At 42.2% G+C, this 141220-nt stretch overlaps 3 protein-coding genes across 12 annotated transcripts; 1 reads left to right on the forward strand and 2 right to left on the reverse strand.

The window, feature by feature from the left end:
* Nucleotides 1-9998: 9998 nt before the first annotated feature.
* SOD3 (superoxide dismutase 3) lies at nucleotides 9999-11604 on the forward strand. 2 transcript variants are annotated; one of them, XM_065837391.2, is made up of 2 exons: nucleotides 9999-10229; nucleotides 10664-11604. In XM_065837391.2, the coding sequence occupies exon 2, from the start codon at nucleotides 10698-10700 to the stop codon at nucleotides 11421-11423; it is 726 nt and encodes a 241-aa protein (XP_065693463.1). In that variant the 5' UTR covers nucleotides 9999-10229; nucleotides 10664-10697; the 3' UTR covers nucleotides 11424-11604. The 2 variants fall into 2 exon arrangements, with proteins under 2 accessions (XP_065693463.1, XP_065693462.1); XM_065837390.2 differs by having other exon boundaries at nucleotides 10006-10229; nucleotides 10682-11604.
* Nucleotides 11605-12327: 723 nt separating this feature from the next.
* Nucleotides 12328-64296, reverse strand: CCDC149 (coiled-coil domain containing 149). Of its 9 annotated transcripts, none has more exons than XM_071807367.1 (16): nucleotides 63140-63156; nucleotides 59020-59227; nucleotides 57413-57503; nucleotides 55096-55257; nucleotides 54521-54559; nucleotides 43922-44029; nucleotides 38421-38537; nucleotides 36806-36978; nucleotides 35279-35351; nucleotides 33899-33983; nucleotides 32442-32586; nucleotides 26162-26238; nucleotides 24826-24858; nucleotides 21066-21173; nucleotides 15946-16533; nucleotides 12328-15334 (listed from the first exon to the last, which is right to left on the reverse strand). In XM_071807367.1, the coding sequence occupies exons 4-15, from the start codon at nucleotides 55153-55155 to the stop codon at nucleotides 15947-15949; spliced, it is 1605 nt and encodes a 534-aa protein (XP_071663468.1). In that variant the 5' UTR covers nucleotides 55156-55257; nucleotides 57413-57503; nucleotides 59020-59227; nucleotides 63140-63156; the 3' UTR covers nucleotides 12328-15334; nucleotide 15946. The 9 variants fall into 9 exon arrangements, with proteins under 9 accessions (XP_071663468.1, XP_071663469.1, XP_071663466.1 ...); XM_071807368.1 differs by lacking the exon at nucleotides 63140-63156 and adding an exon at nucleotides 61957-63104; XM_071807365.1 differs by lacking the exons at nucleotides 57413-57503; nucleotides 59020-59227 and adding an exon at nucleotides 64172-64276 and having other exon boundaries at nucleotides 63140-63245.
* Nucleotides 64297-96701: 32405 nt separating this feature from the next.
* Nucleotides 96702-117044, reverse strand: LGI2 (leucine rich repeat LGI family member 2). Its single transcript, XM_065836462.2, has 8 exons — nucleotides 116802-117044; nucleotides 116642-116713; nucleotides 113741-113812; nucleotides 110405-110476; nucleotides 109780-109851; nucleotides 108515-108684; nucleotides 103324-103488; nucleotides 96702-100748 (listed from the first exon to the last, which is right to left on the reverse strand). Exons 1-8 carry the CDS (start codon nucleotides 117017-117019, stop codon nucleotides 99931-99933), a joined length of 1659 nt encoding a protein of 552 aa, XP_065692534.2. The 5' UTR covers nucleotides 117020-117044; the 3' UTR covers nucleotides 96702-99930.
* Nucleotides 117045-141220: the final 24176 nt, after the last annotated feature.

Genomic DNA, 141220 nt, shown 5'->3' on the forward strand with positions numbered 1-141220 from the left:
GGCCTGAGCTGCCCACGAGTCATTAAGCAGAATGCTAGAAGCTCCTAGAAATTTCTTGACACATCTTCCTCTCAAATGAAGAGCCTGCAGAAATTACCTCCTCAGCTGCTCTTGGACAGCCTTAGTTAGACAATTCAACACTGTGAGAAAATGGTGGCTCCAAGGTCAGATTTATTGTGTGTGGGGGGGTTTGGTTGGTTGGTCTAGTTTTTTTAGTGTTGATGTTCTCTGATTTCTTGCTTTAGGCTCACTAGCTTGAGTTAGCCCCTCACTCACAAACACACCAATGCATTGACATTAGGAGAGTTAGTTATGAGGTCATCGTAATCTCATGCCTTAGGAGGAACAAGTTTGTTTAAGGCCCTAGTACCATGTACTAGGGATATACAAGTTATAAAATGCTACAAAAAAGCATTAGATATTTTCACTATATTCGAAACTAACACTGAAGTGCATACCTCATATGCTAATTTTATTTTGTTGCCTATAATGTGTGCCAGCAGTGGAAAAGGATTTGAAAGTGAACAAGACATTTGGCATTTCAGGGTAGGTGAGATACTTTCTGCCATGACCGCTACACGTTTTCCAGTTAAACCATCACACATAGTTTGCAATGACCCAGCTTTACACATCACAAGCATGATCTGTCCCTGGCGTGGTTAGACAACTGGACCTTGCCAAGGGGGAGCTTGGTATCTGCTGTGGGATCAGATGTTTCATAACAAGCCCAGCAGAGCTTCCAGTGGAATTATTTGGGCACAACCCTGTTAACAAAATTTGGTAATCCTCTAATAAAAGCATCAAATCTGTATCTGGCTTCTACCACATACTACATAACCTTATAATCCTTAGTTTTAATAACTTCTGCAGGTTTTGATCAAAAAGACTTGCAAGTGACAGAACAGAGGACAACTCAGGGGAGGCAAAACCAGAGGCTGAAGATGGAAGAGAGGTTTGTAACAAAAAGACAAGGAAAACAGATTTTTATCTTTGGGGTTTTTTTTTCTGAATCTATTAGAACAATTTCTGATATATGTGAAGGGTTGCTTTCCCTTCAACAAGGCCACAGTAAAATATTTATATGTTTGTATTCTTTTTTTTTTTTTTTAAGCCATCCTAATGCTGAGAGTAGGAACAACAACCTGTGTGCCCTGGAAAACAGCTGGTTATCTTATTTAACTGGAACTGAAAGACTCCACATTCATAAAACATCCCAGCAGGAGCCTTGTTTTGTACAAATGTGTACTAACTTCATGGGGGAAATCTGCACCAGCATACCTCATTATATCTAATGGAATGCTATTAACAACTCCATGCCCTGCGAGTTGAAAACCTTTCCTGTAAGCAGGTGGCATTCTCAGTCTTGCTTATTAATGCATCTATCCGAGCTGGTAAAACCATAGCCCCTTCATGTGTTTTGCTTCCTCTCTAGTCTGTTTTTCTAGGCCCAAACACCCAGCTTCAGAGATGCTTGAATCCTTTTACAGCTGGGCTGGAACTAATGGGATTCACCTGGTCAGAAATCAGTATCTGCAGAACCACACGGGATCTCCGCAGAGATCCTAAAACCTGACACCATTTGGGGAAGCTCTTTTCTCTCAACTGTGCAGCAGAACAAAAGAAGAAAATAAAGCAAATCCAAAATGAACAATACTGAGAGCACCTTCATATACAAGTGATCATTCCTACTTGCTCCCCCCCAAATGGCCATTGACTTTCATTATTTCCTTAGTTGGGAATGACTCTTCCCAGGGGACGTATTCAGGTGAAAATATTCACCTCAGACAGAAACTCCAAAGTGTGCGAGTCATTTAGAAATCAAAATGCTTCTGTTTAATTTTCCTAAAAATGCTTTGCTCATACTGTGGCCCACTTGACAGTTCACGAAAACAATCTTAATGACTTACACTGAAGTGTCAAAATGATTTTAAACAAGGTAAAAAACGTTTGTGTTTCTAATCCCTGAACATCTGATCCCCAAAACCATTCTCCATGGGGGAACTTAAGTATGTGCTCACGTCTTACAAAAGCTGCATGAAACTAAGAGATGTTAAGGTCAGATGAGGGGCCTGGAACCTCTGAAATTTCAGGTTGTAAATAGGATTTAGGATCTTGTGTTTTCAGTGAGAAAACAAAAGTGGATATAATTAACACACACTGTTAAACTTCATTAGTCTCCCAGGGTTTTAGTCATGCTTACAAAAATCAACCCACTAGAATAAATATAGCTAAAAAGGTGGGGAGCCGCTTTACCATGAACACAATTTTTACTCTACCAAAAACAAAAAGCATTTTTTTTCTTGTTCTGCTGTTCTGAAAGGTACAAATACAATGATTCTATCACAAACTGCTTTCAAAAGTACTCAGAGGCTCAGGCCCTGAGCTATTCCGCACATTTTTCCAAGGAGATGGATGTCCAACAGTAAGCCATACTTTTTAATTTCTTATTTTTTTGGTAATAGTAAGATACCACAACATCTGTGGTGAAAGACCTGCTTTGAGGAAGCCTCTGGGAACCCAGCCTGCTGTCCTGCAGTGCTCAAGGACAAGGAGCCACCTGGATGCTGCTGTGTTAACCATGGCAAAATCCCTGGGACAGGGTCTTCTAGAGCTGCCTCTATGGTACCAGCCTCTATATGTAACATTTGCAGCTGGGCTCTTACCAGAGAGGGAGCTGCTGCCTCCTATCAAAGCCAAGTGGGCTTTTGTCTTCATAAAACCTGATTGCCCTCAGCTGAGCTCCAGCTTGCTCTTGGCAAAGCAGAGGCTTTGGTGCCTGCAGGTGCCAGCAAGAGTTTAAATCCCTGTGGGAGGCTTCATGTCTGTGGTATGGGGATGCCAAAATCCTCCTGAGTTTGTAAACAAAATCTCATAATTTTTCACTTTATTTTAATAACTTGGCATGTACATATGACTCTACAATAAAATGCAAACTTAGGAACGGCTTTCCTGGTTCTGGTAAGCTGTGCTGTCTTGTCTGGGTGATTGCACTGAAGGTGGTGGGGAACACGGACAATCTGGGAGACATTTACAAAGAGATGCTGCTTGCAAGAAGTAAGATGGTCAGAAACATGAACCTTTGGGAATATACTTTGTCCTCTTAGCATGAATTAACTTCATCTTTGCTTTCATAGCTGATGTAACATTAAAATACAACAGGTACCATCAACTGTTTTAGCAAAGGAAGACAACAATGTGGGGATATGCACATAAAAGGTACCTTTTCATTAGTTTTTGGATGCCCAAGTTTTCAGGCACCACTTAACGTCAAGCAGCACTTCAAAGACACTTTGCCTCTCCCAGGGGAATAACGGTGAAGCAGATACATTGAGATAGGAGCAGTAAATGATCTTGGTCCCTATGAAGCCTGAGGATTCAGGGAGGTTTGGTCAGGCTCAATCCAGGAGTCACAGCCACAGAAAAGCCATGGAAAGAGGCAAAATTTTGCATTGACCTGAAAGCCTGAAATGGAAATAAATGACACCAGGAACTTCTATTTTCTTTCTATGAAAGAATAACAAGTGTTGCATATAGAGTAGTAGATGTTTATCTTTACTTCATGGAATATCTCAACTGCTATCTCACAAAACATTCTTACACACAAACTAGGGAAAAAGCCAGTATTCATCACACTCCTGCAAAACAGGCACAGAGATGATAGGAAATCTGCGCCCAGTCTGGTGACCAGTCAGCTCCCAATGGGGAGGACAGCCTGCCTCGGGTGCTGAAGTTCATCTGTGATTTGGTTTTATTCAGTTAATGGCTTGGATGATGGAACAAAAAGTAAACTGATTAAATACACAGCTGACACTGAGCTGGAAGGGCTGTAAATACTCTGTGGGGAAGGATTGGAATTCAAAATGTTCATGACAAGCTGGAGAAACAATAAAGGGTGGGGAAAGTAAAAAACAACAACAAAAAAGGAGATAACTCAATTAAGACAAAAGTAAAACCCCACGCTTGGCAGGAATAGCCAACTAAAGAAATACAAAAAGAAAACAATTGCATAGACAGCAGTTCTGCAGGAAAGGATCAGGCAAAGATCACACTATGATATAGACAGCAATATAGTCCGCAGACAAGTGCAGCAGTTGTCTATGCTGGTCGGCTGAATGTTTGTGCACTTCTCTCCCAGAAAGATGTGCACAGCCCATAGGAAAAGGCGAGCTGCCCATACAGGAGCCTACAACATCTGAACGGAATTGGGACTGTTCAGCTGAAAGAGGGAAGGGCCATTGCTATAGCGTTAATTTCCCAACTTTACACAAGGCTATTGCAAATAAGAGAACAATCTGTCCACCACGTCTGCAGCAGATACAACCAGAACAAGGGCTTTAACCTGCAGCAAGAACCAGGCTAAGAGTAGAAAAACCTGTAAGAGAAAGGATAGGCAAGCCATGGGTCATGGTAGATTCTTCATCAATGGTGAGTTTTAGTAACATGACAGAGAAGCCTTAAGTCATGATCTACATTGGTATGGCTGCGTATGTAGTCTCTAAATCGCTGTCAGGCCTTAGCACAAATACAAAACAAGGGGCTATGAGTGAACACAGCACCACTTTCTTTGCACAGTTTGTTTTACTCCTGGTCTTTAACTGCACTGGGTATCCATGATAGTCTACAACCTTTCAAATAAATTTTAGAGGTTATTTAAAGAGAACTTTTTTTTTTTCAAAAAAGTGAAATGTAACTGTATGTCAATACATAAATGAACAAAGTTTAAAATATTTTATTTGAAATACTGTCTGCTGCTTAAGTGAAACTGGACCAATCCTTTACGTACAAACATAACGGAAATTAAACTGAATGTATGAAGAAAGATCAGGCCAGTTTTGGGACTCTTAAGCTTTCTTGTAGTAATATCTGTAGGTCTGTCTTTCTTTCCTGCCTGTTTCCATCCCTGCTTTGTGCAACAGCTCTCACTTGCCCTCTCCTGCCTTGCTGACATGCCTCTGAGGACAAAGACCAGCCTGGGCCAGGACTGGGCTTGTTCCTGTGGGAAGGGACTGAGCCCTGATGCTTTTGGTCCTGAAAGTCCTGATGAGCAGGAGGCCTCGAGTCTCCCGCTCCCAAGAGGCACCTGGCCACGGTGAGCACCCACAGACCCACCTCCTGCCCCAGCATCGCGTGTGGAAACAGCAGCGTCGCAGCATGCACCAGCAGAAGGCAGGGGATGCACCTGCTGTCAACTGTTCTCTCACTTCAATACGCCAGAATAGAAAGACCTGAAACTCATGGTCAGTTCTTTGACTTGAAATTACACACAGCTTTGCACACTTTGAAGTAAAAAGAAATCAAGATGATTCTACTTATGGCCATTGCTGAACTCGAGGAGAATCTTGTGTGTATTTCTTATCTCCCCTCAAACAGCAAACCCCTCTCCAGATTAATGGTATGCAGCAGAAAGATAAACATTTAATAAAGGATCAGGGAATTAAGGCCAACACAAATAAAAACCTACATTATCTAATAGTTGTGTTCCAAGCCTACTTTTTACATATACATTTATATTTGATATCCACACGTGAAAATGAAATTCTATTAAATTGGGTTGACAGCTCTAGAATGAGTTTCTGAATGCAGCTTTTTCAAAAACCTCACAGTTGATCTCTCCCTCACTCTCATAAAATGGTTTCTTCTCAAGCTATTAAAGAGGAAAAAATTCACGAATTTTTCAAATTGGCTGATGCAGACTAGTTTAACAGTTGCATGATCTTCTATTTTCAAGAGAAATTATTCCCCAGAGAGAACAGTTTTGTTTCTCTTTTGTATATTTATTTAACTTGATTTTTTTATGGGTAATGTCCTGAGAAGCTGGAAATGCATATCGCTCTTTTGCAATAATATTATAAATGGATGCTTATCTCAGGCACTAAATATCTTTATTTCTTTAAATAGGAACACGAAGTCAAGGAACAGGAATAAACAGAGTAAGCCTAGACCAGTGACAGATTTTCCATTTGCTACAGCAAGATTTTTCTTTTTTCTTTTTCCTGTTTTTTTCCTTACAGCAATTCACAAACAAGTTCTTCCATGGTGACTTCTGCAGAAGGAAATGCTGTTGCAGTCCCAGAGCCAGCCCGGTGCTCACCACACAGGCTAACATGGCCCAGTCCAGGACGAAGCTCCTCTCCCCTGAGCACCGGAGCCCCGCTGGACATCCACAGGCTGTGTTGGACACCAGGCCAGACAGTAAATAGCTGAGGTTATTGCACCTTCATGGGCACCCCAACAGCACTGTGCCCTTGTGGCCAAGAAGGCCAACGGTATCCTGGGGTGCACTAAGAAGACTGTGACCAGCAGGTTGAGGGAGGTTGTCTTCCCACTCTGCTCTGCCCTGGTGAGGCCACATCTGGAGCACTGTGTCCAGTTCTGGGCTCCACAGTTTAAGAAGGACAAGGAATTACTGGAGTGAGTCCAGTGACGAGCTACAAAGATGATTAGGGGCCTAGAGCACCTTTCTTATGAGGAAAGACAGAGAGAGCTGGCTCTGTTCAGCTTGGAGAAAGCTGGGAGTGGATCTTATAAATATTTAAAAATATCTGAAGGGTGGGTGTCAAGAGGATGAGACCAGACTCCTTTCAGTGGTGCCCAATGATAGAATGAGGGGCAACAGGCACAGACTGACGCATCGGAGGTTCCATCTGAATATGAGGAAAAACTTCCTTGAGGGTGACAGAGCCCCAGAACAGGCTGCCCAGAGAAGTTGTGGAGTCTTCTTCTCTGCAGACATTCAAAACCCGCTGCACACATTCCTGTGCAACCTACTCTGCGTGAACCTGCTTTAGCAGGTGGGTTGGACTAGATGACCTCCAGAGGCCCTCCCAACCCCAACCATTCTGCGATTCTGTGTGATTTCTGCTTTCTAAACCCTGCCCAGCTCAGCATCACGGCTTCCAGCTCTGCAGAGGAAAACCAGCCCCGCAGGCTGTGCCGCAGATCGCACGCAGGCCCAGGCCTCAGGCGGGGCTGATTTCGTGCTCGTCGCAGGCTATTGCTGCGCGGAGCACCTCTGATACTGCACCAAACTCGGTGTGTGGAAGTTTTGGTGACCTGCAGTGTCTCTACAGCCAGCAGGTAACTCCCACACACCAACAAACACCAGATGCCCTGCTGCCCGATGACCCACCTGTATAGCTGGGACTGTGGCTCAGAAATAGCAGCAAGTGCCCTGAATCGAAGGAGCAGATTGGTTTCCCTAAGATCCGGCCTCAGTTTCCCTCAGACTACAAACATCCCTCTTCTTTTGGTGGCTCCAGCCTCAGCCATATGTGGAGAAAAGCAGTCAGTTCCATCAGCCACTGCAGAAGACGTAAAACCTGCCTTCTGTGGGTGTAATTTTTATGGAGAGTCACTCTACCATAAAATCACTGATAGCCGATCCAACCGCTGGAGACACAAAACAAGGGAACTGCTTGCTACAAAAGGATGCTCTCCTACACGGCACTTCTTCATCGCATTTAACTCTACACTGGACAGATCAAAGGATGTTCAGTTGAACAGCAGGGTGGTGCAATGGGACAAAGTCACCCCAGGACAAACCCACCAACCAATCAACCCTGAAAGTCATAGCATGGGTTGAGAACTTGTGAGCAGAGGCAGTAAAGTCCGTTGTAAAGCCCATGAGTAAAGTTAAGTCTGGGTTTTCTGCATGATCTAAAGAGCCTTGCAGAAGTTTTTTTGACAACTCTGTCAATGCATGAAATTTGAGATATGATACATCCTGTACAACTTGGACAAAAGCAGAAGTCTATTTTTCAAATAGGGATTCTAACACAAGTCCAAGTGCATGGTCAGGTCACTGTGGGCTTTCCCATGTCAGCTGTGTCTGCTCTACAGCCTGTTAGCCCATTATTCTGCACCTCTTTTTAACCAGGAAGCTAAAACACAGGCAGGGAGTAGCAACAGACTTTGATGCTACACCTGGTTAGTACTTAGCGACTTCCATCTTTCAGACCCAGACTGAATGCCAAATCACCCTGGCAATTGCATTTCTTGTAGTTATCAGCCCTCCTGCTTTTTAAAATACATCTTTCTGACAGCAGCCCACAGCTAGTATTCCTTTTCATTCTCTGAAGTGCAGAGCAGTACAAATACATCATTTAGCTTTGCTGCAGTCCTTTCCATCCCTTTGATCGTCTCCTTTACACCCTCCTGCATTTCTGCTTCGTTCCCACGTGTGCAGTACATCAAAAAAGAGCTTTGCAGCAAGTACCTTGGGCTTTCCAGTGTGGTTTTTTTTGAGGCACAGAATCCCAGCTGGTGTAAAACATCACAAATGCCAGTGAAGTCAGCAGCATTATTGTATTTAAACCAGCTAAAATTCTGACCCTAGTTCCTGTTGCAAAATGCCTTATATAATTCAACCAAAGCTTTAAAATTCTCCTCTTGAAATGCTGACTGCTGGCTTGGAAATTTCCTTGCAGAAGCGTTAAACTCAACTGCAGTCCATTACTTCGTGACTCAAGGAGTAAACCATAAATGATGCTCCTTTCTTTCTTCCATTCATCGTCTCCTTAAAAAAGTTTATCACGCTAAGAAATAGTTTTTCTAATGGTACCTAGACTGGACAGTTGCATCTTGCATTTTACAAACTTTAACCACCCCCCTTTACATTTGGCTAGTTTTCAGCTGAGCATTTTTTGCATATATTTATAAAACCTGATTGTAAAACATTTTACTTCTTCCAAATGCTTTAAAACCGAGAAATTTCATAGTATTACCATGTTGCAAGAATGGGTTTTCCCAGCTCAGACACTGCCAGTGAACTTGGAAAAGGCTGCAACGGAGGCAGCACTGAGCTTGGGGTGATGGGCAATCCTGGCTCTTGGTCAGAGTTTGGCTTCCACTGAGCACTCCATGGTTCCTCTGAGCAGAATAATTTGAACAACGCATAAATATCCTGAAGAAAATAAATACTAGTTGTTCTGTTTCACAGATTAGGAACTGAAGCCCAGAGCTAAAGCAACACCTTCAATATCCCAATAGCCCAAGCAGAAGCCAGCTCTGGATTTCCAGTCCCTGGCTAATGATCCAAGTGGTGGACACCCCTTTAGCTCTACTCTCCCTCATCAGAAAGAAAAAAAAAATAGCTCTCAGATACCAGTATCTCAGATCTGATGTAAAATATGATAGCACTAAGACTAAAAAATGCAATTTTACCATTCCAGAAGCTGACAGTCCTAATCCTTACCCAGCTGGCAGGAGACATGAACTGGGAAAAAGGATTTTCTTCACAATTTGCTCAAGTTGAGAATTGTTCTTGAGTAATAAGAGCTACTCTTTTCCCTCTACAGAAGTCTCAGCCTGTTAAATTGCTCTTGTGATGGCTGAACCCACATTTCAACTCCAGGAGCGGGAAGCGCTCCCGGGAGGGCAGTGCCCCAGGAGAAGAGCATTGCTCAGTTCACGGGATGATGAAACGCGTGTGAAGTCCCTGTGCTCCAGCCAGCTTCTGGGAAACAATTTCTCTGTGCCTCAGTCTGATGTTGCACTGCCTCAGTACTGCTTACTCCTCTCTTTGGAAAGAAATCACTGCTGTCTCCAAAAAAAGAAGAAAAAAACCTACTTCAGTGGAGCAGATAAGTTGGCAGGTACAGTAGCAGACAGCAGCTCTAAAATCTGACCAAGCAGCATCGCTGAAATGTACCTCAACATCTGACAGTTGGAGTTGTGCCCTTCTGGTTTTAAAACCACCAAAACTTTGGGATACATCCATGTAAAACAGTTTATGTTGCTCAAGCACCACTTTCAGTTTTGACTAATGAAGAAATAAAAATGCAAACCAGCTCCATGACAACCAGCACGTAAATGAGTGAACTAGCCCAACTGTGCCTTAGTAAAGCTCCTTCCTCTCCCCTCGTTGCGCATTGAAGGTTGCGCGTTTTAGAAAAGCACATGAAGTCATCAAAATGAAGATTAATTTAAAAGCTTATTAACTTTTCCCCTTTTCTTGGAATGTCTGTGAGGACTGAGAGCCAGACTAACAGACCAAGAAAGGACAAAGTGTTCACCCTGCCCAAAATGAAAATGCCTAAAACTTTTCCCTCTCCCTCCCCTCCCAGGGTCCTCCCGGTGCCGCCTCCCCTGAGCCAGCATTACCTAACTTTACACAAACACGCACTTCCCATAAGCATCAACCTCAAACAGCTCCGGCTTTCTGGCTGACCGCATCTTGTTTTAGGGGAGCAAAGAGCTACTACTGAGGGGTTCCGCAGCAGCTCTGCAAGGTAATCAGCTTGTTGGATTTTTACTTTTTGCTTGTAATGCCTAACTAGTGGTTAAGCAGACAGATCAAGAAAAGCCTCCTGGCAAACTGTCTCGCTGGAATTTGTAGTAGGAGAAAACTCTAAATGCAAACTCAAAAATGTATTTAGTAACACTCTGGCTTACTTGCTTCCTGCATGAAAACAGAGACAGTTTTTAAGATCAAGACCTAGTGTAACATATAAAATCACTAGTATTTCTTCTAGACGCGAGTTTCAGTTTTATGTGTTTAAACATGCGTTTGCATTCTGATTTAGCTTGAGTTCATCACATCAGACAGATTTAGCAAGCAGCAGCCCACGGGGACCCTGCTCCAGCTGTTCTGCTCAGCCCCGCCACAGCCTGGGTGCCTTTCTCTCCAGCCGTGCCACTGCAAAACTCCCCTAACTCTTTGTAGCTTCTTGTACCTTTTCAGGATCTGAGCTGCCAAGATGCTTCTGCTTCTTTCTCTGGTCGCTGGGCTTGCCCTGTCTGCCTCCAGTGGCGTGACAGACCAAGAAAGTGATCCAAGCCAAGAGCCATTTCAAGACATACAGAAAAAAGTGAACGACCTCTGGCAGAGTTTGCTCTATCCGGTAGCGCCTGGTAATGAGAGCGACAGGATGATTTACGCCACTTGTGAAATGAAGCCCAGTTCCAAAATAGATGCTGACAAGCCACAAGTGACTGGACAAGTCTTATTCAGGCAGTATTACTCATATGGAAGACTAGAAGCCATTTTCTACTTGGATGGGTTTCCGCTGGATAATAATCAGTCTGGTAGAGCTATCCACATCCACGAGCTTGGGGATCTCAGCAATGGCTGCGATGCTACGGGAGGACACTATAACCCCTTCAGAGTGAACCACCCCCGGCACCCAGGGGATTTCGGCAACTTTTTTCCTAAAGAAGGCAAAATCAGAAAATACAAAACTAATCTCTTTGCCACTATGTTTGGTCCATATTCCATCATGGGCAGATCTGTTGTGATCCACGAACAGGAAGACGACATGGGCAAGGGCAACAATAAGGCCAGTTTGGAAAATGGAAACGCTGGGAAACGTCTGGCTTGTTGCGTGATCGGGATCTGCAACAAGAACTTGTGGGAAGAGAAACTGTCTGACGTTACGGACAAGAAGAAGAGAGGGCTCAACAAACGAGCACAGAACCAGGTTTAAGTGAAGACCAACAAGGCGACACAGCCCGGGCAGCACAAAGTACCTCGGGCTGTGCCACTGGCCACTAAGACACACGACTAAAGCTTTCTCTTTTCCATCCACTTGTTCCTCTAAGAAATGCATTATCACTTTGTAGAGCCTCCTTTCTGTAAGCCCATCAATAAAACCAGCATCAACTCAACACTGTGGTGTATTTTCTTGAAGATAAGATTCCTCTTCATGCAGTTTGGGAGTTGAATGCATGTAAGTAAGAGAGGTAATGGACATAGTTGGCAGTCTGTGAAGAGAGCGTGTACTGCAAAGGGATCGTAAGTTAGATACCTAAGGAAAAAAGTTAATATAAGTAAAAAAATTGCCTTTCATTAAATGCTACCCTGTATTTAACTCCAAATCTGACACGTAAAAAGACCTCTATGCTTTCAACAGTGTTGGGTTGTGCTGCAAGTCCTGGATAATGGACTTCCCCTAAAAGCAAAGGAAAGTACAGACATTTCTGTTTTAAACTTTAGATCAATTTCATTGTTCTACTAGTATTTTCAGTTTGCTTGTTTCCTGAAACATGTCTGAGCTTCTTAACTATTTTTTAATTGCCCACATGGCCATAGCGAAGTCACACTGTTCACATCTGAAAACAGACTTAAAAGAAATATTCCAGTTCACCATCACTCCCCACCAAAAATTCCCCTAAGGCCTCTAGTTTGTGCCTGTTCGTACACAAAAGTTTTAATGCTGCTTAGACAATGACAGTTCAGATCAGAGATAAATACTATTTTCAAAGCAAAAACTTAGTGAATGTGTTTCTTTATACAGAAATGTAGGAAGTAAATCAATCAATTTAGACTTGGAGAAGTGACAGTGAAAAGATTTACATCAGATAATTTTCAAACTTAAAACTCTCACTCAATAAAGCTTTACGGTTTTAATTTAACACAACTCACTGAAAATACTAAAACACATGAATATCATTCATCTGGTACTGACAAAAGGAAATGAGCAGGTAGAACAAGCGTATCAGGAAATGTTTTTATTAAAGATGACAAAATGTATTAATATAGTTGAACCATGTTGTGCAGTTAATCCAAGCAGCATAAAAGAGAGGTTTGCAAATAAATTAAACTGCATAATTTAGAAAGTAAAACTACAAAACAGAAGCTGGTAAACAAAATCCTATCTTTTAGAGATATAGCAGACTTTCAACTTAATCTCAGTTAGGATTTTGAAATACATTCCTGAGCTCATAATGATTAAAGAACTTACACTTCTTCATTATACAAATTCCCATATACTTAAAATAGTCTCACTTAGAAAAGCAGCAGCATTCTAAAAGATGCGTCTTAATCTGTCATTTTCACGCACTTATTTTACAAATTCAGTCAACATCTTTCTTAAATAACTGCAACATCATATTTTCACTCAGATAATGCACAAATTCACTTTTAGGTGAGAAAACCTCTTTAGAACCAGTTTGTGAAATGCATCTTCTCTATATCCATGTCACAATATTCCCTTCCCAGTTTGCTTCCCGGAGCCCAAAATGGCTTCTATGGCTGGATGCAATTTCTGCATTTCCGAGGTTCCAGAAAAAGCGAACACAAGTCTAAAAAAAAAACCCCAAACAAACAAACCAACCCTCAAAACAAAAACCCCAAACAAAACCAACTCCCCTAAAAAATCTAAAGTAGTGTTGATTCCACAACAAAACACTAAGTAGTTTTCTGGGGAAAAAAAAAATAAATCATTGTTCTAATAGCAAACTGACATAACTTAAAGCAACATCCAAGGAAGAACCTGACACACATAGTGCAGCAAATATGTCTTAATTTTACAAGTCTCCCAGCTTTGGAGTTTTGTGTTCTCAGAAGAAGGCTAAAAACATAGCTAGAATACACATTCACTAGGGCAGAAAGGAGAGGGGACAGTGTTGCAGCAGTGACACAGCGCTGAAAATTAGGTTTCCAGAGATCTAGATATTTCACTGGAATTTAATGAATGCAAAGATATAAAAATGGCCTGTAAGAGGGAGAATGGATAATTACCAAGATGTCCTAGTTGTTGGGTTGTACATCACTATGTTCTCACAGAAAAAACGTAACAAACAGAATGAGCACATGCAGCCCTAAAAAGCTGCTGGTCCAGCATTGCTTCTACCTGCTCCAATTTTTGCACCAAGCTCTTAATTAGTTAATGGCATTAACTGATTGCTGAAGGGCCAGGAGCAAAACGCCAACTCACACAACTGCGCATCAGGCAAGCAATGCAACATCCTGAATGTTTCAGAGCTCAGCTACGTGAAATCTTGACCTTCTTATTCACTTGCCTCCGTTCAGAATGCACTGATATTTAGCTCTGCGCAAGAGTGGTCTGTGAAAGATGGAAAAGAATACATCTTGAATAAAATGCTACTTCATGTGACATTCAAGCACTAAAGGAAAAAACCCTGCCACATTCTCCTGGAGATTCCAGTTTCTGCAGCTATTTCTCTTCTGACTTGTCAGTACTGTTGTATAAATGAGTCAATAGTGCAGTCAGTTACCATTAATGGGAACAGCATAACAATCTTTCAAACATTTAACCTCTTCTTGTTTTTTCAGGTGGTGAGGAACTTAAATGGTGATGAGGATAATGAAAGAAAAACTTTCTACTCCGTGTCCCTAACACACTTAAATATAGGGATGGATTTTGTTCCTAAGGGCTGTTGCTTAATACCAGTGAAATGTGGCAATGTCAAATTACCTTTAAAGAGGAAGGAAACATATTTGAGGAGCACTGCGAGTGTGGCTTTGCAGCCTGCAGACAGACACTGAAAGGGTTACATGGATGCACCTGCTCAGGAAAACACACGAGAAGAGAGACAAGCCACATTTTTCACCTTCCCACTATAGTTCCTTATATTTATATGTAATCATTTACATACAGCCTTTCTTCTGCTGAATACAAACCGTTCATGGACTCTTAACACCTTGATTATGGCAGCACCTGCTAGCTCATCTTCCACATACAGAAGAGTTTGTCAGTACGGCTAATATAAACTCTGTTTATTCCGTAGCTGACAAGTGGGCTGTAAAAATTTGCAGCTGGCAGTTATTTGTCAAAGAAGGATTCAATCTGGGAGGGATTTTCCTTTTTATTAGTAGTATTTTATTAAATTTGGTTTAATTCTCTCTGATTGGTTTCAAGTTCTAGGAGTGAGAAATGAACATTTACAGACAATTAGGTCTCAAGCCAGCAGAAAAATTGCCTTGACGGCTGCTGGCCCATAGAAGCTCCACAGCTGCAGAGACTATTCCTTATGCTACAAACAGGAGAGGAAGGACGTGCCTCCCCTTCTCCAACAGCTGCTAACTTCAGCGTTCAGTATCCCCTTGTTGCTGCCTTCCTAGGAGCAGACTGGCAAAGCTCCAGCATCAGGAGCGAACAGGGAATGACACAGCAGCCTCCCTTTTCCCCAGTTATTATAGGAATGTTGTCCTATGACTAAATATCAACAAAGGAAGAGGTTTAAGAAAGTGGCAGCAATGCAAATAAACCTTCTATTACACCAGACTGGTGAAATGAGGAGGAAAAGAGGAGTTATCCTTAATTCCAAACCATGACAAAACAAAAAGACACAGATTCCTTTAAAAAGGAGGGCACAGATGGAGTAGGCTGAGATGCACCACTTGTTCCTCAGCCTGAGGGCTGTTCCAGCTCCTGTAGGTTGAGGTGATTCTGTGAATGCAATTCCAGTAACAGAGCCAAGCAGGTGGACAGGGCATCACTGGTTCTCCTCTTGCTGTTCTCCTTACTTTGGAACAGCATTGCTGCTTCTCACAGAAAGACTTCTGGCTTCTCTGATGACGTTTCCCTCAGAGATCCATTAAATTGGGTTCTTGGTATCTGGTGAAATAACTCCTGTGTTTTCACGAGATGAGCTGGGAGGGGGAAGGAAAAATTCATTCAGTTGAGAAGATATAAAGGTTTGTAATGAGAGAGCTACATACATGCAGGGATGGTTTTTAGAAACTGCCTACAAGGAATACTGATTGTATTCTAAGGATGTACTTACAGTCACTATAAGTAAAAAGAACGCAGTCTGAGAAACAAGCAAAAGCTTGTAGCCTTAACATGCTTCTCCATTTATCATTTCAAATTTTTCATCCTTGGAAGGCACTTCTAACAATTAAAATACAGTCCAGCACTAGGACCATACACGTTACAGAAGCCTAGTGATAACATGGTATATCATTATCATTGGTCTCTCTGCTACACCAATGTAAATTGCATCAATCTATGTAGAAACATCATATCATTATAAAAAAACAACACGATTAAACCTCATCACTAATTATTTCCTTTAAGTAATCTACATCTTTGGTACATTACATTGTAGCCAAAACTAACAGAAAACCACCTTTATTAGACAAAAAATTAGCAGTTAGAAGCAAAAATTAACAATATGTCACAGTTTCACCTATCATATTCACAGCAGCACATACACTGCAAAAGGAGTACAGTGAGAGGCTCGAAGGCCTGGATTTCATACCTCAAGCCAAACTGTTATCCAAATATTCACAGTTTTCAGCAGTATCAGATGGTTTCTTGTTTTCAGATTCATGAAGCTCCTCAGAGCTGTTACTCCTGTGTGTTGTTGTAACACTGAGCCCCCTGTGCCTTCCAGGCTCCCCGGTACGCACCACATCCACAGTGCTGCTGTTTTGATGTCCTCTTTCATCTGGAATTTCACAATCGCTCTCTGAGGTTGCGTCGTCTTTCAGGGCCTCAGTTTCAGCTGTTTGGTCGTTCTCTGAGTTTGAGGGATCTGTGGGGTCAGATGGGTCAGGGCTGGAAAGCGGGAACTCTCCCTCAGATGAACCATTAAGCTCCGCTCCAGCCACCGCGCTCTGCTCCCCTGCAGAAGCGACTGCTCTTTTCCCTTCCAGTTCTGCAACTGCCTGCTCTGTCAGTTTAATTATCTGACTTCCGAGCTTGCTTATTTCTTCTTCTTCAGAAGGTAGCTGGGGTAATGAAGGATAAAAATGTTTATTTTGGTTTCTGTTATTTAAGTTTGTTCCCTCTGGAGCCAAGGACTCACTTGCAACAGTACAAGTTTCATCATGTTCTTGCTTCTGTTCTGTTGGAAGAGAAATGGAACAGCGAGACGCGCTGATCAGTCACAGACAGTGGTTATATATCTAATTTGAAGACCATCACCACCGGTGCCAGGCCACAGAGATGTTTACCTCAGTAAGAAACTTCTAAAAGTGATTCCGTATGCCCATCCCAGGCCCACTTCTTAGATGACAAGCAATCTACACTGAGTTTCTTGCTCGATCTGGCCCTGTTTTGGAGCCTGTTTTTCCCTAACACTTGACAATTCTAAAAGATTCATAGTCAATACTGCACTGCAGAAAAACAGGGTCAGGCAAGCTTTCTCAAAGGAATATCAACTCTAAGCAAGGCACTCAGCTATAGAAATTTTTGGCACAGCTTAACATTAATGCCCACATCATTACCACTTTCAGGGGTTAACCCAAGCTCCATTTGGAGCTTTCCACAGGCTTTCATCCAATAATGAAGTTTTGTTATTGGTCCTGCAACATTTCTCCTAACATAAAAGATTATTCTAATTCAGGAACATCATAAAACAAAGCTGCAGTGGAAGAATTTTAAATATACCATTATACCAAAAGGCAAACACTGAACAAAATGTCAGAATAGAGAAAACACCAACGTGTAAACAAACAGCTTTGTGCAAAAGGGAGGATTTGTCCTCATTTCAGTTAAGGACAAAAAGCCTCATTGAAAATAAGCTTGCAAAGCCAAGTAAGAAAAATTAGGAAATGCCAGAAGTATGGCTGCACTGACAGCTTAAAATGACACTTGTCATGCACATGCATTACCTTGTAGTATCTGAGCATTTACCCTGTTTCTCCCGCTGGACTCCTGCCTCATGCACAGCACAGGACAGCCTGGCTGCAGGGAGGGATCGGAGCTACACAACTGAGGAGCCTCCGTCTCCATCGGATCTGCCTCATGTATAATTTGGGAGCTGCTGAGTCAGTGGGACAAGGGTTGGCATGAGGGGAACAATCCTACTGCCACTAAGGGAGCTAGGAATGCTACTCTGAAGAGCTGGAATTTAAGTCTGTGGAAAAGGCAGGGATAAATTAACTTTCAAAAAGTGATCACCCACTGGATCTAATTCTCATTATCCGAGTGCTCAGCTGGAAGCCTGGGAGCCTGAATCACAGCACTGCTCTGCTCATGTGGTATGTCTGAACACACACACACACACATCCAAAGTGCTCCAAAAAGAGCCAAAACTTACGTACCTCAAATTGGCACTTGAAATTAGCAGGGACTCTACCCTATTCTTTGCATGCATCAGTTTCCTCCCTCTCCAGTGGGATAACACCATCCCATCACCTTGCTGCAATTTTCTGAAGATAAATTGTTTCAAAGGACTAGGACAGCAGAGATAAGTTTGTAGAAAAACAGCACTTTTGTCTTCAGGGAATGCTTGAAATAGCACACAGGCAATACAGCAGGAACAATGCACTCAACAATGGAGAGGAAAAAAACCTGAATAGCTGTTCATTAGCAGCCCTGATGCTCAAGCACAACCTATCCCACGACACCATCCTTCCCTTGTGTTGTATAAAGGGAGATTTGGTGGCACAAGAGAGTCTTTCATTCAAAGGACTGCACTATGTCATTATGCATTTTCACACAGGAACTGCTCAGTATAGCCTACAGACTTCCACCATCCAGCTTAACTGAAACAATGATAGCAAGTATGGACTAGAACAGGCCTTGATGAGATCAGGGTAAGCAGAGAGATTAGATTAAAAAAAGCCTGGAAAAGCCACCTGATTATCTGTAGGCCTAGCTAGAGCAACATTTGATGTATTATAGAAAGCTCTGATAAAGAATGTATGTTAGTACAAAAGCCAAAAATGTTTCCTGCACCAAAAAGGCACCAAATATCAATGGTACTATTTAAAGGACCATAGCTGGCGTGACATCAAGCCTTGTTTTCAAAGATACTTAAGACTTTCATTGCCCTTCCACTGATCAACTGTTTTCACTCAACTGATCATTTAACTAACAGGAAAATAAAAGTGGTTTTGTTTTTATTTCTGGCATACCTCTAAACCAAGGACATACTCGCTTGGTAAACAAAGGCAGATGAACACATTCCTACGTTCTTCCCAGCTGCTCACCTCCCCCAGATTTTGGAGCAACATTGCATAGATGAAAAAATGCAATGCGCACCAAGCTCCTACACCTCAACCACAGAGTCATTCTCTATGCAGAGTGGCACAAAAGGTGACTCAGTTATCGCTCTCATACAGCCGCTGAGTGCAGAGGAGCTGTGCGACTCCAAGGGACGTGCCCCACAGCTGAAAACACGCTGCCTCCTTCCGAGGCTTCCAAGGGAGGCTGGCAGCCCCAAACATTCTCCAGAAAAAGGATGTGGAGCAATGGAAGAAGTCACTGTTGCTCCACCCACCGCTAGACCCTATGGTGTCCCCGGCACAGCAGGCAGTATTTATGTGCTCATCTGGCCCAGTGAAAAGTTGGCCTCGTTTATCTAAACTATCACAGAGGTGAGTTTTGTCTGAGTTCTCACTGCAGGTTATCAGGTTTACCGAGCCACATACAAAGGAAAAAGCAAGATGTTTGTGCAAGTAGAGCAGTAATTCCTAACCTACTCCAGTTTAATGACAGGATTTCTGTGACTGATGTTGTCTCTCTTTTACAGTGACAGGATGGGGACGGGAAAAGAGGGCGACAACCTACTGGGAGCAGATTCTTTCTGTGACCACCACAGTCCTAATCCTTGTCTGCCTTCAGGTCCCCAAGGCTGTTTTATTTTCCTCTTCCCCTGCCCAGCTCTTTGCTCCTGCCCTACATCTCTTTGTTTATCCAGTCCCTACACTCAACTCCACCCATTTCTCATCCACCTTTCCACCTTTTTTATCACACCTTGCTTTCACTGCCAGCATTTTAATTCCTTGCTCCTGTGCTCTGACTTCTGCCCAGCCAGACCCAAGTCCCCCCCTCACTCAGACTTCCTTGGACTCTGTCACTCCCCATCACTCAGGAGTCCTGATCTCAGCCTTTCTTTCCTCTCTGCTCCAGGGTTTTTTTTTTCCTTCCAGATTTATATTATTTTGAAGGAATGGTGCATGCAGTTTTACCAGCATTGGTGGCACAAAGCAAGCTCAACAGAATAACTGAATTGTTTTCTGTTGTTTTTAGCATATGAGATTTGAAAGTGAATGGTTTAGAATGGGGTGGAAATTCCAGCCTGTCTTCTTAGGATGGAAACTTTTTCTCCAGATTTCTAATTCCTTTCAATTATAGATATACTAAATGCTTGCACCAAAACAATAACCAAAACCACTGACATCACAACGAAAACCAGACAAATTAAAAAAACACCAAAACAAATGTGATCATCAGAATTTAACATGAAAAAGTGATCTGGTCGTCATTATAAAAATCAGCTGAAGTAGAAAACACAGCATGGAAAGCTTCAGCCCAGAGTGAAAGTTTGGCAGCGTTACAAAGCAACAGAAACAGGGTCTGGTGAGATTTGACGGGCAGCTTTAATCAAAGCTGTAATACCAGCCTCACCTAGGACAAATACGTAAAGAACATAATGCCACCAAGTAAATACTTTCAGTGACTGCAGATTTAATTAAAAGTCAATGATTAAGCAGGCAAAAAATGAATATTTATGAGTTACTCACTGGAGAACTATCCACTATAGTTTCACTTCTTATTTTTAGCAAAAGTATCATCTGATCAAGACTATAAAAAACAGACTGGCTGTCAAGTTTTATCAGATGATGACATGGATGATAAAGTCAAAATTAAACCACAATCTATTCAGTTTCAGAACTAACAAATAAATAGTTTATGATGTTTCATGGTTAGCTGAGTAAAATCTGGGCACACCAAAATGTTATGCCCATTAAAGAGCTTATCCAAATGCCGATAGGCAAGCATAATAATCCATCTCCCAGCCACTATGAAAAACTAAGGGAAAAAAAAAATAAATCAAGGTTATCAGCAAAACACTATCTTCTGATACTGTCAAATAAAGTTAAGCTTGACTTTGGAGAGATGTTAAAGCTTGCTATTGGGGAAGGATTTTTAACAAAACACATGCAAGACTACAAAAAAGCAGCCAATTTCTCTGGGAAAATGAGTGAGGTATTTCAATTTACTAGGCGCAATCAGGAAGCCTTTCATCTAGATATCAACTATAATGCAGGGAAGTGCTAAGCCAGTTCCACAGGCTGCTTTCCTACTGCGCATTTTAACCAAGGGAAAAGGAGCAGGAGGCTGTTAACTGTAACAGAGGTGGCATGAATAGCTTCTCACAGTATCAAGTTATCTGCCAGGAAAATTCTTTGAGGTCTAAGACTTGATCCCTAGCCCTGAGCAATCTATTCAACAGTCGTTTTTCAGTCGTTTCTTCGCTATTTGTACTGGGACCACCTATCCATTTCACTTGTGGATGATTTATTCAATCTCTGTGACCACTGAAACTTTGCCTTCTGCTATCCCAGCATGACAATTTATTACTTTTTATTTGGAAAGAAATGAGTGCTCAGCTCTCATCATGGTCCTTACATTCCAGGTGCTCACCTTGCACTTCAGTTTTCTGTGGCTTATCAGTAAACGCCAACAATGGTGACCTGGACCGCTGTATCACCGGCAAGGCTGGGTCATTGAATGTTATGGTATCCTTTCCGCCTGAAACAAAGTGTTAGAACTATTAATTCACCAATTACACCCATTATTCACTAATGATATTCAAGTATATCCTACTTTTTTTTTTTTTTGCAATGTTATTGAAAAGTATAAAACAGGAAAAGCATCTCAAATGATCCTTCTGCAGCACAGAAAAACATACTCTGTACTCTGGCTGGAATATGCAAGTCAAACACAGAAAAGGCGTATGTTTTTATCCACAGTACTGAGTAAAGGACAGATTTTGAAAAAGACCAGGTGCTGTATGCAGTAAATTGTATTAGCAATTAGAATTCAATTCAGAATATTAATAATCAGATCATACCAAAAGTTTTACAAAGAGTACTGGATCATTTGCATGCTCTTACCAGCAAGTGTTGCGCACTTTATCTTTACTCTCTATTACTCTGCCTTGGTGATGAACCTGCTCATATCACATATGTAGTTTTACACTACAAACACACACATAATATCCTACAATGCTGCCTTAAAAAAATAGTAACTACGAATGGAGGGAGCAAACAAGCATACGTTGCTGGGAAACAGGAGAGATTTTAATCTGAAAATTCTAAAACCACTTCTGAGCATTTCTGTTTTAAGCCAAATAGAAAAGGGCAATTTTCCAGCTCTTTTGCAGACAAAATAGTGCAAGAAACTCTTCAGCTGAGGACTCTGCTGCAGATGCCTAGTCTTTAAATATTTTAGCAATACAGAAAGCAACACCTGCAGACCCTTCAGGAAGTCCTCCACTATCCAGGATGCTCATGTTTTCAGTGTCTGACACTACCTTAAATCCAGAGGGGAAACAGCAGGAAATGTGCACGATCAGCTGAGCGTGGGCTTCGTGTGGCCTCCAGAACAAGGGCCAACCCATCAGTCATGGCTGGGGAGGCAGCGAGCTCCTGCGCTATTTATCTCCCTGAGAAGGGACATTTATGGAAGAACCACTTCTCCCCTCTCAATCTGTTTGAACATTTCACCTTAAGGCAACATCCTAAATCTGATCATCCATCCAAAACGAAGCCTTTCCGAAGAGCACCAAGGTCAGGAGATACCGGGAATAAATCCAGCCCTGAGAAAGTTCTGGTACCTACTAAGAAATAATGGAAGTCACACCGTTCCCATGGAGTCTAACTGGACTGCCCCAGTCCCTAACTACTTCTGAAAGCACTGGCTGTAAATATCCTGATCCTGAAGGTATTAATGATGTTTTTCTATCTGTAGTGTGTCGGGGCATATACTGCAGCAATATGCATGCAATTAGTGATTTTGAAACATGGATCTTCTAACGCTTTGATCCCCCCGTCAAGTATGCATCAGAATTCTGCCTTCACCATAGCAAGTAACAAAAAAACCCCAAACAAATCTAACAGCAAAGCGGGGAAATCCCCTCAGTGTAAGGCAAAATTAATTAAAATGGTAAAAAAAAGGCAAAAAAAATCTGATAGCTATTTCAAAATGCAAAAGCTCTTAGAAGAATGCACTTTCCTGTAACAGTGAAGGAATTTCGAGCTGGAAGAAAAGCTAAGTCATGCAGAGAACTAGTGGTATGAAAACATCCCACAGATATTCATACACAGTCAAAAGTAGCCAGATATCCAAAAAGATACAAAAGATTCCAACAAAGGAAGAAAAATGCAAAAAGATGATGAATAAAGCATTGGGGGGTAAGAAGAAGTTTTGCCAGAAAAGTAGAGTATTTTTCTTTCTTTTCTTTTTTTTTTAAAGAAAACCTCGAGCTAAAGTCCCCAAAGACTGCAAGACAAACTTCAAAAAAGAAACTTCTTGACTTTCAGCCAGCACTGAGACAGTAAACACATTCGCTTTCACATTCTTCTCTGAAAACCAACTTGGTTACAGAAAATAGACCTAAGTTCAGTATCCACACATGTAAGCAATGGATGTGGCCCAAAGAACCTGATGCATATTTATTTATTAACAATGACTCATGGCCATTCATGAAGGAGGGACATGGGGGTATTGCTGCACTACATTCTATGAATCGTGATCTGAAGCTGGATTACACACAGGGAATTTCAATTAGCTGCTGTGTAACCTCAATTTTATAGCTTGTGTAGCTTTGTGTTCCTCTATTTAATGATTTTTTTCAAGGGCTTTAGTGAAAACTATACACATCGCCAAATAAGCAGACGAGTGAGTTTCCAGTAGCAGTAAATTCTTCATTTTCTTATCCAGGGCTGGGCACCCTGTGCTGCACCCGACTGGCTCTAAGTGGCTCCAGCCCTGGCAGCTGCTGAGCCCGGGGACTGTCCGCCCACTCTGCTCCCTGCCCAGTGCTACAGAGCAAGAGGCTGCACCGAAACTTCCCTGACACCCCACACAGAAAAGGGCTCAGTCACAGCTGGCTCCTTTCTCAGGCTTTTTTTCAGTGGAAAGTGGGAATTTCCAGGAAATTATAAATTTTTAAAAATACAGAATTGCTTAACTGAATGTCTAGTGACATCAAATTTTGAGAGGAATAAAGTGGTGTTTGTTCACTATGTACTGTTACTGAATACGCTAAACGTATCATGCATGCATATTTGAACCACAATGTACCTAAGACAAAGCGAATAATTAAATGCTTCTGCAAACATCACGTTCTCTGCTTCCTTCTCAAGGTAAGTAGGCTCATACAAAGAAAATCAGAGCCAAGACTATGCCCAAGATTGCTTTCTTTTCAGTAATGAACATTGCAAGAGATTTGTTTAATTAAAGCACATTTTTCAAGAGGAGAAGCTGAAGTTTCTGGTAGGCAGAACTTCTAGAGAAAATGAACTATGATACCATTTCCACCATTTCAAAAATTAAACACACGTTTCCTCTTGATTGAGCTCCCCCGTAGTTCATTCATGCACTGCTCAAAAAGTGGATGGCAAACGCGTCCCTTAACAAAAAAACAAGCTCTTCAATAGGATAAAGTTTCTTAATATCATTTGTTAACACCATATGGAAGATGTTCATAATGGACAATGATGCCTAAGTAGAAACACTAACTTCAGATTAAAAACCTGCAGTTTAAAATATGCATTTCTTTTAGTGTCAGACGGAACATCAGCTTTCATCTGCGTATTTTTTTCCCAATGACAAAAAGTTCAACTCACAATCAAATAAGAATTTTGCCTCTCTGGATTTCAGACTGACTAGATGAGATACCGTGCATGCTCTGCCCCTCACCCCACCCAACATCCAGCTGCAGAGTCCACTGGGGTAGTTCCCACACTATTTGTTAGACGCCGCTGTTCTGTGGAGCAGAAGCTTTCCACGCTCTGAAGACTGGTGACCCACCAGGTGTTGCGAGCCTCTCACAGACCACCTTGGATTTAGAGTGCACTTGGAAACAAAAATGCACTCTTGATTCAAAAGGCACGCAGCAAATCAACAAACCCTGGGGCTCAACAGAGCTCACACTCCAGTGTAAAATTCCTTTACAACTATTTAAGATCACCATTTCTTACTATTTGCTCAATTTACAGGAATTGTCTTATAGAGCAGTCTCTATTTCTCTTGTGGTCATCTAACTCACTTGACTGAACATCTTAATCTGTTGGATATAAAAATGTTCAAATAACATTTCTGTTTATTTACATGCAGTGACAATATTTAACGTACTGCTAAAATCAGTTACTAAAAATATACATCAAGCAGAACCTACTCCCAAATCCCACTGAGACATTGTAGCTCAGGCCTTCAGGCAGCAAAAGAAAGGAAGGAAAGAGACAGTTGTTATTGTATAAACATTAATTTGATGTCTTACCTACACAGACCAACAACAGTGCAAGAAGTTCCCACTGTTCAATTTTTTAAATATATTTTGCAAAGATTAGAAAGGCTGCATTTATTAGTGTATGAATTTCATGGAACACTGTATTTGAAAAAAAAACCTACAGTACCTTAAACTGGTGAGTTGATGATACACATTTGCACTAATGTACAAAACTGCCATGAGGAGGGTGTTAGACAAGTACTTCACCTGCACCTTTTGGAGAACGTGGGGATGGACTAGGTGACTGAAGAGTAATACATGGCAACAAATTGGAGACCTTCAGTTCTGGAAGGTGTCAATGAGAGAGCCCGTTCCAGACAGGTGACAGAATGGGTACGGTGGGCACGCTGAACTGGAAATACACCCCCCAGCCCAAAGGGCTAACAGCAACAGCTTGTCCGAAGGTCTCTTCCACTTTGTCAGATGTTTCTTCTAGATGGAAAGGTTGGGTGGAACACCAAGCGAAAAACCTAGAAGCCTAAACCACACTATCTCCCACCCTCAGCAGTACTGATAGGAAGCTGTAAACAACAAAGCCTAATGATGCAAACACCAGCAATGGAGCCCCATAATATACAGTGGTTAAAGAAGACACAATTAGGTGTAATGGGAAGAAAAGAAGCAAAAAGTAAATGTAAATTGAATGTTGTACATTTTTCTAATGGCGAGGTCTATTAGGAAGCAGATTAATCTCCCATTACTTTAGTAATTCAAACCCAAATACAATACTTGAAATGCTACAGGGAATAAGTCTGTCATGGAGAGATGGACTGGAAAATTTAAGATCATTTACATTTCAAATTTCTCAGAGTTTATGATTCTACAGAAAAACATTAAAAATACAGCAATAAAATCCATGGAAGTTTCAAGAAGTACAAAACTAATAAATAAAATTTGTTGAAAAAATATCATGGCCAATCTTCTGTGTATCATAAATAATATAGTTTCCTTTTTTTTGCGTGCAGACTACGGAGGTAGTTTGATTATTTCCAGTATTTGAAACTTTTTTTTTTTTCCAGTATACATATTTGACTTCGAGTTTAAATAGTCCAGTGATTTTTGTTTTCATCTTAACATCTATTAGAGGTTTCTCATTTTGCAAATATGCTGAGCAGCACATTCACAAAATAATTGTCAGTAAAAAATTACAGCCAACCTTTTCTTAGATGCAAATATACCCTCAAAAACTAAATAATGCAAGCTGTTCCCTTGCATTTTTACTAACCTGGAAGACTCCACAAGCCAGCAATTTCCAAAGTTCTTAATTTCTTTTCTAGTTCTGCAACTCGATTACCTAGAATTCTTTGGAAAAAGAAAACAAAAACGAAAGCCAGGGACAGTCAGCTGATGTGAAACTCCTTGTGATGCTAAGGCAACCAAAGCACAATTGCACACATGACTACAGTCGATCTTTTAACTTGTCACTTAACTAGTGCAGTAAACTTGGATACAGTCATCTCTTCATTAATGGCAATGGACACCCTCCCCCAGAGTTAAAAAAATTGAAATACAGTTGTCTAATCTATTCCATTAATTAAAAAAAAAAATAAATAAAGGTATAGGATGCACTGCATATTCAACCTTTGCCTTCTGGCAAAGACAAAGAATCCCAACTCACAACATTTCTCTTTCCTTACCGGCAAATGTCTCTTCCTGGTTACTTTTACTTTCTCTACAGCTAAAACCCAAAGGTAAACCACTTGCAGACAAAATATGGAAAACTCAGGACAGCATCTAGATTGATTCTGAAGTCCTAAGAACAACATTGGCCTAGTCCTTTATTCATAGAGGTTTCTCTATCACTAGAATTGCTTAAAATGGCAAAAAATATATTTTCCACTATGCCTTTTCTTTCAGTGCTGAACTCTGTTCTCTACTTTAGTAAAAACCTTCAAGCTCTTTAACGCCTTTATCACCAACTCTTAGTTTTCACTGCATTCCTAGGTCATTGCTTCTTTTGTATCCTATTTCTACACAAATACTATTTGCAGTTAGCTTTCCTGCAGGATTTAACTTTCAGTCTTAATTCTCTCACAAGATCAAATGAGAGATTTCTATCTTGCAAAGAGAGTTCTTTTTCCCAATGAATTTCAGAATTTGTTTCTCTCACAGGCACAGCAAGTCTTCTAGAGTTAAAGTCTTTAAATAAACCTCAAACAATACTCAACAGAGTGAGAAACCTAGACGAGGCAGCAATTCTAAATGACAGCAGACAAAATGGACAGCAAGTTTTACTCATCAAATTACAGCAGAAGGATAAGTCAGTTCAATCTGAAGTGGATGCTGAGAAGCAGCGTATCCCCTGCTCATCGGGCTGCGTAACGCTGTGCCACGAGCTTGCCTACGAGGGCTTTGTGCTGCAGACATCTGAGCACACTGGGAACGTCACTGCTGACATGATGGCAGAATGTGGGAAGGACATGAAGAACAGCAAACCCAGTAAATATCAAAGGGTCTAGGAAAGTTGATTAAGAATTATTTCTGAAATCTCTACTGTGAGGGCTCCGCAATGCCAAATAAAAGTCTGTATTCTGGAGATTACAAAAATATCAAGATGAGAGAGAGGATGTAAAAGAGAAGGAGAAAGCTTATAATACATATCAAAGAAAGTACTGAGAGGTACAGGAGTGTATATCAACTAAAAAGCAAACAGTCCATCACGTTTACAAGTAGAAGAGAGAAGACATATGGGAGCAGTTATGTTTATTTCCCCCATTTAAATTCAATAATCAAATAGGTTACCAAGGTCACGATGTATCTATTACTGTCTTCTCCAATTACAATCAAAATTGTTCAAGTCTAGATTTCGCTTTCAGAATGCTTCCATCTGGTATGAGAGACTCATCCTTAATAACTTTATTTTCATAGCCCAGCGTATGGCCTGACGCGCAGCAGCCGTGCTGTGCGGTACAAAGCCCGGGGCGATGGAGAGGGCACAGAGCCCCGCAGGCAGCTCTCCCTGGCGCACAGGGAGCCCATTCCTGTCTCCCCAGCCTGGCCCACAGGTCCCTGGCTTGAGGAGCCGCGAACAGAGAGAGATGATCCAAGACTTCTTCCATGTCATGTTACCTCAGCCAGGGAGCCAACAAAGCAAAGTTTATGTAGCTAATGACAGTCACTACAAATGGGTCACAAGTTTAGCACTTCTGCCAGGAAAAGAAGAAAATCCTTATTATTTTCATAAGCAGTTCACCAGTAATTCCAGGGCAGAAATGGGGTGAAAGATCCTGCCCTCCCTGTCAGCTAGCGGTACCACAGAAGGAAACTCAGCCCTCAGCAGCAAGTTCAGTTATTACTACGGCTCCTTTTATTCAGGCAACAGTAGCAGAGTCACTCTTCTTTTTCTCTTAAATTTCGTAATTCATTTATCAGCTGTACCACACTATTTCTCAAGGTTTTGGAGCAAATATGTCCTCATAATTCCCAGTGGATCCTCAGAAGAAGGGCTGAGCCTTTGTTACAGTTTCTCACATAGAAGGATCATTCTGCGGCTCTGAACAAAGGTTGGCAAACAGGGAGGACAATGCTTAACCCTGTTCCTTTCATTGAGGAAGAAAGCAGAATACATTCAGTGACGAGTGTGAGTATGATTCAGTCTGCTCCAAACCACATTATCTTAAGACTGGTATGGGTAAAACTCTGCGTTCTTATAGAAACAGTTTTTGGAAAAATAAACGTGTAAGCAATCCTGGACACAGCGTGATTTATCCCATTCCTTCCTTCACCCTATAACCTCCTGATAATTTGCCACCCCTGTATGTGCTGTGGGAAGACTGAGCTGTGGAGGCCTGGAATAGCAAGTTATTTTTAAAGTTGCATCACATTCCCTAACCTATTTTATTTTTTTTTTTTTTTAATCTCTAGCCATAATAGATCAGATCCTTCAACTAAGAAAGAAGGATCATGTCATGGACAAAGGTGCTGATAGCTATTTCTGTTGTCCCCAGTCAAGTGTCTAATGCCACAAGGGCATTAGTCTAAACCTCCCTTTTGCAGAAATCTGTCCTTCAGGTAACAGCAGCGATGCTCCCACCTGAATGCAGAAGCTCCTTCCTGGCTGTCCCAGGCTTCCCAACATACGTGGCCATGATCTGAAGGGAGCGGTGCCGATGTGCAGCACCTGAGCTCCGTCCACCTCACCTTCAATTCAGATCCTGCTACAGAAGACATGTACCCTCACACAGACACAATCACCCAAATGTCTGTAAATAACATCTGTCACGGTCACAAATCCACTTCTATGCATCACATGGAAACATTTACCGGGATACACACTGACACAATCCTTTTTGTAATTTTGGTCATGACTGAGCTTGCCCAAGTTAGAAAAGTTAAAATTAGTGCAACATGTCTACGCAGCAGAGCAGCTTCTACACTAATCTGGCTTGCATGTGTGCTGGCAATTTCAGGAACAAATTGCACAAAAAAGAACATCTAATAAATAGTTTACAGCTGGCAGAAGAAAAAAATATTTTTATCCACTTGCTAGGCAGGGTTAGGACTGTTTCTTTTTGCATTTATGTAACTATTTAATCTCACAACACATTACTGCATACAGAATTCATTTACAACTGCCTTTTCAAATTAAGCTAATGTGCTTCTGAGGAGAAACAGGATGTTACTTAAACTTAGCAGCAGTAGCTACTAATCACCTGGGGAAAATGACCTGTTTTCTTCCCAAACAACTTATTTTTTCCTTAAAAGTGGGGCTAAAAAAAATAAAGGCTGGATTTAGCCCACTCATTCCTAGGAATATACTCTCACAGCTCCTTTTAGCATATTTAGAAAAGTGGTAATAATAATAACGTGTCTGTTCCAAAAGCAAGTGGCAACAGATGTTTTTAACAACAGAACAACAGCAGAAAGTCAATCTCAACAGTACATTCAAATTCTAATCTATATTAAAAAAATCCACTGTCTTATTGCTTCAGTTAATCAGAAAGCAAATGTACCACTCTGCTACTATAAGCTTACATAGCCACATCGCAAGCTGCAAGCAACAAAAGATGTTTTGACTTTAGAGCAGCTTAACTGTTTGGAGGACAATAAGTTCACATGGTCTGAAAAGTCTCATTTACTGATAACAGAATCACTAATAGGTCAATCACCTATCAAATATCAAAAGTAGAACTTCATCCGTGAATGAAACAGACACCTCAAAATCTCACATTCTTTACCCAATCGAATCTCACCTTCTTCACCCAACAACCCAAGAGAGTAACTGTTCTCCAAACATGCTCTTTGCACAGGGAAAGCTGGGCAAATAGAACAGAGGAACAGATGGGTGAAGGAGAAGACTTCTATCTGATTCATGTAAAACCTTTTGTCATCACAATTCTCTCTAGCTCCACATCCTTCTCAACTTTCTACTTTGAATGGAGAAATGTCTTTTACTAAAGAATGCATTTTGTGCTAGTACCAGTTTATGGATCTGTCTGTTTTACTTGTGCGCTGACCTCACTCTCATCTCTAACCTTCTCCAACAGATGGGCAATTTCTTTCCCATTTTTAGAGTCATCAGTCTTTACTTGTAAATTTTTACTTGGCAAATAAGTGCCCCCAACAACCAACTAGTGCACCTCCAATAAACGGTGTTTTTCCTGGATGTCCTACCTGTATTTCCCTTTTTCAGATAAACCCTTCTGTGTCTTAGGTGTTTCTACTTGAACTAGTTCCCATTCCTCCCAGCTCCTTTAAAGCTTCTTTAATCCAACTCAAGCCAGACGTGACAAAAAGAATGAGCACACCACATAGGAGCATTGCTGAGGCTCTTCACTCAACTTGCCCAGGACTTGTCTTTATTTTTTTCCCCCTGAAGCATGCTGAAACAAATGCCAACACTGCAGCTCTGAGCCCACACCTGACCTCGGTCACCTCCCTCTAAGAACTGATCTTCTACTGGCCATAGAATATTAGTCGGTGCAGATAGCCAGGGCAGTAGAGGCTGGATGTAAGTGACCAGTTTGGCCTGCAGATAAAAGAATCTTATCTCCTTGAGAAGGTTTGTCACAAGAAAACCCATACTCAGTAGTTAAAAGCAGAGACAGTGGTATCAGGAAGTAAAGCCATCATCACAATGAGACATTTGAGAGATGCAAGAGGCTGCATGTGACCAGAGGGAGACACAAAATTAAGAAAGACTTTTGCTATAGTTACAGGGAAGAGTAAACAAACTAGAACATCAGGTAATGATACAGTATGAAGATGTAAAAGGCAAAGATTGGTTATACATGGAATAACAAAAGTTATTCTCTGGATATATTAATCTGATGTTACATTAGCAATAAGGAGGGAGTAAGCAGGCCTTAGCCTTTCATTAGCACTGCTCAGTGTAGGAACTCCTCTTGCATTACCTGACACACAGGCACAAACTGATTGAGCTGCCACCAGTCAGATCTGGGCTATGTTTTCAACACTTTAGTCTCCCTTTAGCTGATCAGGCATTTGCTTTCTTAAGAGTATTAAGAGTCGCTATAAACTGCTCCTCCATTTCTGTTGCCACATCGCTAAGAATTATGCAACAGAGTCTGCCTAGTATCAGGGTTATCAATTTTCAAAATGAATCATCTATTCTAGTGCAATACAGTTCACTTCAGTACTCCTCCTCCTTTTCATGAAAGATGTCTGCCTGTTTCTGGCATTTGGTCCTGATGTGCTTTTGAGAAGCCTGAATAACCTCTGATTACCAGTACTGACTCAGTGTTAAAAAAAAAAAAAAAAGAAAGAAACTGAGCAGAGAATCAGGGAACACTTCCCAGCACTGATTTTCATACACTTTATGAGGACACTAATATCAGAATGTCAGAAAATGTGTCAAAAATGATTATATTCTGCCATGATAGAACCTGTACGAGACAAAGAATTCTACTGATGAGAAGAACAGCTAAGAGTAAACAAATTCTCCTTGAAAGTTCAGTTCAGATTTAAAAAAAAAAAAAAAAAATCATATAGTAGCAATCCAAATGTGTTTATCTCCTACAACTTCTGGTAAAGTAACTACAGGAGGAACAGCTATCATTTGTATGACAGGCTGATAGCCTGTGACAAATGTTACATTAAATCTTTTCAGATCCTTTCCTAGGTGCAATATTTACTATTCTCACCAGCATTCATTAGCAAATTCCTACAATAACAACCAATTACCACATATCTTCTCCTCCAGTTCAAGGGCATCCTTCCTCCCAGCAGTTTTTCTTCAGCCCTCCCTACAGACCACCTGCTACAAGTGCCCCGTTGTTAATATGGTTTGTCTTAAACTTGAGCAGCAAACCAATCCTTGCCTAGCAGAGGCAGACAGGTCTCTGTCAATCCCAGACTTTACTTTGAAAATGTAATTTTTTTCTAAACACATACCTGATCTTAAAAACTAAAGAACTCAGCAGTTAACAATGACAATAAATTTTCTGTGAAAATGGGTCTTCCTTCCCATTTCCCAAACTCCCCCAAAACTATGACTTTTCCATAGCTTGGTAAGTTCTATGTTACTTAGAAGTCATGCTACCTACTTGTTGGTTTGCCTTTGGTGTTGTAGGACCATGTTTTTTTCATGGATAGTTTCCAGCAATGCAGTGGCCAGTGATTTGAGGTCTGAAATGGACTGTGGTGTGGCTGGCAGGCTGCAGCCGTGATCTTCGGACAACAGCTCTTGGACTATAATGTTAAAAACACAAATGAGTTTTGGCTGCTCATGCACAGAGATGTGATACAAACATTTACTTAGCATTAAAGAGCTATTCTCCTTACTTAAATGAATATTTTTTTTCTTGAATTAACAAACAAAGACAAAAGACCAGAAATATAACCTCTAGCTGGCATAATGACAGTGGCTTTCTAAGCTGATCATTATTCCATAGTACTTGCCAGAACAAGTATAGACAGACACATCTTACGTTAACTTAATTCTGCTTTTGGAAACACATTTTCGTTCATATGGAAGCAACCTCATTCTCCTACAGGCCTATGGATTGGTAAAAATGGTTTATTTTTTCCCTTTTCCCACTTATATTAAAATACAAGCCTACAAAGAAGCTTTTACTTTTTAGAATTATTATATCTCCAGGTTATTTAAGATTAATGTGAAAACACAGCCACCCATGAGCTCTTCCTCTGCAGCTCAAAGCCTGCGCCTCCCAGCCACATCAGGAAGTTCACAAGTATCATTAACTTCTGTAACTAGAATCTGGCTCTGCCTTTTCATATATGTATGTATTTACATATATACAAGTACATGGAGAAGAGGACAAAAGATAAATCAAAACCAGAAAAGCACATTTCAACCTACTATGACAAATACTACTGATCTCATGTGTGTACACCAGTAGGGTGCCAGGTATACTGTTTGGTACAGAGAATTTTCCATTCTCCCTTCTTTCCTAATCTTGATATTTTCTTTGAAGGGGAAAAAAAAATCCCAAAACAGACACACACACACACATACATATATATACATAAAACTCAATTTTACTACCCATGAAGAAACAGGGAACAAAAGGATTTCTTGCAAAACATCTGAATGTAAAAGCTTCCAAGAACAGGAGCACAAAACCTGAGTTAGGGACCCTCCTCCACCACCCAGTCTATTTTTCATTGGAATATGATTTGTGGTTGCCATTGCAGGCAGAACAAAGAGATGAATAAAGGAGTGATTTGTCAGGGTCAAAGTTGCAGAAGGGTTTAGAGATTAAAAAAAATAGGTGGTTGATAAAACTGCAGAGGGAGAGAATAAATGGCACAAGAGTAACAAAGGGAAAGAATAAATGGCACAAGAGTAACAAAAGGAGAAGCAGCACTCAAGAGGCAAATTTTATATTGTCAAGTCAACTGAGGAAAGAACAAAAATTAGTACATGATAATAAACAGGAAAGAGATGAAAGATTTTGGTTTGGTTAGTGAGGAAAGGTTACTGAAATTAAGAGGTAAGATGGAAGGAATTCAATCAGATCATGCTGCATTTCTGTAATACCTTGCTTTGCAGACAGGACTCCAGTCAGAGCACTGCTACTGGATCTACCGTGAGTCTTTGAATTTTTTCGTCTCTCTAGTGCATTCTAAGGAAACAAGAGGTATCTTATTTAGAAAAACAGTAGCAAACAAATCCTTTCATTAAGTGATCTGGAACTTTGGATTCTGGTCTCAGAACAACTCTGCAGGGCCTGGAGCCTACAGACATAGCAACTCACGGGAATGTGACTCTCCTGGAGAATTATTCTCCAGCCAAAAGAGTCTTTGCAATGTAATGAAGGCTCATTCTGTCTCATTGCAATCTCTTTATTGTAGTCTCTTCCACCTACTTGACCCAATGCATTTTTAAGACTTGCCTAATTTTTAAAAATCTGCTCAGTGCCAATGAAGATACTCCAGTACCCTATAGAGAATATTGGTTGGGTACAAAATAAACTTTCCCCAGCATGTCATTGGATAGCATTCAAAGGGAAAGTTCAAACTCCTCTATCAGTTTCTAGAAGCCCTTTTAGTAGCAAATACTGATTTTCAGGTATTAGCAGCAGAATGATCCTGCTACAGAAGTCCAGCTCTTCCAAAACTAATACAGTTCAACGAAACCCACCAGACCACCAGGATGCTCAGTTCTCACCGATAAACTAACTCGCACTCTGAGGGACTCAAGTCATAAGTCTGAACAGACACTGAAATGAACTTCGTATTTTGAGGAGTTTGCTCATGCACAAAAACGCAATCAGTGCTGTGGCTGCTTCACAGTGACCTGAATGGTTAAGAAGTGCTACTTGCAGTCCTAAGACAACTCTTCTCACGCCCTGACAAGCAGCTCTCCCCTCCCACACCTCAAAATCACTTGCAGAAGAAACCAGAGTGCTTGACCTCAGTGAAGAGCAAGAATATTTTGCCCTCAGAATTCAGACCTCAAGGTTTAGTGCAAAACAGCATGTATCTTAACCCAGGAAAGGAAGAACAATTACGACTTAGCAATCACTAAGCCATGTGAAGAAACAGTGGCTATTCAAGAACAGGAAGACAAGACCTGCTTGTGACAGCAACACAGCTGCAGTCATTCACCACACAGTGCCTGCCCTGTTACTTTGCACCTAATAGCAAGAGGAGGGTTCTTCCACAAAACTTAAAAAAGGTATTAAATTCATTTTTCAAAATACTCTTAACGGGTATCCCTTTGTACTACATCAGCTAAGAAACTTATAAGAAGACTGTGCATGTAATATGTACACATGCTAGTACTGTCAGAATGTTAAGGCTGGATTTTTCTTTGAGGACACAATTTTGCTCTTTAAATGCATTTGAACATGAGAATGAACAATTACCTTCATGAACAACGAAGCACAGTTTAGATAATACACTGAGAGGATCTTACCTTATATTTAGTAATATTAGACTTAAGAAGGTTGACTTCCTCTTGAAGTTGTTTTAATCTCTCTTGAAGATACCTGAAAAAGAAATTACTTCACGTTACCTTCAAGTACTGCCTCAAGCACTCCTCTTTACTATTTGGCATGTCCTCTCTTTGGACTACTAAGAATTCTTTTCCCTCTGCAGTTTTGTGAGGGATAAAATAACAAAATCTTACTGCTCTTGACCTCATAAAACTTTGAGTAGGGAAACAAATTGCACGAGGAGACTGCTCTCCTGTTAGATCTGTCAAGCATGCTGCACAACCATTTCATATCAGTCCTTAGGTTTTTGGGGAGAGAAGCTAAAAGGATATATTTATGTCTAGAGGAAATGGACAGGAAGCATTTACTCATGCCCTCTGTACTTGAAGGTCTGTGAGATGGATGCATGAAGATTTGTATATATGTCAACACAAGAGTCAACTACGCAGAACTTTTGGATTGCAATATCCATCACTTACATGGCACTTCTCATTAGCAATCACAAAGTAGAAAATTTAACAGTATAGTTGAAAAATGGTACACAGTTAACTGAAACAGTACATTTCTTCCTAACAGAGCTTATGCACTTGGATTAGATGGCTATTTCCACATAGGAAAATACCTTTTTCAGGCATAAAGGCTTTATAAAATATTCTATTTCAGGTAGTGCAACTGCAGATGTATTAGAGTTTGTGACAATTTAACTATTTTAGAGGAAAAAAAAATCCTATCACTCTCAGGGGAGCAGGGGGCCTAAATTCATACCAAACTCTATAGGCCACACAAAACAGAAAAAAAATTGGAGTCGCTGGGAGGAAGTAATGCCTTTGCTATTACACTTTGCTACCTGAAGTATAAGTCTCTGTAAATGGAAAGTGTCTAAGAGATCTATTTCACTTTAAGGTAATTGTTGACATTTAGGGAAGTACCTGCGATGGCTCTGGCAGTGACTCCTCTGTCGTCCTTAGCAGAGACCATAAAGCAAATTCTTTTCCCAAGGAAGTGGCAAGAATATCTACATGGGTGATTTCACCAGCAACTTTGTTGGCAAATAACTCCATGTTGACAACCTCTCCCTGTGGTGAGAATTATGCCTGAGACTGTTAGCTCAGGGTACTCAAAGTCCCTGTTTCCAATCCAAGATCAGCCCATTACAACTCACTGAGTTTCTAAAGACACCGAGTTTTAATGGTCCTGGTTTTGGTGCCATGCAGTGATGGGAATAAAAAGGTCTGCACTTTTCTTCCTTTTCCTTGTTTAGCTCTATTTGGGAATATCACTGACATCTCTGTAGCCAAATAAAACACTGGTAATTTCCTGCAGCCTTTCTCAACGCTATTTGATGGTTAGCTACAGCACAAACAAAACAGACAAAACAAATTACCAACATCTCTTGACTTTTATTCTTAGATACGTTTTCTTTAAAGTTTTGTTATGACTGACTTCCCGATAATGTTAAAGCAATGCACTGCTTGTTCTAGGGAAACAGTAGTTTGCAATGCGCTCACCTGTTCTCCATACACAGAGCATCTACGTCGATGATACGGTTCTCATGCCCTCCTAAGACATGATTAAGTTCTTGGTTTAGTCTGTCAGACTTATCTTGGTAAAAAGAGCGTTCCTCTTTCACATCCTGTAACTCATCCAGTGTAGCCTGTAGGTCATGTCTCAGAGTCTCGATCTGAGAAGAAGGAAGAGCTGTATGAATATTTTGAAGTTTAAACAAAAGGTCACATAGCTGAAAACAGCAACAAGCACTGAAAAGGCTTGACTTTGAACAGTCAAAAGTCTTTCCAAAGCTAATAACCCCCAGTACTTTTACTCTATTTTGGTATTATTTCATTAATGTGAAGTTAAGTAAGACTGGTTTTACAAAATTTCTAGAAAACAACTAAAATGTAACGGCAAAATAAACCTTAATCCATACTATAATTCTGTTACAAACATATTAAGCTGGTTTTAGCACATAATTTCTGGACTTCAGGAATGAACTCAACTGAATAAGAATCTGGCAAATTCAGAGGATAAAGAAAAAGTCTGTAAGGCAGGAATTATACTAATCATGGGACTTTCAGCAATGAAGTTCCACAGAATAGGAAGAAGAACTGAGAAAAGTACAACATAAAGCAGTTGACAGGGTGAGTTTTGCTATTAAGGAAAAAGGTGAAGGAGTCCAGTATAAAAGATACTTAAGCAGTAACAGCTTCAAACTTCCAGGAAGAGGAAATGGAGAGCGTGAGAAAAGTGTGCAATGAGTGGAGAAGTCTCCCCTTGCACCTCAGAAAACACTTGACAAGCCAGGAAGGACAACAGAAGACCATGTGAAAAGAGGCAAGGTGACGAACATAGTGTGAACTTGGGAACAGAGACAGCAAAGAGGATCACACTGGAAGAAGACCAAGTGCAGTCAGCAGTCCTTCTGGTGAGCTAAAGCAGCGCTGCACTTGAGTGAAGACTGAAAACCAAGAAACACCCACCTCTTCCTGCACCACAGAATGGTTCATTCAGGAGGAACTGACATTGGTAGGAACGAGTGGGGAAACAACTAAGAAAACAATCCCCTGAAATTTTCCAGAAAGCTGTGTATCGGTGTTAGGGAAAGAGTCTCATAAATTAGATGCTGTGTGGTACACAGTATTAATACAGACTTGAAGTAGGGGACAGCGGTCAGATGAAAGAATTTTTCAAAAAAGGGGAAGAAATACCTAAGAGGCAGGAGGAAGAGGAGACTAACAACACTCCTATAGAAAAAATCCATTCTGAGAATTATCTTTAGGAGATGCATCAGCCACCACATATTGTGATGAATACTTGTAACAGCTTGTAGCTAAGGAGTCTCTTTCATTGAAAATATTAAACTGTCACAACTTGTTGCTGCACATTATAAAAAGAGGAGAATCAATAATCTAGAGAAGGAATTAATGCTATTAGGAAACTCACTCTAACCAGGTGTGCATGTTTAAGTGAGTGCTCAATAAGAACTATTTCAGTAAAAATCCCAACACCTTCACCACTATTTGCAATGTTAATCAGGTACCAGCCCTCCAAACACAACAGAAGCAGTCATTTGCCTGCTGCTGCACTAGCTCTCTACAACATGACAGCATATGCCCATTTAATTACTTGTTCTCGAGCCTTCTCCAGTTGTTGAACAAGGTCCTCCCGTTCATGTGCTGCAAAGTGACGAGCCCCAACTTCATCATCTCCAAGTCTTTGCTTCGCTATTGTCATTCGAAGGAGCTGTGATAACAAAAACAGATTCAGTAAGCAAGAGAAGCCAGGCTGTAGCATCAGAGTGCCTCTCTATTAGTAATAGTGAAGCTGTCCCAGATTTCATCTCTTGGAGGTCAAACAGCTGGTATGATTTAAACCAGAGGGAATTTTCTGAGCCGAGGGCTCAATCCTGTTCTCAGTGAAAAATTCTCGTCTAACACTCAAAGCATCAAGAGGAGCTGAATTAGACCTTGCAACAACAGTTACCAGAGTATAACAAATGATGAAAGACCAAGCAAACACAGACACATGTTCGTGTTTTTTAGGAGTGACAGGAACTAATTCTAGACAGACTAAAACTAGAGAATTCTCAGAAAGCCATTTTCATATGTAAACCTTAAAATTCTCATCAGCAGAGAACTCTTCCAAATTAAGAAAAAAAAGGGCATGAAGTGACTTGCTTAGCTTCATTTTAGTGATACCACTTCAAATCCCACTGCACTACATCAGTGCAGAATTTGCATTAAACGTTGCTAATACATTTGCTTGTACATTATTTTTTTTTCATCAATTTACAAAAGGTAATTCACGCTAAAAACAAAACAAGGGGCCAACAACAAGTAGACTTGGCCAAAACACTCAATAATAGGCTACAAGGCATACAGCATTTACTGTGGTTTATACTGAGTACAACTAGGTAAAAGTGTTGCCTCCCCATAGCCTCATTTGTAGGAGCTCCACAGAGACTAGAGAAACCCAGCACAATAACCAGCCTGACTTTCCCTGTATCTTTGACTGCACCAATGAATTAATGTACATCATTATATTGCAGAGTTTGAAAAAAAAAAAATATCAATCTTCTGAAGTAGAAGATTGTACATTAAAATCTATCTTTGGTATTTATGGGATGCCAGTCACCATAGCTGCAATGTGCCAATTAAAATCCTGCTGATGCAAGACCAAATACCAAAATCATCCTGCCCACTTATTTCAGCCCCAGTTCAGTGCAAATCACCTAAGCCAGCACAACCTGTTCTGATAAGCAGTTCCCTTGTTCAGGGGAAGCTGTGCCCGCAAAAGTAACTGGTTTTGGCAAACTACACTTCCCTTTCCCCACAGGGAAAGTACAAATCATTGAACAGTTGGTAAGGCTGAAGAGATCCTAGGAGATATAATTCCTACTAATTTATTTATCCAAACAAGTAAGTCAAAATGGCACCTAGCAAATCCCAGGATGGCTGCATATCTACGGGACTGGGTTTTTTTAAATGTTAAAAGGCTGATGAACAAAAGGCATGGTAACATGATTTAATTCAGTTAGATTAATGTAATTTCTAGAAACTCTCACTAGTGAGAAAGGCAGTAAGAAACAAATGGAATTACATTTTGAGGACTCAATCTTGTTCACAAAAACTGGAAATGGGAAGGGGAATGCCACTTCACCAACGCCTGCAGCAGAGCAAAACTTGTGCGTAACCCTGGGCACCAGGCTGGGAACTGGACCAGAGCAGTGACTCACACACTACAACCAACTCTCCTCCAGCCTGGGAGGCGGGGAGACATAAGATGCAATTCTAACTGCAAGTAATTATTACTTGCAAGGTCAAACAGTCTGCCAATAAAAGGAGAGCTCTTTATTTACTACTAATTTTGAGGCGAAAAAAAAGTATGTAGTCTCATGAAAAGAATGCTTCTGAAATCCAGATTCAGCCAGTAAAAGCAGCATTATAAACATACATAAAATAAAGTAAAGCACCAATCCATAAAACAACAGAATGCTTCTTCTAGACAGTTGGCCAATCCGAGAGTTGACAGGGCAGAACAGGCCAAGTCCTTTAATTCTGCATTGCCAACGTCTCATGAGGCAGCACCACCTGCTATAAAATTCTTCCCTGAAAATGCTGTGACCCAAAGAAACACTAAGTGTTATGCCAGACGGTTAAGGGTTTATTTCATATATTAGTGCTTTGTTATAAACTTTATACACCTGCCCTCTGGCTGCCGTATTTTTATTTCTGTCATTCAGAAATCCCTGAGGAAAGGAATGCTCAACTTCATTTTGCAGCTAGAGGTTAATGCCACTCCTCAGGATTCTGTGAACAGCAATTGCAGCAGAGTGGATTTATTATAAATTAATGGCACTTTACCAGAGATAGCTCCCGTTTGTCAAAAATTCATAGATTGTTAACCAAAACAATCCAGTGCTGCAAGCCACTAGTCTTTATTATTTTAATATCACAGCTTTTTCTTCATCAGTGTTAGCTAAACTAATTATTCATAAGGGAGCAACTCTAAGCAGTCCCACAATGCTCCAAACAGGCTTCACCGCGATAGCTGCTGCGTGGGCTGTGATCACTGCCATGCAGGCGAGGAGACCACAGGCAACCCCTGCACCAAGGCTGTGCGTTCCTGCCTGCTGATAAAACATGCAGAAGGAAAAGGGACACAGGCACAACCAGTAAATTCTTCATGGAAGGCAGACACCATCGTGTTTAGCCACGGCCACTGACAGCAATTGTCTTTACCATGCTGTCTGCAAAATCTTAAGAAGTGGACCAGAACTATGCGGATTTGCTGCCTTAAGTCCCAGTTCTGCCAAAACACATGCACCACATTTAACACTTTGCACTGCTGCTGCATGAGTGACTGTCTGCTTTACAATAACGAACTGTCAGCAACACCACAGCCATTGTTTTCCATGCATCTTCCTCTCGCTTAATGCTGTCCTCCCTCAATAGCTTACAAAACCATCTCTTTGCATGGGTAGGAATTCAAGTGGAGGCAACTGAGTCATCTAGTCTTCCAGATGCCTCCAGTTTCTCTTATGTTCTCCATTTTCACCCTTTTAGATCTCCTAACTATCCTCTCCTAAGTTGTAGTTGTTCTCCAAGCATTGCGGCCAGAACATGAGGAAGGAAGAAGATTTACAAATAACTATCATAAACATAGAATAGTTTTCATGTGTCAGAGCTGATAAGAGATTGTGATCAATCATAAAAATAAATAGTCTTATATATCTGTTGCTGGCATGCTGCAGTCTATTGCAGTATTTCTCAAACTGCAGCAACAAATCCTTCCAAAGGCTGCCTGAAGAAGTTTTATTTTTTGGTGCCAACAGATTCTAGCTGAAAATAAAGGAAAAAAATAGTCCCGTTAAACCAAATGCAAGTAATTTGTTATTACCTAACTGATGACGGACTTAGCACGATTTCAACAACAAGTAAAATGTCACCAGTTTAAGGTCTTCTTGCTAATCCAAGTGACTCTATCCTACTAGCAGCACACATTAAAGTGATGAAAAACAAGTCAAGCTATCAAAACATTTCTTTATCAATAGAGCTAATGTGTGATATTTAAAGAGCTTTTTTTTCTTTTTCAGTCCTACAAAGCTCTTGCCACTCAGTGACAAAGCCTGCATGAGTCACCCCTGCTCAGACACAGGCAGAATTGTTCATCCATAAGCAGCTTCACTTGCTGCAAAAGCAGCTGTTTGTTTATCTCTTGCCAGAAGTAAGGTTGACGTAGACCAGCTGGGCAGGATGCCCTCCCTCGTTTTGAAGAAAGCAGAGAGAAGAATGCAAAGGAAAAATGTAAGAACAAGCAAACTGTTATAGTTCTTTGTTTTGGTATATACCATGCATTATTTGGACTCCAGTGCCTGAAGTAACCCAGCTGCCAGGACTGGAGAACTGATGAGCAGAACACAATGGCTTCAGGAACAAGCCTAGAATTTTATCACCAAAGCTAGGAGGGAGCAAAAATTGACACAGGAGGAGAGCATTAAATCCCTCAGAGAGATGGAAATGCTTTTTTAGGCACTTCAAAAAACAGCAACCTGACTCTAAAATAAGCTCTATTTCTCATTTACCAGGAAAATGAAGAATGTGTTCCAAAAATGAAAATCCTACTCTAAATTAATCCCTGTCTGATGCAGTTCTTTCCTCCCCCTCTTTATTTAGTGATGCACTATTTTGCACCTTTTGGAGAGGGGCACCGAATAACCATTTTTGCATTTTTCCATTCTTTACGAGAGTCATGAATTCAAATTCATGCCGAGAATACAGATGTCACAAAGACAACCAGCTGATATCAAGTTAATCCGCAAGGGTAAATCTAAACAAAGCCAGTTCAAGCACAAAATACACGGCTCTGTGTTACCACGATCATATTGCTATAAGAAATTAGAAGAGGTACATAACCTTGATATTTAAATATGCTGTAGTTGTACTACCCTCTGTGTTGTTTGTACTAACAAACCCTTATTATCTCTTCAGGACTCGCTTGGAAAAGGCTGTATGGCATAATATCGGTACTAGAGAACTGCAAGGTAATGCTTTCCACACTGTAATATAATTCAAACAATAATATGCAAATGAAAAGAAATACTGGAGAAGCTGGTCTTTGAAGACTTGAGCAAGTTACATTGAATGCCATGCATGCTACAAATTCAGGTCTCACTTGACCCTTTCCCAGCCCCCTGCATGTCTTCGAGAAAATCCTTTGTGATAAACAATGAATCAAACTGCATTATCACAATATACTTATGTCTAAAATAAAACAAATAGAAAGAAAAAAGCCATGTGAATAATTAAAAGCCACATAATTTTTATTCACATTTTCAAATCCCATAACTTTAAAACTGTAGTTGAGGGAGGAAAGTTCTCATTCATTATTTGTTTCATTTTTTACTTCGTTAACCACTTTGACTCTTAAATTCAACTTCGCACTAGTTTGATCTCTGAATGTACTTTTGCATACAGCTCCAGCTGCGAATGTTACACACATTTGGCTTGAGTTTAAATATTTCAATTAACAGAGACAACAGGAGTTTGATTAATACCAAATGGCAGATTTTGAGCAATGTTCCATATAACTTGCTAAATTTAGCAATAAAATAAATGGGGTTATGTAAGTCTAATAGGATGAGAGCTGATACAAAGCTCACTATGTATATTTGTGATTACCTGCTCCATATTTTTGAAGGGAAAATTATGCCTCCCCTGGTTTTAACACCTACTAAAATTTCTACATTTGTATTGCCAAAAAAATTTGAAAATTATCCCATGAGGAAAAAGAAACGCTTATCTGTACTTATTTGTAAGAGGAAATACCACTAATAAAATATATGGAAGGAAGAAAGGCTGAGATCATTAAAACAAGACTAGGTGCAAAATACATAGTTAAGGACAACAGAGAAAAAGTAGTATAAAAAAACCTATATCATTAGCTGCACTTACTGGTTTCCTATATAAGCTTCTTTCATTCTTCTATTTTAAGTATTTTTTTGTAATCCAAGTATTTTAGAAGTTGTGCAACCCATTGTTTTATTTTTCTTCCTAAGATATAAATGCAAAACTCCAGCCCAGTTTGCACATTCCATGCCATTTATGGATAACAAAAGTTTGTAATACCTTATTGTCCCCTTGTACTTCTCCCAGTCTTTGCTGAAGCTCTCTAATCTCTTCTCCAAGATGTTTATTTCGATCTTGAGCTTCACTCAGTAGCTGAGTGAGATTTGCCTAGAAAAGGAGCAAATAGCAATCAAAAGTTAGTGCCTATGGAAAGAAGTGTAAGTGGTGATTGAAAAGAAACTGTAGACTTACTCCTTATCTGCCAGCAATCTTTATTTATGTTGTTGGCACCCAGACTTAATGCTTCATTAGAGAGACAACAACAAAAATCACCAGGGTTCCTTTACCTTTAACAGTAGGAAATACATACAGCATGCGTGCATACGCACTCCCAGAACAGCACACAAACCACAAAAAAAACCCAAAGTTAAAACATCCATTCTAGTTCTGAAATCTTGGCTGCTGTGAAGAGCAAGACAATATTTATACAAAGTTGCCAAAATAATAGTTTTAAACTTGTATATAATTAGATACAAGGCAGAGCTGAGAAATAACTATGATATAATTACATTCTCTAATAGTGTTTAGAGCCCATCCCTAGCCAGTAAGGAGGACACCAGCCGGAGTCCCTGCCCCTGTATGGAGCTGTACCATGGATATCCAGTAGCACAAAATTTCAAACAGGACCTGAGTCATTAGCTAGTGTGTATACTTCTAGAAAATGAGAAGTGAAAGCTAGAGATTAAAAACACACTCACTACCTCCCCAAATAATCCAGGTCAAAAATTATCATTTACATTAACCTACCAAGTTATCAGGGTAAGCCGTCTGGTCCATGATTTTATAATTAAATTCCATCAGCTTGATCACTAATAAAAAAATAATGCAATTTCCTCCTTTCTTATTTACGATATCCGAAAACAAGCAGGTACTACAGATAAATTTATTATTTTTTTTCCCCTAACCAACTGTCACGAATCCACAAACGCTGACCCAGCTCAGGAAAAGCCAAACCAACGACACGTCTTCTGAGAGAGTTATAATCACAGTGGCTAACACGCAGCCTTTCGAGACATTGCCTGTGGACAGCTAGGGGTGTCTCTCACTGCCAGAAATCTGAAGAAAATAAAAGGAAATGGAAAAAGATATTTCAGATCTTCTAAGCACGCCCTGGTACAGCCCCACGAGTCAATATTTCTAAGCTACCCTTACATGCATCCTCTGGGTTTGAGGCCAACGCACCAACTGCTACATCCTACTCCATGAACAACAAGCCCAATTCACTGCTACAGCTTCTACAGTTCTGGTGCTCTGAGGTCAAAGATTCTGAAGAAAGTAACGTAACTTTCCCAAAGTTCTGGAAAAAAACAAAGCATTTTTTTAAGCTACTGATATACCTGAAGACTGCATATACATATATTATTCGGGAAAACAGTGTAATAGCAAAAAAACCCGTAAAGAACCAGTTGCAGGGCCAAAATTAAGCTGCATCTATTTTTATTTTGAAAACGGCAACCGTTCAAGCAATGCAAAAGGTTCCTCAAGTATGCATTGGTAGAATGTTGGTTTAGTTTTGTTTTGTTTTTTTTTTTTCTACACATTAAACACATGTGTAATAGTAATTTATATATTGATTGAGTCAAGGAGCTTCAAAACACATTCAGTCAATGGTTCTGAGAGGTACTTCTTAAGGGCTGTTTAAAAGAAAGGAAACAAAGAGCCCATGCTTGCAGGAAATTGTATTTAAACTGAAGTACCTATGGCTAGTGCTCAGATGCCTTTTTTTTTTTTTTTTTTTAAGAAAGCTGCCTTTCAACAAAGCCCATCCAACACCAGACTGTGTTAGTTAAAAGGAACATGATTTGCACAAACCTCTCTGAAACACTTCTATTTATAAAGTCCCTTTTTATGATGGATTTGAACAACTCCTAACGCTGGAATAGCACATCGTAATTTCCACACCTGGGAAGAACTCAATCTCACTAATTAGTGTTTACAGCCACAAAACCAGGACTCTAGCAGTCTGTAGTCAAAACTCAGCTCCCAGCAACTGCAGGAAAGGCATTATGATGCCTATACTAAATCTTCCTGCTCAGATTTATTTCCTTTAAAACCATTTCTCTGGGATTGCAATTCTATGCTGAATTTTATTTGTCAGTCATATAAATGACTCAGTGTGACAAAAACCTTTATACTTGAGACAGGGATTTTGGAAGAAACTTTAAACAAAGATTTTAGACACCAAAATAAACCAGTTTCATTTAAGCATGCTAAGAGCATTACAATGAGCTAAGTATAGACTTGCTCCTTAATGCAAAGCTTCTATTATACTTCTGTTAAACTAAAACAACCAAGCTATGCCACAGAAGTAGTCTCCAGCAATTATTCACTTCCCTGGCTCAGAGGTTCCATACAACTATAATTTAAATTGTTCCCAGCTCTAAAGGTTTTGGCAAGACCTCATTAAAGCTCTTGGTTAAATGTGGACAGAAGGAGAAATATTTGATTTTCAAAAGTGCTCTACTGGGCTTAAAGAGAGCCAGCCAAGAGGATATGTGGAACAACACCTGGACTTGGTACCATTTCTTTGGCATATATAAGAAAACATACCATATGGTTGAAAGATGATAAAACTAACAATGGAGGACTGGCTTTGTGAACCTGTAGGAATGTATTTTTTGAAGAAAGGGGAGAAATCTATGCAAGGAGAAAGGCGATTCATTTTTTCACCTGGCAACTTCCTCTCAATATTCATAGAACAAACACAGAATTCACTTAGAAATTTAAGATAAGTTACTTCAGCAGACAATAACGCCCCTATAATTTACCTGTGCAACACAGAACAACTCCCTGAAAGTTGGTCAAATTCAACTTCCCTAAATTCAATTTCTTCAACAGTTTCTTCTGACTCCAGGTGAAGCCTTAGAAAGGCTCCTGTATCTGCCAGAGACTTCACTTCCTTCGCTCACACTATTCAGCGCTGACTCCAAAGTACCAATGAAGAGAGATGTCTGAGCTCTGGGTAATGGGAGGGAATGACACCGAGGTCTGTCCCTTTCTGCGGCCTTGTCGTGTCTCTGCAACAAGCCCCAGGAGTGGAAAGTGTTTGTACCTCCTACCCCCTCTCAGTGCAGCTATTTGTAATACTAAATAACAGAGAGTGCTTCACTCAAGCCTCTAATTGACTGTAGTATCAAGGAATCTTTCTGGAGCTCCGTCCACCTCTGGTGATGTTCGGTTTCCAGCAGGTATTCTCGAGGCTCCGCAGCATGACAAGCTCTTTGTTTTACATCCCTCTGGCACGAGGAAGTGTGCATGTACAGAGCGAGCACAGCCCAAACCCCCAGAGACATGAGAAAGTGTCTCCACATTCCTTTTTCCTCTAACAAAAAGAATGAGCAACCATTTACAATGATCCCACTAGAAGGCAAGATGAAAGGTGAAAAAGATTGATGTGAGAGCACCAAGTGGGAAGTGCCTACTGTTACTATATTGGGGAAAAAAAGCACCACAAATCCAAACAGACCAGAGTGTGAAAGATGCAATGGGGTGGGATCACAGACCTCATCCTTTTCCACGTAGATTTTGCAAAAACTTGCGAGAATGTTTTGGGGATAGAAGGTGGAAAAGAGCCTTACTTTTAGCTACAGATGAGCAACTGAAACTACTGACAAAAATACCTATAAATATTGATTAACATAAGTCAGTGAATACCTGTCAGACAGTGACAGATCTTTGCTCACCACTGACCGATGACCCAAGAAGGAAAAAAAACCAAGCATTATAACCCCCAACAAAACAGTAACTCCAAATAGTCATCCCTGCCATTGTGCACATTTGAATTTGTCTCCTGTAACAATTTTGCAAAACTAGCCACACATCCACACAGTGTTATTTTTCTTCACACCACTTTAAAAATGATGGATAGTAACACAGTCTTTAATATAGCTCTCAATTCTGTTGCACATAAATCTTATCTGACACACACAAAAAAGTATTTAAAAGAAGGTCTTTCTGCCTTTAGATACTGCCCGAAAAAGTAATTTGGTAAGGGGAGAGATGGAGAAACTTCCAACACACTTTTCTATTTTCAAGATATTTTTAAAATACAAACAAGCATTTCTATACTGCAGTTTACAGTCTTTTGTGTTTCTTTCAGCCACACCTTTAAACAAAGAAGAACACTGAATTACAGGGCCGGCAGAAAGAAAAGTTTGATGAAACATTAAGCACACTTGATGGGTGTGACTGATGGCAAATTCAATTGCGGTTTCTCCTTCAATGCACTCAGATGATTGCAATGGCTGAATTAATACAGAAAAACCTGCTGTGCTTACCAACTACCACTGTTCACTCCGCGGCAGAACTGCTGATCTACCCTAGCACTAGCTTCCTTACAATAAAGAGCAAAAATTATTGTATTTTTCTCTTTTATTTGAAAAAACAGTTAGAGAAGACTCCTGAAATTATAGGTCCTGGGCATACTAAACAAAATACACTTAACATGGGTCATATTTCCCTGCAGAAAAACAACAGCAAAAATCAAAGCCTTGCCAAGCAGTCACTTGACACAAAACAGGAGAAGAAAATCCTTTCCCTGTCCGAGTACATGCTGCTCTGAGAAGTCGGCAGGAATCCCACCACAGAAGGACACCACTCAGGACACTCAGCAATCAGAATTTTATAGAGCCAATTAATAGAACCAAAAAGCCATTTTAGCAGCACACATAGAAAATTAATATTTTTCCCCTCCTTTTCAACCAGTCTTCTGTGTATTAGCTTAGTGTTGTACCAAACACCACCCAGCCAGATCTAAAACACTTGCCAAAGGCTGACGAACAAAACAGGGTCAGCATCAACTACAGACTCCTTTAGGAGGCCAGTTTTTGCAAAGCAACTTGTTCACATATACCATAAGTGGTAACTGAGATTATCAGTATCAGCTACCAGTTATCATGGGAAGTTACTTGGTAGAAATTCCTTCACTGTGAAGGTTCAATAAGGTACTTCAGTCCCTCCATACTTCATATAGGTTTCAAGCTTTTGTTCACAATAGATTAACACAGTCGAAGAGAAATTATTAACTTGTACTTATACGAGGACTACTATACTAGGATAGAAGAAAAGATGGTTTCATTGGCTTGTTTTAGCAGAAATATTTTAGCTGCTTTGAGATCGTAAGGACAACTTAAGCTTTGAGATAATGCACAAAAGGAATTAAAATCCCTTACACATTTTGAGTGAATGAATATTTATCAAGAATATACAGGTGCAAGGGTGTGGAAAAGTATCTCTCATTCCACCAAAAGCAATCATAGGAAAGGACATTGTACACATCAGGTCAGAACAGCACTTCAAATTTTAAAGAGGGACTATCACATTTATTAGAATCAACATTTCATCTCTGCTAGCCTCAAGTTTACTGCAGAACCTACCTGTTGAAGAAACAACAGCGTCACTTCACAAAACCTGACTCCTAGCGTGGCTAGGAAGCTCTAGCTTTTGCATACTGTCACCTGCTCCTATCAACAGGACAGCAAATTCCAGTGCGCACAAACCAAAATCTCTCCACTGGCTGTGCTCTTGCACAGGCACATTTTGAAATCCATGGGAATACTACTCTGATGCGTTGCCACAGCAAACGATCACACTGATTTCCATCTGCTACCTCACACTATGGAAATCAAACACATGCACCTACAAACCACAGCAAAGCACACAGGCCTCAGTTTGGCACATGTATAATGTTTTTCATCTTCAAACCCTCTGAAGAGAGGAGAAAATCACATCTATCTTCACAGCACCCTTGTGATACAAATACAAAATGATTGCTTACCCTGCAGTGCACTTTATCTGAAGATTTTATCCCACAGGACTCTGAAGGCAGCTTTTGCACCTTAGCACAGTCTAGCAAAACCTCCAGAATTCATTAACAAGAAATAGTCACACCAGTCATTTTTTCTGATGATGTCAAAAACAGTCATAAAGTAATCCCTGAAATTTGTTTCAAAAGTGAATTGTGACATCTGAGTACATTACAGTAGAAGCGGAAATGAAAGGGATCAAAATGGGTCCACTTGTGCTATGTCAGAACATGGTCCTGCCTGGAGCCTCCAGTCCATCTGATGCTCTACTTGCCCCAAAATGCCAGGCTCGTGAATTTATTCATTAGCAGACATCAAGCTGACTGACCAGTATCTTGGTGAGTGGGTAGCACGCTGCTGTGATGTCAATGATCACCAAACCAAAGTCTTGGCTTAGACAAATCACCTTGGGACACCAACAGGAAACAATAACAGAGTTAAGGACCACGACCTGCAGGGAAGATGCACGCAGGCTGTCTGATTAAACTTTTTGCCTGGCAAAAACCGTAACTATCAAGCTGGACTCTCTACTAGGACTATGTCATCATGATATTATGAGGCTCATTATTAGGAGCCTCATAGAGGGTTCTATGGCCATGGGATCCTTTCAAAGGCTCAACAGCTATTTGGAAGACACAGGATACACTAGACTACATGAGGCAAAAGTATCTTTGCCAATAGGCTGGCCAGCTTCTTAGGGAGAGCTTTAAAACTAAAAATGATGGAGGAGGAAACAAGGAGGTTGGGGCTAGGGTAGGTAAGCCAAGAACGTGGGATGATGGGACGAGAAGGGACATAGCAATTCATGAAACAACTGAGCTGAAGCACAATCCCTTTGAGCACAGGCATGTGTAGACAGAAGTGCCTGCGGGACAGCCTCGTGGGGAAAGCTCTCAAGCCTGTATGGCAGAACTGGCACACTTGGATGCCCCTCAGAGGCCTTCAACACACACACAGCATGGGGAAGAGTTTGAAGTCTGTGTGTGGTTACGGGATTACAATCCGACTGGGATTATGCAGAAACGGTGGGAAACCTCACATGACTGGAGTGCTGCAATGGAGGGATCCAGGCTCTTTAGGAAGGATATCTGGGAAGGTGGGATGGGCTGTTGTCCTTTATGCGAGAGAGCAGCTGGAATGCATGGAGCTCTGCCTTGGGACAGCTCAGGAGTCACTTAAGAGCTTCTGGGTCAAGATTAGCAGGCAGACCAACACGGATGCTCTTACATTAGGTATCTGCTATAGATATCCTGATGAGGAAGAAGTCCTAGATGAGCCCTTCTTCACACAACTGGAAGACATTTCATGTTCACAGGCCATGATCTTCATGAGGGACTTTAGTCACTCCAATACCTGCAGGTATCTGAACATACACACACACACAAAAAACCAACCCTTTTTTACTGTGAGTGGTCAAACACTGGAACAGGTTGCCCAGAGAGGCTGCAGAGTCTCCATCCTTGCACATGTTCAAAATCTGACTGGTCACAGTCCTGGGATACCTGCTCTAGATGGCCCTGCTTGAGCAGGTAGATTGGACTAGTTGATATCAAGATTTGTCATACATTTAAAATACAAATATAAGCCCTTGCCAATGAACATATGTGTTGCAGCTTTGTTCTTGACACACAGTTCCACTGCAAATCCATTAACTCCAACTGAGTGGTCTCACTGAGATCAAATTAAGCAAGGCATATTTAGGACTGTGGCCCAGCACAGTCATTTTCCCAACCATGCATTTCATTTCACCCTTCTTTATTCAAAGCATCTCATTTGTATTAAAAGAGCTTAAATTTCCTATAGAAGGTCAAAGGATTCACTGATCTGTTATTTCGATGACAAAACTCCTCCTAAACTGAAGTTATACTGAAAATTTAAGCGATGTAGATGAAAACAATAGTTAGTACAAACCAAGATAGAAATCCCATCATTATTTTTTCTTCAAGTTTCCCAGCATGGCAACACTGCCCAACAGATATCCAGTATTTGTTTGCCAATGTGATTATAATGTTCTGTGTCACAGCAAAGACATATAAATGTATTCCACAGCAGAATGGTAGAACTTCTACTTACACAGGATGCGAAGCAGAGGCTCTGTAGACAGAGCAACATTTAAACATGCCTTTCAAAATTGGGAGTGTCTATTGTTTACCATCTCTGGTGAATTTTAACATCAGCTCTTCATTATTCCTGTCCTCTTGAAACATTTCACCCCTCCACTACATTTCCAAAAACTACGTTACACCTGAGACCACATGACATCATAAACTACCTTCAACTGTGGCATTTAATTGTGCCTGTTTGGTAAGAGGGGCCAGAAAAGCACTGAAAGCTCACAGGCTGTGATAACAACACTAATGTTAAAAACACCTACTGCATGAAAAGAGATTTCAGCAGCACAGTTTATTTCCTGCTTTTGTTGGTTGTCAGAAGATGATACGCATGGAACAATTTTCGGATTGTGTCAGAGATGTGCACCACTGTACACACAGCTCCGAGAGGGAAAATGGTGCAGAGCACTGCCCATTAAGGTACCTTTAAATCACACCAGTTTTACAAAAACACATTCTGAGCTAACTGCTTGCTGACAGAAACTGCCTGGTTACGTGGTATTTCCACATTAAAACATGAAAACTCCTCATTGCCAAACAGGGAGGGAATGCACAGTATGGAAAACAACATATTTTAAGAAGCCACAAAGCATAGTTGATAATAAAGGTGAAAAATTAAGAGATGAAGGAGAAGAAAGTAGCAATCCCAACCCACCTATTATATTTAAGGTTCTAGATTGCAATTTCAACAATAATTTCTCCGTTGCAGTAAAGAAATGTAACAGATAGCAAATGCACAGTATGGAAAACAACATATTTTAAGAAGCCACAAAGCATAGTTGATAATAAAGGTGAAAAATTAAGAGATGAAGGAGAAGAAAGTAGAATCCCAACCCACCTATTATATTTAAGGTTCTAGATTGCAATTTCAACAATAATTTCTCCGTTGCAGTAAAGAAATGTAACAGATAGCAAATGGTTCAGCATGTCACGTTCTCATCTCATTTCTGACCATGAGAAGAAAATGCACTTCTGAGTCATACAAAATTCATTACAGGATCTGGACCTCTGTTTTTGTAAAGTGACTGAGGTCACAAACTTCTCCCAGTTTGCAACAGGCTTCTGAGCAAAAAAAGGGCTGGAAAAAGTCCTAAAGTGCACACCGAACTTCACTCTTTCTTAGATGAGAAAATGCCAAGAAATGTACATAAAGTAATAACGGAAAAATATTCATCATTTTATTTTATTATTCTTCAATGCATTTCTCAAAGCTTTAGAAAGGCTGCCCTAACTACTCCAGATTACCCACCTTGTATGCTACAGACACACTTCTCAGGAGAACGTGCACTAACAGCTACTGCAAGGTACATATTGTCCTTCGGGGAGACCCATATATGACCCCATCTGAGAACAAGATTTTCTTTCCTTCACTGTTACCTAGGATGAATACATAACTTCCTCAGAAAAAAAGACTCCTAGCTAGATCATTAAATGCCTTTCCAGGCATTTACCATGGCAAGATTTGCCAAAACTTACTATAATTGCAGCTTCTGAATTTAGACTAAATTTTGTTAGTATTTTAGAAACAAATGTAATATTTATTTGTTTTGAAAGACAGAAGAAGAATTACAACAACAGCCATGGCATGGAAAACCTCCCTTCCTACCTATCTCTGTAATGACCCATATACCGCATTTTTTGTGTTCCCTTTAATTGTATATTCTTCAGCTTCAATTTTAGCAATCAGAATGCACAAACATATATCTGGTTATAAACTTCTGATAGAACTCCGTTGAAATAACAGAATTTCAAATAAATTATGCACAGTAATGAGGAAGTTAAATGATTCTACACTGAGCTACTGACTTGTTGGCAGCTATTTAAGTACCTGAAGGAGTAAATATATCGCCCTGAAAGCTTAGTTTAGAACAACCAAAACCCTAAGCCCTTAAACTTTCGAAAAAACAGCAATAACAACATGCAAACTCTCAGGGAAAGGATGATGAATAAAACTTCTGACCCATTAAGAGAATGCAATAACCATGTTTTAAACATGGTTAAAAGACTTTCCGGACTAGCAATTACAGCAACACTTCTTTTTGAAGTGTTTGATTTTCCTCCTCCTGCTCACACCTTGTATTTGGGTGCTGTTTTTCCCTAAAAATTAAAATAATTTTAAGATGTGACAACCAACACTCTGTAACAGGGACACACTGCATGGATCTCTGGGGGAGAAAAAAAAAAGAAGTGAGCAAGCAAAAAGTTTTTCAGGGGAACCATAAAATGCAATTACCGTTGTTCTTACCATTTATAAGTCATAGAGCCCAAGTAATCTGGGAGAGTGCCTAATGGAAACCAGTACTCACAACAATAAATTAACAACTGTGGGATGCAGACAATGCATTCCCAAATTGCTTTTAAGTCTGAGAAGTACTGTCACAAACCCATTTTAGGACTCAATACAAGAAGGATAAACAACAAGAACAATCTAAAGTCTCTGTACACTGACAAATTTCAGTCTCAGGTGAAGATAAAAGTAATAGCCACATATTCTAATTAATGATAGTTCAGATATTTCAGAGTGAAACATGTTTAGACAAAAGCACAAGACGCCACAGTTTAAAGACAGTTTTTGAACAGACAGAAATGTTCGCTTTTTACCAGATTTCTTAGTTTATATTTTCACAGTTTTGCAAAGTAGTTTTGCAGCAGATAAATAATGCCAACTGAAAAATATATCCTACCTGCTTCCTCTTTTCAGGCGGAAGAGATGGATCTCCATCCTACAAATAAACAGACATATTTTATTGGCAACTTACTTCTGAAGCCAGCAACTACATAAGTTTGTGGATCAAATTTTAAAACACATATTTAAACTCAATGTTATCAAACTTCTTTCTAAAATACTATATCTTGGTTAATAACTTGGTTAATAGTTTCTTCTCAAAAAATTGTCAAAGGCTGAAGATTTGTTTTTGTCTGTAGAACAGCAGGTCATTACAAATTTATGTTGCATTATTTTTCATAATGGTACATTAAGTTGCTGTGGAATAATAATACTGCAGTCAGTTTTTAAATGAAATCATGACTGAAACTAATTTCCTCAGAGCATGCACTGTCTTTCTGTGTCTTATATAACAGGCACTACCTCATCAAGGTGGAACAAATGAGTAATAATATGATCAGGGCTGTACAACTGCAGGACTACTGCAAACAAGTACCTAAACATTTTTACACTACTGATTATGGACTCCTTTTGATTTTTTTGGAGGTTGATTCTTGTTCCCCAATTATACAGTATTCATAAAGAACAACCTACAATCAGCTCTCGATACTTCTTTTTCAGAGACTGGTGTCGTTCCCGCAACTGGTTGGCCATAAGCTTGTACTGGTCTCTTTCTTGTTGACAGGTGTCCAGCTCTTTGGAAAGGATTAGCAATGCCTCCTTTTTACTTTCAAGCTTCCTTTTACACACCAGATACTGCAGAAGAGAAAATAAAACATAACTGGAACAAGCCATTTCTATCCCAGCCAGCCCTGCTCAAGTTTTTCTCTGAAAATATGGAGAAAGAGTGTGTACAAGATCAAAGTCTGTCACATGTTGTCTTAGCTTATTAAGAACAATCACAGGAAAGCAATCTGTTGTATCAGAAGCCTGAAATGCATTTGTAAGGCCACACACTCACCTGACCGCTATGGATTAGAAAATTCAGGAATTTGAGTTTCTCCTCATTTTCCTCATATGTAACAGTATGAGGAACCTCACAACTTGACCCACAGCCCTGAGAAGGCTGCTGGAAAGAAGCAGCCTTTGCAAACTCCCTTTCTACTTGTGTCCACAATACCCAGCTCTCAGTTTGCAACCAGCAATTCCCACCTCATTCTCCTTCCCTCCTCCCATTACCAGCAATGTCCTTGTGCTCAGCCTCCCACCTGGACAGGGGAAGAGGACCATGATACAGCAGAATGTACCTTGAGTCTGAAACAATTACAGTGCGATACCCTATCAGCACAAGTAAAATGAACTAATTTAGCTGTGATACTATATGCACTTGCTTGTTGAGTGAAGTACAGGAAATAATGCAGGAATATTGCAAGCACCTGCACGGGAGGAGGGAAGGCAGAGGTGAGTCTTCCCCTCCAGACACGGCCTCTTATGTGGGGGGCTCCAGCACAAAGCAAAGCAGGACTAGCAAATCTGAGCTGTGCTGCATCAGTCTGATCTGCTTCATTGCCCTTCTCCACTGAGAGGAAGAGCGAGTACCGATTATGCCATCCGTCCTGCACTGGCTGAGTGTTACCTAGCAGAAGTTTCAGGCAACTTTTTACACCTAATGTGATGTTCAGTCAGCAGATTCGTCTTACCCATCACTTGACACTTCTCATGCTAAACCATGTATTTCTATTTCTGACGTTACTCACATAAGATGTGCCACTAAATACCTTCTAAAGGTGCTCTGCAAGAGAGCAAATATCACGGCGGTCATGAAAACAATTTATAGTTTCATTATATACCCTGACAAGAATACTTTGTCATTATGGGCTCTTGCACAAAGCATCAGCACTTCCATACTGTTGAAGTCCGTGCTGTTCTTCAGGACAAAAATCATTACTTGTATGTACGCCTTGCTTGGAATTGACTTTGTTAACCTCAATTTCAAGTCAATGAGAAAGGGAAAGCAGGTCTGGTATATTAGTACAGCCAACATTTTCCAAAAATGGTAAATGCTTAGTTGCAAAAAAGTGGGGAGGGAATGAGAAAAACAATTCCAAGAAGGATTTCAACTCACAAAAAGGACACTTCCACCTTGGATTAATTTTATTTCTGGCAACACTGAAGTTGAAATCCTGCCATAAATTTTCTGGATTATGATGCCTTGGCGTCAACTTTACTAAGGCAACTGCACCTATGTACTTATGTCCTTATTGATACCTAACACAAATGTCAAGTCCCCTGACAAAGCACTGAAAACTATCAGAAGCTAAACTTTAATATTGTCAGCAAGTGATTATAGTGACATGGTAAACCTGCTTCAAACTTGATAAAATAATTCCTTCCCTTACAGTGAAGTATCTCTCTTCTTCTTTCCAGTTTAATCTCATGTCTTAGTCAATTCTAAAATATGCCTTCACTAAATTGTTTTTAAATACTAACAATCTGATATAGCTACTGCAAACAAAAATTTGTAAAAGCAAACCTCGCAATCACTTAAAAAAGAAACCAAAACCAAACTAACCCCTCATCAAACAACAAATAAACCTCAATAGCCCAAACTCCTGAAGCAAGTAGCCTGTCGTGTTCCTTTAACCTCCAGGAAGAACGAAATTGGCCCACCCAGCCAATGCCTTGGTGGAGCAGAGCAGCCTGTACAATGTGCACAGTGGGAGGGAGCAACGCTAAACATGTCACCTTAGGACACCCACATCACCAGCAGGTATCTCTGGGCCCTGCCACAAGTGCTGGAATACAAAACAGCATACAAAAGAGTCGGAAGCAACCAGAGCATGTGGATAAAGCTGTAAAAATAATACTTATCAGGCAGGAAACGCAGACCTAGCGCTAAACAAATCTTGTTTCTGCCATGAGTCACAGCTCTCCACAAAGGACACCCTCAAAGCACAAAAGAAGGCATCACCTTTCACAGCAGCACATGGGAATTCTCCATCATCGATCGGGTTGAGGATAATGAACCATAAACAGATTGTGGGGACAGTTGTATTCAGGCTCTAAATAAAAAAATTAAAGTACAAATGAAAAGTTTAAAGTATATTTTAACTTCATGAATTATATACTGATGGTGTGGCATACAGAAGGAAGGGGCTTGGCATCTTTCATCAACTTACTGTTTGGATTTTACTATGAAAGTGACCACCTAGAAGAGTTTTTGAAGCTATTTTTGCCTTTTGCATAAATTTACTTTCCCAAATAAATGGGATAAAAATGTTAATGTTGTAAGGCAATCTGTTTCCATGGGTATATGGCACAAGAAACAATAAAGCCACAGCATTTCTGTGGGATTTGATTATTCAAGAGATCTGTGTTTCCAATTCCTGTTACCATTTTTGAAGGAAAACCAAATTATACAAAGACAGACCACAAACAGGTTATTCAACAGATACGCTTCTGAATGTTAAAAAAAGTACTGATCATGGCCATAAACTGACCTAACAACTGTACACCAGAAACCAATTCTACCCACAGAAACAACTGAGTCCCACCAACAATTTCCCACATATGAGCAAATGAACTGGTGTGCTGTCACAAGGAACATAGGAGCTTAACAGCCTTTTTGGAGCAATGCAAGCAATAAGGAAAATGTTCTCATATAGTTGGAGAAAGAGCATTCAATAGATGCTTATGGCATTCATACAGATATTTCTTCCTCTGCAATCGAAAGAAAGCATACATCTCACACACTGACTATCAGTGAGACAAATAAGTGAATCCTATTGTGCACTAGTTAATACAAAATATGCTTACTATTTTGGAACATCAATTTAAGAAAACAAAAGACAATCTTTGAATTTAAAAAACAAAGTTAACCAAGAATCAGTTGCTATACTTTCAATCTAACAGCTATGAGGAACAACTTTTCATATCTGTCTAGTGACTTTTATCTACCAATTCACTGTTATCTGCAATAAAGCAAATTATAATTGCTACAAGAAAGATCATAATAATTAAAGGAATATATATGACATCCTACATTACTGCCTGAACTGCTTTACAGCCAGATAACTACTTTAGTGAAATTGAGTAAAAAGAGACTGACATTACAGGAGAGTGTAACTGCTCCAAGGTGACTCTCTAGGTTGAACATTTACTATTTGTCCATTGCTATTTTTACTGACAAATCTGGATAGATCTCATTAACGACACCGTAGACATGGTCTAATAATCTGATGAAGCTGGAACACTGTCAAGGTTTTAGACTTTCTTTTTTTAAACCAACAAACACTGAATTCCTATCACAAAATTATTTATTTTAAATTTGTACAAATTACTGGCCTATATTTGGGTACTTAATGGCAATTAGTGACAAGAAGGAAAATATCTAATTTTCTGAGGGTAAAAGCAGAGATCTTCAAACCGTGCTTTGGAATTACCATGGAACATTTTCCATGTTCCCTCAACACTCCAGGACCTGGTGTCCTCCAGAATGCCGATGGACCACCACATTGTACATGGGCCTGGAAACCAATTGTCCCCCATGCTCTCAGAGAAACCATGACCTCTACTCACCACTTTTTAGACAACTAATCCAGCTGCTATTGAACTGCCTGAAGTTTTATCCAACTTCTCGTCACAGTACTCTTGGAGGCAATTATGTTGTGGAAATGTCAAACTGCAGAGTCCCCAAATGCTTTGCAACGTCACTACTCGAGGTGTTTGTTGACGGCATTTCAGTAATGTTGCTGCCCTTGGCTTGAGGTTAAACTGTTCAACCCATCTGAAAGAGTCAAGCACTCAAACCCAGAGAAATACATAACTACTGGTTATTCGCCTGCCATCTCATGTCCTCATCTCCGATAAAACCTCAGACAACGCAGTGCCCTTGATTTTATTCCGCAATATCACCTCTGCTTTTCCTGCTGCCCAGCGCTTGCGTCACCAGCTGCCTCCTGACTGCTGAAATACAGAGCAGGCTGCTGTCATTCACCGATGACATGAGTGATACACACAGCTCCCCAGAGCACCACATCTTGTCTTGATGACAATATTATACCACATCATCTTCACTAGTCATTTAGGAATTACTATCATTCAATTTGATTAGTCAAAATAACACTAGTTTGCAACATGGCCCAGTCCTTAGAAGTTTTGCATGTTGTGCATCAGATTACATCATTATTTTATCTGTGTTTGTTCCTCAGCATCCCTGTGGTATCTTAGTACAGCCTGGAACACGGAAACATGAGAAGCAAACACTTGTTTTACTGCCTGAAAGCCTAGCACACAGGTCTCTGTAGCACCTCTGCCAAAGCTCCCAAGAACTTTGGAGAGCAGTAAGCCACATTGCCAGCTCGTTTAGTATTTCCATTTCCTCTTCCAAATGGCAGAGCCATTACGATGTCGACTCAATCACCTGGGGATCTCAGAGCATCCACTCCACTTTGTTCTTCCCTACAGCCACTGGCATTTGCCTGCATTTAGAAAAGCTCTGAAATTAGTGGCTCCAAAGCCTATTGGGTTCCCTTATAGAGGTTTGGTGAATTACATTTCACGCTCTGTTTGAAAAAGCAACGAGACAGAAAGTTAGAGAGATATTATAAACTAATTTTCCTTCCTGTTCTCTCTTGTCCACATAAAAAAAAAAAAGTGCAAGCATTGGGAAAGGCATTCTCTGCCAAGTCCAAGTAGGTTAGGTTTCTCACTCTCATTTAGAATTCATGTCTGAACATTCAACTATTTCAACTAGAACTACTGCTCAGTAGTAACACATTTGATAAATAATTGCCCAGAACTCCTTCTCCAAATTTCAGTTGGTAATTACTAGGCAAGGAAGCTCAAGAGCACAAGCATATAAAGCATATAACTTCCCTCTGTGGTGCCAAAGATCATATACAGTTATTAATCAAGAAATAGCCTCCTGAGAATGACAAATTAAATGGAGACTAAATTTCTTCAAACTAATTTTAGGAGGTACAGTCACATATGCGTAGCTGTAAATAGCATACAGTGAATGCTCTAATGTGTAGGAGTTGACAAGGAAAAGAGAGGCCTTTTGACATTGGATTTAATTCCAGAAGCTGGCAAATCTGAGGGAGAAGCTAGCAGAAAGGACGGAAGACAACCACTGTAGTCTTACGGGTTTCCTAGGAAACCTTTCTTGCTCCCAGTAGAAAACACTGCCAAAAGTACACGTTCTCCAAGGAGTATTAAATTAGGACTAGTGCCAACTCCTAATGAAGTGAATGGAAGCACACTCACAGACTTCAGCAGAAAGGAGACCGAACTCACAGAAGCCAGATCTCTGAAGCAAGGGCAGAGGTGATCTTGCAGATGATTTAAAAGTGTTTTTTCTCTACCACACATAATCTCCCAGTATTGTTCAACTCATCCCATCACCCCAAGATCAGGCTATCACCTACTCCTTTCTCCACCACTGATTCTGCCATCATCCTTAGATCAAATGATTTCAAAACAGACTAAAATGGAATTCAGGCAAAAACTGAAATCCCGCCCTTCTCCACAGCAGAACATAAAGAGTTGGAAGCTTCTACAACCTTTCAAAACGAAGCCCCCAACTACTCTCAAACAAACTTCATAAATCATGCTTTTCATTCATATCCATAGCATTTAGTTATGTCTCATCTCCCTCACAGAGACTGGAAAACTGAGCCACTAAGGAGTTGACTCACATGAGTTTGTAAAAGTCAACAGCTTAGCATATCCATAAGCATGGCTCTCAGGCTGAGAAGTAAGTACAGACATTTAAAAACACTTAAAAGCAAACAAACAAAACTCTGTAACCAAGTTTTGGTGACCAAAATTGTTTTCAAGAATTCTGTCCTCTTCACTGAAAAACACAGTACAACCACCTTTCTGTGACTGCTTTCTAGGTAAATGTTAGACAAAAACCAAAACTCCAAGTAAAAATTATGTGGCAACTGAACACAGTACTTTGCTTTCTATTTATATTAATCCACCATCAACACTTGAACTCAGCTAAGGACAGGAAAAATTTAGGTGGATTCTCACTCCTGAAGTTTATTCTTTTGCATTCAGTTTGCAAGCTTATGACTCTTTCTGCTCCTTCAGTATTTGCCAAGTTGGCTTTGTCCCAGTATTCCTTCCTAGTCAACCTATTCAAAGTTAAAGAATGTTCAAGGTACACGTGGTGCAGAGATTATTCAAGAGTACCAGGTGCACACTAGGCCTGAAAGGCAAATGGCTGTAGAATAAGTGGAAAAATACATAAACATGGAGGCAAAAGAACAGTCAAGAAGTTAGTGATGAGCATAATACAAGCAGAGAAAGGTATGTGAAATGGTACAGAGCAAAAGGCACTGAAATTGAACAGCAGTCAAAAAGGAAAACAAAAGGGGGGTAAATACAGAAAAAGACTGCAACACACAAAACAAGCATTCTTTTTCTCTGATGAAGAATTAAAAGCCAAACTACAGAAATATACAGCTGTGTTTGTGTGTATACATAAGGACAAAAAATATATCTTACCATTTTTCTTAACACCTGCAATACCAGACTTCTAAAAACATTACAGTTGCTTCAATGAGTTCAGTCATTCCTAGCTTTCAAATTCAGAGGATTGAGCTTGTGGAAATGAAAAAGAATGTGACCACGGATCCGAAACCACCAGCTTCTGGTCTTTTATACCAAAATTTTGAACCCCATTCTGTATTTTAACTGTCAAGCATCAGCAATGTGAGAGTATTTGTTTAGAGCAACCATGTCTTTTCATGCTGTGTTATCTCCTATTTTGAAAACACTTCAAAACACTTACAAAATGGGTAGGGAAGAGAACTTAAATTACATTGAAACTAAGAGGCTTGGAGAAGCTCTGTACCACTGAGGGATACAGTAAACTGGAAAAACACTACCAGTTACTCCACAAATTAGAGCCACCTTCTCAGAGATCCGTGATGATGTTGGAGTTAATGGATTAACTGCACAAAGTTAATCACAACAGCCAAAGGAAGAGGAAGGCAAAAGAGGGAAGCCTCTACCCTGCCATATGTACTGTAGACTTCATGCAGAAAAACAGGCTGTAAGCCTGCTGTGGGAACAGAGAGAAAGGAAGGAAAAATGGAATATAAATCACTAGGCCTCCAGTTGTTTCTGAAAAATAGAAATTATATGTATGCTTACGTATTTGCAAGAATGTAGCTTAGCAGTCATTAAACGCTGCAATCAAGAAACCCTTAAACCAGAAATAAGTGTTCAATTTCAGGATTAAGTTTTTAGGTTAAATTATATAAAAAGTTAAAAAGTTCTCAGGTAATTCTAAATGACTTTTTAAAGCAAACAATAGCAACATGTCCACTGAACGTACCTCAGGAACTGTCTCTATCTCTTAACCTTTCCCTGCCATGTGGCACCACCCCTGCCCCCAAATAAAACTTCATCTGGGAAACGAGAGGTCAGATGCAGTGCTGCATGATTAGGATACTACTGAAAATACACTTTTTACTTTCTTCTGAACAATTTTGTGTGGTTGCAGCTACCGAGTGCACAGGTAGACTCCAATTCTGGACATAGTGTACTAGCACGGATCTGGGCCCACACAAACTCCCACTGAAATAATGGGGAGAAGTGACAGGTTCAGGATCCTGAACTCCTGGATCTTTCTGACAGGTCAGGGCCTTAAGTGATGTTCACATAACATAACAGAGGCAAAGACCTCCTGAAATTGAAGGAATTCACCAGTGTGCATCATACTCCAGGACAGTAGATTCAGGCAGGTTGATCTAGGCTCAAGCCACTTGCACAAAAGTTTTGCTTGCTAGCTGTAAACATAAAAATGCTATTTTAGTTATACAGAATAAATGCAATGCAAAATGCAATGTAAAAACCAGCATGCCAACCTACTACACACTTCACAGTTTCGTCTATTAAACCAGCTTGACTTTGATGATATTCCTTTAAATTATACTGACCTCGAGTTGTTTTGAATTTGTAACTTATCCTACACAAAAATGTGTACCTATAAACATTACGAACTTTTAATGAGGATGTAGTAGATAATACAGTTTTCTACCCTTGCATTCTGAAAATCCTCATTCTACCTGTTGAAGCTCACAGCCCCTATCTTATTAAAGATTTTTCTCCCATTGCACACATAACACCATGGGTCTCAAGACCTTTTCCTTTATGACTCGAGACAAGTTAAGAAAACAAAGCATTTGCCACACGAGCGCACCGGTTAGAGCGGCCCACTTGCTGGGCCTCCCTGCGGCCGGCAGCACCGTCAGCCCGGGCCTCAGCCGACCCCCGGTGCCCGGCCCCGACAGCGGGCTGGGCACCTGAAACGGGCTTTCCGGCAGCTGGTACACTAGAGAGGTTGGCAGACACTGGTTCCCGGTGCTTCGCAGCCGTGCAGGGGCCGGCGGCCCGAGGGCGGGTGGCGGCGAGGCCGTGCCACCTGGCAGCCGTTCCCGCGCAGCTCCGCCTCGCCCGGCTGCAGCTCAGCGCCCCCCGCCCCGCCGGCCGCACCTGCTGGCGCGCCAGCCGCGGGGTTAGGCTCCGCTCCCGGCCCAGGGCCCGCTCCCGCCGGCTGTGCCCTGTGCCTCGGCAGAGTCTCCCCGAAGAGCGGGACAGCAGCCGGCCGAGGCGGAGAGGCCAGCCGGCCGGCGCGCCCGCCCCTCTCCCCCGGCGACGCCAGGAGGGCCGGCACCCCAGCCCTCGGCTACCGTCACCCGCCTCGCCGCCTCACCTCGCTCACCAGCCCCTGCCAGTCGCTCTCGCTGCGGCGGGAGCTCATGGCTCCGGCGACCCGTGACGGCGAGCGGCCCCGCCCGCCCCAGCTTTCCGCCGGGGAGCCTGCGGGGAGAGGCGGGGCCTGCGGCCGCCTCCTGCCGAGCGGCCGGGGCCGCCCGGGCGGGGTGCCGGGCACGGGCCTGCGGCGGCGTCTCAGTGCCCGCGGCCTAGCGCGGCCCTGCCCGCCGAGCGCCGCCGGGCCCCGGGCCGTCTCCGCACGGCGCAGGGCCACGGCAGAGCCGGGCAGGACCGCGGTGCCTGGGCAGGAGGAGGAGAGACAGGTCTGCAGGGGAGAGTGGGGACCACAGCGCAGTCACCCACCGAGGGCTGCGCAGATGTGGCTGTGTCGCCCAGTTTGTCCTCATCTCCTTACATCCTCCAGCTGCATAGCGGCAGGGCTCTGCTGCCATCCCAGGCACCGAACACACCTGTGGGGTGTGCATCAGGATACTGTACTGCAGTAGAGAGTGCTAAATCTCTGAGGCCATTGTTGGACCACTCTCCATCATCTTTGCCAAGTCTTGGGAAACAGGAGAGGTGCCTGAGGACTGGAGGAAAGCAAATGTCACTCCAGTCTTCAAAAAGGGCAAGAAGGAGGACCCAGGTAACTATAGACTGGTCAGCCTTACCTCCATCCCTGGGAAAGTGATGGAACAACTTATCCTTGGTGCTGTCTCAAGGCATATCCAGGATAAGACAGTCATTAGGGGCAGTCAACATGGCTTGACCAACCTCATTGACTTTTATGAGGACATAACGAGGTGGATGGATGATGGCAGACCAGTGGATGTAGTCTACCTTGACTTCAGTAAAGCATTTGACACAGTCTCCCACAGCATCCTCACAGCTAAACTGAGGAAGTGTGGTCTGGGATGATCAGGTAGTGAGGTGGACTGCGAACTGGCTGAAGGAAAGAAGCCAGAGAATTGTGGTCAATGGGGCGGAGTCCAGTTGGAGGCCTGTATCTAGTGGAGTGCCTCAAGGGTCAGTACTGGGGCCTGTATTATTCAATACATTCATTAACGATTTGGACAAGGGAATAGAGTGTACTATCAGCAAGTCTGCTGATGACACCAAGCTGGGAGGAGTGGCTGACACGCCAGAAGGCTGTGCTGACATCCAGTGAGACCTGGACAGGCTAGAGAGTCAGGCAGGGAAAATTTTAATGAAATGTAACAAGGGAAAGTGTAGAGTCTTGCATCTGGGCAGGAACAACCCCAGGTTCCAGTATAAGTTGGGGAATGACCTATTGGAGAGCAGTGTAGGGGAAAGGGACCTGGGGTCCTGGTGGACAGCAGATGACCATGAGCCAGCACTGTGCCCTTGTGGCCAGGAAGGCCAATGGCATCCTGGGGTGTGTTAGAAGGGGGATGGTTAGTACGTTGAGAGAGGTTCTTCTCCCCGTCTACTCTGCCCTGGTGAGACCACATCTGGAATATTGTGTCCAGTTCTGGGCCCCTCAGCTCCAGAAGGACAGGGAGCTGCTGGAGAGAGTCCAGCCCAGAGCAACAAAGATGATTAAGGGAGTGGAGCATCTCCCTTATGAGGAAAGGCTGAGGGAGCTGGGTCTCTTTAGTTTGGAGAAGAGGAGACTGAGGGGTGACCTTATTAATGTTTACGAATATATAAAGGGTGAGCGTCATGAGGATGGGGCCAGGCTCTTCTCAGTGACAACCAATGGTAGGACAAGGGGTAATGGGTTCAAACTGGAACACAAGAGGTTCCACTTAAATTTGAGAAGAAACTTCTTCTCAGTAGGGGTAACAGAGCACTGGAACAGGCTGCCCAGAGAGGTTGTGGAGTCTCCTACTCTGGAGACATTCAAAACCCACCTGGACACATTCCTGTGTAACCTCATCTAGGTGTTCCTTCTCCGGCAGGGGGATTGGACTGGATGATCTTTTGAGGTCCCTTCCTATCCCTAACGTTCTGTGATTCTGTGATCTTTCTTATAATCCCGCTTTAAGTACTGAAATGTTGCAATAAGGTCTCCCCAGAGCTTTCTCTTCTCCAGGCTGAACAACCCAAACTCTCTCAGCCTGTACACCTAGCAGAGCTGTTCCAGCCCTCTGATCATTTTTCTGGCCTTCTCTGGCCCACCTCCAACAGGTCCATGTCTCTCTGAGGACTCCAGAGCTGGACACAGGACTCCAGGTGAGGTCTCACCAGAGCAGAGGGGCAGAATCACCTCCCTCAACCAGCTGGCCACGCTCCTTTTGATGCTGCCCAGGATTTGGTTGGCTTTCTGGGCTGCAAGCGCACTTTGCTGGCTCATGTCCAATTTTTCATCAACCATAGGTATTATTTGTATGTAACCCACTCTCTGTGAATCAGGTACACACATTGTGTGTGTAAACTAAGACAAAGCAGGAGGACAAAGAGGTAGAAAACCATCTTCTCAAGACATGATACTGTTACATTGCCCACTTTGGGCACAGATGTCTATTGTCACTCAGTTCACAGAGGTGTAAATAATGTAACGATCCAGGACTTGGTCTGGCTGCTTCTTCTCCCTGCTAGTGCAAACCCCTCCATCAGCATTGAAACCCAAGCACACTCCACACTCTGCTGCACCCAACAGAGTCCAAGTGTAATTACATGGAGTATTCGAGCAGTTTAACCAACAATTACACTTTGTTTTAAATAATGGAACAAACAGTTCAAGACAACACAATAAAATATGTGTGCCTCATTCCTTAACACAATTTCCCCACTGTTAAGATTTGTTTGTGGTTTGGCATCTACGCACAGTGTCCTCCTGTTCTATAAAATGGCAGGTGATGCCTCGGTCTTGCCACTGACAACATTTCTGTTTTGGTTGCTTAATTGATGGCTTATGTGGGAAGAAATATAGTCCACATCTAAAAAGAGCAGGAGCTCTCTTTGAATGTAAAATTATGAAGTTTAATAAATGCTTGTGGTTATCTCCATATACATATATTAAAAAAAAAAAAAAGTCCAGGAGGGCAGTTAGCTTTAGTATGGAACTCTAGTTTGATAGACACAGAGTTCATACATTTTACCTGCAAATTCTAAATCAAACTTAGACATTTTCTCCAAATTATAGCCCATTTTCTCCTAAATTAGCTGTTCTTCATCTCTAGGCATTCTGTAACTTTAGTGCTCTAGAGGGTACATTTGTCTTGCCTTTGTTCATATTTTTCTGTGGTTTACATTGTCATGGGTGTGATATATCACAATCCTGCATGTCTTCCCAAGCTTCTCAGCAAACCATTGCTGAAAACTGCTTCTTGTTTGCACAGGCAAATAGCAAATAATGAAAATTAAATGAAGAAGAACTATAATTTAAACCCACTGCTTAAAAGAATCATTAATGGTATTAGAAACTCCATCATTTTCGTAGTATTAATAGTTAAAGCTACACAATTTCTGTTGTAGATGAATCAAACAGTCTTTTTCCCAGTTCTGCTTCTCATTTGCAGAATTTATCTCCTCTGTTTTCTTGGTCTGGTAGTACGCCAGACTCAGAATGCTCTTGCAGAAACAGCTCCGCTTGTAAGAAAAATAACCCTCTAACAGCCTTCATTTTTGAGGAATGTCACTCATTTTAATCCCAAAGCTGTTCACACTCCCCACAAACATAAGGTTTTAATTTTTATTTATGATAATTGTTCAAATGAAAAGTAAGTATTAATGAAAGAGGGGTTATTAATACAAAGGGAACTTTCAATGTTTCCAGCTCTTATGATTTTATCAAAAGTCTGATGAGAGCTGGTGCTTTTCAGAACGCCCAAGCTCTTGAGTGAGAATAACCGCTTTCTTCTGAAGTAAGAGGAAGATTCAAGGGAATAAATAAAAAATAAGCTGAAATGTGCCTTGAGTGGTCTTGATGGGATCAGAAAGGAAACAAAAGAACCCAAATATGTATTTGTAAGTAATCACTTTTAGTGCCTGCTATCAGGCCTTTTGGCAGCTTCTTCAGCTTTTCTCATCCTTTCTGCCTTATTTACCAGAGAGGGGTAATTGCCTTGCCCAAGGAAACCAAGGTTTCAAACATAGCCGAGAAGGGAAATTGCAAGTCTCAGGAATATCAATCTGCTGGTTTAATTGCAAAACTAACAAGGCGTTGTGATTATTCTCCTACCTGCTGCAGTAACTACTTTTGCACCATCACCTTGCCAGCATCAGAAGAATACAGTATTGTCGTGGAACCTCTGAGGAAAAAAATCATCTCTCAGCCTTCCTCTTCAGCTACCATCTCATTGTCTTTGTCTCTAGATCCGTTATCTTCTTTGCTTTCTTCCTCTATACATTTCACTAGATAAACTTATCTGCTTCTAGTGTTTCATCTCCTTTCTCTGCAATTCTGCTTCGTGATCAATCTTTCCCTCAGTATCTTGAGTTCATCTGGCTTTTCACCAGATTACCCTCCACTTCTCTAAGCATTTTCCACATTTCATTACAAAGGCTCCAGGCTTTCTAAAAACATTTTCTTTTTTCTTTCCTATTCAGAACCAGATCCAAGCTACTGTGGCTCTTTGACGCAACTACTCAGGTAAACACATGTAGGAGATTTATCCAACAGTTTTCACTTGAAGGAGATTTAATCAACAGTTCTAAAACACAGCTTTCAGAAATCAGTGTCTTTGTCAGTCATTAAAAAAAGAAAATAACACATTTTTTCATCCATAGGTAAGTTAATGAATGGATTGCTTCAAATTTTGCTGTTTATTTTTTTCAACATTTGTCTACTGCACTAGCATCATCATTACATCTCTGTCCAGCTCTAAAGAAATATATGATTAAAAAAACAGTGTAAATCCTTAAGATCTGGACAGGCTACATAATTGAAATGTAATGAAAACATGTAGTGCTTGTCCCCCTGAAGGATGATTCAATTTGACGATCCACAGATGTTTCAGGGTTCCATTTAATCAGGATTTAAATACCTCTGAATGAGGATATAACCTGTCATAGATAAAACATGCACTTTGGTACCTTTGGTAATTTGTATCAGCATTATTCTGGCTCATGTTCTTGCTAATCTGATGACAAATACGTGTTCAAACCCTCATGCACACATTCTGGAGGAAGCATCCTATGTTTGTGGGGGGGTACTATTACTTTTAGCATTTTTCTGTTCCCCTGCTTGTTTTCCTTTCATTGCTTTTGCCTTTCCTTGTCAGAGGCTGCTTTGGGTCCATTTATATTCCAGCTGCGCCTTCTCAATTTTCTCAGGTTCGTTGCTGGTTTCACTGTCCTGTATCGGCTTTTCTACTTCACATGCATGATCTGTCAGCAGGACAATATGATCTGCAGATCAGAAGCAGTTTAGCAGTTATTAATTTATGTTGAATCCTTTTGTGCCCAGTCAGGTCTGTGAAGGACACATCTTAGGCAAACACCAAAGATCTTTAAAGGGATGGTGTTTCTTTTTTCCTCTTCAACAGTTTTGCACCTACAATTGTGTTCTGTCATGTATTATATGCTGCATGTAACATTAAAACTTGAGACAGTCTTTTTCCTTTTTCCTTTCTTTTTCTTTCTCTTTTTCTAAGTGACTGAGAAGGCAAATTCAATAGTGTTTTGTTGTATGGGTTTTTAGGAGTAATATATTATGTATAACTTCATATGTTAGTGCTTTAAACAATTTTGGTTTAAAGGCTGGTTTCTCCAAGGCCCTGTGATGTTGCAGCACCAAACGCTTAGGCACGCTTCTGTCTAGAGAAGTTTGGAGCCTCAGGTAGTATGGGAGGTTTCCTTGAAAAACAGCTTGTTGGGTGCTTCCTAGCTAGCTATGGCTCAGAAAATGGGCAGGATGGTGTTCAAGCAGGTCACTGACCCTTAGATATTGCTAGTAAACACCCATTATATAGAAACGCTCAGTTCAAATACACTCTTGTGTGGGTGTACTGAGCTTGGCACCAAGCATGGGCTTAGTGAAGTCCCCCAGGACCACCAGGCTGTGGATGAGGCTCTGGAAGATCCTGGGAGGGAGTTCAAATCCTACTCGACCACAAGAGCTCAAAGTTCTTTAAGAGCATCTGTAAAATTAATTGCTTTGATCTATGCTGTATTGGAAAAGTTCGGCACTGTTCTCTCTGCTAGCGATAGTAGATAACTTTGTATGGGTTACAAATAAGTTATTTTATGTTCACCAGCAGAATTCATGGCTCTTCTTTCCCTCACCCTAAGAATAAGGAAGACTCAGTAGGATATAGAACACAGCAATAAAATAAAAAAATATAAAATCTCAGAGCCTGTTTCAAGGCCTTGTCATTACAATTGAATATAGAGTTAGTGTAAATTAATTCTGTTTTCCTAGAGGCATCAAACTCCACCTGTCAAGACAGACTCTCAGGAGAGACTGGAAAGTCTCTCACTGCCCTCCTTCTGCATTATTATTATTTCCTTTAAAGTATCTGCTATTGATGTAACTAAAAATGCAATATAAGATCAGAGAAAATATTTTGTCAAGTGACTCAGACAGGCACAACTGACGGGTACTAAGGAAACGTGTTCTGCATTTTATGTTCCTCTGAGTGTGTTAGAAATAGATAAGAAATAGTTCATTTTACTAAGAAATCCAGGTGGGGAATTCAGACTACTTTCTGTTACTAGGAAATTGAAGAGTGACCTAGTACTGTCATCAAATCTGACATATGAGTGGCTTTTCAGAGTTGTAAGTTCATTTTTCAACTGGTGGGGTGTATCAAATCCCTGAAAATTGTCTGACCATTGCAGAGACATTTTTTGCTGTGACCACACCAGCCTCCGGCACCAAGACCATCGCTTTGCATATGTGATCAATACTCAACTGACTGTAAGCAAAGAACAAGGTAGAGAATCTGGAAGACAACCAGCCTGATCCTGTGCTTCCTAGTCAATTCAGAAGACATAAAGAAGGGAATCTCACTGATAGAGAGCACAAAAATTAAATTGAAACAGAACTTGTTGAGAATATTACAGAAAAATAAGTTTCCACTTGAAAATATCTATTTGGAAAAAAACAAAATGTATCGGTTTTGGTATGCAGTTTTTCTGGATTCATGAGGAAATTTGTCATCACACCCTGACTGCATGCCTTAGAATGGGCAGCGGCACCCAGTGACACTGAGCTGAAATCTGCATGTTTTACATTCAAGTTGTGCAGACCTTTGGGACTTCAGCCTCCATCTCTTCTAAGTGAAGTTTGGTGAACATTCTTTTATCTTCCTGGAAGCTTCTTCAGTTGGTAAAATCAGTTAAATGTTAATTGGATCAAGGAGCCGAAGCTTGGATTTCTACATCCCAGGTAAAGCCATAGCTAGTGGGATATAGCCTCCCTCTCCTCTCATAAATATTTAGTTATGAAAGTGCAACAGCTTTAACAGAAGAAATTAAGAGATCTGTTTTTATCCTCCAGGTTTGAATCAGATGGAGAGAAATTAAACCCCATAATTCCTCTATCACAGGAGCCATTGGAACAGATGAGGTTCTAGAGTGACCATCTCTTTTCTTTGCCCCTGCTGCTTTATTGTATTGGTGGGAATTTTACTGATGAGATTATGATCATATTTGTGTAAAAGTAGAGCTATACCTTTAATTTACTCATTGCTGCTTGTTTTACCTCTGAATTTTATACCTTTTCCTTTTTATTATTGGTTTCTGTTTTTTTCAAAATAATCTCTTTCGCTACAAAATGGTTTTTATCTTCATGCTTGTTGGTCACTGAATCAATTTAAAATATAATCTCCTGGTCCTAGTGAGAGGTCATATGTGGATGGTATGTTTATTTATTCACTCTGACAAACGGTGGAGGCACCATACAAACCAGTACCAAGCAGAACCCCACAAAACTAGATAAGATAAGGGCTGAGGGCTCTGAGTTGTATTCAGCAGTGGGCAGAAATCACAGGCTGAAGTGGGTGCTCTCCCTGGCCCTTGCCTTGTCCCCCAGAGGCAGTTTGTAAGAACAAATGAAAATTATGAAACAGCTTCTGAATCACGATTTTAAACCAAGTGTACTGAAATGAATGAAAATGGATTTCGATTAATTTGTGTATGCCAAGCATATCTATGGTACTTTCTTTAGCCACCTGTTCTATGTCTACCCTCTTTTGCAAGTCACATTCCTGAAACCTCCAACAGAGCATGAGGGGGAGTTTTGAGAGTGTGTACTAGCAATGTGGTGTGGTTAGCTGTATGCAGAGATAAGAAGCCAAAAACATTTAGACCTCTGCTCTTTCTGGTTTTGCCAGAAATATTTTCTCCATGAAGGGTTTTCTCCATCATGGACTTAAAGTTTTGTATCATCACTAAAAGAGTTCACAAGCATTGGAACAGTCTGCCCAAGGAAGTGGTTGAGCCACCATCCCTGAAGGTGTTTAAAAGACATGTAGAGATGGCACGTAGGGACCTGGCTTAGTGGTGGACTTGGCAGTGTTAGGTTTATGGTTGTACTCAATGATCTAAAGGTCTTTTCCAACCTAAATGCTTCTGTGATTCTGTATCAAGATTCTTGTTGAGTAAGCAGCATCTTTGCTTTACAGAAAGATGTACATTTAAAGGCTGGAATAAATAAAATTAACAGTGCGTTCACCATTGAAGGTGAAGTCCAAAAGGATCATACTGTTTAAGCAACTTTATGGCTAGAAGATGCAGAGACACCCGTGGTGGAACTTTAAATGCAATGAGGAGCCTAATTCCCATCCAAACTTTAAGACATCTGTCCCTTCTGCAATGAAATAAGCAATGACACTGTCATCTAATGGAGTGTACTGAGTAATGTGGACCCTTGTTTCTGTGTTTGAGTAGGGTGGCAGCCAATTTGCGTGGACAAAGAATGAGACTTTGGTGGAACATTGCTAGTTTTTAGGACCCTCCTATGAGCTTGCTGTGCTCAGTCATAGTTGTTCTCAGTCCTAGACTGTTCTCAGTCTGTTTCTAAAATAAAGAGAAAAAAAGTCCACACAATAAGAAAAAGAAGTCAAAACCTCTTGGAGTTTGTCCTATTGGACATTTTGCTGATGGAGAGTGTACCCTGCACTCTCCAGCCCTCCAATTCTACACTGTTCACAGGTTTCTCTAACAGCACAATGTCAGTTTTCTCATCTTTAGTGGCTGGGCAGATTCTGACACACCAGGAAAATGTATCTATTTCAATTTGGTATTTAACAAGGTGCACAGATGGTGTTAAAAAGCAGGTAGGAGTGGTTAATCACCTGTGAATTTTAGGCATTTTTCTGCTGTCCATAGAGGACTTTAGAAGTGCATTTACTGCATGGGTTTCTCCACGATGATTTGCATTTTCATGGTTGTTTTCAATCAATCACCCCAGAGAGGTTTGCAGATCTTCTCATTCCAAAGCAGTGAAGACCTGCCCACATCCACATCTGTAGCCCAACAAATGATTTGGGACCTGAATCTTGTGGTATTCAGTGCTCGTGTTCAGGCATCCATACCTCATCACACCCTCAATTGTTTCATTTTACTGACACCATCTGTTTCTTGTGCCTAAACCAATTTGTATTCCATTTCAAGTGTTGTCCCCTATGCTCAGCTTTCTGACCCTGTAAATCGTTCTCCTGTACAGTCTGTAACAAATACTTTCCTGGAATCTGGATGAATTATGTCAACGATTTCATCTTTATCAATTCAGCAATGCATTGAAATGACCCTAATACATTTGTCATACATGATCTTCTTTGAACAGAACCATGCAGCATTCCCTTTACTAAATCACATCTCTAACTGAATTGTAATCTTCTCCTTATAAATGTTTCCATTATCTTGCTCACTACTACAGTCAGTCTTACAAGTCTGCATTTTGTTGGGTCTTCCCAGTGTCTCTATTTGGCAGCTACTGAAGCCGCTCAACAGTGAAGTGCATTTCAGGTAAATATCATTGATGTGCTCCTTAAAAGAATAAGAAAAAAATTAAAACCCAGTAAAAAATACTCTTGGTATTCAATAGTAGTTTTACAAATTCACTGAAATAAATGAAGAATAAAGGAGAATTTCTTCATTGCTGGCAGTTAGTGGCATTGATGGATCAAGGCATAGCCATTCTCAGTATGGCCAAACAATTTCACTGTATAGAATTTTATATGGCTACAGCTAAAATTCAATGAACTGACTCAGAAGGTTCAGGATAAACTATAACAGTAAGTTAAGCCCTCAAATCGATTTGGTATTTTGAAAGGACAGAGAGCAGCACAATGTCATCTTCCTTCACAGATGTAACTTTAACTGAAACTGTAAATCCAAAGCAGAGTATTGGGGGATAAGGGTATATAATGTGTGATTTAAGACCCATCCTGGAAATCAGTGAGGATTTGGGTACACCAACTCTAAAACATAATCGGAGCGTTATAAGAGTCCATCCAGAAAGTTAGGAGGATATTTTTTAAAGAATAAAGATAAATTTCATATCTTAAAGAGGCTATTTTTGAAGAGTGCTGGGCAAGATGAGAAAAGAAAATGACTGTGAAAGAAGCAGCACAGCAGCAGAGGCATAGATAACCACTCATCCACTATCCTCTCAAGATACGAGCTGGGGATGATTTCCATCAACAACTTCCAAATATAACATTATTCAGCTTTCATTTGTTGTCAATCTAATTTGAATGCAAGTTATTCAGAGCGCATGGCTGTTTTGCCTTTGTATTTGCCTGTAAAGCGCCGCACGCTCCAAGCCAGGAAAAAAGGCAGAATTCATGGATTAGAAGAGATAACATCCTCATTGAAAGTCCTGTGTGCAAATGCTTGTTTTCTAATCACCTTTGTCAAACCTGCCCCTGCTACACCACACAGAGCAATTCATCTTCAAAGCAAGAAGAACTGCAGCTTATTTTATACTAACCCTGGGACGGACTCTCCACTTATGAGGAATTGGAGAAACTCCTGCCAATTTATATTAGCTTCCATGGAAAAAACACCTGAACTCCCAAGATTTGGCTTTGCTTGTGACCTGAAGTTCACAGAGCTCTTAGTATTGAACAAACTCCATGTTTGAGATGAAATCCTGAATTCACGCTGAAGCGAAATAGAGTTTTTTTCATTGACATTGGAAATGCCAAGGTTTCAATCCTTCCTTTTGAGACAGGAGTTACAGAAGTTTATGCATGCTGTGGCATGGCTACATCAGAATTGAGTGCTGTAGAGATTGTCCACAAATAACACAGCAAATACTATCCCTATGGCTGCAAGTTCAGAGATAGTCACTGTGACCTAAAATAGTAACTTGTTATGTGCCGACAAGTCCATCTTCCTTCTCTTAACTCTAAATAAAAGCATAAAAGTTTAACTGAAGAGACAATTAGAACCTGGGAATGTGCATCTACCTGCCCTTTATTAGCCTACTGAGTAATTTCTCTCTTTCAGCTTCCCTTTCCCTTTTGCCCCCTCTTTACAATAAATCTACTCTAAATTTCCCTATTTTTGTTGCATTGGCTCTTTTTCTTCCTTTTCGCATTTCATTTTTGATCTCTTTCTGCCCTTTGGCTCTAGATGGGCCGTTTTTCTTTCTGACTTCATTTTGTGCCTCTGTCTTTGAGCAGCTTTCCACACTCTCCACCCTAGGGCCTGACTGAAGGACTAGCTCACCATTACAAAAGTCCAGGTCAGAGAGGTTTTCCTCTCCTGAATCCATGGCCCCCTTCTCGGTCTCAAATGAGGCCAGAGTCAGGACTGTTTGCTGTAACTCTGGCAGTTACTTTTGGGCTTGAGATCCATTTGCAGTTTGATCAGAAGCCATTGCTGGGTATTATAAATAAAGCGGTTGCAAGGCACTACAGCACATCCTACCTGAGCTTCCAGTAATGTCAGCCAAGGGCAAAATCAGGCCATGAGAGTAACTACTAGAGGCACACTCGCCCCAGGGTGTAGGCAGAGACTGTGTGTGACAGACACGGGTTTGCCGGTGTGCTCTTGGACCACCGCTTTTCCCAAGAGAACTCTGAGCTGTACATGGGAGCCGGGTCCAGCAAATCAATCCACGGCTCTCACAGAGAGTTCACCCCATTCCCTGCGAGGGTCAGCTGGGTATCTGAGGCAGGACTTCGAAAAATGCCAGCTAATGATGGAAAGCACAAGAATTGACCAAACAAGATGGATACCTACCAGATTAAGCTAGGGATGTGAAAGGCATAGGCTTGAGCTAAGCCAAATACATTGAATATCCAGCTGAGAGTATAATGGGAACAGTTTAACATACGGAGACAATACTGTTTGCGTCTCGACAACCAAAAAGATTGAAAGTGGGGGAAAAAAAATAAGGCTATTCCTTGGCCAAAAGCCAGAGAATGGTTCTTGCTGTCATACAAGAGGATGTACATACTGGTGGTGTGTTATATTCTGGTTTTGTTCACAGTAGCAAGAGGTGTGTCTGGGCACATGGTGCAAAGCGTGACAAATGTGAGAGCACAGAGCAGGTGTTGCGTTAGTTGGGTTAATTTAGCAGAAGTTAAGCTCCCTTGTGTTCCAGCTTGTCCTCAGTGCTTGCACTGGGGGCTGGGGGAAGCTGAGCTGAACCCCTGAGCAATGCCTAATCACAACAAATGACCTCAGGTTGGCACAGTAAGTCTGATCGTGCTCAACAGCCAGTCCGGTGTTATGTTGAATTCACATGATTACAGATACACCAATAGTGCAGGGTTGGGTCATGACCATTGCACAGAATCACAGATAGTGTAATATACGTGCTGTAAGTCTGAGCACATCCAATAAGAAATTATCTTGACTAGATCCACAAATAATGAGGTTTATTAAAGCAACGGGTATAAGTTTCAGATTGACATTGATAAAATACACAGTCTTGCAAAAATACGTATTGGTACCAAGTATATATAAATTCTAAGATGACTATATAGTGCTACTAACATGATTACAAATACAAACTTGAAGCCTAAGTGTCCTGGGAAAACACTTGGAATAACCAAGTGCACAAATCTTACCCAAAAGCATCCTTTTGGGTGGAGAAGATAGGCTCAGCCCATTGACTGACCGCAGAAATTATTATGGTGTTTCTTTGGCTTCTCAGTGATGGTGTCTTACCTAACATGCCCCTACTGTTAGGGTATTTTATATTATTTTCTAAGTTAAGGTAGAGCTTGAGTGACTCTAGTCATATATTACTTTGATATTGATTGGTATAAAGACTTTCGCTTTGATTTTTAAGGTAAAAAGACTGCACTTGCTCAAAGGGAGATAGGGGTGTGAGGGAGACGTGTATCTTTTGAGATGGAGGTGTGTTTTGGTATTATAATGAGGTTATAATGAACGAAGTTCATCCACGGAGCAAATTTCGGCACATCTGCTGGCTCAAAACTAGCATTTTGGATGGAATTGAACATTCATATGTTTTTAATTGACAGCAGCCATACCATCTGGTTCCTGTACCTGCCTTATACACGGGGCCTGGCTGCGCTGCCTCCACACCGCTCCACTCCCCTGTACTTCTTAGTGCCAGCACACTGAGCTTCCCCACGCACTAACGTCCAAGAATGCAGGCCAGGCTGGGGGGCAGAACCATGCGGAAGAGATTTCTTACCTGCCACACAGCTGACTTATATGCTGAAGATGCGGATATAACTTTATTCTCAATAAGTGTATCCTCGATAATTAGTTTCAATAATTCGCTCCCTCAGTAATTATTCCACAGCAGGTCCGTTAGTGGTGATGATATGCAGATGCAGAAAGAACGGCTCAGTGGGGAGCATCTCTTGCCAAGCAGCACAAGGGATGAAGGACAGGCACAGAACAGAGGGAGAGGGCTGGCGAGGGTGGATTGTCACTGTAGTCCTTTCAAAGTCTGCAAGGCAGCCGAGCTGAGGCTGACAGGTAGAAAAATCAGCACTGAACTTACAAAGAGCAAAGGAGCAACTTGGACAACACCAAGCTGGGCTGAAAGCACTAGGCCATTACCTGCCAGCAAGCAAGTCTGGGTGCAGGCACCGAACACCTCCCCAGGCAGCAGGAGAGAGCAGTACAGGAAAACTGAGGAGAGGCAGATTCTCAGGAGAGCGATGAAGAGCAAACTGCTCAGCTCCCAGCCCAGGCAGAGGGGTCCTACACAGAAGAGCAAGCTGCACACTGTGCAAACTACACAAAAAATCATTGGTGTTATGTGATCCTATGCGCAAGCAAAAAATGGCAGGATTTTGTGACCTTTCAGGGGTCTGACTCATGAATTTTGGCCTTCAGGTGAGCAGCAATAGTATAGGCAGTTCTGTAAAATGTTCTCCATTCAAGCATCCATTCGACATATAACATGCTTTTACTGAATTTTACAGTAACTAAGCATATTAGCAAATTATACTGGAAAAAGTGATTTCTAGTAAAAGGAGGGAAACCTTCATGAATGTGAGCAGTCCACAGGATTGCATTTACCTTATGGCCTCTCTACATAAGAAGCAAAGAGCTGTCCCATGGCAGCTGCACCAGGCACATTTCCCCACAGCTATCTCATTGCAAACAGGGCTGTGTAGCTGCATCTGTGACCTGGACCACGTGTACCACGCCGGCAGGAGGTGACGTGGGAGTGAACTCCCTGCCTTGCATTGCCTGGTGGGTTCATGCCTGCCACTGCAGCTACCATTTTTCTTTTTTGTTAAGGGAGGGATTTAAATAGCTCCCAAGTTTTACACTGGTATAATGTTAGGACAAAAGCAGTTAGTAACCAGTGGGGAAAAAAACACTGCCACAAAAAATAAATAGAAATGAGGTAATCTGTTACAGTATTGGGGCATTTCAGCCCTCAGGGGTTATTCATGTAAATGAATCTTGTGCTTATTCTGTCAGGGAGCACAAATTAATAGCACATGAAGAAATAAGAACCAACAGTCTTAAAATCCCAGATGAAATCAAAGCACACAAATCAGATCCCATTATAGATTTCAGGGCCATGGTCTCAATCAGAGAGAATTTTGCTTCCGTAAATAAAGTTGTTAAAGGTGACCCCGTATTAGGGTGAGAGTTTCACACTTAGCTCCCAAAATGTCTGAGGTGTTTGAAGCATAGTTTTTCTTTTGGATTTTGACCATCACCATATAAAACCGAAAGCTGTGCAAGTACAATTTATCTGGAGAGCATGTAAGGTTTGCTTGATCCCAGAGCTCTACTGGCACAGAGACTTACTGAAGTGTGCTTTCAGAAAACATAGTTGACTGTTCAATGCTACCATCATGAGAGTCAGCATTGTTTCCCATTAAAACTAACAGCACTTCTGCTTAGTGATGACCCTAAACAATGTGTAAAATTGAACTGTGAGAGGGAAGAATCCCCAAAGTTCAATTCCTGGATATGTGTGAATCTCCAAACACTGAAAAAATACCAAAATTTAGACTAGTACAGAAGGAAAAAGAAAAAAAAAATCAAGGTTATAAAGAGCCATCATAATAAAGAGAAAACACTTTTGATATCAACACTATTGGGAATCCAGATACATGGGACTTACTGCCTGCCTTGTCATCTGCTCATCAGGATCATAGCATTGGGGGTTTTTTTTGTCTACTCTCTAAACACTTGAGTTTCCACTAGCTCAACCTTCCAAAATGTTTACAGGCGACATGACAGCAAGGTGATTAAAAGACGGAAGATTTTTCCTTGGTCACTTGAACCTTGTATTTGGAGATCTAAATTACCTGGAACTAATCTAAATCACCTAACCCACTTCTACTGAGAGTGAGTTACAATGTTTAGTCCAAATCAGAGTGGCTTTCAGTCTATGAAACGCATGCTTTGCATCTCACAGAGGATACACAGTTCCATGGCAGCAGAATTTAAACTCAGCACATATCTAGACCAGCCAGATTGGTACCCAGGTAGGTACCTTACCTTCCTTGTCTGTCTTTAGTGGTCGTTGTTCAGAAAAGAGCATCACTTCAGCCTTTCTACAGCTTGTTATGCTGTTTACGATCCTACTCAGGCTGCTGTTGAAAAAGCTTTTTTCCTCTTCCCAGTGTGAAGGCACAACATGCTGTTCCTGTTTACAGCAAAGAGGCTGGCGTGGCTATGCGGGCTGAGGAGGAACATACATGCACCAGCATATTTGCTGTAGTATTTTCATAGAAACTTGAATAGATATCATTTTTAAACAGTTTTGCTATCAAAATGGCTCATTTTGTAAGGGAAAAAGAAAAAAAGCTTTAAATGAATTTGTGGAAAATATCATGAAAGAAATAACTTAAAATGTGACTTGCTGTTATTAATTTCTTAAGAACTTGCCTAATTTTAGCAATCTCTTGGAGGAACGTAATACTACCCAGTCTATTTGGAGGTAGTATATTCTTTACAGAAAAACAAAACGAAACAACCCAACAACCTCCAGACAAATGCAAGTAGAAAGCGTGAAAATGTCATTCCGTATAAATAATTTTCCATTTCACTTGTACCTATGCAACTCTGTCTGTGAGCCGCTTTACAAAGATGTGGTGCAAAGTCTAAGGAACAGCCAGACTTGCAAATTCCAAATCCATCGCTGAGACTTGGGGCAGGTGGGCTGCTCTCTGAAGTCATTAAATTACATGTAAATATTTAAAACCTGTGTGGTGGGTTTTGTTCTGCCTTAAAACTCACCCTGCCTGCTTCCAGCAGATGTGTGTGAATTAAAATATGTTGCCCCCTCTTGGTAGTATGAAAAAACTTGTCAATTAATGCATCAAAAGGACTTTGGTATCTGTCATAAAATCACAGAATAATTGAGACTAAAGGGACCTCTGGAGGTCATTTGGTCCAACACCTTGCTCAAAGCACAGCAAATGTCACAGGCCAGGTTACTGAGGCTCTGTGCAGTCTAGTTCTGAGTATCTCCAAGGATGGAGATCTCACAGCTTCCCTGGGCAACATGGTGCAGCATTTGACCGTAGAAGAATTTCTTTTCTTATATCTAACCAGAATGTCCCTTACAGCAACTTGTATTTGTTGCCTCTTGTCCTTTGCTGTGCAATACTTACACTTAGAAGAAAAATTATTCTCTATTCCATCTAACTCTACACAAGCCTATCCATACTACAAGGCAGGGAGAATAAAGATGTTTTCTGGCTCTTACAGTTTCTTTTTGCAGGCTGTCCTAAATTAAATTATACAGTCAATTCTCCATTATCAGAAGGTAATGGCTGAATTCAATGTTTTTTATTGATGCATCACATTTGTGTTCAGATACAGGATTTCCCTTGCCTCAAGGCTACCTTTACGAAGATTAACATGTCTGCATTTCTGTGGTAGAAGTAGATTTTTCATGTTTATGAGAAATATGAAGAACTAATGTTATTCACTCATTCTTATACTTTTTCCTTAAAACATATGTGGCAGGCCTGTAACCACTGAAGTTGCTAGTTAATAGTTACAAATCTGTCTATATTAGGGAACATATAAGTAGACTATGTGGAAGGAAGATTGCTGTGCATCCTTAATCTAGACTGGTTTGCTTAATTTTTGTTTAACTGAGTTAAAAAGAGACCCTGACTTATAATATTTGATTTAAAAATTAAGAATTGTATTCATCGTTTTGATTTTTATACCCATAGCTAAACAGTAAATTAGGTGGTCAGCTCTGTAATACATCTAGAAGATCAGGAAATATTATTATCTATCAAAGGTTAAGGTTAGGAAATTAGGTAGAGTGAGATTAATGCCAAAATCCACACTTTGCACTTGCATTGGACCTTGGTCTTGGATACCTATGTTCTACTTAAGGCTGCAATCCCCTTTGCCCTAAGTGACACTGTAAGTTTTGCAGGTAAAGTTTGCTGCACAACTGCATTTATGCTTGTGCATGTGGTCAGAACCACCTTTCCATTTGGGCTGAACAACTCCATATCTGTCTCACAATTATGTCTGTTCAAAGCCTTCCAGATGTCCAAATGCCTCTATTTAAGCCCCTAGACTTGAGCCACGATGTCTCAGAGCACAATTGATATGTCTAAAGTGATCACAACCACTTTAAAAGCAGTCCTGGAGGAAAAGCTACTGAAGATAAGAATGATCTCTGCTCCACCTAAAAGCCCCCAAACACTGATGAGCAGTTTGTCATGGGCTGATGCAGGGTGCAGCTCTTCAGCAAGTCATTTTACCTTTGCCAGGTCTCCAGATGTGTACAGTTCCTCACATTCATGGAGGTGCAAGCTACCCTGCATAACCCTGCATTCACTGCAGGACATGAGCAAGTGCCCGCAAAGTACTCTGGAGCAGTGATAGCACTCATCTAGCTCATCCCACAAAAACTTGCCCATAGGGTTCATCAGCCATCGAGCTCCAGTGCAGGCTTGGGCTGTGAAGCTCCATCTCCTGATAACAGGCATCTGCATACTGCAGGGAGGCCAGGGTTAAATGCTTAAATCTTGAGAGGGGAGATCCCCACAGAGTGGTTTGTGGGTGGCCACCACAATTTCTAATCTCTTCTGGGGTGCCTGTCTGTACCTACAAGCTGTGCAAGGGGTTGGGGGCAACCCCCAGGCTGTTTGGTTGGATGTCCAAGGGACACATTGGCATCCCCCTGACATGCCCATCAGCTTAGACCTAAGTGACTTGATTGCGGACATATGGACTGGGGACAGGGCAGAAAATGTAGTGTAGGTCTTCAGCATCCTGTCCTGAGGCCTAATCTTATAGATACCATGTCCTAATTGCCTTACCACCCGCAGTTTCTTGTGCCAAAATTGCTGAGCTTCAGTGCAGAAGAATTTGTCCTGTACTCACTAGAGGGAGCCCATGTGGTCCCAGCAGTGTTAAAGAAGAAAGAAACTGATTTAAATGTAGACACCAGCAGTATTGCTTTTTTCCCAGCTTGACTGAAGTCACTAGTAATCTTAGTCTCTTTTTCTCTTTTCTAGATCTGGAATTTTTATACAAACTGCAGTTGGGGAAGGAAGCCTTCTGGAGCACTGTCTGAGGAGAACATTGCGTTTTAGGAAGACTACATATGAAATACTAATGTGGTCGGCTGAGCTTTGATCCAAACATTGTTGACTGAGGTCAACTAGCATAAAAATGGTAGCTGCCTAACTGTTCCCTTAAATATCACCCTGATCACGAGCACGCTGCAACGCTAACATGTTCAGACACTCTTCTGCACCTGGAGACTGAGGGCCTAAATCCTATTTACAGAGTGGTGCAATGAGGAGATGACCTCCCAGGCTCCTCTGTCTTCGTGGCTAGAGGGAAGAGTTCAGCTCACTGATGGAGACATGGATTCACCACACAAAGCCACTAAGACAGGCCTCAACCAGTGGTACAGTGCACATTTTAAAGGACCACGCAAGAGGTGATGTGGCCTTTTTTTTGCTGTCGTCTCTGTTGCACTGTACACTGCTGCCATAACTTCTTCTGCCGTCTAAGGAAACAAACCCGGAGCTGCTGCAATGCAGGTAGATGGGCAGGAGTTGGGGACCCATGGACTGAGGCATCCTATTAACCAGAAGGAGGGGCAGGGTCTAGGTACCCTGGCATAGATCACAGAACAGGTGGCTTGAGCATCATGGGATCCTGGAGGGCAGGGTGTGCCCCTGCCGCATGGCTCAAACATGCAAGAAGGTGACAAATTGGAGGTTCTTTGAGGGCCTGAGCTTACCATCGCTGTGTAAGGCTACCAGTGGTGCCATTAGCCCTGCAATTCACTCATTTACTCAGGCTCTTGCTATGCTTCCCTTTCCTGTTTGAAGAGGCTTGTTTAATTTTGCTAACAACTCTGAATGAAGATAAGACCTGTGTGTGTAATAACAGACTAAAATTAAACCTCAAACAAATTATCTGTTAGGATTTAGGAAAATCTTATCTGGGGATGAATTAATCCTTGCTGCTTGTTTTGGGGCTTTAGCAGGCCGCTGGGGATTCAAAAGAGAACACTTTGTCAGTCTGGCACACACATAGCAACTGGAGCAATGTGCATAATCCTCTGGATATGTTAAAAAAAAAAAAAAAAAAAAAAAAAAAGAAAGAAAATGAAAAGAAAACAACCCCAAAAAGACACCTTAACATCTGAAGAGTAGCCCGAACTGATTGCAAAGCAAATGCAGGTGCTGTACATCATCAGCTGTCACTGTCAAAGCCCTAGTCTCCTTGTGACTTAGTGTCTCTGCTTCCTTCGTCACTGCTTATCAGGACAATTCTGTAAGCGGCCTCTTAAGCCCTAATGCTCCACGCTGTGTGGTTTGGAAACCAGCCATTGCACCTTCTTGGTGACATGAGGTTTCTCTGAGAAGAAGATGCTGCTCAATCCAGCCTGTTAATCAAATTAACAGAGAGAAGGCAAGAAGCTCCTGTAGGGTTTACTTTGCTGAAAACTGTTCATGTGGCTCAGAGTGGTGATGGGAATGGGAGTAGAGGTGGGGCTGGCAGAGACTGGGCAAAGTCAGCCCCACCTCATGATGGTTTGGAGGACTTAGTTCTAGGAACAATTTCAGCCTAACACTTTTAGTTCTGCTTCTCTGACCTTCAAGTAATACCTGTGACAGACAATAAAGACAAGGACAGGAAGACCTCTGGAAACATCTTCTTACCTTCTTACCACAGAGATACCTCAGTTTTCCATCAGCAAGAGATTCCTGGTCAAGGTCTTCAATCTTTTTCTCTTCCATCCATTTTTGTTTCAGCTTAGCTGCCCACACCAGCTATAAGGTGAAAGAGCAATAGGAAGAGAGAACAAGACAGAAAAGGAGCTTTAACAGCCAAGAGGAGGTAAATGAGTGTTCTTTGGAAGCATAGACTAGACTGATAGTCAGAAAAATCACATGGAAAATCACCAATGTTTACTAAGTTTTGTAGTTTTTTTAAGCATATTTTTCTTTCAATTCTGGGAGCATAGAGGTTCAGAGTAAAAAAGCCCTCACAAGACTACACAAGAATGCAGGAAGAGAAACTACCTGAAAACATTGCCTCAAATTTTCATTATCCTCAATCACACAATGGGGTAATATGCAAGTCTTAGGTGGAGATATTGGGTGCCTGAACTCTGCAGAGGTTTCCGCTAAATCCATAAAAACTATTAAGTAATAGAATAGGCTAAACCTGCATCCTGAAACCCCAGAAGACTGAATGCACCCACTATGAGTGTCCGGAACATTTGACAAAGAGACATACCTTGCCTGATGGAAGTGAACACAGTCAGAAGCTCAGAACTCAGCAGGAAACATGTACAAATAAAGAGCAAAACATCTTTTCCGCCTCTTTGATAGTTGGTTTAGGTCCCTTCCCACCCAGGCAGATAATAGCTCTTTGGCCACTCTGCCTCCCTATCCACTCTTCCCTCCTTGCAATATGCAGCGGTAGTCCTTTGGTCTGTTTCCAAACTCAAGGGCTCTAAGTCACTGCTTGGCCTACCATAATGGTGCCATTTATTAGGAATTTAAACAGATGAGCACTCACTGAAATCCAGCTCTGCTCCCCTCCCCAGCCAGCACCATCTCTCACTGCAGAGGTACAGGTCTGCATCTTTGCTCTGTCCTCTCTCTGACCGTGGATTGCATCAAGGAGAGGAGCTGAGAGGGCTCAGTTCAGTGTGTGGTCTTCCTGGTCAGAAACCAGCTCTCTCTCCGGAACAGGGCTCTTTCCACTCCCTGAGCTGCTCATGACCCTATGTTGCCTATCATAAATCTCAGGTGTCAGAGGAATTGAGGACAGGTGGATTATGCAAGGACAGATCTTTAAAACGGTTTTTTTTGTGTTTCATCACCAAGGGAGTCAGCAGCAAGAAGGAGGACCCCTTCTGTACTTTTGAAGCTTCTGGCAAGGACACCAAATTTACAGCCACTGGAGCACGGTGACAAGAATCCAGCAGTGCAGACTGGAGGATCTACCAGCCCAGAAACCCTGTGTTGGTGCAGCACTTTGCCTCAGCCACCCACCCCTGCTGGATGCACGAACCTCCCCGCCTGCCTGTTCCTCCTGGTCCCCAGCAATGCCACAATCACACGGATCAAACATAGTGTTTCTCTTGTCTACCTAGTCATCTGCTAAGAAGTAAACCAAACACAACTTGCTGAAGTCATTCTTTCATGCTGTTTCTTGAAAGGCATCTAAGAACCTGCTGGTAATCACTACCTGCACAGTCTTTCTTGGTATGCAGCCAAGCAAGAGGAGGCAGAAATCCCTAAAGACATGCAGTCTTTTTCCAGTCCAGCCTTTAACTGGGCAGAGAGGTCACTATGGAGCAATCTCTAGTCCATGCAAAAGGAGTATGTTGTCTTGGCAGCACTTCAAATGTTTACGGACCTGAAGAGGGACAGTTTAGACACAGGAGGTTTTTTGGTGTGCTGAACACATGGCATAATAGCTCTTTTTTTTTTTACCTTTTGTGGTGGTTTGACTCTGGCTGGACTCCAGCTGCCTAGTAAAGCTGCTCTGCCATTCCACTCCTCAGCTGGACAGGAGAGAGAAAAATATAACAAAAGTTTCATGGGTTGAGATAAGAACAGGAAGATGACTCGGTAATTACCATCACAGGCAAAACAGACTTGACTTGAGACAATTAGTTTAATTGTATTAGCAATCAAAATCAAAGTAGGGTAATGAGAAATAAAAACTACATCTTAAAACACCTCCCCCCTCAAACCCTCCTGGGCTGAACTCCACTCTGAATTTCTCTACCTCCCCCCAGCCCTGAACAATGAAGGTGGACAGGGAATGGGGACTGTGGTCAGTTCATCACATGTTGTCTCTGCCACTCCTTCGTCCTCAGGGGGAGGACTGTCCACACTCTTCCACTGCTCCAGCGTGGGATCCCTTCCACAGGAGACAGTTCTCCCCAGACTTCTCCAGCATGGGTCCATCCCATGGCCTGCAGTTCTTCATGAACTGCTTCAGCATGGGTCCCTTCCCCAGCGTGCAGTCCTTCAGGAAAAGACTGTTCCAGCCTGGGTCCCCCATGGGGTCACAAGTCCTGCAAGAAAACCTGCTCCAGCCTGGATTCCTCTGTCCATGGGGCCACAGGTCCTGCCAGGAGCCTGCTCCAGTGCTGGATTACCACGGGGTTGCAGCCTCCTTCGGACATCCACCTGCTCCAGCGTGGGTCGTCCACAGGCTGCAGGTGGTTCTCTGCTCCACAGTGGACCTCCATGGGCTGCAGGGTTACAGCTGGCCTCACCATGGGCTGCACCACAGGCTGCAGGGGAATCTCTGTTCCAATTCCTGGAGCACATCCTGCCCCTCCTGCTTCACTGACCTGGGTGCCTCCAGAGTTGCTTCTCTCACACATTCTCATTCCTCTCCTCTGGCTTCTCTTGTTCCACAGCAGGTTTTTCCATCCCCCTTCTTAAATATGTGATCGCAGAGGTGCTGCCACCATCACTGATGGGCTTAGCCTTGGCCAGCGGTGGGTCCATCTTGCAGCCAGCTGGCACTGGCTCTATCAGACGTGGGGGAAGCTTCTGGCAGCTTCTCACAGAAGCCACCCCAGTAGCCCCCCTGCTGCCAATATCTTGCCGTGCAAACCCAATACACCTTTCTTGAATTTCCATCTGTATCTCCTGTACAGCTCTTGACAATAAATGTTGTATGTTTTATTGTAATAGATATTACTAGCAAAAGGCAAATACATTTTCAAAGGATTGAATTTGTTGCCATGGGAGGCAATGCAAATAATTTGAGGTTAAATACAAAGAGACAAAAGAAAGCTCTGTTGTTAAAGTAAATACAATCTCATTGCTTTGCATTCCGTTTTAGAAGGTTCATGAATATCCTTGTTTTCTGTAACCTTGCATGTTATTGAAAAAGATCTCTCATTTGTTCCTGCTCTTTGCCATTTCCTTAGATATTCTATTTCCTTGCATCTGCAGAAACTGAGCTGTTTTTTGTGTACTTGACAAAGCATCAACATCTGCATGTGAAAGATTTCAGAGAAGAAACAGTAAAAAAAAAAAAAAAAATATATATATATATAAACCTTTCCTTATCATTTTTCCTTTGATTTTTGTAGACTGGTGTAATAGAACGTATCCGACAATGGAGTTTTTCTGAAAAGATATTTAAACTGAGCAAATTCAGATTTGATTTGTTGACACTAGAGAACAAACTCAGTGAAAGAAGTAGTCTGTCCTGCCCAGAAGCTGCCTCAGACTGAAGCTGTATACTCCTCACAGGATTATATTTGTATCTTCATAGAGGAACCAGTCGGGAGACTGGTCTTGATTTGAAAACATGAAACAAAAGTATGGAAATATGCAGGTGTGATGATGCCTAATGAAGGTAGCACCCGTAACTGGAGGGTCACCAGCCGGCACACTGAGGTGGCACATTCAAGTACCGACTCGAAGTACAAGAAGTACCTGCTCATGCTGGAAGAAGGGAGTGCTGAAGGCTGGCATGAGCATCCAGGTGCCCTTTCTGCCCTCCCGCACAAACCAGTTTGTAACTCTGTGCTGTGCCTTGATTTCTTCATGACAAAACCCCTCAGTTTTTACCAAATAAGGGAAGGCCCAAACCCCATCCTTATGAATCGGAGCAAACTTCCTCCAAGTTCCTCTTGCTGAATTGTTCTTGTAAACCAGGTGCTTCTGACCGAAACGTGCTTTGTACAGAATAAGCTGCAGGAGCAGTTGCCGCACACTGTGCCCTCTCTGGGCGGGAGGAGCTGCTCCCGGAGGAGCTCCCATCCCCACCTTCTGTGGCTCAGAGATGTTCAAAGCCGCTGCTTATAACACGCTGTCTTTTGACCCGCACACCCTCAGAGGCTGCCTCTGCCCAACAACCACATGTCATTTCCAAGGAATTTCCAAGGTTGCTATCTATTCCTATTTCCAAGTGTAGGCTGTGGGGAGCCCCAGGACTGGGATACCAGACTCTGTCTCTCCTCAGGATAGGGGAGAATTGAGCTTTTCTACCACTCAAGCTCTTCCAAATAAGAGAGGGCGCAATGAGCACTATCCTTAGCCCACCCACGGGGAGACCCTGGGAACAACTCATGACCTATTTCAGGTCAGAGGGAACAGAACACCATTTTGTCATCATCATTATGACTCTAAATAATATTTACAATGATTACCTCAATCTCACAAGTATTCATGGATAGCTGGTCTTCTTGGGCTGAAAGGGGAGATCCTGAGCTTCCTGTCAGTGTAGACAAGTGAAAGGGAGGTACAGCAGGCAAGAAACCCATGGGTGAGCCTGAGTCGTTTCTAGTGAAGACAAACTTGGGCTGTCATTGGGAGTAGTAGGAGTGACTCACTCTCTTCCCTAAATTATACCACTGCGTGGGGCATACATCGGACATTAGCAAGCTCTCAGTTATTCCAGAAGTTAGTATGCTGTGCCAACTCATTACTTCCTAAATAGCTTCAGTGTCAGTGCTAAGCGGTGACTTAACTGACTGCTGACATTCACTACAAGGTCACTAAGCCAAGTCTATACTTAGGAACTCTTTGGTGCTGCAAATGACATGGAAATTATTTAATCTATACACATTTTGACGAGGATAAGAGGAACAGAAAATGAAATATTCTTGGAATGAGTGGATTTTCTATACAAGTGGTCATAAGCAGCATATTTCTTTGCTCTCATTCCATAGGGAGGACTTGAACATAAGGAAAAAACTTAACAGAAGGAAAAACTGTTTCACTATGAGGGTGACCGAGCACTGGCACAGGTTGCTCAGAGAGCTTGTGGAGCCTCCCTCCTTGGAGATACTCAAAAGCCGTCTGGACATGGCCCTGAGCAATTGACTCCAGGTTACTCTGCTTGAGCAGGTGGTTGGGCCAGATGACCTCCAGAGGTCTCTTCCCACCTCAGCTATTCTATGACTGTGACTTTTTCTGTTTTGGCTCAGGTCATGATCTGACAGCCTTTCCGATACCTGAGTGCCTTGTCTTTGCCAATCCTTCCTATCACAGGCCTGATCAACATGGACAGAATAGAAAAGAAGGTAAAAACCACAATTAATACTCACTTCACTAAAGAAAACCTGGAGAAGAAGTCTCAGAGAAGCAAACACTAAAGGCAACACCAATAAGGAATTTAATAACAACTAAAAAAGTTAACATTCCTGCATTTTTTCCTAGGGAATCTAGCATGCCTCAACTGATGATTGCAGCAAATGTGCAGCATTTCTCACTGCAGAGAGCTCTTCTTGCCTTGCACACCTCTTTTTACAGTCCGCATATTGCAAGCAGATCGTTCCCTCCCAGGATCTTCCCAAAAAGCCCAGTGCCCACAGTCAGATGACAAAGACATATGTACAGCTCTACCTGGCAGCCTGGAGCTTTCAGCATCTTCATGAGCTCCCAAATTCAAAGGGTAATTTTCATGCCCTACTCTTAGAGCTGTTAGCACATCAGCAAGCAACCTGCTGCCAATTGCATCCCCCTCCTGCCCCTTGTTACTAAATCTCTGCCTATTCTAGAGCTCCAGGCATTTTAGAAATAATTTCTGCAACCCCTGTACCAAGAAACATCAGAGAGGCTACCAGTACCATGTTCAAAGTCCTGATCACATTTACCAAAATATCCCAGAGTAGAACAGGACACTGAAGTCAATGACTTTTTAAAAGAGGCGTTTTAGTTCATTACTTCCATGTATAGTTTAGCATTTCCCCCCACACCTTCCATGGGGAATAAAAAGTGTGTCCCAGAGCTGCCTCATGCCCAGCTACAAGAACCAATTTGTTCTCCCTTGTCCACCACACCAAAGGGCCACCATTTGCACCAGTTGGCCCTCACTGGTAGTCCACCAGAAGTGTCAAAAGGCCAGTTATCCTCACCTGACCCGCAGATGTCAATCTGAATCTCCCTACAACAATAAAGGTAAATATCTGAGCTGTCATTTAAGGGGAAATAGCATATGGTTCTTCACATCTGATGATTCAGACATAATAACCTCTCAGCAATTAGAAAGACAGAGGCAAATAAATTGGGGGCAAAGAAAGCAAAGTGAAAGGAGATGAACGGTCTTGATCCATGTCTGAGAAAAGTAAAGGAACAAATCACTATTTGTTACTAGCAGGGTGGTGTGGGATTGGAAAGTACATCTGCACACACGTATGTGCTGTTTCAAGCCAAGGGTTGCACGAAGGCATTAAAGTGCCAGTTAGTCTCATATTTCACTTTATTCTCTTGGCTTAGGTCAGGTACATCCTCAATGCACGTTGGGATAAACCCAGTGGGAGCTGTGGAGCTCTTGCAGGGCTTCAGGAAGCTGGCCCGAGCACCTCGGCTGCTGGGACCACTGCACCTGCACCACTGTACAGAATTGACTGGGATTCACATGGACATGAGCACAGCCCTCTCCACACCATTGACACCCAGGATTTCCTTATAATCTTCCAGCCCAAAAAGCAGTGAACATTGTTTGGTTGGTTTTTTTTTTCTCCTACCTGTACCCATTTTCAGCTAGCAGCATGCTCCAAGCTCATCCAGGCTGTGTTGTGATGGGGAAGGAGAGCTGCCCAGGCTCTCAGAGTTCCAGTCATATGGGATTTTATAGGACAAACTCCAAATATGAGACTTTACTTTTTAAAATTTGTAAAAATCAGATTGTAGTTATTCCTAAAATAGAGGCAGGTGCAATAAGCGGGTGGGGAGTAACTGCAGGACTCTGTCTGTACTCACTTCATTAAATCTTAATTGTAACGATTTCAAGGTGCAACCCCAGCACTGTAATCAGATCCTGAGGTGACAGAGACACAAATAGTTGTGATGAGTCTTCCTCCAAACTGATAGGCCTGCAGTTTTCTCCCCAGAGCTAATGGTACAAAGCAGAGTCAGAAAATGCTGTCAGCAGGAACCCAGAGAAGCTGGGGATCCAAGGAGATCCCTGGGCTACAGAAGTTACAAACAAAGAGTAGGCAGGTGCTATTAACCAGAATTGCGGATTTAACTTCTGTTTCCCCTTTCTAGCTTGTTTTCAGAAGCATCCCGAGTAACTCTGCACCATCCTGGCCTCATTGGTACTTTGCCTTCTGTAAAACTCTGGCAAAATCATTTACCACACTGGCTATACCAGAAGAGAAAGAAATGGAAGAAAGCAAGTAATCAACATGCAGAGAGCAGTGCTGCTCCCTCTTTCCATATGCCAGTCCAGACCCTGCACTGACCCCACCAGCAGTGGGTCATGAGAACTTTCTTGACCCCCTGGCCTTCACTCACAGGACTACAATGGAGAATGAATTGTCAGGGCGCACCTGCAGCTGGAGGATGAGTCACCCCCAAGGGGCTGCTGAGTCAGAAGAAATGAAACGGGCGCTGAAGCTGGCAGATGAGCATTCTTGTACAATCCAGTGCTAATGTCCAAGCAGGAAATAGAAATGAACTTTGGAATTAAAGTCAACAATTGCAAATGAATAAAAATGGGAGCAATGCTACCAGAAGCTCTTCATTCTGGTGATGTCACGGTTCCCAAATGCCCTTCAGAAATGCAAATTGCCTACAATGTAATAAAAAGGGCATTTTCTAGAGTGTGCAGAGCTTGCATAGTTTAATTAAGCATAAACTAGGGTGACTCTGGAAAGGAAAATGATGTGGATTGCATTCTTTGAGTGACCTTGGAAAGGCACTTGGATACTTTCTCTACATAGCAATTAAGTAAACTCACACTTCATATGCTGTCACTCCTATTCCTTTCCTTCATTTAGAAACATTTTTTGTTCTCCCTGATTCCCTGATCTTACATTGATTTATCTCTGTGCTTAGAAAATGTGATTCATTTCCCTCAAGGTAACTAAACATTTGTCTACAGCCTCACCATGTCTAGTTTTCTAATCTCTACTTCAATATTACTTATATTAAACTTCTGGTACCTGCTTTCCTTGCTTTCCACCAAACTCCATCTAGGCTACCTCACTGACGTGGCAAATCTGGAATAATGTGATGCCTGTAGAAATTTCTCATCCAGTCTTCCCAAGACCAACCTAGTAGCTGCCTATGGTGGAGTGACTACATCAGTGGACAAGAGCTACACATGTCATCTCTCTGGACTTCTGCAAGACTTTTGACACAGTCTCTCACAACCTCCTTCTCTCTAAATTGGACAGATATGGATTTGATGTATGGACTGTTTGGTGGATGAGGAATTGTTTGCATGGTCATATCCAGAGGGTAGTGGTCAACAGCTCAATGTCCAGATGGAGATCACTGCCAGGTGGTGTCCCTCAGGGGTCCATATTGGGATTGGTACTACTTAATATCTTCATCAATGACATAGACAGTTGGACACTGGTACCCTCAGCAAGTTCGCAGATAACACTAAGCTGAGTGTTGCAGTTGACATGCCTAAGAGACGGGATGCCATGCAGAGGGACCTGGACAAGCTCGAGAAGCGGGCCCCTGTGAAAGTCATGAGGTTCAACAAGGCCAAGTGCAAGGTCCTGCACCTGGATTGGGGCAACCCCCAGTGTCAATACAGGCTGGGGAATGAAGAGCTTGAGAGCAGCCCTGCTGAGAAGGACTTGGGGGTACTGGTGGAAAAAAGATGGACATAAGCCAGCTATGTGCATTTGTAGCCCAGAAAACCAATCACATCCAGGCCTGCATAAAAAAAAGCGTGGCCAGCAGGTTGAGGAAGATGATTCTGCCCCTCTTCTCCACCCCGGTGAGACCCCACCTGGAATACTGCATCCAGCTCTGGGGCCTCCAACATCAGAAGGACATCGACCTGTTGGAACACATCCAGAGGAGGGCTGGAGCACCTCTCCTATGAGGAAGGGCTGAGAGAGTCAGGTGTGTTTAGCCTGGAGAAGCAAAGGCTCCAGGAAGACTTTATTGAAGCCTTTCAGTACTTAAAGGGGGATTATAAGAAAGATGAAAACAGTCCTGTTGTGACAGGACAAGAGGTAATGGTTTTAGATTACAAGAGGGCAGATTTAGACCAGATATAAGGAAGAAATTTTTTATTATGAGGGTGGTGAAACGCTGGAACAGGTTTCCCAGAGAGTTGGTAGATGCCCCATCCCTGGAAACATTTCAGGTCAAGTTTGGTGGAGCTCTGAGCAACCTGCTCTAGTTGAAGATGTCCCTGCTCATTGCAGGGGGGTTGGACTAGATGAGCTTTAAAGGTCCCTTCCAACCCAAACTATTCTACGATTAGAGGAAGAACCATATAATCTCTCTCAACCCAACGCACGGACTGTAAAAAATGTATCTCCCTTGCCTACCAGTCAAAGTGCATCGCGCCCCTTTGTGAATCATTCCAGGGTGGCACTGTGCAACTCCAGATGCTTCCCTTCAACATTTTCCTTACTGTCCTGGTTTTGTTAAAAAACAAGTTTCTCTTTTAGTGAATTTTGCCTGTCAGCTAAAGCCTTCATATTAGCTGCATTTTCCTGGAGAACCAGACACATGTTTTGGTAAACATAGCAATGGAATGCAAACTTATTGATAAGCACGGATGGACATCTCACGAGAGGGGCAACGAGAAACTGATGACCAACTGTGTATAACATTCCATTCATGTAAATACTTCATATAAAAGTGGGAGATCACGAGGATCTCATCCCTTTTTCCTTCCCTTCTGCTTATGGCCAACATTAGGAGAGGACGTTGCTGGTCGTCCCTGTGAACGGAGGCCTAGTGAGAGACTGAATCCAGCTCCGGTTGGCTACAGAGTCTAATCCAGGACTTTGGGTGCTGGCTCTGCAGTTGCTGAGACTTTCAAGATTGGTTTTGTATATTTTGTATTATTTTCTCTATTCTTATTAGTAGCATTAGTAAAACATCTTTAATTTTTCCAACTCTCTTCTCTCTGTCCTTCTTTCCCTCCCGATCGCCTGTCCTGAGTGGGAAGGGGGGAGAGGGAGGGGCAAAAGGGGGAAGTGGGGGGGAGAGGAGGTTAACAATACATCTGCCAGGGTTTGATTGTCACCCCGCAATCTTAACCCTCGACACTTACCCAGAGCCATGATGTAAGGTTCAGTTTGACTTTGATTTTGCTGTGCGTGGCTTTGTGAGGAATCACGTCCAACTTGCAATGTATGCAGCTGCCCACGACGTATGTGGATGGCTCCAAACCATCCACTCAGACCTAAAGATAACAGCGTTTGCCTAGTGCTTCATAACATCCAGCGATTTTCCTCCCATTCAAGATTTTGCAAAACACTTCTGCAAATCATCACACAGCTCTGCAGCAAGAACGGCAACAGCTTATGGGCAAAGTGGTACTAGGGGGTGGATTAAGTTTTTGTAGCTATAATTTGAAATGCTTCCACAGTATCAGTCTCTTAATTTTGTGCAGGATCTAACATTATGTGGCCAGCTGGTTTTGTCAGATTTTGAAGGTGAGCTTTGACACCCATTAGATCATCTAGTCTGCAGTTTCTCAAAAAGGATGCTGGACTGTATGGGGATACAAGAGGAGTTAAGGACCTGCTTTCCAGATACCAGGAAATAAAAGAACAGCATTAGCAGCTTGGCTCCATTTCTTGTGGGTTTGGGTGTGAAAAAATGCCTCAGCAATTCCTGGCTGTGAGCACTGCTGCCAAGGAGCGGTGGTAGCAGCTCAGGTCTGTAGACCAGGAGTGAATGGGATTTAGAGGGGGTGAGTGGGACTCCTCCAGCTGTTTCTTACACATCTGCCTTCAGCTTGACTTATCAAAAAGACCCTGCTCTGGCTCCCCCTTGAAATTTGCAGAGGAGTGACCCTCTCTGTATTGCTTGTGGGGAATGCTTTTCTTTTGGCATCTGGCTGTTACTTTCAAGGAGGAACAGAAACTTTCCAAGGAAGATTTTAAGAAGTTGGTAACGGGTGGAAAAAAAGTGTTCACTGAGCAAGGACAGAGAAACTGGGGGAGAGCAGGTGGGGAAATGGTGCTGATGTGAAGCTGATGTTTGAGCTATGATGGAGTTTCAGTGAACCACATCACAAGGGCTGCTGACTCATAAAAAAGTGGAATGCCCAAAAGGAAAGCAATGATCTCAGAACAATTGCATCCCATTATGGTATGTCAGACATGTCTCTGATTGTACAAGCCTATAATTAGTTACAGGAATTGTGCTGTTTCTGAAGAAAGGAAACAAAAAGAATTATTTCCTGTGTTAGTGACTAGCAGGATCAGTGGATAATGCTCAAGGATTCCTTTAAAGAAAATGTATTAACTGATGATAGATTTCTATTTATTCTTGCATTTTCAGAGTAAATCCCAATGATTCAGTAAAATTTAACAGCTCTTAAGAGATCCCATATTGAAGATCTGAAAATCTAGGGATTAATTTTAGGGCTTGGTTTCTATCCACTCTGCATGTAAGAAACCTGGTTAAGTATCTTACATTTTGAATTTTTTTTCGAAAAGGAAGATCTCTTGGTTTGGCAGTAAGAAAGAAAGGAAACAACCAGGTTTAATATGAACCTAAAATTGTAGTAACAGCTGCATTACATACTTGCTAACACTAGATGGGGTGTAAGGAAAGAGTGAAAGGGATGATGTTCCAGGGAACAGCAAAACCTTGGAGGTCCAAGCTACTCCAGGCACAGAAACTGAGTTCAACTAAGCAGAGCAGGGCTTCCTCCATGTTTTCAAAAGCCAAAACTGATGATAAATGGACAAGGACTCGTTTGCTCACGTTGCCCATCCCTGTAGCAGTGTGGATCTTCACAGCGTGGATATTTTAACATGCATGACACACCACTATTAGTCTCATTATCTACATTTTATTCAGATATTGAAAGAGTACATACATGTGTAAGTAGCATAGATTGCATCAGCTCCTCTTTACTAAAAAAAGCTCAATGTCTATACAGCCTTAAAATGCTCCCACTGTAGCTAGCACATTGTATTAAACCTATGCTTATATTATAAAGAACTACTGTTCTTTACATGGTTGTATGTCTTTCAGAATACATCAAAAATTACAAGGTGGCATGTTCTGTTATCCTTTCTCACTGTTCTGTTGGTCTAACAGTTGCAGTAAATTATGGATATGCATAGTTTATTTATTACTCAAAACAATTTTCGTTACAGAATGCAGGCTGTGGAGACAAAACTTGTTGCATTTGGGAAGGTACAAAGTACTTTTGATGCTTGGTGATTTCTGCTGTTATGGCTGTGTCCTATAGCTTCTCCTTGGGAGCAGAAAGAGTAGAAGAAGGCTCTTTCTGAGACACTGCCTGTTTAGCCCTGAGAAATGTACCATCATCTCTTTCCTTTATCGAGTGGTGCTTTTCTTCCCTCCCTCTTAGCTGCTTTGACCTCCCACGCACCAACTCAGCAGAACAGGCAGGTCAGCCGCCCCAAACCCCGAGACCACTGCGGCCAGGAGTTCTGCTGAGCTGGGCTTGCTGCCCAACACACACGGCTGCTCAGAAGCGGCAGCCTGCCCACAGCATTCATTTCTCTCACTTTCTTCTGGTCCCATGTGAATGAGCTAGACTCCTGTGGATCACTTTATCCTCTTTATTAAGCCTGTCTCTGCAGAGACCATTTTAATTTAATTCAACTTGATAGCCAAGTCTCAAAATCCCCTTGGCTCTTGAAAGAGTACCATCTCCTGGTATTAGATACATAAACCCTTTTCCCCATCCGCTTGCTTTCCTTCATGTAAAAAACGACAAGATCCAATTTCTCTAAACTTAGCTTTTAGCTCTGACTGATGCCTCTTGCTGAATGGATGGTACTCACAGTGAGCCCCAACAGAAAGTGCCGGCACTCTGAGAAATGCCCCTCCGTCGCAGAACATCTGGCTCTCTTTAAACGTGCACACTGGACAGAAATGCAATTAAAGAATGCCTTCCCACAACACAGTTTAAAGAAACATCGTTTGCCAACCATGCACACTTTAAAAAGTAAACTGGAACACGATAAGAAATTGCATTCCCTAGCAGACATATGATTCATCTCTTCATTTTGTCTGATTTGTTAGCTTCATCCTAGAAGAGGTATTGCTAAAACCTGCTGCAGAGGGTTGATTTGCATCTTCTGGTCTGACTGAACCAACATGACTGACACCACTTCAGCATTTGGAGGGCAAAGCACAATACTTCAGGTAGCTGAATGGGCTAAATTGCCAATGTGATTGATTAAAAATAAAACCAAGATGAGCACTTCTATAGGAAAAATATTTAACACATCACTTAAAAACACAGTAAAATTAGTTAGGTCTCTGAGAGTAATAATTTTATTTCATAGCAGCGAGGCAACAGTTGGGGAAGGCTGTGATATTCCAGGTCACTGGTAGGTTTTGACTCCTCATAGGAGTCCTTGTGCATAATCCTCTTCTGCAGCACTGTTCACAACTCAGACATTGGAAAGCCTGTGCAAACGTCTCAGTTTGTGACAACAGACCATGTTTCACATGTCCAGGGCAAAAACATGACACTCAGCACAGAGATGGTGAGATAGCCCTGAGTATGAAGGAACAAAGGACAGTTTCCTTTGCCCTGCCTACTTTACACAGAGCCTCCCTGTTATCCGAGGCAGCAGCAAGGCATGATAAAACAACCTAATATGCTAAGTACTATGAAAACATAAAGAAACATATTGTGTAAATTAACAAACAAGGCCTCTGATACACAGCTTTGTTGGGTAAGGCTGGTGGAGAGCCTTTCCAGGAAAAGTCCCTAGCTGTTATTCCAACAGAGGCTCTGCATGCCAGGACTGCCCTGATGACTGGATGCCTCAGTCTGTAGCCACCCAAAACAATAATGTAGTGTGGTCTGTTTAACCTTCAGTGGCCTGGTAACCTGGCAAAATCCTGGAGCTACCAAGAGGAAACCCTTCTTGGAGCCACGGTTAACTCTAGACTGAAACAGCTTCAGCTGCCTTGGTTTGAAAAGACTCAGTGATACCCAAGTCACATTTAGACTTCAGCCAGAAGGAGGATTCCTCGAATACAGCTTGTGGTGCCCAAAACCTGAATTTATTGCTTGTGAGCTGGTGCTGAAGGGAGAAAACTGGAGAATAAATCATCTCATTGTGTACAGACAGGCTACATCACAGAGAACATGAATGTGGACATGTGTTTCATGCTAAAGTTAAGCTGTGTCTTCTAGAATGAGAGATCACTACAGATTTACTTGTCACAACATCCCAAAATCTACTGGGATCATCAGGAAGAGCATGAATTAGGGCAACATGGGGTGGATTGCTGAAATACTGAATAAAACAGAAAGCGGCCAGAATTTGTAGTCGCTTCATTCATGGCAACAAGCAGACCTCTGGTATTATCTGTTTATGTTAACTTGTTAAGATCTCACAGTCTAGAAGTGACATACCCTTCTTTTCCTGGCTATCCTGTAACTGTGGGCTGGGCTATTTGTTACACACAATTTGTTGCTGAAATAGTGATCAATGGAAGAAAAATGGCAATAGATTTTGACTTTCCTTTTAATTTACTGTGAATTAAAATGATGCCCCAGTCTTACTATAAACCACAAAGAGAGATTTTTGAAGACAGACCTCAGGAAACAAAACTAAAGTGTATTCTGAAACATTACTGTTCACTTTTACAATTCATCAGCAGCCATGAAGAATTGGCTCTAATCTTAAAATCATCACTAACATGTTTGTGTAAGAGTCAAAGTCATTTCTATGTCTTGTTTGGCTTACTCTTCACTTTTTTTTATGAGATGTTCAATTCAAGGTAGTTTTCTGGGTAAAATTTAGATCATTCCTTTTGATGTCTAAATTAATCCTAATGCACTGCACCCTTCTCTGAATGACTGCAGATTGCAAAGTGTCTTTGAAAAAGGATAAAACAGACATGTCATGCAGTAACCAAGTAAATGCAATCCCCGATTAATATGCAAGTTTGAAAAGTTCAGAAAATGTCATCACACTCCATAGGTGCATCCTGTTTTTGGAAAGGTCTCTTTTTGTTTTGTTTGTGTATAAATGTCATTCTACATGAATTTCACTCCAGCAGCTTTTCATAAACTCAAGTCAATGACAATATGTTCAAATATTTGAGTGTTTCCTTTAAAACTAGAGGCAAAGAAAAAATCTCTTCGATCCGTTGACACAGCTGTGAAAGACCGCGGTGCTTGCACATAGATTTCTTTAAATAACCTGAAGATCTTCTTTTCATCATCCCACTGGTATATCTGGGAGAAGGTATAGTCACTTCCCAAGGCTAGGTAGTAATTGTTCTTGAAGGAGAAAGGCTGCAGCGTCATGGCTCCTCGGGATGGAAGAGCCTGTATCTCCACAAACTGTTTGCTGTTCCATTTCATAACTCTGGAGTCACCAATGAATCTCGTGAGCGTGATGTACAGGTTCTCTTGCATCCTGAAACTCTTCACAGCCAAGACATCTTCCATGTTAGGGATTTCACTGTGTGGGACAAACTTTTTGGAGACTTTGTTCCACTGGAGTATAATGGGAACCTGGGAACGGCTAGAGAGGATTAAATATGATTTCCCATCTATATCGAGAAACTCAGCGTCGGTGTCCCTGAACCACTCGTGAAGGGACTGATATGAGTAAAATCCTTTGTTATTCCACTTGTACACTGTTGACAAACCTGCTTTAGAGCTATCTGCTATGACAAAAAACATTTCACTATCTATCTCAAAAAGCTCTATATCATTTGGCTTGGAAATGCGAGATACTTCGATATCCTGGAATTTGACAAACTTCGTCCAGCTTTCGTCATACTTGTAAATGTGTGAGCCACCAAAGAGCTGTGCCACAACCACGAAGACTTGGTCACCAACAAGAATGGCTTTACATCCCACTATGGACTGACCTGTTGCCCAAAGAAAAAAAAATCACATCTATTAACACAGTACAAAGCACCCTTTAAACCACAGAAAGATTACCACATCACCCCCACCTTTTAAAAATTTGCACCATCTCATAATTTTCTCTTCTGCTACAGGCCATCAGAGCTTCTTTTCATGCTTTTTTCTCCCCAGTAACTGGAAAGATGACTTCAAATGCTGGAAATGTCACACCCTTCAAGGTGTGCAAGTATGATGCACCCTAAAATGTTCATTCTTTTTTATGTAGAATACTTTTTCTTTCTCTGTTTGTTCAAACACATGCCCCCTAATATCTGAAACAATTATTTAAGCCAAATTTTATTATTTTAAAATAACAAGAGTTGTTATCTCATGACTCAGCAGGAATCTGAAATTCTCTTATTCTTGGAATGTCTGTCATTACAGTTTCACTAGGAGAATGAAATATAGTCTACTTGTCTTGTTCCAAGAGGGCCAGAGTCAGCTTTTTGCAGCTGTAAATAGAAATACTGATGCATCTTGTGAATCTATCAACCGACAGCAGGATGAAAAAGATAAATCTAACTCTGTTGTTTATGTTAAGTATTCTTGAGGTTACATTAAACTAGAAATATTTAGGAATACTGCAGCTCCCAGATTAGATCACATTGGGCTAAAGTCCGTTTTGAGAATGTCAAGTCACTATACAAGAACCACATCAAAAAACTAACATCTAGACTATTTACAAAAGATTTAGTTGGAAGAAGATATGAATTCCTCCCTGAAGCAGACAGTTTAAGTAGTACCAGAACTGCACAGGTTCCCCCGTGCGTGCTTGGTCACAGTCACTACGGGAGACTCGGCCTGGCATCTCTGCTGGCCCCGACCCACAGCTGTGTCACAGCTGGCCTGGGATGACTCACCACCCTTCCAGTGTAGGAGGGGGGGATCCATCTCAAGTACCATAAGGCATCTGCAGCATAGACATGAATGCTCAAGCTGACCATCCAGCCTCTTTCTAGTCTAACTTAATCAAAAAGCACTCTAGAAAAGATTCCACCTGATCTGTACATGTCTCCTTTTGCAGAGGGCAGTGACACCTGTTCTCTGCATAGGCTGAGTGTAAAGGCATTCTTGATAACTAACACAGCTCCATAAGCCCATGTTGTAAAGGCCTAAATCCAGATACCCAAATGCCAAGCATACGGTTAGTAATGAAACTCCCCGTGGAGCACATAGCTGGCTCCGGAGCTCTACAAAACACTCTTTAGGCTCTTTACGTGCCGGTGTCCCCTGGAAAAAGTCTCTTGCTCACATGTCAGAGCTCAGAGCTCAAGCTCAGGCTTTCCAGGATCACAGGACAGTTACTTGAGAAAAGAGTCTGGGCACATACACTGGGTGTGGAGCTACAACACTCGCCTCAGCAGAAGTGTCTCCTAATCCTGCCATTCACAGGAAGCTGAAATACATCCAGAAGACAGCGGTCTTTGGGAATGACCCAAATTCTCAACTTCATTTCCAGAGCTTTTCGAAAGCTCTGCTACTTTTCTTTAGGCCATGGACTTCTCAATTTACATCCACTGGTACATATTCTACTAAAACACAATGAAACCTAAAAAAAGACATGATTTTTCATTTCCAAAATTTCCTAACAGAGACGTAACACCTTGTAAACTTTCATTAGTGACACACATAGCTGATCTGATGAGGTAGGTGCTCTCTGCCTTTGCAGACAACACCAAATGAGAATGCAGCATACTCTTTGTTTCCCAAAATGCAAGGTAGAAAATAATCTATCACACGTAAGAATGAACAGGAGGAAAGTATGCTCCATGGGTAAATTTAGCTCCTGAGGCTTCAGAACCAATAGCTTGAAGTAGCTGGGAAATGGGGCAGCATATAACAGCTCTAAAGACTCTGTTCCTGCTGTCATGGTGTGACCGAGCTCTGTACAATACCATGAGCGTTGGTCAGGGACAGAAAGGCTATTAGCATTAGGAAATCACTTGGCATCCACGTGGGCTTTGTGTTTGATAAGTAATCTGGCCATGATGCTAATTTAGCATCTTTGTTAATGGAAAGTATAGATGAAAGCTTTATGCACATCTCTTTAGCTAACAATCATGGTTTAAATAGTTCTATGTCATCTTCAGCTGTGAAACATGCTTTCCAGGCCAGCTCACCCTATATGCATCCTTCAGACCTATTTCCTTCTACATGCAATAGAGTATTTTTAAATTATTCAGGCACTTTGGCAAGAGGGAGGGCTCCTTTGACCTATACTTTAACTCACAGTGTGATTCAGGCAGGGGTGTCTAAGCTGGGCCACAGTGTGACATTCATAGCAAGTGTTTGTGCTTCAGCACAATTTACAAGATTAGGCAAAAAAGTCTAGGTCTTGTGTGACAGTGCGGTTAAACGTGCGTGTGTTAACAAGATGCATTACTCCATGAAATCATGGATGTCCCAACATTATAAACACTGATTGGCAAATTTCAGCAGATATTCAGGACAAAAACCATTAACTGGTCCCATCTATGAATCTCACCCTTGTGAAAAGCCAGTAGTTCATCAACAACTGGAATCCCAGTGTTCATATACCTGTGATATTGTCATAACTCCTGAAATTCATTTCAATGTGATCCCATTCCAACACCATGCAGTTCTCCATGCTGGGCTGTGCAATGGCTACGAACACGTCATTCTTTGAGTTGAATGTATCCACTGAAATTGACTGGTAGGGCAAAATCTGGTGAACAACAAAATCTAGAAACATACATTTACAACAATTAGGATACATCCTTGCTAGGAACATAGAGTAAGTGGCTACTGATTGTAACGATTAACACTGAAAAATGAGTGAAATACTCTGGATTTTGTATAATGCTAGCAGGGAAGTGTCCGTGCTCCTGTTAGGCACGTAGCAACAGGGGAAAGCTTCTGCTGCTTTAGGCTTCATAAACTGTCCCCTGAAAAGACAGTTGCCAAGGAGATCAGATAGGTAAATAGTGGTAGAAATCAGATTTTCCAGCTAGGCTGGCTGGTATCAATGAAATCAGGATGTCAAGAGAGAAGTCTCTTTCCCCACAGCTGGAAGTTGTTTTTCCATCAAGTGAAATGGCCTTGCTCGAATCACTTTCAAGCTGAGAGACAGAAACTTCCAGCTGAAGTCCAATAACTTCTTAAGTCATGCAAATTTAATCACTAGCAATTTGTGTTATGCTAAACCAGGCAGAAAGTGAAATGATAAGCTGAAGTCTGCCTGGGGATAATCCCATTTTGGCTAGACCATAGACAAAATGGTGTAATCAAAAACTTGGTTAACATAACGTTTTATGGGGCACTGTAAAGTAGTTTAGGGATAAAATACAACCAACCTGTGAATTACTATCCAGTGGAAAACTTATTCCAGATACTAAGACTGAGGAGCTGGAGCAACCTGTAAAGACTAAGAGTGTAACTCCAAAATTCAAGATTTCTTCTCAAAATCCAAGTACCTTTGTAGATTCAACTCTAAAATTCACCCTGGGCTAAGTCAGCAGTAATGACAGCACCAACCTGCGGCAAAGCAAGGAGACTTGGGTCTGAATGTGATACTTGGCCTGACAGCTGGGGAAGGTCAATATTGTCAGAAGAAGAAACCAGTGTAGCAGAGTTGACAAAGACAAGCCAGCACTTGGGTCTAGAACATGGCAGAAGGCCTGTGCTGAAGTTATATATGGATATAGATAAATAGAAAAGGAAATGCATTTTCCACTACGATGGAGTTTCTCTGGAGAATCATACACCACTCTGTTTCAAGCTCCATTTGCTACACGATTTCATCATGCACTCCTACGCTGGAAGGGCCTGAGCACCCAGGGATTTTGGTGAGATGGTAATTAAGTCCTCACTCGAGTCCCTCATTTTGGTGCATTATGAAATAATTGTTTTCGAATGAAGAAATCTCTCTCTCTGCATGCTTGAAAGCCTTGCCCTTGAGGAGTTACACTTCTGAAGAATAAAGATAGATGACTACCATTAAACAAACAGAGCAGATTCTACAGCTGCAAAAGAAATGACAGTCTCCATTCTTTGAGAGACTATTATAAATAGAGTTTGGGCTTGATTCATAAATGTTGGTAGGAAAACAAGAAAGTTATCTTCATTCTTACTGGGAAAATAAAAGAACCAGAGAAAACTGACATCAAAATATGCAGACATTAAGTCATAAATCACAAAAGGTAGCTGAAGATGGGGCAATAACAGATATTGCCAGAGAAAATCAAAATAGTTTTTAAATCTTGAGGAAAAATAACAAAAAAACCCACTAGCACTGAAAAAGACATCTCTTGAAATCTCAACAGTTGTGAAACACTTTGAGGGAATCTGTGAACTATATCAAACCAGTCTGTGTGTTAAAACCCACTGCTCATTCAGATACGATTCAGTGCTAACATAACTATTTTTACTTGTACCTGTCATTTGGCTCTTTATATCACTGGATGAGTAAAAATGGGTAACCAAATCAGTCATAATCAGTAAAAAGCAATAAACAATGCTTTTAGCACCAGTTGGAAATACCAGACTCTAATGTGGAACAGGGTTACACAGTAGAGAGATGCTGCCACATCAGGCTTGCCAAATATTTAGCTCTTGGGGGTTTAATTTAGTTTTACAGGCAGACCCACTTGCCTTGCTTTAATGCTAGAAAGAGCTTGTATGGTAAATACAGGGTTGGGGGGAGATGTTTCCCAACATTTTTCTCTTTAAGCTGGATCAGCCTGCACAGAAGAGGGAAAAGGATACGGCCCTCACTCTCCCTGCGCTGCTGGCCGCATGGGCTGTCACTCTCTCCCTCTTGCCCCTGTACAGTTTTGCTCTCCCTGGGTCAAAACATGTAGTTTTAACATTGCTTTCTGCTGGCTGAGGGCTGGCGTGGTCCCCCCATCCTCCAGCTACCCGCTACCCCTCTGCTCTCTTGGCTGTTGAACCGGCACAAGCTGTCAGGAATAAGGGACCCAACACTTCTGTTGTTGGGCCGATTTCCCTCCCACAGCCCCTGCTCTGGCTGACCCCAGCACACAGGAGCACAGATGCTTCCTTTGGCAGCAGCTCCTAAACTGCATCCTGCCACCAACTGGTTCTCTCTCCTCATGGCCCTTCTTCCCCATGGTGAGACTTCTACTCCAGGTGAAGCTACCCAGCACTTGGAGGTGCTGTCAGGGAGCATCAGCCATCCCTCCCACTGTCCCACCATGGGGGCATGGGTGACCTCCCGCAGAGCAGTGAATGTGGAGCAGGTGACTTAATTTGCAAACTACCTTCCTTCCAGCCACAGGGAAAGAGAGGACCACCTCCTGAAGACAGTCCCAGCTAGGTAAAGAAGGGGGAAAACAAGCTTCCAAAGGTCAGCGAGATGATTGCTGCTGGCAGGTCTGGGCAAGGCAGGTACCAGGCACACACACAGCCTGTTGCTAGTGACTGTGGGAGCGTGAGGCTCGTTTTCCAGTCTCCTGAAAGTAAGTACACATTCCTCTGCCCTGCTTACAGCCACAGCACAGCCCCCTCACACACTGTTGTGGGAGAAAGATGAGAAATGAAGTGAAACAGCTTAACCTGCTTCCGTGATTCAAGCTGTGAGGAATGGAAAAGTGAGATGCTATCACAAAACGAGTTAAAAGTGCAGATCACTGACACTGTGAATCACTTTTGCTGTGAATAAGCGATAGCAGCATTTTGTTCTCTGGCCTTTTTTTTTTTTTTCAATATGGCAGCACCTCTTTACATCTCTCCTCCTGTCACCATTCTATCAGTTGAGAGGGCACAATGAACTGATGGAGCCTCTGAGATGCACACTTTATCAAGCAAACTGCTTTGTTACCGCATCCTACATCCAGTCGTGCTCAACACAGAGTACCAGAGACCAGAAATGATGGAGAGTCTGATCATGCCTAGCAAAGGATGGAAATAAGGTACTAAAGACTAATGTGAGTTAAAGAGGTTTGCAGAGCACTGCCCATCAATGAATGGGAAAGGAGAATACAGCTACAGGGTATGCTGCTTTACTTTAAAATATGTGACTAATCAACCCTCATGGAATTAATATGGGCATATTTACACTCCCTTTGGATCTGGAGGAGGCAACTGTGGAGAAGGAAAAAGCAGCTGTGGCCCGACACAGCAGGCTGCCAAGGCCACTGCAGGGTCACAGCTCCAGCATGGCAGCCCGCAGTTCAGTACAGGGGACATGATGCTGTCTCAAGGGTGACATTCCTAAAGATTTGCATTTCTACTCTACTTTTCTCTGGTTTATTTCATATGGGTCATTTCTCCACGCAGCCTGTCCCTCTGGGACAGCCTTCCCTCACAGCAGCCAGCAAATGGCTGCTTTGAAAATGTCCTTTACTCTCTGAAGAGTATGTCACAGGTATTTGCTGTGCTGTGAGAGCACTTCTCTGGTGGCATCTGAACAAATACTAAGTTAGGCAATCCTTGCACCACACAACGCCTTAGCTCCCCAGCAAACTCTATGGCATGTCAAATTAGTTATGCTTGGTGTCATTCTGCTTAGACCGGACAAAAGGACTAACACTAAGGGTGAATTTTGCCTGCAGCAACTTTGTAGTTAGATTTGTAGGTGTGGAGAGATGACAGAGGGCAGGTAGGTCAGTACAGGTCTGAGGACGAGGTAGATAAAGCTTGTTCTCGGGCACTGTTAGTGCTGCACAATTGCTTAAAGCAGACTGGAATGAAGGGAAGACCACTTTTCTTTTGCACTTTTGCATCCTGGTGGATTTGCAGATGCAGGGATGTAACTTTGGTACTGTTCTAAGCTACATTGCTCTCCTGCTTTTGACAACCTTTTATGCAGCATATTATCCTGCTTTACCTCTGCTGCTCTTCTGAGATATTTTTGAATTCTGTGTTAATTGTCTTTACCTTTATATATTGCCCTTGGATTACCTTTCATACCTTGTCCTGAAACTTTATTTTACATTACTAGTAATTAACTTTTCTATTGCCTCAGTGATGACGGCTGACTTGATGACAGATGAGAAATCAAACGCCTCTGATATTACTGTATAGAAAAAAGACAGTGCTGACATCATATACATGAAAGATGAAAAACAATACTTGTAACTGATATTCTCACTTATATGATGTGATTACATTTAAAGATAGTTAACTGCAGCTGTTCGGTCATAAAACATAAGCATAACCACATGCAAGTTTCTCTTTACTTCCTTCAGCATGCTTTACATTACCTAAAATAAAAATCAAGATCCTAAACAAGACAGTAGTCTGAATACTATTGGACATTTCTCTCCAACTTAATGGAGTTCCATAAAGAACTGCTGGCAGTATTGCCACAATATTTGATGCTATTAAATCGTGGCCTATTGACTAAAGATAACAGATATAGCCACATTATTTGAACTTCTTTTCATTGCTTTCTGTGAAATACAGAGATTTTGGGAAGCTCATCTGCCATAACTGTATGGCTTTATTCCAGATAATAGAGAGCATTCTATGATGAAAATTAAGTCACAAAGTGAGTCATAATCAAGTCTTTTGGAATATGAAAAGTCACAGCTCTTTTCCCATTATCACTTAATCCAAATAAAAACTTGGTACTTACTTTGGCTTCAAAATGTAATTTTCCCATTTTATGCTTGTTCCAGTACTCAGAAATGCTTGCTATGTAACCCTTTCCTCCCCCCAGATCATGCTCACAGAAGCAAAAGGGCATAGTCTAAACTTCTGATATTTAACCATTTGTAGTGTGCTTAGAAATATACATTCTGAATACCTGTAGTGGTGCATTCATAATCAAAACTTGCCACATCATTTAACTTCTTATCCTGATATTCTGCTGGACCAATACACAGGACATCAGAAACAGTAGAATTTGTCATCTTTAACCACAAAAACAACCACTTGGCTTTGCAGTCACACTCAAATTTATTTCCCCTTAAATCTCTAAAAAACACACAGAAATAAACATATTTGAAAAGGTTGATAGCAATATGAATACTACAGAACTGTTATCACCTTGACATGCTGAATTTAAAAATATCTGAGTAGCCTTGAAATGTTTTTAAATGGAGAACAGGGTAGTTAAGTTTTATTTGGACTCTCTTACTATGGACTCTCCTTCACTGAGTGTTGTCCTTGGAAAAACTGTTTCAATCTAGGAAATACACCCACATATAATCTTACTAATAGAGCACTGTGATTCATGTATGAAGTCATTCACATTAAAAAGTTTTCATGGGATTAGGACTATAATGTAATAAATCCTAACACTGCGGTTGTCTGCTCAAACCTCCATAGCACCATTTACCACTGACATAGATAAATCCCATTCTTTCACTAAACTGCTCCAGTATTGCTGGCTGACAGAGCGGCCTTGCTGGTACCATTTCTCGGTTACGTTAAAATACAGATGTAAGGCTTGTATTTTAGAATCACTGCTGATGTGGAGTCAATTTAACCTCCCTCTATTAATGTACGTGCAATTTCAACACTGTACCTGTTCTTTGATCCCTCGGCAATTTTTGTGGTTTACAATTATACTTTATGCTATTTGTGAAAGCCAGACAAAAACCAGGAGAAGGTGACTAGCAGCTCAGTTATACAAGCAAACACTGATAGTAAGTCAGCAATGTGCTACAACTGCAGAAAACCAAGAAAAAAAAAAGCCTTTTTTTTTTTAAATGAATGCCTTCTCCTAAAATAATCTCAGGGAATATATGCAACAATAACAGGAAAAAATGTTCAGAGAAACTGTAGTTTTAAAATTCGTTGTCTCCCTTTCCGTAAAAAAAATGTACATAAAACATCGGAAAGAAGAACAATAATGAAAGCTATGTACAGTATCATGAGAAGCAACAGTGATTTGAGAAATAGTAGATATTTTAGAGGAGACTATCAAGTAAACAACTTTAAAATGAGAAACACTAGAACAACAAAATGCACATTTCTTTTCTGTGCAGATGTCAGATAGAGCACCACACAAAACCTGAACATAAAACCCAGAGGCAAGCAGTAAATAGAAAGATTCTTGTTACTTACAGTTCAATTAAAGAATCTAAATCACTGAAGACATCCCTTGGCAGAGCTTTGAGTTGGTTATTGGCCAAAGAACTAGAAAAGAAAGTATGATTGTTGTCTCTTGTCTGGCTGACTAAGTCTGTGTTCACTTCCATGCTGCTAACTACTGGCATCATTAGTAGTTAGGAGGAACAGGCATATATTAATTATTCTTAGTCAAAAATGACAATTTATTGAAACTCACATAAAAGTAAAATACGTAAAGCGTTTTTATTGCCCAAGTGCATATGTACCGCACAGAGCAACCACTGAGCATGCTGAAAAGAAACAGGGTGTTAATCCCGAGTGCGTGGTGTGAGGGTGGCACCAGTGCAGCACCTGTGTGACAGTGGCACCAGTGCAGCACCCGCGGTGACACCCGCACCCCAGCACCAGCTGCGAGTGTGTGCAGGCAGCCCAACACCCCACAGTGCCGCCCCAGCAGGACTTTTTTAAAGGCCATTTTTAATTTGTGGAAGGCACACTGTTGAAAGTGAGAGGAAGCTGATACACAGAGGGGAAGGGAGGTTTTCTATGTGGCAGGAAAACCCATAGGTCCCCCAGAAGGGTTTTATTCAAATGCAAATTACTCTACCAAGTAACTTACAGGTGAGTCAGGTCTCGAAGGCCACGAAATGCATTTCTTGAAATGGTTTCAATTTTGTTTCCTTCAATGAACCTAGGCAGAAAAAATAAATATTTTAAAATACTTTAATGAGCAGTATTATTAGCATCACCAGTGCTTTAACATATGGTCTCCACATTCAGCTGGTTCCTAGGCTACCTCTTCAGACCTAAGGGGGTGGAAGTCTCAGTGGAGCTGCTCACATTCCCTTTTCCCCTTTCCTCAGGTGGATCATGGGGAACAACGCAGGTATCGGACAGCACGAGAGAGAGTGTGCAACACAAATATCCAGCACAAAGAACAAAATGAACAAAGCAAAAAACATTATACCTCTGCTGGCTAATCCTCTCGAGGTGTGTTATGTGAGGGAATAGACTTGTGTGGGAGAGGCCTCTGAGATGGACTTTAGAAGCTCAAGTCCTACCTTCCTCTCACAAATCACCCACATTTTGAAACCCCGGGGCAGCGCAGCAGTGCCAGGGCTGCCCAGGCTGCAGACGGACGCTCGGACGGGGAGCTCCTGCGGCTGCACACACAGTGCCGCCGTCACAGCCACAGAGATGCAGCTACATACTGGTAGACATCTAGAGTCTGCACAAATGGCAAGACCGCTGCCTTGTTCTTCTCCTTGCTGCCACAGTTCAGCTCTCTCCAGCTGGGACACCAGCTCTGCAGCTTGTCCTGCTGCTCACAAGTCATGGCCCTGCACACTGGGGAAATAATGACGGGCACATATCGATTCCAGGAGCATGCTGCTCCTCCTGACTGCATGTCAGCATTTAAAGAAAGAGCTGATATTTGAGCATCTTGACCCCCAAGCACTTGAGGACACATCCCTAATTACACCATCAGTCCTGCAAAGCGATCACAGCCAGGTGGCCATCAAGATATTGCATGGTACAGCTGTACCTAGAGGAAGACAACTGCATGCTGACTTTATAAAAGGTTTTATGAGATAAAAGTGTCTCCCTTCCTCCTACGCATCCTTGTTTGCCTTCCAGGGAATGAAAGGAAAAATGCTATGAGCCAATGTCTCTTTGAGAGAGAGTCATGACGGGGATGCTGGAGGTGAGAAGAGCTCTTGGTTCTACAGTTTAGGCATAGCCAAAATCCTTCCTGAAGTGACCATGACCCTGACTGCAGGCAAAGGATACAGATGAGAAACTGTTGTGTCTACAAGGAAGATGTCAGAAGAGGGTCAGCCATACCATGTTACAAGGCTGCCTGAGGACATTAATTCAATCTGCAGAGTCAAGAGCCAAACTGACTCCTGACACCCGCACTGGCACCTGGCACCACCACACAGCGCCAGCGCACTAGTCTGTGTGAATAAACACGGCTTCATTGCACACACTGCAGCGGGACAGTGCAAATATGGGCTGGGACTCAGAAAGTTGCTGGATTTCTGAATCAGCAAACCTGGCCTTGAAGGGGTGCTACCCTGGGAACACCACTCTGATCGCCAGCAAAGCTCCTGTCTGCATCAGACCTGTCTTATCCAGACTCTGCACACAGAGCCATTTAGTTTAAGGGCCCATTGAATGCCACCATCAGTGCTGCAAGCACAGCAGGACACAGCTGGAGATATATATATACTATATCTGTATATACTACATACTACTATACTATATACTGTATCTGCTGTAGGTGCTCCCCAGCTGCTCTTCATCCAGAGACTTTGCTTTGTGCACAAAGAAACTCGTCATTCTTGTTTCTCAGTGAGGTTTTCTAATTCTCCACAAGGTCTGATGATTAGTGACTGTGAACCTGTAACAGTGTTAGTACCTGCATGGCCAAAAAAAACCCTAAAGAGAGGCCCAAACAGCTCCCAAACAGCAGAGATGTGATTTGCTGGAAAAAGGACAAGTTCTGTGGACTTGTCAGGGTGGGCGACCACAACCATTAACCAAGATGACTTGTCCGACTGCAGCTAAAGAAAACTGAAACTACAAGGCTTTGCCAGTCTTCACTCTGCTCCTTGGTTTGCCGCTGGCAACCAGGGACAGGGTGTCCCCTTTGACCAGATGAGGAAGAACAGGATGTTTTTCTTTCAGAGAAGACTCTGGCTGCAGTAACCAGTGCAACTGCTACAACAGCATGTCCCGTGGGACGTGCTCCATGTCAGACACATTAGCAGTCAAAAGCAAGTCATTAATGAAACAACATACAAATGTTTTGCTTCCTTTTTGCAAACATTCTGCAAACTACTTTTTTCCTGTAGACACACATAAAAGAGAATGATTAGAGAACTCGCCATCGTGGAAAAATCCAGATGTAGACAAATTGTGGATTTCAGCATACACCACTTACCATTATCCTCTATTTCTTGATCTGAAAATTCCATTGTTGGCTGCTCTGCACGTATCAGACTACTAGTTCTGAATATGCCTCTCCTTAATACCTACTTGCCTGCAAGCCTTTAGCAGGAATCAGTTTTATGAGCATTGTTCTTCCTTTAGAAAAAGACAGAAACGTCTTCCACAGCTACGCTTCAGCACAGGAAGGTGGGTGGAAAGATGAATTTTTTTGCAGGTCATATTCAGAGTTTGAAATGTACCAACTCATGTCCAGTAACACAGAGAAATAAATGGCTGTCCTTAGCAGTATGAAGTGAGGACAACCTGGTACCAGGGCTAATATTGTTTTTTTTTAAAGAAAAAAAAGTGACCTAAAAAAAAAAGATGGGGAAAGAAATGAAAGTAATGTAAAAATCAATGAAGAAGTGAACTAAGTAAAGGAAAGTTAAATACATTTAAGTAATAATATACATAATTACAACAATATATATTCTATAAAATATATATTTATATTTTCATATATTTATTTGTAATATAAAGATACATGCCACTGGCATATCAGAAAAAAGGCGAAGTTGGAGAGGAAAGTTTGGGGGAATAGGACCAGTTTGGCAATCAGGGCTGTTCTGGGCAGTATATGGATACTCTGCACCTCCTCCCCAGGCTGCCAGCAGGCCAGGAGAGGCTTCCCCACCTCCTTCTGAGGTTCAAACCTCCTTGACAGTGACAGCACTGTTCTGGAAAACCAGGACAAGCTCCTGCTCAGCAGGGCCTCTTCAGTGTACTGTAATTGCGCAGAACCACCCCATGCTCACAGCATGTTTTAAAAATCCACTGCAACCTCTGAGAAATGGTGAGCCACCACAAAGGACATTTGCGCAGGAATGGAACATAAAACCTTCATCTCCCCTGCTCCTGAGAATCACAGTAAAGACTAAGACTCCGCAGCAGGAGTCTTGGCAACTTATCAAAACATCTTGATTTATAAAGGACAAGGGAAGACATAAAATACCAAACTTACAGGTATTCTAGATGGAAGAGACCAGCGAAGGCATCATCTCGGATAACAGTGAAGGAGTTGGAGTTCAGCAAGCTGAAAATGGAGAGCAGTCATTAGGAAAGCACATTAAAATTTGACACAGTGGATTATGCCCGTTGTGTTTATTGCCCATGACCAAACTCATCTTACTGACTCAAGCCCATACTGCCCTACCAATGCAACACACATATAATACTGTGGAATGGTCTATTAAAAAAAAAAATCAAAGGCATAATGTGATGCTAGTTAATGTCCACTACTTCCCAGGAAAAATGTGCACTGTGCCATTCACCTTGATCAAATGCAACCTGGCCCTTGAGTCTCTGGTCCCCTGAGCAGAACAAGTCATCCTTAGAGGGTAGGTCTGCTGAGTGTGGACCCCAGTTGCCCACCACCCCTTCACCCACACTGAAAATTTTCAAGAGACCATCTCAGTGTCAGTCCTGAGCTCCCAGAAAGAAGGGGAGCCTTGCATGAATGTCAGGGACAAAACATGAGAGCTGCGCCAGAGTGGCTGACACCTGAGCCAGGACAAGGCGGTCACGGAGAAGGATGCTAAGGAGAGGCTTTGCCAGCCAAGTTCTTTCTTTGCTGTCTCAGCACAATGATATCCAGTGTTGATGTTCAAAGGCACAGAGAGAAATCTCTAGCAAAACTTCTAATTCAGTCTGAAGAACAAATGCTATTCAGAAGAAATCATTTTTGCTAAATCTCAGAATTTTCTGGTATGAGTGAAAATGCCTGCACTAATCACTTTATTAGAGTAACTTATTAATCCTCTTTTTGCATGGTTTTAGGCATTTTTATAAAATTAATTTAGAAGACTAATGAACATGAAATGCAAACCTTCCCTATGATCCTTGGTTATTATGCTAATACTAGACAAATGCCTTAAATTATCTCAAAGAAATCTGACAAGGATTCAGACCGCCATCAAAAAGAAACCCTTGCATTACTGCTTTACCATTACTGCCACAGAAGACACAGTGTTGAGGTACCCAAGTGCTCAATTATGCATTTATCCTTTGGTCATTTGATCATTCTTCTTTCTCATGTTTGAAGGGAAAAGTCACAAATTACACTAACTGACATCATTAGTCAGGGCCCAAGGTGGCGGTGGTGGTGCTGACAAACCCCTCTTACTCCCACATCTGATCTACCACATAAAGTGACACGGGGAACTTCTGACTTTCTCAACAACTGACCTCTGCCCCACCACCCCACACACCCCAGCATCTCCTCCTGGAAACCTAATACAGCAAAGGAAAAAGCATAGCCTTCATCCACTCTTCCGCCCTTCCCAGTACCACTATACAGAACAAGCCAGATTGCCCCCATCGCTAATTTTCATAAAATCATAGAATCATTTCAGCTGGAAGAGACCCTCAGGATCATCAAGTCCAACCATAACGTAACCAACTCTAGCACTAAACCATGTCCCTAAGAACCTCATCTAAATGCCTTTTAAACGCCTTCAGGGATCATTACTCCACCACTTCCCTGGGCAGCCTGTTCCAACACCTGAAACTCTTTCCGCTAAGAATTTTTTTCCTAATATCCAATCTAAATCTCCCCTGGCGCAACTTGAGTTTCTCTCAACCCACCCTTGGACTCATCCCCTTCCTTCCCAGCTGGTAGGAGTCTGCTGTCTGCCCCAACTCACAGGTGGCCAAAGTCCCTGTCCTCTGCCCAGGGCTCTGTGCTAGGCCTCAAGTCCCACAAAAACTTGGGTTTGGAACTGGTGTCACGCTAGAGAGGATGAAGACCTGCCCCCCTTGCTTTGCTCACTTCTCTCCACCATTTTTCATGGGGTACTGCTCCCCCTCAAACAGCAAGACAGGCCTTTGAGTCAAGCAAGGTGAGGGTGCCCAAGGAGACAGGGCCACCACCCTACTAGATGCCTTTAGGGACTCTCTCTTGCTAAGAACTGATTTTAATGTCTAGCTCTGTGGCAAGCATTTAGCCTGGATTGTTGATGTGCCTCACATCTTTTTGCTGATTTTTAATTTGCAACTTGCCTTTGCTTTGGGGTAACCTGGTCCATACAGGGGGAGATGTGGAGAGCCTGCTTTGTACCAGGTGTTGCAGGCAGCTGCACGGGGCTAGGCAGGGCATGGGCAGCAGCATTGCTTTGAGCAGGCTACCAGAGAAACAAGTACCCCGGCTCCCCAGGGGGGCTGTACTGCACCCCGTATCTCTGTGTTTTCTCTGCTACTGTCTCCCAGGACAGCTAAACTAAAGCAAGTTTGGGTAAGATACAGGAGCTGCAGGCACACACCTGGCTGCAATGTGAGCGCAACCAAGCGACTTGTCCGAGGTCAGGCAGGAGGGAGGGGAGCAGCATGCTGGACGCTGGATCGCTGCCTCCCAGAACACAGGACCACCAGCTCAGAAGGCATCTGAAAGGCCACCCTTCAGGTTGGATACCGAAGCAGAGAGTCATGCTGCAGACAGCACCAGTGCTTCATGCACAGAGGTCTTCCTCTTAAGGTGTGTCCCAGCAGCCTCTACTCACCCCCCACTGTGTCCCAAAGCCAGCATGAGAGTCCCAGGCACAAAGTGAGCAGGAGTGAGAACTACCACACAACTCCAGGGGAAAACTCTGCCCTAAACTTATTAAAGCTAAAACTTAAAAAAAAAAAAAAAAAGTACCTTAGGGTCTCAGAAAACATTTTGTCTTCCTTCAGCCACTACATATATGTTTTATGAAGTAGTTTATGAGCAGAAAATGCATCCCTCTGTTACAAAACAGCAGCTACATCGGGGTCTGCACAAGCTGGGGATCTACACGCTCTCTCCCTTTCTACAAGGGCACCCGCACTCTATTTAGGAAGAACGGGCCAAGTGCTAATCGGCCGCTGTCATTTTTCGTGCCGTACTTACAGCAGCTGCAGGGACGGCAGGTGGGAAAACATCCTGTCCTTGACTTCGGAGAAGGTCCCGTTAACCAGGCTCCTGGAACAAAAAAATAAAAGAGAAGCCACCCGTCAAGCGGGACCGCCCCGCATCCCCCCGCCATCTCTCCCCCTGCTGCTGCACTCACAAGGAGCCCAGGCCGGCGGGCAGGCTGCGGGGTGGCCCCGCCGCCCCCACGCACAGCGCCGACTCCCGCCAGCAGCTGCAGGGCGGCGCGCAGCGCGGCGGCCTCCGCGGCAGCGCGGCTGCGGGCAGGAGCGGCAGCAGCAGCAGCAGCGGCAGCAGCAGCGGCAGCGCGGCGGGGGCGGCGGAGCACAGAGCCCGCAGCCGCAGCGGGGCCGCCATACCGCCGCTGCCCGCCGGCCGGCGGCCGCTTCCCGCCGCCTCCCGCGCCCTGACATCAGCGCGGCGCCGCCCCGCCGCTGCGGGGCCGGACTGGGGCGGTGAGAGGTGGGGCCCCCCTGCTCCTGGATCCCGGGTGAAGGAAAACGATATCTCTTTGCCCACCAGCATCCTCCCCCTTCTAGCACCTCTGTGAAACCCCTTCATCACCTGGCATCACAGTGACTGTAGCGAGACTCCCGGGACGTCTACACTAAGAAGCGGATGGGATGGTGACACCGTAGAATCATAGTTGGTTTGCAAAACTGTAGTGTGTATGTGTGCGTGCGTGCATGTGTGTGTGTGTGTGTGTGTGTGTGAAGTAGCGGCTGATCAAGTCATGTTGTACCTGAATGTCTGAAAGGTGTAAGAGCCACGTGTGAAAACTCATTTTGAGTGCTCCAATTTGATTGGGAGACCTCATACACATAGTTAGGGAATAGACTGCCTTAGTCTACTGAATTATTTGGTATGCTGATTCTTATAGACCTTGTTTAGGAACTGCTAATATAGAACTCGCTTAGCATAAGTAACTTAGGCCACAAGCTGTGCACTTTTGAACTTTCTGCCTCTTTAAGCAAAAATGGCCTCATAGACTGTTCAAGCAAGAAGGTAAAGGATCTTTTGATGGTCTGCAGGAGCTACAACCATAGAGAGAAGTAAAGAAATGGAAAGGCCTGTCTAAAAGAAGACAAGAAGCAGAAGAATGTTTTGGCCAAGGACTTATTTTTCTCCCCAGCTGCAGGTGCAAAATAGCAACTGAAGGTCAGGACTTTGATGTCTAGTCTGGTCAGTAAAAGACAACTACCCCTCAAGATAAGAAATGGCCCATCTGATGAAAATTAAGGGATCCAATGAGGAGATCCCAGACTCTAATTTTACAATTGTCCCGAATTGATGTGTGATGGGTGGGAAGCTTAGATTGTAAGGGTATAATTGCCCAGGGTTTTATTTACTAGGGCTCCATCTACCAGAGGCACCCATTTTGAGCTGCTCTACACTATACCTTGCAAATAAATTATTTATTTTAGAGGAATTTCTGGAGTACATGTTTGAGTGTCTGCTTTGGGAAACCCAGCGAAAAGAAACTTCCTTCACAACATGAACAGAAGAATTATTTTGGTAATTCTACATGCTGCATCCTGGCCTCTCTCCTGGGTTGGCACGGGGCAGTAGCAAAATTTTTGTGATAGTTTGCACGGCTGCAACTCCTGTCTGCTGCCTCTCACTGTTCACAGCGCAGCTCCAGCACAGCCTCCCATTAGGTACGTGAAGACAGCAGTGAGACTCCTTCGTGCTGAGCAGACCCAGGTCTCACCACCTCTGCCCACACACAATCCCTCCAGGAGGCAAACGTTCAGAAAGCATGAGCAACACCTGAGTTAGCGGATTATTTTCTTTCTCGTCTGATTAGTTAGAAACAAGACAGAGAAATTATTTGAGGTCAGTATTATCCCCAGTTTGCTTTGCTCAATTTTATCTTTTCAGTGATTTTAATGATTCATGTAGTACACCTCTTCACAGGAGCTATTACGCACCACATCTGCATCTTAATTCAACAGCCACAATCATCTCAGGGTGCTTATTTCATTGACAAGCAGACAGCAGTTGTTGAAAACTGTGAGCCCTGTTGGATCTTCTTGTCATTCTCTTCCGGCTGGGTCACAGGTGCTTTATCCTGATGTCACTGTAAACCTCCCCAAAATAAGTACACGAATACGACCAAAACCCAAAAGCTTTTCATACTGTCTCTCACAGTATCTTTCTGGACAAAATGTCCAGCACACAGCTAGACAAGTTCTTAACCTGTTGGATAAGCAACTGGGTGGCGGGTTGCACTCAGAGAGTTATAGTAAACGAAGTTGCATCAGGCTGATAGACAGTCACTGGTGAGGTTCCCCAGGGCTCAATTTTAAGGCCAGTGCTCTTTAATGTTTTTATAAATGATCTGGATGCAGAAATTGAACGTACGTTAAGTCAGTTTGCCAACCATACTGAATAAGGAGGAGCTATGGACTCCCTTGGGCAGAGAGGCCTTACAGAGAGATCTGGACAGACTAGAGAGCTGGACGATCACCAGCTGTATGAAATTTAATCAGAGCAAGTGCTGGATTCTCCACCTGTGATGGGGTAATCCTGGTTATACACACAAATCGGGGAATGAGAGGCTGGAGAACAGCTCTGCAGAAAGAGATCTGGGGGTCTGGGTTGATGGCAGGTTGAACGTGAGCCAACAGTGTGCCCTGGCAGCCAAAAGTGCCAACGATGTCCTGGGGTGCATCAAGCACAGCATTGCCAGCCGGGCGAGGGAAGTTATTGTCCCAGCCTACACCACACTGGTGCAGCCCCATCTCAAGTAGTGTGTGCAGTTTCGAGTACCCCAATATAAGAAGGACACCAAACTATTATAGTGTGTCCAGAGGATGGTGACCAAAATGACGAAAGGTCTCAAGGGAAAGACTTACAGGAGTGGCTGAGGTCACTTGGCTTGTTCAGTTTGGAAAGGGAAGGCTGAGAGGTGACCCAATTGCAGTCTACAGCTTCCTCAATGGGGGCAGAGGAGAGAAAGGTGTTGATCTCCTCTCCCTGGTGACCAGCCAGAGAACATGAGGAAACAAAATCAGGCAGAATCAGAGGAAGTTCAGACTGGACTTTAGGAAAAGGTTCTTCACTGAGAGGATGGTCAATCACTGAAGAGTCTCTCCAGGGAAGTGGTCATGGCACCAATCCTGACAGAGTTCAAGGAGCATCTGGATGACGCTCTTAGTCATACGGTTTAGTTTTAGGTAGGTCTGAAATGAGCAGGAAGTTGGATTTGATGATCCTTATAGGTCCCTTCCAACTTGAGATATTCTATGATTCTATAAAATAAAAAAGGCACAACAATAATTTCCTGAAATGGCAGCAAAGTTGTGATATTCCCATGAGCCACAGAGAACATTTCTCCATGAAGCACGGCTGCTGTGGCCATGTAGAGATGCCACTTAGGGAAGCCTTTGGTGCGCCCACCCTTTCCAAGTGGCGCTCGACACACTGTCAGGAGACACAGTCTGGAGGTTTGGTATTGCTACAAGGTTTTAAATGTCTACAAAGGCCATATGGGTTTGTAAAACACTTTCTCTAAAAAATACACACCTATTTAACCCCAAAGACTTTAGAGTCCCCATTCCGTGGCTCTGTTCTGTGACTTTTACTCCTGCTGAGCTGTTTCACGCAGATGTCTCAAAATCCCATGATACTTCTGAAGAGAATCCTACTTACGTGCTGTCACTGCCCACAATAATTTTGCAAGCAACGTGTTTTCCGATTTAACTGCACTTTTTCCTCCACAGGGAGGATTTTCTCCTTCTCTCCCCTCCTGAGGTGTTCTGTGCAGCTTCACCTGCAGCCGCGCTGCTGCACTCAGCAAGGGGCTGCCAGGCACAGACCACGCTCACCGGGGGTCTCAAGAGATGTCGAGAAGCCTTCATCGTGAGCCAGAGGAGGATGAAGTGGAAGGGGGGGCAGGTGCGGCAGGGCCAGGGTGCTGTGCAGGAGGAAGCCAGCATGGAGAGTGAGGGCCGGTTGGAGGCTGAGGAGGAGGAGAGAGCCTGGAGCGCCAGCAGGACGCAGCAGACGGCCCTGTCTTGTGAAACTGGAAATGAATGATTGTTTCAGAACATTCAAATGACAGTAAACAGGTGGGGAGGGGGGGTTAGAAATATAAATATGCATATACACAGATGCACGCACACACACACATATAAATTTCCTTAAAAGAACATTCAAAAATTGCTTTTTTTAAAAAGCAATGTCTTATTTTATCCATCCAATAGCCCTGTATAAATATTAAATCCTCCCTCTTCTTTGAGAAGAAAAAAGCCATTGAAACAGAGCTCCAAAGAATGAGAAGTAACACTGAAACATGCATTCTGTTGCTTTTCTTCAAATTCTAGTTCACAGGCTCAGGTGATTTTTTATGTATACTTGCAGGTGCATCCATTTAAGTCATGCCACAAATAAATGCAGTCAGCCGCATATGAATGATTGTGCTATCAGATACCCATAGATAAAACGGCATTTCAAATGGGTAACACAATCAAAGAAGCACTCAGACAGCCTGTCAATGGGCATGATATAAAAATCTGAGTAGGTATGTGAGGTGCAAGGATATGCCATGTCTGTGAACAGCCACCCTGACCGAGTGTGCGGGGGAACAGGTAGGTCCCCGGGACACCGCATGTACCCGAGCGCAGACGTGTACAATGGTGCGTGTGATCCTCCACAAGGACGCTAAATGGAAAATATCCTGATTCCCAGGTGAGTACAGCTCAGACATCTTGTTACTTTGATGTATTATGTTATCACCGTCATTCCTGCTAACACGATGACTCTTTCTCTTTTCTAAAATCTCAGGTATTTGTCTTGAATTGCAAAGAGAAATGGAATCAGACAAACATTTAGAAGCACATAAATATTAAAATAAATACCCTGATGTGAAAGTTGTCAGCTCTGTTTCTTCAAGATCAGGAAGGTGTTTCTTATATGTTCTTATTTTTGCTTCTTAACCCTTTGTTAATAAAAACCTTGTTCTACTGATTATAATATTAATGTAAATGCATTGTAATGTAATGTATTCATTTATTTTTCCTATAGCTTGACAGAAGTGGACAGTAGTGGACAGAAAGCTGCTGATTGGCTCACCCTCTGCAAAATTAGAAGTATAGAAGGGAAGAACACTTCAACCTTTTTTCTGAGAAAATTTGATTTCTAGGTTAATTGGTGAATGAGTTTTGTTGGGACACAACCGACCAGCTGCCTAAAGTAAAAAATCTGAAAAAATTGTGGGTGAGAGGAAAGTATGTCAGTAGAAGTGTTCCCACTATGAGGATTCTTAATTGCTTGTGACCCTGCTGTGGAAGAAAGTATGCTCTGAGCAATATGCATCTTGCTGAGTGTTTTCCTTTCTTTCTTCGCTCATGGTTGATGTGACCTTCTTGGACTCCAACTGCTAGAGGAGATGTACTGCAACATGCAGAGTACATTATTATTATCTTGAACATTCTCCAGATTTCTTACCAAATGTTTAATCTGCTTGGTCAGGATTAAATGTCCTTTGCTTTTGACTTCTGAAGATTTCTGGTCCAGATCACACACCTGGTATGTTACTGCAGTTTTCCTTTTAAAAAGCGCAAAAGCAGTTTTCTTTGCTGAAATGCAATACTACAAGGTAGGCTTTTATGAAAACTATTTAAAAAAAAAATCTCAGAAATCCAACGAAAGTACAGCTTGCCAAAACCTACTGTGGGAAAGCTGGAAGTCCTCTGCAGTGACACCTCGGTCACCAGCCCTGATCTCTTTCTTACACCAGAGGTATGTTACGTGCCACGTGTTGTGGAGGTGGTCATTCACATCACACCAGCAAAAGAAGACTTGGTCACGCATACTGTCCTTGCTTTCGTGTTTTCCAATAGGCCCCTAAAGAGGGATTCACGGTGGTTCCAAAGCCCCAGATCTGGAAAGTGCTCACTATGGAAAGAGGAACAGGTGGAACAAGTTGGGGTGCCTCAGATGTTTTCACATGTAGCTTCACCTATGGTCCTACCCTGCAATAAGTCTTATTGAGAAAATTTATTAGTAGTATATTAGCACCATTTATGGAATAAGAACTTAATAGACATAACAATTCACGTCTCTTTCTTCACTTGTGAACGCCTAAGACACCAAAGGAGCTGCAAGTTGTTCATTGAAGAGCAAAATGAATGGAGTCTGAGCTCAGGCTGTGTATCCGCCTCCCCCCGCGCCTCCCCTCCCTGCAGCATCCTCACCCACCCGGGACCTGCGCTTCCCTGCTACCCCAGTCTCAGCGACCCCATGCAATGCTCACCCTCCTTCCTAACAGCCCCGTGCCCATCGCTGTGCCTGCCAGGGGGGCAGGATTTGGGAAGTCCCTCCAGTGGGCACGGTGCTCTGGCTGTGCTGAACCTGGCTGCCCACAAGTGCTGGCTGCTGCAAAGGGCGAGCAGAACAGGGAGCTGCAGAGCCCCCCTTGCCTCCCCTCATCTCTTTTGCCCACCAGCTGTCAGTGGGAACTCAGGATCTCTGTGTCCTTCTCTCCAAACTGTTTCAAACTGAATGATCTCAAAGTTATCAAAGAATTCTGGCAAAGAGACACAAATGCAAACAGATCACTATCTATTCTGAAACAAAACCAGAAGTCTCATTTCTTTAGGACACCAGGCAAAAGAAAAAATCCATAGACAGTATGACAAATCTGTGAGAAAAAGAGATTTTCATATTTGCAGGGTGATTGGATTTCACTACTTTGCTATGTGAAATTTGGTACACTATTTGGCCACCTAACCCCCCACAAGGTCAATAAGGAATTTTAGTTTTTATTTTTCCACATGAAACTCAGAAAAAAATTCTAAATTACTCTTGTAAATGAAAGTAAAATTTATCCTTTATATTTTTAAGGACGGACTATCTATAGCATTAGCTACAGAAAAAGTGGTACACTCGTGAGTGGATTATGTCTTGTGAAATCAATGAAGTAGAACTACTCTATTTTTTTGCACATATGGCCAAGCTCAGATAATCTGCAGTCCCTCAAAAGCATAGGCACTTGAAAATCAAACCTCAGATAACCCATAATTCCAGGTAATCCATGAAAAGAGACAGGTGGGAGAAGGAAAGCAGTCTTTGTAGGAATCATGGCAGGGGACCATTAGGACAAAGAAGGCTAGATTTTGCCTTGTATATACCTGTTTATGGACAAATTGTGCAATCAGCTAATAAAGTTTAAAGCCATTTGATCAACTGCAGTTCCCTGACCATTTCACCCCAATTCCACTTATTGATTTCATGTGCAGTGAACTACTTCAAACCAAGATTGCTGGGTACAGCATCCTTAGGGAAAAAGCAGTCACTAGGTTTTAGAAAAGGACCAGTTGTCTGCAGTCCTAATTTATCTTAAAATGACCTCGCATTGGCTTCTGCACACCTGAGATGAAGCTAAAGATAATGTCTGTCACGCAACAGACATTGCTCAGCTCGGAGGCTGTAAACACCAGGTTCTAAACACCAGTCAGACTTAATCTGACACAGCTTTATTTGTGCTAGAAAGTGCTGTGATATCTCCTGAATTTCAGGAAAGTCAAACCCTATTTTGTCCAGAAAAGAGGACAGGCAGAACAGTCCAAGATTACCCAAACAGCTGTGGAACATCTTGCGTGTATTGGCAGCATAGCATTTGGTGCCATCTTTGTTTAGATTTTTCTTTTATCCTCCTAATTGCTACATGGTCTCAGTCCCCTGTACAGCCTGGGCACACTAAATGCTGCTGGAAGCACCAAGCGGCAGCATTGGCTGAAGGGGAAGGGGCCTCCTCAAGCCCTGCCTGCTCCTTTCTTTCCCTTTTAAGTCTGTCCTGCACCATTTCTATCACAGCATTTACACACTGGAATACTTATAGATGTCCCTGCTGCCCCTTTTCCAGCTCTTTCTCCATAAAGCAGCTGCCTGAAGGTGGGTTGCTCATCGCTGGATGCCCTCACACTTGTCCTGCCCACAAGGAGAGCATCGGGATGGAAGGAGGCTCCTCTGTTGCTATTTATTCTCATTTCCATGTGAGAATCCCTCCCTTATTTTTCTTTTATCCCAGTCCCATGAAAACCTTGTGTGGTAACGCTGTGTTACAGGGTGTAAGTAGTATTTTCACTAAGTACAGTCTGTGTTTAATGATGTTACAGTATGTTAAAATATGTTTTATATTTATAAAATATATTTTACTGCAACATACAACCTAATCCAGCGCACTGAAAAGCTTATCACTATGTATGGCAGACAGCAAAGAAGGCAGGTTTAAAACTGCAATTATGAAGGAGGTGGAAATCATGACATGGAGACTACTAGCTTACAATAATCAAACATCATTTTGCCTAATCTGGTAAATTGTATCATAGACTAAAGTTTAATTTAACCAAAGGATAAAATTGCAAAGTCCATCTATATTACCTATGTCAAACAGTTGAGCAAGATTAATTTAAGTTGATTTGACACAATACAAACGTTCCTGTGCGACAAGATCACGCACACCCGTGTGCGTATTTTAGCAATTAAAGAAATGGCACAGGCGTGGGAAGGGCTGAGGAGCTCAGTGCTTACGCTGCCATTTCCCTCTGAAGGCAGCACAATGCTCAGGCTTTGAGTGAGCAAAAGCTAAAACTGGCTTGGGTGATGACTTCAGGTGCGTAACTCCAAGCGCACTTTCCCACCCCTGCTGTGCCCATGGCTAATTCAGGAAACCTTCCTGGTATTGTTCAAAAAGTTTTTTAAAAGCTGTCCAGGTTTTTCACCCTAAATGTTCTTGACAAAAATTGAATTTTCTCAGCTGCCACCATCACAGCAGGCCTCAGTGCTGAGAGGCAGGGTTGGAGGAGATGATCTGCTGTGGGTGAGGATCAAGCCAGGGATCTTGACAGAACTTGGCCCATAGGTCCATGGACCTGACAGACTGCATCCAAGGCTGCTCACAGTGCTGGCTGCTGCCCTTGTGAGGCCACTGTCACCTTTGAAAGGTCTTGCAGAGCAGGAGGGGTCCCAAGAAACTGGAGGAAGGCAAATCTCACACCTGTCTTTGGGAAAGGTAAAAAGCACAACCTGGCAAACACAAGCCAGTCAGCCAAACTTGGGTCCCTGAAACTTGTCCAGTTTAACATTTTTATCAACGACACCATGAGTGCATTCTCATCAAGTTAATGGATGACACTAAACTGGGGGGACCAGTCAGTACACTGGAGGACAGGTCTTGCCATCAAGGGGGACCTGGGCAGGCTGGAAGAATGGGCCAGCAGGCATCTTCTGAAGTCCAGCAAAGATAAATGCCACATCCTGCACTTGGGAAGGAAGAGTCCCCTGCAATGACACAACTGGGGCCGAGCTGGGCTTGAGCCAGCTGTGAGCCCCAGCAGCAAGAGCAGCCAAGAGCAACCAGGGCTGTATTAAAAGAAGCACAGCCAGGAACTCCAAGGCAGTAACTAAACCCATTTACACAGCAATAGAGAGACCACACCTGCAGTCCTGTGTCCAGTTTAGCACCCCTCTAATAAAAGAAAGAGGATGCTCAGCTGGGGTGAGTTCAGTAGAGGTCCTCCAGGCTGGCTGGGGTCTGGAGCACTTCCCTATGAGGACAGGCTGAGGAAAATGGCTTTGTCCAGCCTGGAGAAGAAATGGTTTTGGAGTCACCTAACAGCAGCTTCCCAGAATCTATGGGGAGGACATTCAGGAGGCAAGGTCAGGGTCTTCACTCACAGAGATGCATGGTAGGAGAATGAGAGACAACAGATGATGAAACAAGAGAGGTTCTAGCTGGATATATAGAAAAAGGTTTTCCCCAGGAGGACAATCAGACAGTGGGACAGCTTCCCTGAGAAGATCTGCAGTCTCCATCCTTGAGGGTTTCAAGGAACAGCTGTATCAAGCCCTGAGAAACTTGGTCTGACCTCAGAGCTGACGCTGCTCTGAGCAGAGGTTGGACAAGTGACCTCTTCAGGTTTCTTCCAACCTGAATCATCCTGTGATCACATGAGTCTGTGGTAATGGAGCCTTGTTTATAGAAGCCATAAACAAGGGGCCTGGTTGTAGGTAATGTCACTGAGAGGAAGAAATGCAACTTTAATTTTTTTTACCTTCCCTGTATTTAAATTCTCATTTTAAATGATGGATTATTTCAGGGTGGTGGGGTTTTTTTGTTTGTTTTTTTTTTTTTTTTCACATCACCCAGATATATTAATATACATGCATTTCTGTATATAGAGAAACACAGAGTGTCTGTGCATTTTCCTCTGTGTATTTATCCACTAAATGCATGTTTTATAATCCTTGGTGTTTTGCAAGGCTACAGGGTAATCTGCTTCATTCAGTAGTTACTCTTGCTCAGGAAATGCACAACAGTCACAAATGCTCCACAGCTTGGTTGCTGGGTAAACCACAGCTCATTTGTATTCAGCACCCTGCGTAAAAGTGATAAGAAGCCAAATACTCCTAGGAAACAGCACAAATGAAATACAGCACGCAGGAGGCGAAGTATTTATAGAAACAAAATATCAGCATTTTCCACACATTTACACAAAGCAATTTCAGTCTTTTCATAGGAAAAAAAGAACATGGCACTCATTTACTCATTTCCCTGCAGTCGTGTATTTTGGCCAAAAAGTACTGACTACATAGAAAACCTTCAGGTCACAGCAAATTAAAGATCAATGACAACCTAAAATAGATGCTGTCATATTTTCACTCCTAACATGTCTTTGTAATAAGAGCATTGTTTTAGTAAGTAAATAACGTGACATTTCAGCTTCAATGGGATGTTAGGATCGTGGCTGAACCCTGCCCGCAGATCCCCAGCCTGCTATGGGAGAAATAGTTATACCTGCGTTTTACGCCTTGGGACTGCTGGGTTGATTAGCTGAAGCCTGTTAAGCGCAAGACAGAGTGTTGCTGATGAGACAAGCAGCTGACCACGACTCCCTTCCCGTGCGCCCACCAGCCAGGACTCTGCTGGGAGGGTGACCCCTCGCTGCATGCACGTGTGGCGCTCACCTGCATCCCTGGGGACAAGCCCCCCACCCCACAGCAGGGGCAGGACCTGCTCCAGCCAAGGGCGCTCCCAGCAAGTGGACCAAAATGCTCCAGCCTTGCTCAAGGGAAGCAAGGAGAGAACTGTGACAGCAGGACTAAACGTTTGTAGCCCACTCATGGCAAACTGGGCTGCACAGTAAAGTAATAGAACATATTGAGATGGCATCTGGAATATTTTATCCGGTTCTGGGCCCCTCAGTTCCAGAAGGACAGGGAACTGCTGGAGAGAGTCCAGCACAAAGCCAGAAAGATGGCTTTCCTTCTCATGAGGAAAGGCTGAGGGAGCTGGGTCTCTTTAGCTTGGAGAAGAGGAGATTGAGGGGTGATCTCATTAATGTTTATAAATATGTAAAGGGTGAGTGTCACAAGGATGGAGCCAGGCTCTTCTCGGTGACAGACAATGATAGGACAAGGGGCAATGGGTATAAACTGGAACACAAGAGGTTCCACTTAAATTTGAGAAGAAACTTCTTCGCAGTGAGGGTGCCAGAGCCTGGAACAGGCTGCCCAGGGGGGTTGTGGAGTCTCCTACTCTGGAGACATTCAAACCCTGCCTGGACACATTCCTGTGTAGCCTCATTTCAATGTTCCTGCTCCAGCAGGGGGATTGGACCAGATGATCCTTCGAGGTCCCTTCCAGTCCTTAACATTCTGTGATTCTGTGATATCTAAGGATGTTTGCAGGAAGCTTAGAAAATAAGCACCTTGTCAGCTAATTCCAAGTATTATTCCCATTTGGCTAATGATGTGAGTAAACGTTGGGAGGTATTATCAGCTGTACTTGCTTCTTGGCTTAAATCATGATTTCCTATTCATGGATTTCCTATTTGGGAATTAGGGAATGCATGATAAATATATGATAAAATCCCAGCTGAATTCAGTGTGAATTACTCTTTTATTGCTGGAGTTCTTATTAAGAACATTGAGAAACAGGAACAAGGGAAAATGTTGGAACCTTCTAATACAAAGTAAATAAATAAAACTGAATAAAAGAAAGCATCTGAACTAGGAAACAGCAGAAAGACATAAAAATGTATTTTTTTGCTGCCACAGCCTACAACTGAGTCAAAAATACACGAGGTGAAATCGTCTTATCTATCAGTAGAAAAGATGTGAAATTTAATGGTACTATGTAATATTTTGCACATCTCTCTTTTAACCTTTGCTCTCCTCCGTCTCTGTCAAGGTTAAATAAGCGACGGAACACATAGTGGTCAGTACATGCCAGTGATTTACAAAGAACCAAAGTGGAGCCGGTGTGGAAGGAACCACATGGTGCTGCTGATTGCACATAGTACAACAAGGTATTTTCTTGAATGTGTTTTCTGTTTGTATCTACATACACAGAGTCTGCAGGTAAAGCAAATAAATTTTTTTAAAAAGTATTCCTGCAGCACATGTTTCTTGCTCAACAGGACAGCAACCTGCAAAGCTTCAAATCTGTTCCTAGCTGGCAGAGGAGTGATGATGTGTACCAGCCCTACACAAGCCTGATAAAATGGAATAAACTGGGGAAAAAAGGATGCAGTTATAAAATGTTAAAAAACGTAATCCTAAAGCAGCTACAAACCATAAATCCAAGACTCTTTCAGGCAAAAGATGCGGAGGCCTTGCAAATTACTCTGCTTAGGAGAAATTGATGCGATACTGTTTCTTACAAAATTTCTGAGCCCTGTTCCTTGGGGCATTGGAGGGATTAAGTAAACAAAGACAGTTTCTGTGCTTCTACCAAGCCTCTTGCAGACAGCGTGTTTCCAAAGCTGCCTCTCGGGGCTTTTTCTTAGGGTCACACTTATTTAGGGTAGGTCTGACTTCCTGCTCAGTTCTGTGTTTTTCTCTTCCCTTGCATCTATAGCAAACATCAGAAAAGTTCCTCTTCCCAGATGATTCAGTTTCTTCAGTGAATTTACACAGGTCATACAGTGTCTGGTGCCAATACTAAGTGAAAGATTGTTGCTTCACCAACTTCTACGACACAACTAGATAGGTATAAAACCTACTGGAGGCACAGACGAGTATTCAAGCTCAGGTGATCTGCTTCACCTTTCAAGACACTTGCTGATTTACTAAGGTCTTTAAAACTAACGTGGACAGTCCACTGTGTTTCGGATCACATCGTTAACCTTATCTGGTTTCTCCGGAGCTGTAACAAGGACCTCAGTGTTTCCAATTTGTGTACCCAAACAGTATCTCTTTTCCTCATATCAGATTTCTATTTCTATTTCCCTTGCCAGGATCCTTGTCTACACTTCAATGCTCATAAATCATATTGATGCAACAAAACTATTTCTTTTATTCTAAAATCTCTTAAAGGGTCAGCAAGATCTTACCTACAGCAATGCAGACACATTAGAAGCTGCAGTTGAGGAGTTGTACCTTTCAGTTAAAGACAAAAAAGACATGCTGGGAAAGTAAGCTAATAGCTTTCTGTCCAAGGTCCAGGTGCAGAACACTGAAACCTCAGCAAAGTATCAGACGGGCCTTGAAGACCACATGAGGGAGGGCAAAAGGCTCTTCGCTCCCACAGGCAGGAGGATGATCAGTAACAACAACCAACTGAGGTTAGGATGGAAGTTAAAAAAAAAAAAAAACGGAAAATCTGCTGTAGAAGTGCTAGATTAAATGGTTGAGGCATCTCCTCTTGGGCCTTGACCTTCCAGAGGAAAACAACCATGTCTGGAGTCACACTGCACAGCTTGGGAATTTGGGCATCACCTACAGAACGTGGTTTTGAGTAGTGAGGTGGCCGCCTCTCTGGTGGTACCGAGTTCAAAAGTTGCCCATCCCAACACTGCCCAAGATTTAAGGCTCCAAATTAGGAGTACTTACATTCAAAGGAGATGCAGGAACTGGACTGTTTCTTTGCTTCTGTCCCCATTAAAGCCTTGAGCCATTATGTTTTCTTAGAGCATCTTAGCATGTCACGAGATCAAAACCCTCATGAAATGCAGTTCCAGCCACTACTTTTAAAACCTCATGTTAAGCACCAACTTCCACCTTCCTTCCACAGCTTTCTGATCACCATACATCAAAGAAGTGACAAATTTATTCTCAGCTTTGCCCCAGGCAACTCTCTAAGCCTCGAGGGAAGGGTCTTACCCTGAGGCTTAGAGTTTCCTCTGGAGGAAGAGGAGGATGTGTTGCATCCTTCCAGGTGTGCCAAGGAGGGGAAAAAATAATCCCCTCAATGTTCATTAAACTGAGCAGGAGGAAGAAATAGGTTGGTGACCTGTGGCCAGATGACTCAGGACAGAGGGGACAATGCTCCAGGGATGCCACCGCTCTTTGAGCAAGTGGTGTAGGTGCCCCAGCTGGGACCTGGCCAGGGAGATCCCGCTGCTGTCCACATCTCCCAGTGAGGTAATCTGGTCCTTCGGACGGATCATAGGGCTCAGAGTTCCTGTGCTTTTAGGTCAAAAAGCCTTCTGGCAGCTTCTTTATAAAAACTCCGGGGGCTGTGGATGCCTTTCAAAGGGGTTAGGGAGTTCAACATTGCACTTCAAGGTACCCGTGTATTTTTACTGTTTCTGACTGTTAGGAAAATAACCTCTGTGGAGGCAATCTCTTACCAAAAGTGTCCTGGCCTAGACATACTCTCTAGCAGGAATCAAGATGGAGCTGAGGGACATGGGCTGGCCATGCTGTGCCGCAGGGGTGCTGGAGATGGCAGCTTTGCTCCTCCTACAGGGTGGGCCCCACTCCAGGGCCAGGCTGGCAGGCACGACCCAGAGTTCCCCAGTTACCCTCAGTGCTAAGTCTGTTGTGTTTCACAGGCCGCACTGGGGAAAAAAGGCTTAACAAAGCCATTACAAATGCAAACATGTACCCTGAGCACCACAGCTGGGAAAGAAGGCATGTTGATCTCTGGTGGGGAGGTTTGGCTCATGCAGGCCCTCTCTGGTCCAGCTCTCACTGGCACTTCTCAGCTCCTGCACAGGGCTCAGGACAACGTAATCTGCAGCGTTGACAGCTGAATAGCAACGAGCCTGGTTCTCCCCACTGATGCAAATCTAACGTCATGGCTTTTATCAGGAGAATTAGCACTGCAGTATCTGCGAGCTGCAGTAACGGGTTATTGCTTTGAACCAGACAGTCATTGAAAACAGAAAACACCTATCGGTTTGAATTCTGAGTCGATGAGCTAAAAGAATATCCTTGTTGAAGATAAAAACTGAAGTCACCAGAGTTATTCTGTACCATTCAACTGACTTTGCTCTATATTTATATGACCTTTTCCTTTCTTTACATTCTCCCTTTTGCTTTCAAAAGCAGAATTTTTAAAATGTTGGATGAAAGATGAGTTTGAGTGAAAATGATTTATTTGTTTTGGAGCAACATTAAGACCTATTTCCAGAAAGAATGGAAAAATACAGTCAGGATCAAAGAACTCTGAACAAAGACAAAGGTAAGCTCTGCAGGAGTGCAGCCAAAGCTCTGGGCGCAGGAATCATGTTCCCAGAAGTTCCTGTTTGACAGCTGCCTGCAACCAACCGGAGCATCGGGAAAACCCAAAGACCAGCATGCAAGAGCAACTAAAGGTCATAGCAGAAAAGAAGGAATATAAAAAGATTAGCTTAGTCTGTTGGGAATTGCGTATTTATCAAGAATAGGCTTTGAGGCAGATCTGCCAGGAAGATGAGGCAGCAAGGTGAATTTGCTTGAGGAACAAAAGGGAAGAGGCTTGTACTGAGTTTGGAAATAGTTAGCACCACCTGTTGGTGACCATTTTAGATGGGAAAGCTCTGGCATACTCCCAAGTATGCTTACGCAGATAAAAGAGAAAAGCCATTGCTACTATGATGTTTGGTTTGTAACATACACTTGAAATATTTATAAAGATGGGATTCTTAGTCACACTTTTGTGACACACTTTAGGTTGATTCTCCCTCATGCACTAAGTACTTGGAATATACATACATTTGAGCTTAACAAGATAGGATTAGGTCAGTATTTCTGACCTCATTTCAATTAAAATAAGAGAAAATCCACTGAAAAGCCTTTCCCATGTCTCTCACATTTACTAGTACTTAAAAATACATGCAAAAATCTCCACACACACTAACAAGCAGCAGGGTGGAAAAGACTACAAGATAAATATCTGTAATAAAGAACTTTCTGCCTTCTCTCCAAAGGCAGTCTAATAAATCAAAATGTATTTTGCTCTGCATATTTGCCTATTATATTTGCTGACCTGTATGAGTACAGCTTACAAATATTGGCAGTCTTGTGCTTTTCGGGAAAGGAGGTTTCAAGTAAGACGCCATCCATCATGGGATCAGCACTCTTGGGAGCTGTTTGAAATAAACTATGACTTCTTATAGTGTTCTGAGAGCTTTTAGTTAGCATTTGTCATTCTTATAGGAACGGTCACTGAATGGTCACCAACAAAGGAGGAGTTTCTATTATGGCACGTGTGACTTGGACATGGAGCAATACAGCTGCTGCCCTAGTGAGCCTCCAATTTAAATGCATTAATTTGTTTATTCCCCGCATCCATTTTATTTTAATTGCCTTTTTCTTGTCTGTTTTTTTCTTTTCTTGCTAGGCTGTTAGCTAGAAACCTCCACCCACAGCAAACAGACTGGTCTGCAGTTCAGACAGGTTAAACATTAGCAGGAAAAGCCTATGTGAAGAGACTTCACGTCCACAGGAGCTGCAGTCATTGCCCCAGCTGGGGCCAAGTACCAGTGACAGCCTCAGCTTTCTCCAAATTCATCTGCTGGTTGTCCACAGCCGGTAGGATTAGGCCCCGCTCCTGCAAGGCCTATTAACATATAATTGGATTTGTTCAAAGGTGTTTTATCTCACGCCTTGGTTATCTTTCTCGCATTTAACAATCGGTTAAATAAAGGGCAGAGGCAAGAGCAAGTAATTCTGCTGTGCCCGGCCAGTGTGGCAGCGATCGGTGACCTCCCGATGTCCCAGCCCTCGGACGGGCACCGCTGGGCCCCGGGCACAGTGGGCACAGCTTACGGCTCTGTCTGCTGCACATGCACAATTTAATTCCTTCATGTCTGACATCTCTGAATGCAGCTCTCATTTCTATCAACTATTAAAAATATCAAGATCCCACAAAAACCTTGGAAAGGTATTTGTGTACACAAAGCATTCATCTAAAATGTGAAACCATAAGGGAAATCTTGTATAGGTGTGGATTAAGTGTGGCCTAGGAGATCAGGATTTACAGAACCTACTTTTTACTAAGAAAATAGTTTAAGTTAAATTCTTAGGAATTTTTTAAAAATATGTCTTAGATATGACCACTAAAACATTTTTGCCTTTAATTTTAGGTCTTTTTTTATGCCTTCTATTTATTTTGTTGAGACTTTGCAGTAGAATTGAAAGCAGAGCTGAGCAGTGCCTCAAGTCTGAACAGCAATTATAAGCACACTGGAAAACCAAATCTCTGTGCACAGATGCAGTGTATGCTGCTACTCTGCACTCTGTCAAACTTCGAAGAGAAAAATCTACTCTGAGATAATAACTGGAAAGAAAAATAATGTTACTAACTGATAGTGTTGAAATTTTAGCTGTCAAAATCTTATTTTAGACACATTGTTTTCTGGAAAGCTGCAAGTAACAGCTAAATATATATATATATATATTTATTTATTTATATAAAAAATATGACCAGACTTCCATTGCATGTGGATAAGTTATTTGCTTAACTTTAAGCAAACAGTATTAAATTTTCCCCAAACCATAGACTTCAAAGGTAGGATTGGCAGTGCACAAGAGGCTACGTAATTATCATTGCTGAGGTACTTCAAATACTGAAGAAAAATATCTGTTGACAGGCCTGAAAGCTGGCATTTTCCGGCCGTGCATATTCAGTGAACTGAGAGCTACAAAACCAGCGATAGCTCAGTGTCACTTCCCTGCTCCTCCACTGTACCCCTGCAAGGAAATCAGAGGTCTTTGTATTTTCTAAGCTCCTTTTATCTCGGGCCCTTTGAAATTATCAAAGGAGTCAGCTAGTCGAAGCCACCAGCCTGGAAAATGGGAGCTGCTGATTTTACCCCTGTACATGCCAAAATGTTTATTAGGTCTTGCGAATACTACAGCATACATACCGAGGCAAAAATGTATTTATCTTTGTTTAAGTAGAAAACAGTTTAAAAAGGAAGGGTTGAAGTAAGCTGCACCTTAAAGAGAGAGACACAAGGACAGGGACAGCACGTGTCTGGAGCTACCTGTCTTGGGCTCTCTGAGGTGGAACCAAAGGGCATAAACAGCATCCCCCCGCACAGCTACACCAAAGGCAATCGGCACTGGAGGCGATCCTGCTGTCTTTACCTTGTTACCTATAAAATGAGAAGGATACTTAGCTCTGTCTCACAGAGTGATGGAGAAGTACATGCTTTCCATTTCAGGCTTTGTAGACCCCAAGCAAAACTAAAAAAATACACATAAGTGTTGTACAACCAAGATCATAAAATAAAGAATGAAACTGAATTTTTAAATGAGAACATTTAGGGTTTGGTATTTTTTTTTTGTACATGTAAAGGTTTATCTGAGATCAGCTTTCCCCCATTTAATGCCAGCTGCTAGTTTCTACTGGTCTTTTTGGAAGGCCTTGAAGAAAGTCTCTCATGATGTATGTGCTCTTAGTCAGGACCAGTGACACGATCAATCTTCTGAGCCGCTGTCATGCCCTGCACTTTCATGACAAAATGCTTACACTGCTGTATTTTACTGAGGAAATTAGGTCACCCAAGACTCACAGACTCCTAAATACAAATGCCTGTTACTGTAGAGTAAGGCAGAAGGACAGGAGCAACCTCAACCCCAGCATGACCAGAGATCAGAGCAGCCTGAACAGCCCTGTCACGCAGGACATACGACCAGGATATACATGTGCATGGGGCCACACAGCAAGACCCGTAGCACAGGATTTCTGCCAAGGAAATCTGTTTCTCCACATCCAGCACAGGGATGAGGAAGAGAGAGAAGAGCTGCAGGACTGGCCCATATGTGTCAAATAATGTCAGCACTGCTGTGGAGGAACAACAAAACTGGAGCAAACAGTGGGAAGGGGAAAGTTGAAGCCGCCTTATCATTCAATAAAGTCATGCCTGAGAAATCAGAAGAGGAAGCAAATACAAAAACCCTGGAGTCCTGTCTGCACAAAAGACTGGGGTAAGGCTTGAAGTAGGACTGGCCCCTTCAGAAGCTCTGGAGTTAAGCTCCTCTGTTCCACACCGAGTTTCAGATCCATTTAAATCTTTCGGGGGCAATTCCAATCAGCACTTTATGGACCCCAGCTGTCATGGTGGCACTGCCAGCCATGGTCATGCTGGCCCAGGAGGCAGCACCGCCTGTGTCTGCTCCATGGACGGGCCCCACCTCAACACAGGGTGGGATGCACAACGCGGGTGCAGCCGCAGCAGTACAAAGCAGCAGGACGCAGAAAAACAAACCCACAGGGTAAAAGGCAGAAGGAGAACACACAGCCATCGCAAGAAAAAAGGTAGGGGGTGACAGCGACCTGGTAAACTAACAAAGGAGGAAAAAGGAGGAACTGTTAGAAGGGTGAGAAGATTTATCACAAAAAAAATACCCTGCTCTTCACAATGTGTTTATTTCGTGAACACATTCATTGTGCATGTGCAGCTTATCTCTGTAGCTCAGCGAAGAGTATAGATCAGGTCTCGGCTGTCACCTCGGCTGACAGACAGCTGCTGCTGCAGCAGAGTGACAGCTGAAAAGCTGTGCGATTGACTCCAATACCGTCTTGCTCCATTGCAGCTAACGAGAGGCTTGTGTTCATTCTGCTTTTATTGAAGTGATTTCTTCTAATTGCCTATTTAATGCCTTAAAAAATACTGGGAGATACAGGTCAGTGCTCCAGTAAGCTGATGTTCGGGCACTGTTTTCCAGGTACAAATGAAGATTTGCTTACGCTCAACACAAAGGCTGCGGAGAAAAAAAATTAATGATCTTATCAGGTAAAGCAGGTGTTGTGGTCACACCACCAAGGTCACTAGCATTAACAAAACACTCTAAAAACAGAATTGTGGCATGTTCCCAGCAAGGTGCTGGAGTGTTGTAGAGATAATGTGCTCAGCCTCGAGGGGAAAAAATATGATGCGCTAACACTCACTAACAGCTGTTAATGGCAGAGAATTGTGGACAAGGAGAAGGATGTTTGACCTACCAGCCCGTTAGAGGAAGATGTAAACAACTGGCTTGATTCCCCACTGCCTTGCCCCTGCTATGGCCTTCTACGCTTGTGCCAAGTAAATGCAGCATATATGCTAAATGCTGTCACATCGAAAGAGCTGAGTTTTACCACCACCTGCACAAATGTAAAAATTTACAGAAAGTGCAACGTAGGGGAAAATTAGGGCCTGGAAATGCAGGAAGAGGGGGTTATGCAAGAACAAAGTAAACAAAGAGACTCAGAAATGCAGTTACATAGCGACTAAATGAAAACGGCATCTTTTAACTCTGCCAAGTGGTGCCCCAGGAGCCTTGCGAGTCACAGCTACTTGCTTCCATGGCAAAAATACATTGTTATTGCCTCTTCTTCCTGAGCACACTGCAAAGCTGTCACATCTAGAAAAGAGAAAACACAACTCCCTCCTGGATCAGCAGACCAAATAACCCAGGGCCAGCCACACACCTCATGCTGCCCAGCTCACACCTCCAGAAGGGCCACCGCATCGTCGTGCGTCATCCTTGGGAGCACAAAGTACCTTGTCCCTGGAGCTGAAACGCCCTCAGCCCCGCTTCACGCCATTGGCAGGTCCACACACACCTTACAGCCTTGCTGAGGACAGCAGTAGTGCTGCAGCCACCACAACTTTTAATACTGATAAGGGTGTACAAGCAATAAAGAAGCGTTTGTCTTGCCCATATGAAGGTGCGAAAAAAGAGAACAAAAACTATTTACCTGTAAAAGAGCATATGGATCCAGAACTCACTTCATGAAGCCACCACAGGGTACTGTGAAGAGTATATGTAGCCTATAAAGACCTCCAGCAGATTCTTGCTGAAGAGAGTTATTGAGAAACACCTGCCTTCCAAAGACCTTGGAGCCGATGAGGCTGAATTTCCTCAGCATGCCTTCAGAGAGGGGAGAGGAACCATGTGGGGCCCGACCAGACCACCTCCTGCTAGAAGACTGGGATGGTGTGCATCTTTTCCGAAACCTGAAGTGCTGCCCTGACACGGATATAACATTCAGCTGAAATTTTTAGAAACAAAACCAAAGAGAAAACCAGATCGTGACAGTTTGTGCCATCTGCATGGAATACGAGCTTGAGTTTTAACAGCATCAGTTATATCATTATTAAAAAACACTTTTATATTCAAATCCATTTACCGATTATAAACCCTTCAACAAAAAAATGCTAGCAGCATGTGCACTCACACCTGCTGCCTTTGTGTGCTCCAGCAGACTCCTTGCATAGGAAGTGGGGATGGCAACACACGGGTAGGTGTCCTTCCCCTCCCCAGCCCCTTTCTGATGCACAAGTATGGCAGAGTCTGCTAAACAAAAAAAACACCCAAAACCACTCAGTGGGGTGAGGAGAGAACAAACTACTAGAAATTAATACTATGAGAGGCCAGGCTACCACTGTGATGGAACAAAGCTTATTTTGATGGTATTGTCTGGTGCCTGCACTGTGCAGCAGATCAAGACTTCACTGTGCACCCTCAGGTCCTGCTGGACCCGCTGCCTCCTCAGCTGCACAGCAAGCATCCCAGGCTGTTGCTATTTTTATAAACTTCCAGACACTTTACTCATCTTCCACTAAAAAATGTATCTTGAACTGTATCCCAAGCCCCTCCACTCACTAAGCCATTTACAATTTCTCTACCACTACTGAACTAGATGCTGTATAAAATCTGAAGCCAAGATCTGCAGAGGGATCCAGAAGAAAGCAATGAGAGTTGTAAGAGAACTTGTATTTGATCAAGAGTTTATACAGTATGTTGTAGAATTTTTTAAAAATATGCTTCTCTTTAGTTATGTTTGGCAGATTCTCTGCTCTCAATAGCAAATCCCTCATTTAAAATATTACAGGCCAAACTAAACACTCTTTCCATGTGCAGTGCCTCAGACTCCAGAAAGATAAGTTACAGGATCAACTGCTCAACACTATCTGTGTCTGCAAACTAGTTCTGCTTGTCACATCTGCTTGGCAGTCCAGTATCAAACCAAAGCACTTCGCCCTGCTTGGGCACCCGGACCGTGCCCCTGCGTACAGTGACCCATCACCCACAGAGGGGTCACTGCACCAAATACAGTTTGGAAACATTTCAGGTCAAGGCAGGAGAATGGCTGCAAACATTTTTTCAACCTTTATACACAGCAGAAGCCAAACACACACAACCAATCTAGAAACTTTGCCAAATGTTAGAGGCCTTGTTCCTTTTCCCTGTATTTTGGCCTCTGACATCCTTCAATCACAAGAAATGTGCCTGAGAAACAGCTTTTAGAGAGAATAGATCAGCAGAGACACAACACATTCCTCTCGAAATCCCAGTGCAGTGGTGTGTTCCTACTTGGGATGCCTAGAGAGAGACTAATAAGGCACGCACCTCTGCTGCTGTTGTTCATTTTGCACAAGATCAACCCCCCCAAGCCAGCAGTAGGTGTAAGATGGGAGCCTAAGGTTTGCAGCCCTTTGAGAACATGTAACAGGAAAGGTAGCACCCAGCTGAAACCACTATATTATTTCTATTCACATTAGGTTAAAATAAAACAGTTATAATTTTGCTACAGCTGACTCAGCCTGGATTTGAATCCAGGATCTAAAGGCAAATTAAATTTCACAATCCATGTTAAGAAAGCAATTCAGCTTCTGAACTGGATCAGCTTTGATGCCACACTAAAGAATTTAGTTGAAATGTGGTATGATGAAAGACGCCTGTTCAGCAGCAGATATAATTATCACACCAATCTTAATTAGATCATGAACTTGACTTTAGGATCCCCAAAGGAGTACTGAAAGCTTGGTCCAGTTACACTGAGCTTGGTCCAGAACACTGAAGCTTATCCATCAAGATAAATATATTACTAGTTCTTTGATATGACAGATGCTTGATGAGTGACAGAGCAAATGCCTTTTTAACTACAATTTTTAAAAAGAATTATTAAACTGCACTAAAGTGTATGCTGTTATCTTCGAGGAAAAAATATAATACATGAAAAACAATTATTACAGAGCACAAAGAGAACAATTTTTCAAGCACTGGTTTCAGAATTAAAAACATTTGAACAAAGGTTCTCTCTGTGGAATCGCTTTGTAACCAATTCAAGCCTTTAAATAGCTATTGTTTAAAAAAAACTGTCAGCTACAGAAATTGTTTTTCCTTCAGATTCCAAATCCTGTCAGGCCAGGTTGATTAAAATGTTGCATTAAAAAAAGGAAAAAAAAAGGCAATCTAATCACCTCTTATAAAAGTGAAAACGGCAACTCAGTTTTTAAGCATCACAAACAAAAGGCTATAGCCCATCTATCATTCACATATGGATTCATGTAATGATTCTTCAATTAGAATTATTATCTATACAGCAGCTGAAGACTGAGAACTGCTGATACACTGCAGATGAGAACATTTGCTAGTCTCTGGGCTCTAGCCTTTTTTAAAAAATGATGATCGCACAATATAGATTGCTCGGTTTATATGTGTATTAAGCTGCAATGCCAGCATTTACATTTGCAACATTACAATTTTGCTTTCTTAGGCTCAAGAGAATTTGCTGCATCTGGTAGATTTTATTCGCTTTGTATCTTAGGCAATCGTTATGAATAAAGTGCGAATAGGCCATATTATTGCTCAAACAGTCCTTCGTTTTGTTCATGATCTCAGATGCTACAAAAGAAGTAAATGAAGAGTAGGCCTGTGAGATGGGTCATTCAGCCTCAGTTTGCTTACACTACATTATCCTAGTGCCGCATTTATAAGGCTCATCCATCTGCTCCTTCATTTCTTCCACCTATATAGATCCAGATAGCATAAGATGCAACATCAGAGGGAAAGAAAAGCATCTCACAGAACAGTTACAGGCACCATAAGGGAGGAAAGTCACTCTGGTGATTCAGACTGGCAATTTGAGGGGTCCCTGCCTACTCATGCACCCTGCCCCGTTGCCAAAGGTTACTGTCTTCAGTAAGCAAGTATCTGCAGAATATACGTTCTGCAGAAGGAGAACGGGAAACATGCAGGCTCTACAGCCACTGCTTCTCATTCTTGCAATGCTCAAACGTCCCAGTTTCAGTATCTGTTAATACCCTGTATGAATTGCAGGAGCTGCCAAGCAAATGGATCACTTTGCTCCCTCCGCTGCAGGGCAGTAACTCGGAGCAGCAGACTAGGCAGCAAGAGCAGTAACCTCTTAAACTGCTCCTTCTGAATCCTCAGCTCTTCTGGAACATTGCAAGTGCTTGCCCACTCTTGTTTCACAGCCGGTAAACACACGCTGTGCCCCAGCAGATGACAGAGATAGGCAGCTGCATGAACAGTACCTGTGACACTGCCTTACTGAATGGGCACCTCTTCTTGGTGTTTCTGCTAAGGCTTCTTGCTGTA

The sequence above is a fragment of the Patagioenas fasciata genome, chromosome 4 (genome assembly GCF_037038585.1).
Source record: "Patagioenas fasciata isolate bPatFas1 chromosome 4, bPatFas1.hap1, whole genome shotgun sequence".
Classification (NCBI taxonomy): domain Eukaryota; kingdom Metazoa; phylum Chordata; class Aves; order Columbiformes; family Columbidae; genus Patagioenas; species Patagioenas fasciata.

Bases quoted from the DNA above. Each gene is read 5' to 3' on its own strand.
- CCDC149 (XM_065836984.2), bottom strand. From the start codon at position 64,219: ATGAGCTCCCGCCGCAGCGAGAGCGACTGGCAGGGGCTGGTGAGCGAG. The intron at 35,352-36,805 runs GTGAGCGCATTG...TTTCTTTTTCAG, and splicing joins GCTCTGTGTATGGAGAACAG to GTATCTTCAAGAGAGATTAA. The intron at 26,239-32,441 runs GTAGGTAGCATG...CTTTTTCCAAAG, and splicing joins CACCAAAGGCAAACCAACAA to AATTCTAGGTAATCGAGTTG.
- SOD3 (XM_065837391.2), top strand. From the start codon at position 10,698: ATGCTTCTGCTTCTTTCTCTGGTCGCTGGGCTTGCCCTGTCTGCCTCC.
- LGI2 (XM_065836462.2), bottom strand. From the start codon at position 117,019: ATGGCGGCCCCGCTGCGGCTGCGGGCTCTGTGCTCCGCCGCCCCCGCC. The intron at 113,813-116,641 runs GTAAGTACGGCA...CTCCATTTTCAG, and splicing joins CTGCCGTCCCTGCAGCTGCT to CTTGCTGAACTCCAACTCCT. The intron at 109,852-110,404 runs GTAAGTTACTTG...TTTCTTTTCTAG, and splicing joins CTTCGAGACCTGACTCACCT to TTCTTTGGCCAATAACCAAC.